We start from the raw sequence: 144,179 nt of genomic DNA, 5'->3' as shown, positions 1-144,179 counted from the left end.
TCTTTGGGGTAGGTAAATGCACTTGTGACCTTGTTTAATGTAAATGTGTTTGGTGTAGATGGAAATATGGATCACCTCCATTCCCTTAAATCCCCAAAAAATAATCAATATTCTTACCAAAAATAGTGACTCTCTTGTTCTTAATCAATAGTAATGGAAGTGTGAATTTTTAGCAGTTTATATGGCCATATTTCAATTGTTTTAGTGTTCCATTTGTTAGATCTAATAGTGAATAATTTTTTCCACTTATCTCCCTTTTAAATTATAAGATTCATTATGGGTTGATCACAATTTATTCCATTGATTTTTCATAGCAATATGGTGATTTTGAAAAAAAACATGTCAATGAAATCATCACCAACAACTTGCTTGTTTTTTATTTTTCAAGGTTACAAACAAGAAAGAATGAGGAGAGGATTAAAGTTTCTTCTTCTTCATCTTCCACCTAAAGTGGAAAATATTCCCCAACTATAGGTTTAGAAAGCGGATATAATATAAGTTTCTTCTAGGATTTCCATTAGTGATAACCATATTACCATGCCTACAAACAATATAGGTAGTTGGTGTAGCTAACCAGGGTCTTCCAAAAATTAATGGATATCCATTGAACTTTCTCTTTGAGTGTAATTAGTAAATTAGTGAAGTACTCCCAAGGAAATCATGACATCTTCTATTTCACCCCATGGATTCAAAGTATATTTATTACATAGTTGAAGAAAAATAGTGGTTTCTCTTTAGGAATCATTAAGATTAAGTTTGAGTGTGGTGTCCATAGTTATGATGTTGATTAATCAAGGTATTTCTCACTACTATTTGATTAATATGAACATGTATCAATAGGCTTCCAATATATAATTATTTATGAATAATAATCCTCTAAGGCATTATATTTGTTAGTGTGAAAATTCTTGGAAGGTGCACCAAAAATACTTCACTTAAGTCACTAGGAGATAAGTGACCCTAAAAACAAGTTGATAGTTGTTGTCATGTTAGATCTGAAACCAAAATAGGAAAATTGTAGTAAAAGAAGATATAACCCATAACAAGAAGCAACAATTTAAAGTATCCAATATAATAACCCAATTTGAAATATTATTTTAAATGAATAAATCTTTTATTGATAACACTTGGTGAAGTAGACGTACATATTGGTCTGTAAGTCCCCCTTCGTGGGATGGGTCCTTCGATATCCTTGATTCTTCAGAAAATCGATCTTCTATCTCAATGTGAAAAACCCAAACAAAAATGAAGAACTCAAAATGGGAACTCAAGAAAAATGACAATAATGTTGACAATGATTATGATCATGGTGAAGCATGAATGAAAAACCCTGCTTTGTATAGCAAAGTATGGAGTTAATCTCGAAAATGGAGAATAATAAATTATTATTAGCCAAATTCAGATTTAACTACCTCGAGTACTTTATTATATTTATTGGAGAGGGAAAAGGAATTTAAAATGATCAAATACCTTTATTTAGAAATAATTAACAAATAAAATGATTTATTAATTATTTCGCAAGAAACAAGAAAGGTGTGAAATCAAAATAATTATTAAATAGTGATTCAATAATTATTCTAATAACAGAAATAAGGAAATTTAAATAAATGATGATTTATTTAAATATTCCTAAGGGATTTAGTCAAATGTGACAAGGAATAATTATTAAATAATAATTTAATAATCATTCCTAGAGAAAATTAAATAAATAATGATTTATCTAATTATTCTCCTGGGGCTTTTGATTTAAACCATAAAATAATTTAATAAAAGTGGTTTACTAAATTATTTTCCACAGTGAAAGTGATTTTACTATGGTAAAATTAAATCTACATGATGTATTTCGATCCACCTACTTAGAAATCACTAGGTGATCATTTTTTGGTGATAACAATATCATCTAGTTTCCCTCTAACATTATTTGTTGGGGCATCCCTTCTTTCTCTTCCAAGCCTTTTAAGAAATTAATACTTTATGAGAGATTTTTCGGCGTAAATCACAAGAAATTTCATTTATTGACGTGTTTCGAACCAACTAGTGTGGTTCATCGTCAAGACAAGTTGAATTGTCAGATCTACATTACAAGTTAAATAGTCAGAGTAGAACATCCAACAGTAACTAACTAATGACTATATTTGACTAGGAAATGGCTACAATGACTAACTAATGGCTATATTTGACTGGAACATCTATCTAGCCATTCCCAGTCAAATATAGCCATTAGTTAGTCATTGTAGCCGTTTCCTAGTCAAATATAGCCATTAGTTAGTTATCGGTGGATGTTCTGATGTGACTATTTAACTTGTAATCTTGATCTGACTCTTCAAATTGTCCTGATGATGAACCACACTAGTTGGTTCGAAATGCGTCGACAAATGAAATTTCTTGTGATTTACGCTGAAAAATCTCTCATAAACTTGATATGGATCACAGAAGCCTCAATTCAACAAATTAATACTTGATAAATATGTTGTATATGGGGAAATCCTTGGTGTCCTATAACATTAGTATATTGACACATAAATTCTTCAATTACCTTACGATTTCAAATTATTTTGGTGTATGTGTCTTTTAAATGGCTAATCTCTCAAGGAAAGGAGGAGTTTGTTAAGTTACATGTTTCTCCTCTTCCTTATTACAATATTCTTATGGAGAAGGTTAAGGAGGTTCCTATAGGACCTTTGACAATCTGAGATTTATTTTTTGAGCTTTTATAAAATAATTCTAGCAAGTATTCTCACCATTATAAAGAAGTTGTTTCTACTTATTATTAGGACATGGGGTAGGTTGGCAAGGAAGTTGAGGCTTCTTTGATCGAGAAGTGTTCTAAGCTAGGGTAAGATGTTGGGGAGGAGGCATTAAGGTTGGTGATTAAGCCATATGAGGCCTCCATCTTTGGGAAGAATTATTCCATTGAGGATCAATTCTAGAATGGTTAATAAGGAGTGATGAAAGGTTGTATCTGATACTACCATGGGGTAGGCATGGGCCAACATGATGGATTAGGTGGGAATCAAGGCTAGAGTTGAAAATGTAAAGGGTAGTTATTGAAATATTGAGAATAGTTATAACTCATACATTATTGATAAAGTCTTGGTGAAAATTTCCTCTTTTTGTTAATGAAACATACTAATTTCATGTGGTAGACAACTTCCAATCCTAGAAAGGAAGGAATTTTTTCAATAGCGTGTTTTCATTCATAATGTGCATGTATTTATATATTATTAAGTGGAAAATCATTATGATGATGATTTTTGGTGCTCTTAGGACAAAATATATCTAGATCCCTTTCTACCACTTCTTATTTTTCTTAGCTATTTATTTGTCCATTTGTCGGCATAGGGAGTGAAATATCTTTGTTTTGATTTCTTTTAACATTCCTCCAATTTCATTTTTTGTAAGAACATGGGAAGAATTAGAAGGAATTACCACATTTTTACCATATCTACTTTATTTTCATTATACCTAGAATTATTTTTTGAAATATTTCTTCATGGTAGCATACTCCAGCTAATAAATATCCCCATTAGCCAATAAATTCAATGTTTCTATCAAATATTTTCATCATCCAGGTTGTAGTTGTGTGCTCTTTTCTAGATTAATTGAAATGTTTCTTCAATATCCTTCAAGGATTAATTATCTCCTTGGATAATTTGAAAGATCCCATCCTTTGTGTCTATGGATGGAAAATAATCCCTATATTTGTTGTTGAATGCTTGTTTCATTTGATCACAAGTGGTAATGTTGTTCCCTTCAAGGATCATGAACAATCTCAGAGGTACATCCTTCAAGGCAGAAGGAAAGAGCTTTAGATTATGTTCATCTGTAAAATAATCACAATTACTGGTGGGCTCCAGTATTGCAGCAATAATGCTGCAACTCCTGGGACTCCCTTCTTTACTTTTATCAACCCGGTAGTTCGTAACAAACTTGGAAGCGACGGTGCTGTATGCACAAGTACTAGCTCTTGCCTCAACTGTCACTTGATCAGCTGGCACAAGTCCGCTAGGGGCTTAAGCCAACTTCTATGGGCTCTTAGAAGAAGCTTTTTAACTGATAGATGGAAGCTAACTCAAAAGAACTGATCTACTTGCAGAAAGAAACTAAAAGCCAAAAAGTAGCAAAAACCCTAGCAAACCCTAATGTTACCAGCTAGTCCTACTGATGCAAAGGAGAAGATGCAAACTATTGAAAAAGATGCCATTACTTCTATGAAGGTAAAATACATGTGTCTAGACTACCTCTATCTGAAGAAAACATCTTTTTGTATTTTTAAATAAGTTGTTAGAGTTATCATGCATGTGCTTTTAACTATTTTTTTACTGTGCAGAGGTGGATCAAGGAGGAGAAATGCTTGGAACAGGTTGGGAAGGTTCAGAGGGGGTCTAAGGAGTCCCTAACACCCTTCCAGAGAGTTTCACAAAGTTTGGCTATCAAGAAACCTCATTTGTGTGCTTCTACAAGAAGTCTGCAGGGGTTCTACAGGATGTTTCAGAATTTCTACAGGATGTTCAGAAATTTCTACAGGATGTTCTACGATTGGATTTTGGATGATGGGTGAGTGAAAGAGGATGCATGAATGAATAGGGAGGTAGGATAAGGGTCTGAAATGACTTAGTGACAGAGGGATGAAGTGATAAGAGGGTGTGGAAAGCTAGCTTGTCTTAAAGAGGGCTGAGGCAACGGAAGGGCAAGAAGGTAGGGTGATGTGGGAAAAAGAGTAGTTGTGAGACGAGGGACCTAACTTGGAGATGGAGTAGTTGGCCTGGACGAAGCTTAGATGGATGAGAGAGTGATGGAGATGCACCGCACAGTGTATACTTAACCAAATCAACCACGTCCTTCACACAATCAAAATATTAACTAATCTATCAACTGTTAATGAAACCAATGAACAACAGCTTTATCCCTAAAGAGAACCATGTACAACACTTAAGTAAAGAAACATTCCAAAAGATCTGAACGCATGACTAACTCCTACAAATGAAAACATTGCACCAAAGATTGCATGGGTAAGCAACCTAGTGTTTTTGTTGGGCAGCACTGTCGGCAATTCCAGCCCCTAGGAAGAGGTGAAAATGAGAGTGCAGGCAACCCTTTTTTGGAGTTCTTATCAATTCTTATCTCATTACTCTATTCTAGACGTCTGAAGCAACTCTATTTTTCAACAATGACCTACTTAACCACACAACGAAATCTAACTCAACAAACTGCGTTTCAAATGCATACAAGGAAAATCAGAATGCTGAAAGGAAAGATATCAATACAAGGAAGGAGGCCCTAGGCTCTCAGGTTGGGCCCAACCCCGAGAGCTATGGCTCCTCTAGAAACTCACAGCTGAGATCAAATCTGACTGCTTCCCATTAAAAAATAATAATCATAAGTCGAGAGTCATGCCAATAATGGCTACAAAAGAACAAAACAGAGCTGGCAGCTTGTAGTGCAGAATGTGCAAAAGTTTTTCAAAAGTCCCTCTCAAAGGCTAAAGCCCTCACATTTATACACCACGAGGCCCTAGCTGGCCTCCTAAATCCATGGGACTTGGCTGACCAAACTGGGAGTGAACAGCTGCTTCCACAAAATCTGTTTCGCTGCCTTCTAGATCCGGTTTTGGTGGCCTTTGGAGCTCGGAGTTGGGGGTGAAGATCTTGAGGGAGGCTATTTAATGCCATAGACAACCCCCCTACAAATCCTCAACCCAAGCTTGGCTGTCTCTTAGCCCTTATCTGCTTGGTTTTGCTCCACATGTGTCAAAAAATCCTGAAATGAGCACGTGTTAGCCACCTAGGAATAGTGACTAACCTTATTCGTACAAATGACATAAACATACTAGAAAATGATGCATAAGTTATGAAAAATGAAGGATTGAGCAAGGGTAGTTAGGCCAAATGAGCCCAAAATGTTACCAAATTTGGGGCTCATCATCACCCCCTGCTAAAATGATTGCTCATCCCTGAGCAACTAATCCAGCTCCTCGTCCTTCATCGCTTTCACTGCCACTCTCACATCCCAGGCTTCTGAAGTAGTATCCTCCTCACTGCCATGGAACCCAGCCTTCTTTTCCACCTCTTCCCACTGCTTATGCTCTTCTTTCTCTGTGCTGCCTTCCATCAATCCCAAAAGCAAAGGTGGGCTTAGCTTGAGACCAATCCAGCTGGCTTGGAGGTTATGTATGGACTTTTTGTAGAGGGGCACCCGTACTAGAGCTTCCCTCATTCGAGTTGGAGTGTGATATTCCCTGATTTTGAGGCTGTGGGACAAGGTGTTCCATCGACGGGTGCAAGCATGAACACAATTCTCCCCTAATAATCGCTCCATATCCTCGAAATGTGTTATGGCCTGAGCCTGCTGATCCATGTATTTCAATAAAGCCTGAGAGTCGGTTGCTAAGTGTTGGTGGGCTGATATCAATGCAGTGGGGTCCCCTGGCTCTGCTCTAATCAGCAGTGGTTCATGTAACTCTCGGTTCATGACCTCTTTGACCTCTGCTGCTCTCTTTTCTTCATGGTTCAACCATGAGGCAAATGCCATCAACTGCATATCTCCCACGACTGTGTTGGGATCCCATGAAGTCACATTAGGAAGGGCCAAATTATGGAGATAGAACTCCGATAGCTTGGCCTCGTCCTCTGTTGAATTGCTATTGCATAAATCTGTGAACTGCTGGGGGTCTTGGATTTGGGAGATACCCCTCTGTGCCAATGCATTAATTTGGAATTGCAGCCACTGGTCCCGTAGGTATAGGCCATAAGATTTGGTCGGTTGTCTACATTGTAGAGCATCCATGGCCCAACTGGCCATGCAGGCCAGTTGTGCCTCTTTTTGTTGCAACTGTTGTTTGAGAGCTTGTATCTCGATTTGTGCTTGCAATTCCCTTTCTTGTAGATGCTGGTTTAGTTCCCCAAGACCAACTTGCAGTCCTTCTTTGCCTTGAGGTTCTGCTGTAGTGTCCTCTGATGCTGTGCCCCTTTCTTTCCTCTGTTCCTGTAGCTGCAGTTTGAGTTTCTCATTCTCTTCCTGTAGGAATACCCGCTGGCAGTTTCCCACGTGTTTGGCCATAGCTAATTCTCTTCGTGCCTCCTTGAGTTGTTCCTCCAAGGGGCCTATATCTGCTACTCCTTTAGATTTAGCTATCCTCATCCACATGTGGGTTCTCACTCTTTCTTCCTCCAACGCAAAGAAAAGCAGCACTGTGAATTTCTGTGGAATAATTTTTCCAGCCTCCAAAAAGTTATAATACGAGCTCAAGCTTGGCTGGGGACTAGGTTCTGGAATGTGCTCTACCTCTTCTTCCCTCCGTGGCTCTCCTCCATCTTCCCTTGGTGGTGATGTGGCTACCTCTCCCTCCATTCTTTCGGTCTCCTTGAGCCTGGCCAATGTTTCCTGTAGAACGGCCTCAGCATCCTGTAGAGGGGTTTTTGAAGCTAACCTTTCCATTCTCTCCTTCCAGGCAGTTGTCTTCGGGCTCCCTCGCTCATAAGTGACTGATATTTTTGAGGGGGACCTCTCCCTTGGTGAGGTAGGGGTGTCTTCTATGGTAATTGGGTCGCTGGATGGAGGTTGGGGCCTGCCTGTTTTGATTCTTACACTTCTCCTTGCTTTGAAATACAGAGGGGTCTCCCTCTTTCGTTTTTCCTTTGGCTTGGGAGGGGTACTTAGGGTGGCCAACACAGCTGCTACCTCCCTAGCAAGGATTTCGGCCGTCTTCCCCTTCCGTGTTCCTTTCTCAAGACTTCCTGTAGAAAGCCCTGTAGCGGCTGATTTCTGGCTTCCTGTAGAAGTCGTTTTTGATTTTCCTGTAGAAACAGGTGGCACTGTTTTAGCCTACTTGGCTAAGGCTGCTTTGTCTTTTGACTTTGCTGAGGCTGCCTTAGAGGTGCCTTCACTGACATGGACTTGTTCAGTCCTTTCCACCCTGCTCTGTAACCTTTTCTCCCTGGGTGTTACTATGGGTTTGTCATCCTCTGTTTTGGCAGCTTGGTGTTTCTCTTGTTTCCCCTTGTGTTCTTTCTTTGGTGCTTTGGCCATGGTTTCTTGGCCTTTTCCTTTCTTCTCTATTTGAATTGGTTCCTTCTCCTCGCTGGTGAAGGAGGTGAGCTCCTCAGCCAACATTTTGATTTCATCATCCTTAGTCAAGTTTCGAAAGGCTTCCCACGAGAGAGGGACGGTGTATGTGTGGAGTGCATCCTCCACGAGGAGCTTAATGAGCCCATGATGGGCTACCTGGTCTGGCGTTCCCTCTCATAATTTGGTGGCACATTCAGTCATGGACTGCAGGAGGAAGTAAGGAATACTCAACTTGTTTTCTGAGGGTAGGTCCATTTGGTGCCTAAGTTCTGTGAGCAGCCGGAAATGGTATCCATACACGATGTTGAATCGCCCCTCGCACGTGATATACTTCATAATTTGGAGGCTGACCTCACTCCAGAGTGGCTGTAGGCTGGCTCTTCGAACTCCGTTCTTGTCCTCTGAGAATTGCTCCTCCGGCAGAAAGAACTCCTTCTTAGCCTTCTGGCCCAGTTTTCTTTCCTCCTTATCCCAAGGTACCCCCATCGGGAGATCAGTGACTCTGCTGATGAACTGTGGGGTGAGTCTGAGGTTCAAACCTCTGAAATTGACAATGGCCAGTGTTTTTGATTTTGGCTTCAAAGCTCGCAGGAATTCTTCTGCCACCTCGTCATCGTAACCTTGAAGCTTGTCGCAGAACGACATCCACCGTGCACGAGAAAACAGGTCTACCACCTCAGGGTTTTCCCGTAGCTTCTTTGAGTCTGTCAGCTCTTTCCTAATGAACCCACCCGGCATGGTGAAAGCTTGCTGTGTTAGCCGGAGCTGGCTGGCACGTATAAAAAGATGGACCTTTGGGATTTCCTTAGACAGAGCGCGGAATTATGCCTCTGGCATGCACACAGTTTGTAAATTCACGACTGTCTACAGGTGAGCCTTGACAGTGGCTCAATTATGAACCAAACCCTGTAGAAAAACCCTGCATACACACTACGACGACAATTCTCATGCAGAAGTAAGACGACGCTTGCAAATTCATGCACAGACTGTAATTCTACTCTTTTAGGATGTCAACTTCACCACCCTTTGAACCAATTGGATGGGAGGACTATGTTCAGGCTTACCTCGTTCCAACTTGCCACCTTTGACATGAATAGTTTAATTTCCTCCGTAGCGGTGAGCTTCCTATAGCGCAGCTTCCTGTAGAAGTCGTGCACGGGTTCTAGAGAGCATGTCAGTGGTTCTGGGCCTTCTGTGCAACCACCGGACGTTTGAACAGGCCGAGGACTCGGAGTAATAGTCTTTAGGAAATTTTGGATGCTTACTCGACTGCAAAGCGGTTGAGGATAAATGAGTGGAGTGCCATTCGCGATCTAGCCGGTGGATTTGAATCCCTGCGGAACTCGTGGCGCGGGGGTGAGCTGTCCCTGCCGGCCCGTTGGACGACGTCACCTGCTATCATTCCACTGTAAGTCTGCCTAACCACCGAATCATTCCCTGCATATCTACTGCCACCATTTTCTGTTAGATCGCCGCTTCTCTCTGACTGGACGATTCCCATGTGTCCATTTCCTGTCTTGTTTGACACAACCAACGCTTTCCGGATCGGACGAGACCATCGGACTGGTTGTGGTGGCCAGTTGAATGGCTACCCGACTTGCTCAACCCATTCATTTTCATACTCGCACACATTTTAGAGCATTGTTCATGTAATTTGACGAAACAGGGTGAGGCACTTACCTGTGCGGTCGCGACGTTATTTTCATGCTTCAGGACGAGGGTGACGGATCCGCTTGCTGCTGCTTCATGCACAGGCACGGGAGTTCCTTCTTGCCGACTGCTGCTGGTTACGAGACCGGTTGCCTGGCTACGGATGGTGCATGCGCCAGCTTTATGAGTTGCAGGTGCCTTCATGGTGTATGCTCTAGTCGGATCAACTGCTACAGGATTCCTGTAGGATATCCTGTAGCCGTTTCTCCTCCTAGGGTGCATGCCGAAACGGTGGAATCACGGACATGGTTGCAGGGTACTCGGATTGCTTTGATAAGTAGTGCATTGGGCCTCTGCATACTTTATTCCATTTGAGAATTGTTTCTTCTGAGAATCCAACGTTCTGATTTGACTATGCAGGTAAATCCATTGTATGGCAGCAGGGGTGGTAGAAGGAGGCGACAGCAGTGGGTGATGGAGAAAAACATTGGTTGCATGCCTCCTCATTGGACTTCGGGCTTCAAATTCTTCCATACAGTCAGTCCTGGGCCATCCAAAGATTCTACAGGAAGTTTCCTGTAGAAATACAGAACTTCCTGTAGAAAGTCCTGTAGCTTCCTGTAGAAGGCTAAACTGTGATCAAATCGTGCCCAAACCTTGGAAGAGATGAGTGTTTCTGGAGGGAGTGCTGGTGAGGTCACCTGGTAGCATAGTAGGGACCCTTGTCCTTGAGTTGAGAGACCTCCTTTTTTGCATGGAATACCTGCAACCTGCATGAATTGTCAAATCTTCAGCCTGTTTTCCTGTTTCTGCTTCCTTCTTTTCTGTTTTCTTTTTCTTTGTTTGTTTTTTTCTTTCTTCTTTTTTTTTTGTTTTTTTTTTGAAAGACAGCAGGGGCACCTCAGTGAGGTTTTCACCCCTACCATCTGCCTTGAGCGCCTTAGAGAGGTTTTCACCCAAGGATCTTTTTTTTTTTTTTTTTTTTTGATGTTCAGGGTATGCCCAAAACAGAGGCAGAACCCTTCTCTATGACCAGCACTGATTTCTCCACAGTTTTGATGAATTCTTGCCTCGAAAGAGGTTTCCTATAGATATTTAGTCGATGCCCATTGACGAGCATGGGGATGGCTTCCTCATCAATGGTCCGAACAAGAACAGACCCATTGTCATTACACTTCTCCACTGCATATGGTCTTAGCCATCTTGTTCTCAGCTTCCCCTTAAAATCCTTATGTCTGGAATCGTACAACAGCGCCCAATCTCCCGGCTGGAATTGCTTGTCGTTGAGGTGCTGGTCATGCCATACCTTCCTCTGAAGTTGAACCACCTCCGAGTGGAGAAGGGCCTGCATTCGGTGTTCATCCAGCCCATTCAGCTGCAATAACCTTTCTTGTTGGGCATGGCTGAGATCTAGGTCCAGCTGAGCTGCCATCCTCAAGGTGTTGTACTCGAACTCAATTGACAGTAAAGCTCTCTTCCCATAGACTAGCTCATAAGGTGTGAAGCCGATTGTGGTCTTCCAAGTGGTGTTGTAAGCCCAATTGGCCTCAACCAGGCGATCTGCCCAATCTTTCCTACTGCTGCTCACCACTTTAGTCAAGATCCCTTCTAATGCTCTATTGGTGACTTCCACCTGCCCATTTGCTTGAGGATGATAGGGGGTGGAAGTCCTATGCTTGATCTTGTGATGAGTGAGTAGGCCTTCAATTAAGTTGGAGGTGAATTGGCTTCCTTGATCGGTGACTAGCTCTCTTGGGTAGCCAAATTTGTAGAAGATGTTTTCTCTTAAAAACTCAGCCACCTTTTCTTCTGTCGCTACTTTGATTGCCTTGGTTTCTGCCCACTTTGTCAGATAGTCTGTGCACACAATGATGTAAGACCTTTGCCTTGAAGGAGGATTGATAGGACCCACGAAATCCATACCCCACTTCTCAAATGGCTCAAGAGTCAATTGAGGTTGGAGAGGCATTTCGTCCCTTGGAGTCGGTTTCCCCATCCTTTGGCATCGGTCACATTGGCTAATATATCTTCTGACATCTTGATGAAGCGTGGGCCAATAGTAGCCTGCCTGTAGAATTTTGAAGGCAGTTCTTTTGGCTGCAAAATGTCCTCCACAAGGCCCGTCATGACAGGTTAGGAGGATGTCAAAGACTTCCTCCTCCCTTACACAACGCCTTAAGATCTGATCGTGGCCAAGCTTGAACAGGTTGCCCCTGATCCAAGTGAATGAGGCACTCTTCCTTACGATTCTGCTCTTCTCTTTTGAGGATAGGTGCGGAGGGAACTGTGCTGAGACAAGGTAGTTTGCTATATCAGCAAACCATGGAGAGAGTACTGAGATAGCAAATAGATGTTCATCTGGCATCTGTTCATCCACTGTTCCATCATCACCTGCAGGTAAATCCAATCTAGACAAGAAGTCAGCAACAACATTTTCTTTACCTGGTTTGTCAACGATAGTCAAATCAAACTACTGCAACAAAAGTAACCATCTAATAATACGAGCATTCACATCTGGTTTATTCATTAAATATCTAATTGCAGCATGATCAGTATGTACAAATGTTTGATAGTCGGTGATGTAGTGTTGGAACTTGTTCAGGGCATGGACCACGGCCAAGAATTCTTTCTCAGTTACAGTATAATTCAGTTCTACCTTGGATAAGTTTTTGCTGACAAAGTATATGGCGTATGGAAGTTTTTGTTCAACTTGTCCTAAGGCTGCCCCTATGGCTTTGTTCGAGGCATCAGTGTGGATGTGGAAAGGTAGGGCCCAATTTGGACCTCTCAAGATTGGGGTAGACACCAACTTATTCTTTAATTCATTCAGAGCCCTCTGACAATCGTCAGTCCATTTAAACTCCACATCTTTTGCTAAGAGGCCAAACAATGGTGAGGCTAGCTTGCTGAAGTCTTTAATGAATCTCCTATAATATCCTGCCAAGCCTAAGAAACTTCGAACATCTCTTACCTTCTGAGGGGGTGGAACCTTTTTGATGAGAGCAATTTTGTTAGGATCCACCTGTAACCCTTGGCAAGAAATGGTATGTCCTAGCACGGTCCCTTCAGTCATCAAGAATTCACATTTTTTAGGACTAAGGGACATGTTCATCTCAATGCACTTGGTTAGGACTTTTCCCATATTGGACAATGCTTCCTGGAAGTTGGACCCATAAGGAGTGAAGCCATCCATATAGATCTCCACCGAATCATGGACCAACTTAGAAAAGATGCTCAAGACGGCTCTCTGGAAGGTGGCAGGAGCGTTGCATAGCCCAAAGGGAAGAACTCGGTAAGAAAAGGTACCCCAAGGACAAGTGAAGGTGGTCTTATCTTGGTCTTCCGGGCTGATTTGGATCTGATTATACCCGCTAAACCCATCCAGGAAAGAGAAAAACTTCTTCCCTGCCAGTCCATCCAACACTTGATCTATGAAGGGTAGAGGAAAGTGGTCTTTCTTGGTGGCTTTGTTTAGTTCTCGGTAGTCCACACAGATTCTCCACTTCCCATTTTTCTTGGGAACCAACACCAGAGGGGACACCCACTTGCTATCCGAGATGGGGTAGATGAATCCTGCATCCAACAGTTTTTGCAATTCTTCTTTGACAATGTCCTTAAGGGCTGGATTCATTCTCCTTTGAGGTTGCCTGACCGGTTTACAATCTTCTTTGATGTAGATGTGATGGGTACAGACCGAAGGATGGACTCCTTTCATCTCCTTATAGCTCCAAGAAAAACCATCTAGATGACTGGCCAACAGACTACACAGCTCCTTTTCCTGGGAAGGAGATAGGGAGGAGCTAATCTTTAACGTTCTCTTAGGGCCAAACTACACATTTTTGACTCTGGGAGTGATTGGATTGGTCACACAAAGGTCCACTAAGGTGCTGGCTTGGGTATCCTCCACCAATTTCTCTAAGGACAATGCACTGGGAGGTGGATTCTGAATCAAGGTCTCAATCAAATCATCCTCAGTTTGAGGACCTCCCCTGGTGGTTTCTAGGGTGCACAAGGGTGTAGAGTACACATCATCCTCTTCTCCTTCTTCCAACCAAAGTGGTAAGTCATGCTCTAATAGGGGTTGGGCAGGAGGGTATAGGACTAGCTGCTTGGACATAGGACCATTTTTGATGGTCATGTTTCCTGCTTGGCAGCTTATGTAAGCATCCGTAGTGGCTAACCAAGGCCTTCCCAAAATAAGGGGGTATCTAGTAAGCTTTGCCTTTGGTTGAAGAACCAAGAAGTCCAAAGGGTACTCCCAAGAGTCAACAGAGACCAAGACATCCTCCACAATCCCTTCGGGAGTCACAGTGGAGCGATATGCTAGCTGCAGGACTGTCGAGGTCTTTCTTAAGGAACCCTGAAGGTTGAGTTTGAGCATGGTATCCCTGGTCATCACATTAATGGCAGCCCCTAAATCAATCAAAGTGTGGGGTATGATGGTGCCATTGATGTGGACATCAACTACAGGACTCCCAGGATCCAGATACTTTGGACAGATAACTTGCCCCAACATAAGATCGGACAATTGTCCTATGACATTGATGGTTGAGGCATCTCTTTTTCGCCTGCCTGGGTGCCTGAAACACTTTTCCTTAACCAATTTGTTGTATATCGGTACGTCTTTGATGGCTTGGAGAAGTGGTATTTTCACACACAACTGCTTGAGTTCTCCCAGAAGCTCATCCTCCTCTGGGTTGGGTTGTGTGGTTGCTGTTAGTCTCTCAGGAAAAGGTGGAATGGCTTTTGGTTCACTTTCCTGTTTATCTTCCTCGTCCTCTGGGGGAGGAGGTTGGCGATCTGGAAGAGTCTTTCTAGATCGCAGGTTGATCTCCTGGATCTCCACAGAATAGGTAGGGCATGTTGTCTCCCCAGTATATACCTGCTGGGCCTGTCGGTTGTTGGGGTTCGGGTTCGGTTGAGCAGGCATTTGGGGTTGTCTTGGAGGAGCAGGAGGTAATGGTTGTGGCTGAGCTGGTGGTGGAGGCAAAATGGTAGGAGGAGTGTTGTACTGGGGCCTCCACCCCGATTGAGGTGCATTCCACTAAGGCTATGGCTGGACATGTGGGTGAAACGAATGAGTAGTGGGCTGAGTATGGTATTGAGGTGGGTAAGACCATGGAGGAGGCACAGACCAGGAAGGATGAGCAGGGGGACCCCAGGAAGGCATAAGAGCAGATTGGTTGGGGCTATAATAAGCTTGGGATGTCCCTTGCATCCCCTGTTGGTAAGCTCTAGGTCCATGTGGCCTCCTTTGGTTGAGGAAATAGAGAGGTTCAGTGGGTGCCTCTGTTCCTTGGTACAAGGCTTTAAGCCCAGGTAAGGTTGGGCACTGGTTTGTGGGGTGGTCCTCCTCACAAACGAAACATACCTCTACCAAATGTAATGGGCACTCGTTCTTAGGGTGCTTCCTTGTACACCTAGGGCAAAAGATAGCCAAAGCCCTCTCAGCTTCCTCTTTCTTCTGCTGGATTTGGAATGTATCAATTTGCATGGAAATGGTCTGTCTCACCTCACTCTTGAGGTCCTCTAACTGATTTGAAAACTCATGTTTGGAGAAAGGAATACTAGCTAAAAGGGGGTTTCCTCTACCTCTTTTTCGGGCTGCCCTAGAGTGGTTTCTAAACACAGTCTTTATATCCTCATAAGGTAGTTGGTAAATATCTCCTCTAGCTAGCATGTGAAGGGTATCTAAGAGGTCTTCAGGGACTCCTCGGAGCAGGACCAACTTGAGAGATTCAGGGTCAAGTGTGCACCTGGCCCGTTTATAGCTAAGTTGGAACCTTTCCTCATAATCCTCTAAAGACTCATCGTTCCCCATGGTCATCCGAAAGATTTCTCCCTTGGCTTCCTTGGACCTACAGTAGTCCCGGTACTTGGTATTGAAAGCTTGCTGCATCTGAGCCCAAGTGGTGATACTATTCCCAGGTAAGGCCATGAACCAGCATAATGCTGCATCCTTGAGGGTAGAGGGAAAGAGTTTCAGTTTTTGCTCATCTTCGGTATAGTCATAGGTTCGACAAAGGACAGCAAACTCGAACAGGAAGGTATCAGGGTCTTCTGTAGTTAGTCCATGGAAGTGAGGTAAAGTGGAGGGGCTTATGTTTTTCATTTCCATGTCTCCATTGGTCTCTTGGATGGGAAAGGCACCTTCTATTCTCTCATCTTCTCTTCTATTGTCAGCCATGGCTTCAGATGGAGTGTTCTCTAACTCTTCTTCTGTTATAGGATCTTCGTATATCTCAGGAGGCTCGCCTATAGGTTCTTCTGGATCACTGTCACCAAAGAAGAGAGAAGGGTGACTCAGTGAAGTGGTGGGGGTGTTGGGTAAGAATTTACCTGTTTTATCTCGGTTTCTACGAGGCATAAAATGGAAAGACTTTTGATTGCTTTGGTTTTTTCCTCTGGTACCTGCAAAACTAAAATAGATTGAACTGCAACTAACTATCTTGCTGAAATGGAAATGCGGAATTGAAATGAAAGCATGAAAGGATTAATCTATTTTGCTCAAATGAAATTGTAGGAAGTAAATGCTAGTCTACGCTTGCAACATTGAAATTCTATTGTACACTTGCAGAATTGAAAGTCTAATCTATGAAAGCAGGAAAGGTCTACTTTACTTTTGCAGAAATGAAATTGTGGAATGGAAATGAAATAAACTATTTAGCAGAAGGTGAGAGTTTGAAAATAGAAGAAAAGCAACAATCACCAATACTCTGACGCTTTCCCCGGCAGCGGCGCCAAAAAGATGGTGGGCTCCAGTATTGCAGCAATAATGTTGCAACTCCTGGGACTCCCTTCTTTACTTTTATCAACCCGGTAGTTCGTAACAAACTTGGAAGCGACGGTGTTGTATGCACAAGTACTAGCTCTTGCCGCACTTGTCACTTGGTCGGCTGGCACAAGTCCGCTAGGGGCTTAAGCTAACTTCTATGGGCTCTTAGAAGAAGCTTTTTAATTGATAGATGGAAGCTAACTCAAAAGAACTGATCTACTTGCAGAAAGAAACTAAAAGCCAAAAAGTAGCAAAAACCCTAGCAAACCCTAATGTTACCATCTAGTCCTACTGATGCAAAGAAAAAAATGCGAACTATTGAAAAAGATGCCATTACTTCTATGAAGGTAAAATACATGTGTCTAGACTACCTCTATCTGAAGAAAACATCTTTTTGTATTTTTAAATAAGTTGTTAGAGTTATCATGCATGTGCTTTTAACTATTTTTTTACTGTGCAGAGGTGGATCAAGGAGGAGAAATGCTTGGAACAGGTTGGGAAGGTTCAGAGGGGGTCTAAGGAGTCCCTAACACCCTTCTAGAGAGTTTCACAAAGTTTGGATACCAAGAAACCTCATTTGTGTGCTTCTATAGGAAGTCTGCAGGGGTTCTACAGGATGTTTCAGAATTTCTACAGGATGTTCAGAAATTTCTATAGGATGTTCTACGATTGGATTTTGGATGATGGGTGAGTGAAAGAGGATGCATGAATGAATAGGGAGGTAGGATAGGGGTCTGAAATGACTTAGTGACAGAGGGATGAAGTGATAAGAGGGTGTGGAAAGCTAGCTTGTCTTAAAGAGGGCTGAGGCAACGGAAGGGCAAGAAGGTAGGGTGACGTGGGCAAAAGAGTAGTTGTGAGACGAGGGACCTAACTTGGAGATGGAGCAGTTGGCCTGGACGAAGCTTAGATGGATGAGAGAGTGATGGAGATGCACCGCACAGTGTATACTTAACCAAATCAACCACGTCCTGCACACAATCAAAATATTAACTAATCTATCCTAACTGTTAATGAAACCAATGAACATCAGCTTTATTCCTAAAGAGAACCATGTACAACACTTAAGTAAAGAAACATTCCAAAAGATCTGAACGCATGACTAACTCCTACAAATGAAAACATTGCACCAAAGATTGCATGGGTAAGCAACCTAGTGTTTTTGTTGGGCAGCACTGTAAGCAATTCCAGCCCCTAGGAAGAGGTGAAAATGAGAGTGCAGGCAACCCTTTTCTGGAGCTCTTATCAATTCTTATCTCATTACTCTATTCTAGACATCTGAAGCAACTCTATTTTTCAACAATGACCTACTTAACCACACAACAAAATCTAACTCAACAAACTGCATTTCAAATGCATACAAGGAAAATCAGAATGTTGAAAGGAAAGATATCAATACAAGGAAGGAGACCCTAGGCTCTCAGGTTGGGCCAACCCCGAGAGCTATGGCTCCTCTAGAAACTCACAGCTGAGATCAAATCTGACTGCTTCCCATTAAAAAATAATAATCATAAGTCGAGAGTCATGCCAATAATGGCTACAAAAGAACAAAACAGAGCTGGCAGCTTGTAGTGCAGAATGTGCAAAAGTTTTTCAAAAGTCCCTCTCGAAGGTTGAAGCCCTCACATTTATACACCACGAGGCCCCAGCTGGCCTCCGAAATCCACGAGACTTGGCTGACCAAACTGGGAGTGAACAACTGCTTCCACAAAATCTGTTTGGCTGCCTTCTAGATCCGGTTTTGGTGGCCTTTGGAGCTCGGAGTTGGGGGTGAAGATCCCGAGGGAGGCTATTTAATGCCATAGACAACCTGCCTACGAATCCTCAACCCAAGCTTGGTTGTCTCCTAGCCCTTGTCTGCTTGGTATTGCTCCACATGTGTCAAAAAATCCTGAAATGAGCACGTGTTAGCCACCTAGGAATAGTGACTACCCTTATTCGTACAAATGACATAAACATACTAGAAAATGATGCATAAGTTATGAAAAATGAAGGATTGAGCAAGGGTAGTTAGGCCAAATGAGCCCAAAATGTTACCAAATTTGGGGCTCATCAATTACTACAAACCATACAAAAATAAAATAGAGAAGTGTTAGGATTCTCATTGGTTAGTCCATAGAAGTTGGGAAATAAAGCCGGATTTATTTTCTTCATTATATCTTGCCCGTTGGTGTTATGAATAGGAAATTCAAAGACCTCAGGTAGGTCTCGATTTTAACCAATTGTATAATGAGATGGGAAGCTACCTCATGTTATTTTTTTGAAAATTCTCTAGCCTACCCTTATAGATAAGTCCAAATATCCCTATTAGAGGTAATGTTTCATAATCTGTTGAGTGTTGTTGATTGCTAGTTAGAGGCTCAGAAGGGAGGGTTTCAATAAAACAAAATCCTAACTATATAAGAGCCTATGTGGCATGCCTTGCTTTTCAAAAAGAAAATATTGTCCTTTTATATGATAAGAGGAAATGAAATTGCAAACTTTGACAACTTGTTAGAAATGGTGACAAAAAGTGATTTCCATTACTATTTTAGCAAGAATGTCATAGCCTTGAGGTTCTTGACATTAATACGTCAACTTGGGGTTCATACAAACTTAATAGGTTTCACACATTATATATGAAAATTGAATTTGTTTTTTCATGTGATGTGCACTAATGTACGAGAACTATTACCTCCTTCATCAAGTGAACAAAGTTATAATGCTAATCAATAATCACTTTAATCTCTCTAGCATGGCACTAGAAAAGGATTCAAGAATGCAAGTGCAAGAATTGAAATTGAAAAATGAAAGTCAGAGGAACCAATGGAAATAAAGTAAAGCTACAAAAAAAAAAAAAGTTGGAAATAAAATTTTCAAGAATTAAAATTACATTAATGGCACTGAAGGAACTGCACTATGTTGTAAGGAAAATAATGTTATTCTATTTGTCGCATGGAATAAGTCGATCTTGCGGACAAGATAGACCTTCCTAGAATCTAAAGAAGACCTAATGACAAGCAAACCAACCAGACACTATCTTTCTCTAAATATGCTTTTATAAACAATGGCAAACAAGTGTTTTTAGGGCCTACCTTAGGTCCAACACAAGTTTGTGGATGCCCTCGCTCCTTCGATCCAAATGAGCTCCTTTGTCGCGAATCTGCAAACACAAACAAGGCAAACAAATTAAATAGCACCTGAAAAGCCAATATCACAAAACATATTTAACATGAAAGTCAAGGAGTCCATGAAACAAATAACATGAGATACTTGTTGAGAAAAATGAGTTTGATTGTATTAATTCAAAAGAAGAAGAACTTTACAACCTGTGCCTTGACGCTGTACAAGCTCCTCCGAGGGTCCAACAAGAAGTCTCCTATACTTTGACAAGTTTCACTCACTCCCCAATGAAGGCAAAAAGGTATGTGATCTCTCCTCTTAAGCTCAACTAGGAAGTATTAATTTCACCAGCATTTACCCTCAAAAATGTTCAGCTTCTAACCTCCTCGGCAACCAGCCCAATGCCTGAATTTATAGTGCAATGGAGGGAGGTTACTAGGTCATCCTTCAAAGGGATAAATCCCTCCTTCAAAGGGATAGCTCCTCTCATCAAGGGATTAGCTCCTTCTCTTTTGGGATGCATGAACCACCTCAGAGCCAACAATCCACGTCAAAATTCCTTCTAGAATTAACCCAAAGTGAGTTTTTAAAGATAAAACTTGCGCCTTTTGACTTTCACAGGGGTCCGTACCCACACCTTTAGGGACAGAGCGGGCAGGTCCGCAGTTTTTGTAAACAGAAGGTGTGGGTCCGCAGGTGACAGTGAGAGAAAGTGCGGAACCAGAGTTTCATTGATTTTTAATGTCTTTCTCCCATTTTCAAAGCTTGACTTGAAGAGCTGAGGTCTGAGACTTACTTAGGAGGACAGTACAAGTGATGATAGCCCCATACTGACTGCAAATAATCATGGTGACGATATTTTTGTGTAACAGATTGCCCCCTAAAGTGCGAAGTCTGTAGTAGATGAGGATTTCATTTATCATTTAGGAAGAGTGAAGTACTTTATCATTTTGAGGATCATCTTGTGGAGAGCCCGGTTGGAACCTGTAAAAACATTCAATGCAAGATATATATATGAGATCATATCATCGCTGAGGTAGGCATTCCCATACTCAGATCAAAACTGACTAGAAAACTAACTACTGCTCTGATACAGGAATGATCTTGTAAAACATCACAAGTATAGACTCATGTGGACATAGCATGGACGCAGCCATATGTTTATGAATAGTCCATTATATAATGAATACAAAATTCCTCGCAGCCTGGATTGCGGAAACTAGATCCAGGGTCTTCATTCTACTTCCCAAAACAGTACGATTCTATCCATGCAAATGAATGTGTTGATGTCAAACATGGTAGAAACCACTTGATTACCAGTCAATGATGTAAACTGTTAACAAGTGTGAGAGAAACCACCAGTGATGTCAATGGCTCTCAAAGTACCCAGTACAATCCATGAGATGCGAATAAATGTGTTGATGTCGAACATGTCACGGAATCCTTTGATCGAAGGTCAATGATGCAACCTATCGTTAAAGGCGAGAAACCTGCCATTGAGGCATGCAGATCTCAAGGTACTGATGATTTCTAGATCATCTTTCTAGATAATGAGCTGAAGTCGATAGAAAGCGATCCGTCGTAGGCAAGCCTACAACACGAAATCATAGATCAAGTTGAAGAAATTTAGTTACAAGGACTGACTCAGGGATGGTCAAGATGGATGACAGATATTTTGCAGATGAATGGCTTATTAGCAGTGACCTCTTGAACACATAACGACACGACAAATGGTTTGGTGACAATTGACCCAAAGTTAATACCCAGAAATCGGCTGAAGACTTTCAATGTGGTTTGATCAACTATTAGGCAAAGGATTTCCCAACCCAGGTGAATAAAAGTGTCGTCTTCAAGAGCGGTTACAAAGTATGACAAACAGGCTCATTTTTCTCTCTTTTCCCCCACCATTTCTGGAAAGTACCTCTTTATTTTTGACAAGCTTGAGGAGGATAACATTTGCTTGATTATAAGCTCATCCTTCGGATGAGTCCAACTTAGTTTAAATTCGAACCCTGAGAAGGAGTGGTTCGTTCCTGTTTGTAATTGAACAGGTCGTTTATTGTAAAATTTTAACGAGTCCAGTATAGGAGAAACTCAGCATTTTTCAATTTTAGAGAGTGTGAAAAAACTTAAGAAGACTCCAGGGTTGACCTTTTTCGTAAGTTTGTGTCTCCCAAGCCCGAAAAAGTATAAAATAATACTTGAGAGAAACGCTTGATCTTTTATGACCAAGGAGTACTTTTCGTAATTAGTGTCCCTGATCCGAAAAAGTAAAAAAGAGATCAATGACACATCGTTTTATAACCAATATCGAATTTGAAACGACAAAAATCCAGCAATCTTTTCATGTTTTTACGGTCAGAAAAGAGCTGTAAGTGGACCGTCTTTTAATTCCATTTTAACGAGTTTAAAAGAAAAACTCGATGATCTTTTCATGTTTTAGGAGTCAGAAAAGAGCTTAAAGGTGACTCTAAATGTTTTTCTCGTCGAAATCGATAGATTTCGCCTGAATAATCCGTTATCCTGCACAAAAACACAAACATTACTCATACCTTTTTGAAATGGATAAAAATGTCGCAAAAAAACCTTTCCAAAGTGAAACATAAACAAATTTGCAATTTATTTACTCAAAAAACTTATAAAAAGGGCCTTCGTCAATTCATTTTTACCGTTTGAGTTTTGGGTGAGAAAATAGTGCTTTCGTTTAGAAAACTTCCCGTGAAGATTGCGGAAAATCCAACTGTTGGAATCGAATGCCATCTTCTCCAGGTAATCCACATCATCTTACTCTTCATTTTTTACCGTTTCAATTTTTTTTTAGTCATTCATTTCATTTTTTGGAGGGTTTTTAGGCTTAAAACCCGCGTGGGGGCCCGCAGGTTTACCACTGCTGGCCTGAGGACCCCAACTTTTTCTCCATTGGGAAAAAGCCAGGGGTCCGCACCTTCCATGTAGACAAGGTGCGGTCCCATGCACTGTGTCTAACCCGAAGGGTGTGGTCCCTGTCGCAAGGGTTTTTAACCCAAAAATTCTCAAAAATGGACCAAACAAAATAATTTCTAGCAATTTAATTTATCTTTATACTTGATGCAGAGAGTACATCATGCTAGATTGGCGTGAACGAGAGCATGAGGACGTGGATGCTGCCACATGGAATCATCAGCCTTCACTTGATGCTTTGAGGGCATGCGGCTTGTACAAATTCTGGGCCATTCCTGGCATGAGGGTTTAGGTGGATTTCTTACAGTCGCTGGTTGACAGATGGACCATACAGGACCAGTGTTTCTTCATTGGTGGCCACCAGCTCGAAATCGAGCCGGCAGACATATATTTCTTGACTGGTTTGCCTAAGAGAGGCGAAGACTTGACTCTGTTTGGGGCTAGGCCAGGTGGCCAGTCTGTCGATAGCCTCCGGCTAGAGTACTACAACAGCTAGGCTAGAAACAAAGGGATAGACATAAAGACCATATCCCGTCTTGAAAACATGGTGATTGCGTTTACTGTCACCAGACTTTGCAGGGCTTCCGCATTACATATTTCCATCGGATCCCAGATGCGTATGGCAGTTGATTTCTTTCGAGGCACCATCTTCAACTGGTGCGATGCCGTGTTGGCCAATCTGAAAGGCCAACTGACCAGGGCCAAAAATGGAAAACTAAAGACATTTGGTTATGGGGCTTTGGTTGTGAGTTTTCGCCTAGAGAGGGTTCCTATGTTGATCCGGCAGCACCTTACTGTTGGAGCTGGGCTTCCTTGAGAGCCAAAACTGATGCGATGGGTCGCAGTTATGGCCTATCACCCGGACGAGAGGACAGAGGTTGCTCGATTCAAACCTGAGTATTTCCAATGGCTGGAAAACCAGGTCTTTTCTATTCAGGACTTCCCTTACGCTGGGATAGATTTTCGTGGTGACCCAGACATGGCTCTTCCACCAGGAGAACAGTGGGATGACTCAGGTAAAATCATTTTCAACATTTTTCCTATTTTAATTTTTTTATTATTTTTCCATCGTCTCAAAACTGATAACAAAAGTTTGAAATGCAGATGTGGGTCCACAGCGACCAGCCACTCTCCGGCATTACGAGAGGAAACAACCAGTTGCGCCCGCGCCAGCCCCACAGGAAAAATCAGCAGAGGTTTTGGCCGAGTTGGAGGGTCATCTCAAGCGCTTGACAGGAAATATTCCGAAGACCACTATAGATGACATTCCTCGTCGACTTCAGCGCTATGTGATTGGGGTCCCAGGACCTTTTATGAGGTTCCTTTGCAAGGTGGCCCGTGCAGTGGTTTCTTATAGAGACCATCACCAGTGATAGGATGATCGCCTATTGTGGGCACATATGACATTTTTGTTTTTTGTACTTATCATTTTTGCCGATCATAAGGTGTTTTTAAACCTATGATCGAGGACGATGTATTTTTGACACGCTCCTATATATATATCACTATTATCGGCTTATCTTGTAAATCATGTTATGGAATGGTTTTAAATTTACATGTATGATTATTGCAAATGTCTATTTAACATTTGAGAAGCAATTGCATCTGCTAATGTATTTAAAGATCTTGGAATATGCTGATATTCAATATAATTAAATTCACGTTCCAAGAGACGCACTCTCAAAAATAATCTTAATAACACTGGATTTCTAATGGCATACACTCTATTAAGCTGTAATACAACGAGTTTAGAATCTAACCTCACTATCAAACTCCGAATCCCAAATGAAATAGATTCAGATAATAACTCAATCACTGCACTGTACTCGGCAATGTTGTTCGTTGTTTGACCGAGGCTTACCCCATGCATAGATACTAACTCGTCAGAGGGCGAATAGATAACCCAAGCTGCGGAAGAAATGTTCCATGTATTACGACAAGCACCATCAGCGAAACCAATGTATGTTTGGAGAGGCATCGACATCTGCAATATCAAGAGTAAAACCAAGATAAGCAGGAATAATGACGAAAAGACACTCTCTAAGCTAAGCACACTGTTTAAACTAAAACACACCAGCTAGAAAGAAAAACTATCCTAACCAAAAATCTCCATACCCATTCTTTAAGCATAATACCTCTTCAAGTAAAGACCATTTCTGGGTTTACCCAAAGAGTCCCCGTCAAAGTCTACCAATTCATAGGCCCCTTTTGCTAGCTTTCGCTTGACAACATAGGGACCATGCCACATAGGAACGAATTTTCCAGCGCCTAATTTATCATTAGCTTGATCGTAAACTAAGACTAGATCTCCTTCTAAAAAATTTCGAGGGGTCACATTTCGATCATATTGAGCTTTCATGCGTTTTGCGTGAGTCTCGATCGCCAATGCAGCATCACGTCGATTCTCATCTAATTGAGCCAAGTATAACAAACACTTTTCCTCTTCGAAAGTGGCTGGAAGTAACTCGATGGGCATTTGTAGTGACGGGATTTCGCATTCAATGGGTAACACAGCTTCCAAAACATAGACTGGTTGGAAAGGAGTGAACCCTGTTGATGTTTTTACTGAAGTTTGGTACGCCCAAAGTGCTAAAAATAGCATGTTATGCCAATTCGACCGATGAATCCCAATGATTCGTCGGATCATGATAACTAAAACTTTGTTGATGGATTGAACCAGACCATTAGCTTGTGGATAATAAGGGGTTGAACTATCGTGACGCAAACCAAGCTGGCCTGTTAGTTCGGTCATCATAACGTTTCGAAAATGACGCCCATGATCAGTGATTATCGCTTGCGGGATACCAAACCTAGCAATTATATGATTGAACACAAAAATTGCAGCTGTCTTGCCGTCTGCCTCAAATGTAGGCATCGCCTCGGCCCACTTGGTAAAATAATCTACCGCAAGGATGATATACGCATGCTCCCAGGCCGAGTGAGGGTTACATGTAATAAAATCGATACCCCATTTGGAAAAAGGACCAACGGCAATTATAGGGTGGAGAGGCGCAGGTGGAGTGCGCATCTTTCGATCAAAAATTTGGCAGTTGTGGCATTTTCGGACCGCCATAATACAATCTTTAAACAAAGACGGCCAGAAGTAGCCAACACGCAATATCTTTTGGGCTGTGGCATACCCAGACATATGACCACCACACGCTCTAGAGTGACAGTCATTTAGAACCATTTCCGCTTCCTCGTGAGTTAAGCAACGTCGAAAAATAGAGTCCGCCCCACGGCGATAAAGAGTATCTCCAATAATCCTGAATTGTTGGGACTGGAATCGAATTTTTCGACGTTCTGACCTTGAAATTTCTGGCCGAAAGGATTGGGTCTGGAGATAAACGATGATATCCCCATACCACGGATCTAAAGTGCTGATTAGAAACAAGGATTCATCCACAATGGGCTCCTTCACCACAGTTTCTGTGTCAGCGCGCGGGAAGGCACACATTAACTGCGCAAAAACTAAAGATTTCTTAGACTTAGATTTCTCAAATTCCAAGTCAAACTCCTACAGGATAACAATCCATTTAGAGTACTTCCCCCCTAGCAATTGCTTAGTCAAAATGTATATCATAGGGTTGCAATATGAAATTACTATAGTTTTACGTAGTAAAATGTAGTGACGAAAACGTTGGACAGCTTGAACAGCTGCCAATGCCAATTTCTCCACATGTGAGTATTTTAGCTCAGTTGGATTTAAAGTTCGACTAAGGTAATATATCACATGTTCAGTTATGAATTCATCTTCCTAAACTAAGACCATTCCAATGGTGGAATGAGAGGCAGCGAGATACAAGAAGTAATCCTGGTTGTAGTTGGGAGGATGCAATAACGGTGCATGGGTCAACGCGTGTTTAAGTGCATCAAAAGATTTCTGAGCTATCTCATCCCAATAGAATGGAGTATTCTGTTTCAACAACCGGGTAAAACCCTTTGTAACATCGGTGTAGTTAGGAATGAATCGTCATAAAAAGTTTGCTTTCCCTTGCAAACTTTGGAGTTTGCGAAGACTCGAAGGAGGAGGCAATTTGATGATAGCTTCGACCTTCAAGGGATCGACACGAATGCCGACTTTCGAAACTACAAATCCCAGCAATCAACCTGTTTCTATACAGAAGACACATTTGTGTGGGTTCAACCGAACTCGATAATGCCTACACCTCATAAAGATTGCTCGTAAATGGACGAGGTGATCAGCTCGATGTAATGAATGAGCAGGCAAGTCATCAAGATACGGTTGCACAATGTGCTTGATGTCATGAAACGCATAAGACATGGCCCTTTGAAAAGTTGCTCCGGCATTCTTGAGCCCAAAAGGTAACTTGCAATAAGCAAATGTCCCCCATGGACAAATGAAAGCCGTTTTTGGTTGATCGGCAGGTAGAATATTGATTTGATTATATCCGGAAAAACCATCCATGAAGGAGAATATTTCGCTGCCGGCACAATCATCAATGATTTGATCGATATAGGGAGTTGGGTAATTGTCCTTTGGACAGGCTCTATTAATGTCCATATAATCGATGCATATTCTTATTGTTCCCTGCTTTTTGTTAACCGGAACAATATTCGATACCCAATCCATTAACGGGATCGGATAAATGAAACCTGCTTTCAGTAATTTTTCAACTCCTGCTTTAATTGCAGCAGCTTTTCTTAGGTGAATCTAACGCAAACGTTGCCGGACGGGTTTAGCGTCCGGGTAAGTCTTGATCTCATGAACAACAATCACAGGATCAATTCCTGGCATTTCCTCATAGGACCAGACAAACACGTCGTGGAATTCTTGAAATAAGGCCTTATATATTTGAATTTCGTCATCTGTACACGAGGCACCTATATGAATGTTCTCAACAATTCCGGGCTTAACCGAAATGTCAATAGGAATAGTTCGAGAGATGTTTCCCAAATTTAACTCTGAATCAGGATGTTTCATTGGATTCTGAGGTTCCTTGACATATTCAGTCATAAGAATTGATGAGAAATCATTTTCAAAACGATAATTCTCGGGTAAAAATGAAGATCTGTGATGGAGATCTTCCCATGGTAAATCATCTACACATAGGATTTCATGAATTTGCTCATCAGAGTGAACAAGTTCAGAAAACGTGATTAAATCCGAGCTTGATGTGAAAAGTGATTCATCACGAACCACATTCATGAAGTCAATTTCAGTTGAAGATGGGTTGGTAAATGATTGGACGGCCTCATACGCAATTTCATATGGACTCAAAGGCATGACATCACCAAATGAGTCTATCTCAGATTCAGAAGGAATGATCCAAGGATCATCATAAACAATGGTGTCTGATGTAATCATATGAATGGTTGCAAATGAAGACGATGCGTTGATCGAAAGAAAAGGAAAAGTTCCCAGTAAATCGGCATCTTTAACTAGTCCTACTCCAACATCCTTGTATGGGATAGTCGTTTTACCGACATGCTGAATACTTCTAGAAGAGGCTGGGTCAGATGAAAAGTAAGCCAGCTGGTCTATTGTTATGATCTTTCCATTATGTGGAAACTTTATTACTCAAAAGACCGATGAAACGACCGCTGTCATAGCGTAAGACCAACTTCGACCCAAGAGAAGGTTGTAATCTAGAGGGGCATAAACCACCTCCACATCTAGACTAACGGTTTTTCCTTCAACCCCTATAGGAAAATCCTGTAGAATTCCAAAAGGATGAAACCCACGGCCATCAAAGGCCTTTAGAATCGTCAGGGATTGATTTAGCGAAGGAGAACCAAGCGATCTCCAACACTGTATCGACATAATACACGTTGAGGCTCCCTCATCAATTACAGTCCGATGAATAGGCTTGTTTTTTACTATCACTGGAATATGGAAAGCCATTTGATGAGGCAAACGTGGTGTACTATTTTCTAGATTGAAATTATTAGGTTCGAGTCCTGAACATCAACAGCTCCTATAGCCGACAAAAGTAATTTACGTTGTGCTGGACATGATTGCAGCACTTCCAAAGCCGACATTGCTGAGGGTGAAACAGCTAAATCCTCAACAATGTTATAATTCTGAGCCGCTCTCGCATGTGGATTGAAAGCTGACTTTCGAAGTATACCCTTGGCGGGCGGTTTGATTACCAAGTCTGGATTAGGTTTCTCGATCTGTAGTGGATCGGAACCGGGAGCTGAGGTTGATGGATTAGAATGAGAAGATTCTGCTTCTTTACCATCAACAGGACTTTTACTACCATAATCTTGCGATCGAGTCACAATCCGAACATGGGACATCATTAGTATGGGTTCTTCATTGGCACTCGAGGACGAACCTATCATCTTACTGTCTTGACCTGGAAAAGGATCCTTCAAAACAGCAGGAGTTTGGGAACCTTTGACAATCTTCGCAACCTCTGCACGATGACGGCAGTCTCTTGTAAAATGTTCATCGTCACAAATGAGACAAGGATAATGAGGTTTGCGCTTTTCATCATTGGATTCCGATTTTTCAGGTTTCTCCTTTGAATTTTTGTCTGTTTTATTCTTCTTCTTTCCTTTCTTCTTCCCACTAGATTTAGATTTGGCTGTAGATGACTCTACAACGTGAATATCGGTGGAAATCTCTACAGAAGAATCTCCTGTTGGGGAATCAGGCAAGGTTATGATAGGAGAAGAATTCTTGGAAGACTTCTTCTTACTTTTAGTGTTAATCGTACCAATCATACCATCGATGGCATGAGATCCTGAAGGAGCTGTAGCAATTTGATTTTGCTTGGGAAGATCGGGGATTTTCTCGTGTAACGTACCTAACTGAGTATAGACCAAGTCAAGGTACTGTGCTTGAGAAATTACTTGCTCCTCAGTAACAACTCCGGCTTTAGCTATATCTTCAGTGATCTTTGGCAACAAAGATTTTACAAACCACTTGGCCAAGATCTGATCCGGAATAAACACCTTCACTAAACGTCGTCGACGTCTCCACTCATGAATATGATCTGAAATGTAAGTGGATGTCGATTTTTTTAACGAAGTTAACAATTTCGTGCCATTGTCATATTAGACTACAACTGAAAATGAGTTAAAAACGAGGTAGCTAACTGACTAAAATTATAAAAAGTGCCTCGCGGTAACTCAATGTACCACTTGGCCACGAGACCAATTAGAGTGCACTGGAAAAGTCTAAGACGGATTGAATCATCTGAAATGGAGTTAGATGCACACCGGAGGTGGTAAGTCATCACATGGTTCGACGGGTCCTCTCCTGATTTACCTTCAAACTTAGGAATGTCACTGGGCAACTTATTCGGCATTGGCGGCCAAAATAGAAGATAATTAATGGGATCATTTGTTAGGCGTGACAAGTCAGGTAAGTCCAAAGTTGCGATAAACGGTAACTGACGATTAGGGTCCCTAAAACTCTGGGTCATGAGACCAGCCCTAGGAGGAGGATATTCGGGATATCCGGGAATTGTGTTTGGGATATTGTATCCTCCTGGAAAACCAGGATTAACCGGACCGTACTGGGGTTGTTGAGGTTGTTGATAAGTATACCCAGGGTACGGTTGATACTGATAGACTGGCTGTTGCATAGCAGGACCGAATTGGTACTGTCCCTGGTACGGTTGATAAGTAAATTGTGGTTGACTTGTGACAACCGTACTTGAACCAGGTTGTCCTACAAGCATCTGAACCGAAGTTTGAATTGTAGATCCAGACAGTGGTAAAGATGTTTGAGGAGTAGATACAGGAACAGTAGAAACCGGAGCTGTCGATACTCCAGAAGTAGGTGGGGTAGATTGAACAGATGTTGCGGCAGTTGTAGTAGTTGTTTGAGGTAGAGTACGAGGTGTACTAGGCCCAGACTGAGAAACTACCGAAGGTACAGAAGTTTGAATGTTAGACTGGACTGGTTGCTGGGGTGTACCATAAACTAAGGGTTGTCCAGTTTGGGATGACATCTGTACATTTGGCTGCAACACCTGTTGAGTTTGTGATGGATCCCACACTATATTCATTTCGGGGTACTGACCCATAACAGGTTGAGAATATTGAGGACCATAACCGGGTTGAGGGTAGGATTGATAATTTAAAGGTACATTTCCCATTCCTTGAACATACGTTTGACCGGAGGGTGGTTGGAAACCTTGGTTCGAGTACTAACCTTGGGGTTGATACCCTTGAGGCACGTACTGATACTAGGGTTGACCTTGAGGTATAAATTGATACTGGGGTTGACCTTGGGGTACATATTGAGCCTGGGGTTGACCTTGAGGAACATACTGTCCCGTAGGTATGTACTGTCCTTGAGGTTTCCCCCCAGATGCAAATTGGGTACCTTGAGGTTGCCCCCCAGGCGATAATTGAGGCTGCCCCCAAGGCAGTAACTGACCACCTTGAGGTTAAGGATTGGGAATAGAACCTGACATCATGAGAATGTCTTCTACGCTCAACAGCTTAGTACCACTGCTTCCAGTTAATAACCCTTGCTCAATGGGTTGAGGAGATGCTCCCGAAAAAGTACCAGAAAGGGACTGATACCCAGAGGGAACAGAGGGACCACCGTACAAAAAGGATTCGGGTGATTGAGTAAACATGGACGACTGATTCGACATATTTAACGGAGGATAATAACCTCTAGGTGTTGGGTGATAAGGAGCGCGAGGTGGTGAAAAACTTAACCCTGGGTTTTCTAAGAAATTAGTCAAAGAAAGATACCAGGTACTGCTCCTAGGTGGATTGTAAAAAATTGATTCACGCTCCCTTAGCTCAATAACAGGTTGATTTTCAGGGATAGGGATGCCTACTTCTTCTTCCGGAGTAGCAAGTTCTTCAATAGCAATAAGTCCAGAAGGAAGATCTTGGGTGATAACTCTTTCTACCCTCGGTGAACCAGGACCACTAGAAGCTGGAGAAACAAACCCCGATGTCGGAGTAGCAACAAATTCACTTTCAGGCTTGGATATTTTAGGTTCCTCACCTATAACACTAGTAGACGAAAAGTTACCAGTCACTTTGGAAACAGGCACTGACTGTGGATTATAATCTGCTACTAACGTTTGAAAATCAGGATGTACTATCAAAGAAGATTCTCCTTCTTCAGGTGACCCAACTCTACTGTCTCTAGGAGTTACGAGGACTTTCAAGCCTTCAAGCTGGCTCAGTACTTCCTCAGGAGGTTGGCCCCGAAGTCTACGGGACTTCCTTAGTAATTCAGCCACGTTTAAAAACTCAGGAGGTTGGCCCTGAAGTCTTCGGGACTTCCTTGGTAATTCAGCCACGGTTAAAACTTTTAACTACTTCACACGCAAACAAAGTAAAATCTCAATGAAAACCACCTAAAGTCTCTAAAGAACCAAACAAATTTGAATCACACACCTAAAGAATCTAGGAGATCAAACACACACAAACAATAACTTTCTGTACTGAAAACACTAGTTGGTGATGAAATCCAACGTCGCAGAGTTCAATACAGAAATGGCGGTTGGAACAGTTACCCCGGCAACCTGCTTAATGAATATATTGGCACAAGTTCCTCCACTTAACCGTCTCGAGTGAAGAGAACCCCTCAGAAAATCCAAGTGAGTCTAGCCGACGTCTGCTCCAGGTACAGTGGGATCTTCCCACCACTGTCACCTCAGGAAGAATCCTAAAGAATATGGCCACTAAGGTTACCAACCGAAACAAATATACCTGGGGGAACAGTCTACGATCCGATACACACGCAAGGGCAGAGTAGCAAGCTCAATCCCCTTGAAGGCTCCTTGACATAATCCAAGGTTTACCAACAAGTGACCCCAGGCTCCTCGACAATGGTTAATCCAAGGTTTACCGTTTTTAATACGTGAATATCTAGCGTCGTTCCCAATGAGGAAGGATTGATTCCCACACTGGTTCGGACACGATCTCGTGCTTCTCCTTTAAGAGGATCTTTCCCAGAGCATAAATGCAGCAATTGGATTTCTTCCCTACCACAAGATACAGCTACTTCTTTGTTTTTACTGTCTTGGAGAGTTAATTACTCTCCTACTCCAAGACACTAGCCTAAGCTAAGTTGGTGTATCAGAGCCCTAGAAATAAAAATGTTGCTAGATGAATTTTACTTTAAGTGTTTATTTTTATTGGTTTTTGTTTAAGTCAAAAGGTGCGGAGATGAAACTCGTGGTATGAAGACTCGACTCAAAATCACTAAAAATGCACCTAAGATGATTTAAACAATCTTTTTCTCTTCGATGAACTTCTAAACTAAGAAAGAGTTTGAGAATGCAAATACTTTGTAAACACAAATCCTTCTTAAGAAACAAATTAAAAGAAGAGCTTTTGTCCTTTCCAATGCACTCAAAACGAGACAACTAGTTATTTCACAAAAATTTCCCTTTTTCGTTTCAAAGCACTCAACCACTACAAAAAACAAACTTTTTTCCAAAAGAGATTTTTTATATTTTTTATAAAACACTCAAAACTATGGAAATGACTAACTTTGAGATCTATAAACTATAAAAACCTATTTGAAGTCAAAGCCTACAAGATGTCTTTTTTAAGGATGTTTTACTTAGCTAGATGTGAGCTAAGGACCAATTTATGCAGAATCACAAATCAGTCAAGAACAACCAATTTTGTTTTCTTTTTGAAAATGAAAATCCAAACTTTTAAACACAAGATTTTCGAAGTTTTGTAAAGAGAAAACTCAAAGCGGATTCCTCAACAAGGGGAGATTTCATAAATGGTCAGACTCATAAGAAGGCTGGTAGACACTAAGGTGATCTGAAGTCCCTACAGCTTCTAAGCTCAGAGCCACTACACAACCAAAATGAAAAACAAGCCCAACAAGCAAAACTCCTAGGGATTTCACCTAAAACCTTAACACTAATGAAATCAACCTAAGGAAAGCTTCTGACAAGTTATATGCAGGTCTGGGTAGTGGATAACAATTTCTAAACAAAAACTAAGCTGACTAACAGAGGAAATCTCAGGTTTTTCAAAATTTTGACAGGGTCTGCAGGCCCACAGTTGACACAGGTTCGGTCCCACTCTGTGCTAAAAGCAAAGGTGCGGATAGGTACGCACTGTGTCAAAAGGCTAGGGTGCGATCCTCTCCCAAATCTATGAAAAACAAAAAATAACCGTGGATCTACAAACTCTACCTAATTTTACACACAATAAGTCAAAAACAGAAACAAAAACACAGTTTCTCGGGCCAAAGTAAAAACAAGGAAAACAATCAAGTCCCCAGCAGAGTCGCCATTTTGTCACACGGAATAAGTCGATCTTGCAGACAAGATAGACCTTCCTAGAATCTAAAGAAGACCTAATGACAAGCAAACCAACCAGACACTATCTTTCTCTAAATATGCTTTTATAAACAATGGCAAACAAGTGTTTTTAGGGCCTACCTTAGGTCCAACGCAAGTTTGTGGATGCCCTCGCTCCTTCGATCCAAATGAGCTCCTTTGTCGCGAATCTGCAAACACAAACAAGGCAAACAATTTAAATAGCACCTGAAAAGCCAATATCACAAAACATATTTAACATGAAAGTCAAGGAGTCCATGAAACAAATAACATGAGATACTTGTTGAGAAAAATGAGTTTGATTGTATTAATTCAAAAGAAGAAGAAATTTACAACCTGTGCCTTGACGTTGTACAAGCTCCTCGCAAGGTCCAGTAAGAAGTCTCCTCTACTTTGACTAGTTTCACTCACTCCCCAATGAAGCCAAAAAGTTATGTGATCTCTCCTCTTAAGCTCAACTAGGAAGTATTAATTTCACTAGCATTTACCCTCAAAAATGTTCAGCTTCTAACCTCCTCAGCAACCAGCCCAATGCCTGAATTTATAGTGCAATGGAGGGAGGTTACTAGGTCCTCCTTCAAAGAGATAAAGCCCTCCTTCAAAGGGATAGCTCCTCTCATCAAGGGATTAGCTCCTTCTCTCTTGGGATGCATGAACCACCTCAGAGCAAAAAATCCACGTCAAAATTCCTTCTAGAATCCTCTAGAATTAACCCAAAGTGAGTTTTTTAAGATAAAACTTGCGTCTTTTGACTTTCACAGGGGTCCGCACCCACACCTTTAGGCACAGAGCGAGCAGGACCACAGTTTTTGTAAACAGAAGGTGCGAGTCCACAGGTGACAGTGAGAGAAAGTGCAGAACCAGAGTTTCATTGATTTTTAATGTCTTTCTCCCATTTTCAAAGCTTGACTTGAAGAGCTGACGTCTGAGACTTGCTTAGGAGGACAGTACAAGTGATGATAGACCCATACTGACTGCAAATAATCATGGTGATGATATTTTTGTGTAACACTATTATTGCAAGAAAGTAAAGAAGTACATTTATCAAAGCCTAAATAAGACAATATATAATCATGTAGGAAATGTTATAGTTGTGAAAACATATTATGAAATTCCTTCTCATTCACTTGTCATGCTAAATTGACTAACTGAGTTGTTATGAAAATGATCTGTATGTGTAAACTTGAAGGTTTTTAACAATTTTCAAGTTAAATTTATATGTGTTTTGGGTGGAGGATCAATTTACTAAAAACATAAAAAAGTAAATTTTAACCAAATTTTATAGCCAAACAGAGAAAAATAAGCATACATAAAACACATAACAAAAAGAATGATAAAGGATTTCACCCCTCTCCTTTGCTACATCTCCTGGTCCAGCTTCCAATGTAGGGCCCCTTTCATTAAAAGTGTTCAAAAGTGTGTTTACATGATTTAAAAATCTCTAATAGATGAACTTATTATACAATGGATCTACCACTATCAAAAACCCCCATTTCGGTTCTTTATGCACCTCATTTGGCCAAAAATTGAGAAAGTTATTACTATTTTTAGTTTCTCCCAAATTCTCCTACTAATCATCCTCCAATTCAGCCTAAACTTGGCTTGTGTGCCCCAAACATGGAAATGGTGTGCAAACCTGGCCTATATTCCTGCTCGACACGTGAATATGTAGGATGGTTAAATCAGCCATTAAGCCCCCAATCCCAATTTTTTTGGTCACGTGGTGGCCATAAGACTGCATAGGGGGCTGAATATTCTGAGCTCTATCTAGCCCTAGCTTTGGCGTGCGGTCTTGGTTGTATTGCAGCCTTGGTTTTATGTTGTGCTGGTGACTGTGGGTTGGCCCTCTCGTGGGATGGCCCCTCTCCATTCCCACACCACAGTCACATGAGGCACCATGTGCGTTGGGGCCTTTGTTTTGATAGTAAAAGATTTTGATTATTTTGGCTTTCCATAGAACAGAGAGGGAACGGGTGGTGGCAGGAACGATCAGGTTGTGGTGAAGACAACTGGAGCAGGAAGTAGGAACAAGCAGTTGCGGGGTGGTTGTGATAACGTGTTAATAGAAGGCAAAGGCATTCGAGTAGATGAGATGGATGAAGATGTAGCCAAGGGAAGGAATAGTTAAGTGGGAACTAAAAGTTCAAGCGACAAAGGAAACACAAAAGGAGAAACTTGTAAGGAAAATGGTTTTTGTTGCTGGTGGGCTGGTTGGTTGCAAGGTGATAGAATAGGAGCATTGGGATGTAGGTGAGTAGGACCTCTGGATCGAAGATTGAAATTTTGAATCTAGCATAAACAGATAAATCCTATAACCGGGTATTCCTTGTAATCATCTGTGGGTAAGGCTAGTCTATTGTGTATTGTCTTCCGCTGACATAATATGAAGTAAGATATGGATTGGTTTCATGATACAATGTATGTGATTTCTTTTGATGTATAGACCCACTTAAATTTTAAAATATTCTGCAAGTATAGGCATGTAGTGGCTTCATGGTGATTAAACGATATGTTGTTGTATTAGTTGCGTGTCTGAAGCTGGTTATGTATTGATGTTTAACATACCCTTGACTCGATGATGAACCCTTCTTCGTTCTGATCATGGAATGCCTTAGGTGAGACTCCTTATCCTTTGGGTAAGGTGAAAATTTCAACATTTTCCTAGAATAAAACAAGCCATTGTTGGCCCTCTACGCCTAAACCCAGGGTCAACCCCTGATGACTCTTTCGTGCCAACAAATGGTTCCATTGTTGGGACTAGAAGTTACAAGAGTTGGTTCGAAACATGGTGTTGAGGATATTCAAGAAAGAGATTAAAGATTGGTGGGATAACAGATTAGATAAATTTATAGTGAAACAAGCTACTCAAAGAGGACAACAGGCTACCAAAGTCAGTGAAGAGACATCATATTCTGAGGGTGCTAGTGACCAGTACGAGATGTTCTGGTGCAAGTTCCCAGAAGAGCTATACAATTGGTTGAGAAGGTTGAAAGTGAAGAATCGATTAGGAGGGATAACATCAACTCGTCATAGTTGGACTTCCTCAGATCTTATATTGCTAGAATAGGTAGATAGCGATCTGAATAAAGCAGTCAAATTTTGGGTAAAAATTACAGTGGAGGGATATATAGTCGAGTTTTCCATAGAAAGTTATTAATATTTTTCAAGGGTGGAAGCGGTTTTCGGATTCAGGCTAAGAGGAAGGTGGTGAAGGAAGTATCATTGTGGATTAAAATGTTCATGGTAGAAGAAGTACTACTTCCCTCACCTACCACAGAGATGGTAGCATAAAACTACAGTACTCGGGGAAGGACCTAAGGGGAGAATGCTACTAGTTGGGGAATAGAAATGTTGCTGAAGGAATGGATGTAGAAGGGTTGCAGAAAGCTAAAGATGTTAGAACACAAAAGACAGTGTTGTTAGATGACAAGTGGCAGGAAAGAGTTGTTTAGAATCTAAAGAACATAAAGATGGGACCCCACCAAGTAGGAGTGGTGCCAGGGAAAACCCAAGAGGAAGGGATAGAAAAGGGAGATTCCAAAAAAAGCACGACTGGTGATTGTAAAGACGAAAGCTAGAAGGATAAAGAGGATCCTTCCTTAGAGGTTGTAGGAAGGATAGCGGAGGAACAAATGTCGAGAAATTGTGAAGAGGAAAGGGAAATGGAAATCAATAACAACATGAGAAGGTTATTTTTCAAAGAATAAGCATCCCCAAGGAATCAACAACAATGTCCCCAAGGTGTAGGTATTTCTCCCGACCTTCCGCTTGCACCTAAGTATAATCCAGAAAATTTTGTTATTAATTTAGCCAAAGCAATAGGAGTACACATCATGCACGAGAGATATAAGACCAGTTTATATACAATAAACAACATGGGAATTAGTGGTATTATTAACTTGGGACTACAAGGATCTTAGTAGCTTGGAACCAAGTGATTTGTGTTATTGGCGCATACTCAAGTAAACATGGCAGGATCTTTTACCAGATACCCAAAGTTTATGGGTAGGGGAAATGAAGACTTAGAACGACATTGGTATCTCTGCAAAGCTATATGGAGAACATGATAGACTATAGACAATGTCAAAATAGTTGAGTTCCATACTACACTAAGGGAGAGAGCTCTACATTGATTTATAAAATGGACAGAATAGAACCAGAATCCCACGATAGATGACATCAAGAGGGAGTTTGTACAAGAATTCAAAGTACCTGAGACTAACCAGCAAGGGCTATCAGAGCTATGGGAAATCAAGCAGAAGGAAAGTGAAACTGCTTGGGAGTTGATGTAAATATTTAAGGATGCCATTGTTAAGTTGAGTTACACCCTAGATTGTAATAACTAGAGAGACTGGTTCATCAAGGCACTCTTGCCCCTTAAAAGGACGTCGTTGATAAAATAGAAGACCGGGACCCTCCAGGATGCTCTAGAGGAAGCATCACATATAGATGCTATGGCTAGATATCCTCATGAATACCGAGGAGGGACAGGATTGTAGGATCCGTTGATAATGGGCCTTAAAAACCAGATTGGAACTTTAATGGAGAAACTAAAGGACCTTTAAATAGTACGAACACGGAGACCCAATATATGGTGCACACACTGCATGGTGTAGGGACATGTCACGACAAAGTGTGTTTGGTTGCAGGGAATTAATCATCCAGGGGAAATTGCAAGATTGCCAGGAACCCCACCAACAATAGGAGTTGCAATAGTAGGAGTGCAAGGAGTTTTCTGTGGACAAAATAATCATGAATATTGTGAGATTTGTAGGATATATGGACATCTACTGCAGATGTGCCCGATACTACATAAGTACTCCAAAGTCCCCTATTACAACTATCATGAGTTTTTTGCATCCACAACGCATCACACTAACTAGTGAAGAGCATTGAATGGTTTAGAAGAATGACTGGACAGGTCGACGTTCAGGATCAATGAGTCCAACCGGGGAGGACGAGGAGGAAATGGAGAGGAGGAAGAATGGGAGGAAGAGGTCCCATGAGATGTTACAACTATGACAAAGAGGGGCATGTCACCAGCGAATGCCCGCTCCTTAGAATACCATGGTGTTTGTTGTTCCTTAAGAAACCAATTTCCTGCCTGTAGGGAAATTGTGCTTAAGACATTAATAAAGATTATTTACTGTCACTTATTGTTTATTATATTCCCAAATGAAGGACTTTGAAAACTTGGCCTTATATTCTTAATACATGTATGACCAGAACATCTCAGAATGGCATTTATTGCTAAATATAAATGATGAATGAGGAAAGTTTGAAAGGGAAGTTAAAGATAATATGTTGATCTCTCACAAGAACTATTATATGTAACTTAGAGGAATTATGATCATGAAAAATAAATCATAGACAATATGCTGGTATATCAGAGAAACTACTATCTATAACTTAGAATGGAGATGAAGACTTTAAGTATAGGAGCGCTCTTTAAGGGATTTTACCCTACAACTTGATTACTACACTTAAAAAGAAGAAAACCGTGTATGGCACATGATAGTGAAACTTACAAATTATATGTAACAACTCCTATAAACTTCTAGTTGTTTCATTAATCAATGATGTTATTAGAAATATAGTGGCCTGGTTCCCAAAAATTCCAACCCTTTCTTAGTAAATTTTCCACCTTTTATACCTTGTGGAACAATTGTGAAATTCTGAAACCTATCTAATTTCTTTCTAACTATGAAATAAAATTTCTACAGAATTTACAGAGGGTGAAAACACCTCGAAGAAAAAGAAATAACAAAAGCAAAACTAAATTTAGAAGGACATTGTAATTACTGGCTTGTTCTGTTGATTTGCTGCCAAATTCCTCTGTAAGCATTCTAATGATGCTTAGTTCCTCTTAGTCATAATGAAATGTGTTTAGTTTGTATAATCTTAGGCATTCTGATTGGCCAAATGCCAAGAAATATATATCAGATCTGTCCTCCTTTTCAACCTCGGCTCTAATCCTTGATTTTCCACATTACTAAGTGAAATTAACATTTTTCACTAATCTGAAATTCAACAAGAGTAGATCTTTCTTTATAACTATCAAATCTACCCATTCAACACTTGATTGGCTTCTATCGCAGGTCGCAATCAGCCCAAAAACCCCTGCAAAACTTAACTTATGCACCCAGTTGCAATAGCCATGAAAATACTGGAATTATGCGTTTATAATCAAAATATATTATAAAATATGTTTTTCGTTCCAATACAGGCTTAGCACGATTCCCAATGCATCCTTCTCGCCAATTCATCTCCACTGTTGATCTACGACTTTCAGATCAGATGGTCTGTAAATTTTTCTATAACACAACATATATCGCTATCGGATACAGCCCAAAATCGGCATGTTATGTATATATAAAGTTCTGCACAATGATGGTGGACCCGCTGAGCTTCAAAATATAACAAATATGTGCTTTCACGTCAACCCTTCTATTATAATCCATTATAATAAAACTTTATATAAAACCATGTTAACGCAATATATACGAATATCACATAAAATCTTTATGACCCATAATATAACAGACACGACGGATTATTAAATGTAATACATCAAACATCGGGTTCGATCATATAAGTCACAATTAGCATTTATAAACATATATGTATAAAGGTCGGACCCGTCGGACTTTAAAATATGTTATATATATGTTCGGGTTTGGCCCTTATTGCATATCACGATCAGCGGGGTCATATGCATACAATATAAACATTTTATATAACTTCGGACACGCCGATGTTATAAAATATTCCATATAAATTTTTGGGTCCAAAACCCAATTGGTAATCGCAATTGGTGCTTATCTGCAGAGCCAACCACCCATATTGCGGACCCACCGAACTTTTAAACGTAGCATATAAAATTTCAAATATGCCATATAAATTTACGGGTCTGGAAACCAATCAGTAATCACAATCAACGCTTATCTACGGAGTCAACCACCCACATTGCGGACCCACCAAACTTTTAAATGTAACATATAAAATTTTGGGTCCAGTGTTAATGTTTTAACACTTATTTTCTTGTAAAATTTGATCCTTTTCTTCATTTCTTTTGTATTTTGAGTTCTGATATGTATATATGAATGCATCCATATAATCATCAGTTTCATCTTAGGCTATATTGGGGCCAATTCTTCTATTTGAGTTGTTCCTTTACAAGGAAAACATACCTGACATACCATTATTACTCCTTTCTTTCGCCTTTATCCTTTTTCTAAGTATTTTCAAGAGATTCTTGAATGAAAAATAAATACTATAAACAAATTAAAATTCATGTTACAACATCTGGATCCACCTAGGGATAGTGCTTTTTCCCCAAAAGCACTAAGAACCTCAGATCACCGCCTTATCCATTGGGCTTGGAGTCATATATTGCCTCACAAAGTCTTAACTGTGTGAAAATCTGTACTCGCACTCTGATAACAAATTATTAGGAATTGTAGATTAGTAGCCTTAGTTGGACATGGAGTCCAAAACTGTGAAAACCCTAAAATCTGGCAACTAAAAACCTAACAATCTTGAAGTTTGACACCTCTGCAAACTAGTTTCTAACTAGGAAAGTCACCCTTATTCATCAACTAATGATTAAACTATAGAACTGCAACTGGAAAACCACATACGCAACACCTGAGCTTATTTATGTACAAGTTCATACATATATACATGACTGACCTCAATCAGGTGAAGTCAATCTTCCAATGATACCAGATTAGCATTTGAGTGCTTAATCCAGAATCATCCTGCCAGTTAATCTTGAAAAAATAATTTATTCTGAATTTCTCCTGAGTTCCAATGTTGTGATCCTAAATATTTTCATCGTTTGAAAACTTCCCTGAGTCAACAGCCACATCATTGGGGTTAGAAATCCTTTCAAGAGGAATAAGTCCCTTTGGAAAAATATTATCCTTCAATTGAAAAATCTTCAAATTAGCTATTGAATCTTTTGAACCACTAATTTCTGCAACTTCTATTGTTTCTTCTTTATCCTTATCAGTTTCTATGCCCTAAAACTCCTCAACTATAGTAAAAAATTCCTTAATCTACTGATCATCTTCAAAAGCTTGCCAATTTTTAACATTATCAGGAATAGGGGGTCTGTGTCTCATCCCTACCTCATATCTTAGTCTTGGATTAATAGGATGCTTGAAAGTACTAGTAGACATAGCTAATGAATCAGCTAATATATTCTCATCTCTTGAAATGAGTTTAATGTTAAAAGCTTCAAAAAAGTTCTCAATCAAAACTCATACCTCATTTTTGTATGCCCTAACCCTATGGTGCTTTGTTTGGTAGTGATCTTTTATTTTCTTAATAATCAACTCTGAATTTCCAAAAGCAGAAATTGACTTAACTCCCATATTTTTAGTTGTTTGTAGAGCAATAACCAAGGACTCATATTTGGCTACATTATTTGTTTCCTCAAACTTTAATTTGAAAAAGAAAAGGAGCGTATTCCCTATAGGCACAATTAACTTGTTCCTTCCTTGGAATAAGCTCCATCAAAGAAGAATTTCCACACTTCTTCAATCTGCAGCTGCGTAATTACATTGGTTGAAGCAAACTGCTTCTGATTATCTTCAGCCAGCTCTGCATTATCATACAATGTGAAGCAAGCAAAGTCATCCTTCTCCTGACTATATACAGGTGAATTACTTGCTCCATTTATTGTAGCCATTTTTACAAATCTAGTTTCTTTGTAAAATATCCTCTCTTCCCCACCAAAAATTGGTATAAAAACATATCTAAAATCTAGTTTCGAAGCACCACCCAATTTAGCCCCCCAGGACCTAGATAGACACATTCTAAATCTATAAGGGATATCTGCTACTACTACCTCCATGACCAAGATTCTGGCTGGAATTTGGGCTAGTGACACTACCAGATCCTTAATAAACCCCCAGAAACTTGACTTTGCTTGAATCAAAAGAATACAAATACCTATATGGTTTGGTAACTTGTAGATCTAGTTGCTTCATTACTGGCAAAGGCATAAGATTGTGTGAAGCTCCTGAATCAAACATACAATTATGTAAGAGGAAGTCATCGACCAATAAGGAAATATAAAAAGGAGGTATTGAAGGATCTACTTCCTCCATGCATGGACCAAAAACCACTACTGGTTTGTCTTCCTTTTCCAACTCCTTAGTAAGACTATTAGCAGTCCTTTCGTTCTCATCTTCACCCTTCTTCATGATTATAATTACTTGAGGAATTGAAACAAGTTTCTCCAAAGGAACTTTTTCAGTTTCATCTTGAGAAGACTCACCTTGAAGTATCTGTGTCTTGCCACTTGAATTCTGTTGTTGCTTTCCTTTATTCACTTGTTTTGCAGACTAAGATTCTTGTGGAGTCGCCTTTGGTGAGGAAGTTGAAACTTGCTACTCACTTTCATTTTCTCCATTTCTTGACCTCTTCCTCGATCTCAAGTCATATTTCTTATGTAGTTCAGCCTGCATAAAATCAGAAAATTGTTTCCAATATTCATCAATTTTATCATGAATGGAATATGTTTCATCATATTCATACTCTTCTTCTTTGATACCAAGTTCGTCTTCATCCACTGCATATAATGTAAAAATTTGATGTTCGGGATGCTCCCGTTTTTCAACAGGACCTACCTCTATATATAATGGTGCTTGAATTTGATCTTGATGTTTTCTTTCCCTTTGTAAGATTTGCAATGGTTGGCTTCTATATTTGAGATTAAAGTTCTTATTATACTGTGTTTTCTTCTGAAAACTCTTATTTTCTAACTCTAATCTACTTACTTTATCTAACAAAATTTTAATTACAACAGACATAACCTGCAATGTTTGACTTTGAGAGGATTCCATCTTTGCCTTTCCCTTGTCTTGGGTAGGTTGTGTTTCTGATGCTTTTCTTGCAACCACCAGATTCACTTCTATCTCTAAAGCATCTATTTGGATTTGATCAAGGGTTGGAGCTCTCCTTTCCCTTAATGTAAATCCAAATTTGATTCGAAAGGACCTGTAAAAGTTATTTTCGCACCATCAGGAGGAGGCTTAATCTCTGCTAGGAGAATATTGTAAAATTTGTTGAATCTTCTGACAAATTCAGCCACAGTTTCATTAGACTTTTTCTTTATGGCATTAAATTCTGTTAAGGAATATCCATGGTCTCTTTTTTCTCCCCATCTCAGAATAAACACATGTTCCATCTCTTCCCAAGAAGGAATAGAATTATTGGGAAGTCCTTTAAATCATTTCCTTTCTTCTCCATCCAAGGATTGAACAAGGAGTCTTAGAGAAACATCTACATCTTCAATATCTTTGTTTTCTGCAAAATTGCAAAATATTGACACATGATTCTCTGTAGTTTGTTCATCTTCCCCTGTAAAGCAAGGAAGAATTTTGAGGTAATCCTGTCGCATTTGATTTAATGGTTGTGGCAATTGAAGAGGTGCATATATATTCATCAAGAATGCAGGTACTACCATGTTTATTTAGATTTGATTACCAACAGATGTGGAACCTGACTGAGAGGTAGATGGAATGTGCACAGGTGGTAATGTTGCTATTGGTTGAGGTTGAATAATTACAACAGGTAAATGAAAAGTAACAGACTCAAAAGATTGTTCTTGACAGCGAGATTCCTGAAATGAAGATGATGAACAAGATGATTCTTTACCAGATGAATGTTCAAGTGAATTGATGCCTGATGCAGACAATGTAGGAATTGGTGTAATTGGAATCTTAGACCTTTCAATCCTCTTAGAAAATAGCCTTTCAGGATTTGAAAGAGCTTGAATTTCCTTTTGTGAAGTATCCAATATTGTATGAGGCCTTCCTGAAGCTAGAATTATTTCTTTGATTCAAACAACCAAATATTTCTTTCTCACTAAACAACCAGAGGAAAATATTGAAACCCAGGGAAAAATATTCTTATCTTCTCTCTCTGGAAATGGTGCCAATTAATGTTGTTCCTTAAGAAACCAATTTCCTAGTTGTAGAGAAATTGTGCTTAAGACATTAATAAATATTATTTACTATCACTTATTGTTTATTATATTCCCAAATGAAGGACTTTGAAAACTTGGCCTTAGACCATTAATACATGTATGACCAAAACATCTCAGAATGCCATTTGTTGCTAAATATAAATGATGAACAAGGAAAGTTTGAAAGGGAAGTTAAAGAAAGGGAAGTTAAAGACAATTTGTTGATCTCTCACAAGAACTATTATCTGTAACTTAGAGGAATTATGATCATGAAAAATAAATCATAGACAATATGTTGGTCTTTCGCAGAAACTACTATCTATAACTTAGAAAGGAGATGAGGACTTTAAGTATAGGAGCGCTCTTTAAGGGATTTTACCATGCAGCTTCATTACTACACTTAAAAAGAAGAAAACAATGTATGGCACATGATAGTGAAACTTACAAATTATATGTAACAACTCCTAGAAACTTCTGGTTGTTTCATTAATAAATGATGTTATTAGAAATATAGTGGCTTGGTTCCCCAAAATTCCAACCCTTTCTTAGTAAATTTTCCACCTTTTATACCTTGTGGAACAATTATGAATTTATTAAACCTCTCTAACTGCTTTCTAACTATGAAATAAAACTGCTATAGAATTTACAGAGGGTGAAAACACCTCGAAGAACAAGAAATAAAAAAAACAAAACTGAATTTAGAAGGAGATGGTAACTGTTGGCTTGTTCTGTTGATTTGCTACTAAATTCCTCTGTAGACATTCTAATGATGCTTAGTTCCTCTTAGCCGTAATGCAATGTGTTTAGTTTGTATAATATTGGGCATTCTAAATGGCCAAATTCTAAGAAATATATATTAGATTTGTACTCCTTTTTAACCTCGCCTCTTATCCCTTATTATCCACATTATTAAGCAAAATTAGTGTTTCTCACTAATATGAAATTCAACAAGAGTAGATCTGACTTTATAACTGTCAAATCTGCCTGTTCAACACTTTATTGACTTCTATTGCAAGTCGCAATCCCAAAAACCCTTGTAAAATTTAAATTACGCACCAGACTGCAGTAACCATGAAAATACCAGAATTATGTGTTTATAATGAAAATATATGATAAAATATGTTTTTATATTTCAATACAGGCTTAGCACAATTGCCAATTCATCCTTCCCGCCAATTCATCTCCACTGTTGATCTACGCCTTTCAGATTGGATGGTCTATAAACTTTTCTATAACATGACATATATCGCTATTGGATACAGCCCACAATCGGCATGTTATATATATATAAAGTGTTGCACAATGATGGCGGACCCGCTGAGCTTTAAAATATAACAAATATATGCTTTCAAGTCCACCCTTCTATTATAATCCATTATAATAAAACTTTATATAAAACCATGTCAACGTAATATATACAAATATCACATAAAATCTTTATGACCCATAATATAACGGATGCGAGGGATTATCAAATGTAATACATCAAACATCGGGTCCGATCATATAAGTCGCAATTGGCATTTATCAACATATATGTATAAAGGGCGGACCCACCGGACTTTAAAATATGTTATATATATGTTTGGGTCTAGCCCTTATTGCATATCGTGATCAGCGGGGTCATATGCATACAATATAAACATTTTATATAACTTTGGACCCACTGATGTTATAAAATATGCCATATAAATTTTCGAGTCTGGAACCCATTCAGTAATCACAATTGGCGCTTATCTGCGAAGCCAACCACCCATATTGCGGACCCGTCGTACTTTTAAATGTAGCATATAAATTTTCAGATATTCCATATAAATTTTCGGGTCTGCAACCCAATCGGTAATCGCAATCAGCGCTTATCTACGGAACCAACCACCCATATTGCGGACCCGCCAAACTTTTAAGCGTAGCATATAAAATTTTGGGTCCAATGTTAATGTTTTAACACTTGTTTTCTTTGAAAATTCGATCCTTTTGTTCATTTCTTTTGTATTTTGAGTTCCGATATGTATATGAATGCATCCATATAATTATTAGTTTCATATTAGGCTATATCAAGGCCGATTCTTCTATTTTAATTGTTCCTTTACAAGGAAAACATACCTGATATACCATTATTACTCCTTTCTTTCGCCTTTATTCTTTTTCTAAGTATTTTGAAGATATTCTTGAATGAAAAATAAATAATATAGACAAATAAAAATGCATGTTACAATAGTGTTCACGATGTAAAGTCAATACTCACGCCATGGAGGTTTGCCCAGACCTCATTGTAAAGTGGGAAGAAAGGACTAGACAGAGAGGTGCCAACCTAGTTAACGCTGAACCTCATACTAATGATGGTCTTCCCGTAACCAATATAAATATAGTCACAAGAGGGGGAAAGAGGATAGGGGAATATTGAAGTATGGTGGACCCACCATTGGATGTTAAGGCAGCACCCGTAAAGAAATCATACCAGCCTGAGCAACAAAATCAGTATTACCACGAGGTGGATAAATAGTTCAAAGGGATGACCGAGACAAGGGAGAATCAAAGACAGAATGGCCATGTGCTCAGTAATGCTCACCCAATAGAAGAGTGGTTTAATTTGTTCTTGTAGATTCCTGAGGATGAATACATGTTGGAGGAGTCGCACAAAAGTTTAAAGACAACATTGTACGAGGAGGAAAGGGAAGTGGAACAACCATCTACCAAATTGCCAGAAAATCATACCAAAAGAGTGCGGAGAAATAAGAAGAGAAGCTTGAAGGAATTCTGAATCAATGCCAAGGTTGCAGGATTCCAAATGAAGGACACAGTGCTGGACCTTGGGTTGGATGTAAACATCCTTGCTAGGAAAACATGGGAGGTGATGGGGAATCCATAACTGATATATTCACCAATACAATTGAAAATGGAAAACCAATACTACATTCTACCCATTAGAAGGCTATATAATGTGGAAGTAGATGTGGTGAGAGGAAAGACATACATTGAATTTGAAGTAATTGACATAATGATTGATAATGACCCATATCCATTGCTCCTTGGTATCGACTGGGCTTATGAAAACTATGTTTTCGTCGATATAAAGAAAGAATTGATGGTTTTTAAAGCAGGAGGGATGAGAGTAATACAACCCTTAGATTCATATTAGGGACCCAGGTTCACAAAACCCGTAGATGATAGGGACGAGCCAGGAGTGCTAGACTAGTTATACACCCTAACAGTGGGTAAAAGAGAAGATTACATAAATCCTACAGCAGGAGGATCTGTCAGCTGGAGGAGTATTCAGAGCTCAGAAACTGGTTCGAAAGCTGCGTGCGATGTATGGCAGCAAGGTGGATATGAACTCAATACCAGATAGGAGCAGAGGTAAGCGACTATCCAAAATTCCACGGGATTGAATCAATGGACATCTTGTTGAACAAAGTGGACAAAGAGGTAAGGGAGGATTGCAAAGTTCCCTTGCTAGATATTGCACTCCTTACCACACTGTCAAGGTGGTGGACAACACATCGCAACATGTTGCGAGAATGGGGAGCCATAAAGCAAGACATGACGGAGAGGTTCAGTCAAGGGGATGACCACCCTCAAGATAATATGAAGTATAGAGGTAATTCAGATCCTAAGAAGCACGTAGATGACTGCTTGAGAAGTTGGGAAAGACAGGGGATTCCGAAAGAAGTTTGGGTACATGTATTCAACATACCCTAAGTACCATTCCTCAGGCTTGGTGTGTGCAAGACGAGCTCCGTAAAAAAATGGTGGATTGGGATACTATGGCAGATCAGTTCATTAGAAGCTTCTCATTCAAGGATGATGATATATGCATGAATGAAACACTGCAAGCAATTAACATGATCTTGTTCACCCCAGGATAGGTGGTTGAAGGTTTTGTTGATGAAAAGTTCTTACAGTACCTCTATGAAACAAGTTCTCTAGAATACATAGCCTTCGACAAAGTGGATGCACAACTAGATGAAGATGCGCTAGAAGGACTGTGACACCTAACCTTTGAAGAAACAAAATGGGAAAGAGATGTGGAAATTCATGACGGAGAAGTCACCCACCTTTTACCAATGAAATTAAGGAAGAAAAATGTTGGAATGGATGATAAACCTAAGATGGAATCTATGGGAGATTACTGGGATGAACAGACGACAAAATAAATTTTTGACCTATTGCGGGAATACCAAGACTTGTTCCCAGCATTAGTAGTGGAGCTAAAAGGAATAAAAGGAGACATAGGGGAGATGAATATTGTTCTAAGGCCGGACGCCTATCTAGCGAAGCACAGGCCTTATAGATTGAACCTGAGGGTAAAGTAAAAGTTTAAGAGGGAGATCGATAAAATGTTGTAGGAATGGATTATATTTCTAGTAGATGAAGTACAATGGATAAGTTTGATAGTTATACAGAACAAGAAATACGCAAAAAAGATCAGGGTATGCGTTGATTATGGAATTATGAACAATGCATGTGTGCATGATCCCTTTCTCATGCCCTTAAGTGATGAAGTCTTCGACAATGTAGTGGGAAATGAAGCATATTCATTGACAGGTGGATTCTAGAGCTACCATTAGGTCCGAATAGCGGAAGAAGACAAAATAAAGACAACATTCACCATGAAGTGGGGGTCATATGAATACAATGTTTTGTCGTCCACGTTGAAGAACGTACCTGTGGTCTTCTCAAGAATTGTTATAGTTGCATTCCAAGACTATATTCAAAGGTTCCTGGAAGTGTACATGGATGACTAGACAATATATATCCTACTAAAGAAACACACAAGCCTACTAAGGATCATGTTCAAAAGGTGTCAGTGGTTGCAAATTTCCCTAAACCTTAAGAAGTGTATTTTTGTGGTTCCATTTGGAACACTACTAGGCCGCATAGTTTGCAAGGAAGTAGGGTGTTTAGATCTAGCAAAGGTCACAGTAATAACCAACATGGAACTGCCACACAATGTAAATAAATTGAGGTCCACTCTGTGACATACAGGGTATTACCAACACTTCATCAGGAACTATGCATCAATAATGGCCCCGATGGAGAAGCTACTGAAGAGGACAGAAGCATTTAATTGGACGGAAGACTGTCAAGAAGAATTGGATAAATTAAAAGAGAAACTGGTAAGTTCCTTGATCTTTGTCTATCCAGATTGGAACAAAATGTTTCACATACACATTGATGCATCAAGGATTGCACTAGGAGTATTATTAGCATAACGAGGGGAAAGAACTATAGACCACCTGGTGTACTATGTCAGTAGGAAGTTGTCAATTGTGGAAAAGAATTACATGACAACAGAGAGGGAAGCATTGGCCATGGTTTACTCTCTCGAGAAATTCAGGCATTACCTATTGGGGGCGCCATTCACGTTTTTCACAAATCACTTAGGACTAAAATATGTAATGAAAAAACCAGTGTTAGAAGGCAGGATATGGTTATTACTCTTCTAAGAATTCACTTTTGAGGTGGTCATCAAACCCAGAAGATTGAATGTGGGGCCAGATCACTTGTCACGATTGGAGACCAGAGAGATCGAAGGAGAGCTGGATGATCAACTACTTAATGCTGACTTATTCATAGTAGAAGTAGTCTTAGACTACTTAGAAGAGATTGCTGGGTTGTTGACAACAAGGCACTACTTGGAGGGGTATACAGCAACACAGAAGCGACACTTAATAGTAAGGGAAGTAGACTACCAACTAATCATAGGACATATCTATAATATGGGATTGGACCAAGTCCTAAGGCACTGCATACTCTAACATGAACGAAAATATGTGCTATGAGAATGTCACGTAGGGGTCGCAGGAGGCCATGTAGGAGGAAAAGCCACCGCAAGGAATATACTGCATGCAGGATTATGGTGGCCAACCCTCCATAAAGATTCTAAGGAATATGTTAAGAATTGCAATGTTTTTCAGAGGGTTGGGAAGCCTTCACGATGGGATGAGCTACCTTTAAATCTTGTTCATCCAGTGCAAATCTTCGAGAAGTGGGAAATAGTTTTCATTGGACCTATAACACCACCAGCAAGGCATTCACAGGAAAGATATATAATAATTGCCATTGAATATCTCACTAGATGGGTAGAAGAAGAACCTTTTAGAGACTGTACAGCCGACACTGCCGGAAGGTTTATTTTTGAACATAATATCAAGATTTGGAAGCCCCAAAAGCTTGACAAGTGACCAAGGAACACATTTTATAAATGAAACTATTGAGTCTCTTCTCAATAATTTCATGATTCATCATCATAAAAGTATTCCATATCATCCACAGGCCAAGGGGCTACCAAGGCATTCAAAAAAATACTCGAAAAGGGTCTCATGAAGATTCTATCAGCTAACAGAGATGACTAAGACGAAAGAGTACCAGCAACTATATGGGCATACAGAACAATGGTAAAAATACTTTATAAACAAACCTTGTTCCATCTAGTATACGGGAAGGAAGCAGTGGTACCAACATAGTTCATAATACTAAGCATGTTCATCTCCGAGGTAGCGAGAATGACGAAAAATGTGGCATTGAGAGAAAGGCTAAGTCAACTAAGGGAACTTGACGAATCCAGGTTCTTGGCCGATTTTCACTAGTTAGTAGACAAGAGAAGGCAAAAATCTTAGCATGACAGGCACATTAGGAGGAAAAAATTCAAAATTGGAGATCATGTATTACTCTATGACAACAATTTTCAAAAATTCCTGGGTAAAATACAGATGCACTAGCTGGGCTCGTTCATAGTTGCGGAAATCATAGGTTCAAGAGTGGTAATGTTGGCGCAACTGCGTGGAGATATGCTAGAAGATTGGGTAAAAAAAAAACGCTTGAATCCCTTCCACATGCCAAGGAACACAATCTCAAGTTGAAAGGGTCTCGGAAATGAGTCCACAAGTAGGTAGGAGTTAATAAATTATACTCAAATAATTTTCAGCATCCATTTGAGTTTATGTCTTTGTGGTCAGGCAGGGAATATGTAAAGTTAATAGTCACTTGTAAGTGCATGCTTTCCAGCTCTTAAGTTACACATATGTAGTTGCTTTTTTAGTCTTTATGGTCACATGCTGTATCTGTCCTTTCCGCCATACTAGAAGTCATTTCCATAATAAGTAACCAATAATGCAACTCTCAAGTGGGAGCCGTAAAGTCTTTTCCCATTAGGAAAAATTTTAGTTAATAAATAACCCCCATCAAGGAAAAATTAATAAGCCATGCGACCCACTCTATACATTCTCTGTCCACGTTAAAAATGTTAGGTTGAGGTCAGCTAATGGTGGCAAAGCAGGGTTAGGATACATGGGGAAAGTTGCCGTAGTAATTAGTTGCCAAAGTCCAATTAGGAAATGTTGTATCAAGCCCAACTACTTAATTTTCAAAGGATAATGAAGAATGCTATAGAATTTCAACTGCAAATAGTAGAGAAAGTCCATGTATGCTCTGAAGAACAACATCAAAAACATAGTAGTGCGAAGCCTCAGGTGACAATTGTTTATCAAATATGCAACACGATGGCAAAAGGAGTTATCTCAATTCCACAAGATAAGCTAGATAAAATAGTTAAACCGATGGAGAATCTATATGGGAAATACGACAAGGTGATCTTAGTCAATAATGACCTGACTGAATGCTTCCAGTTTCTGACTCTAAAGAGGGAGGTCTATGTAGAAGAATTCTAGAGTGAAGATGGCACCAAAATTTCTAGAGTCAGGGAGCAGTTTAGAGGATTACAGAGGTTGACACTACTCAATTTGAGAATCTTACCATTCTCGGCACCCAACTGGCTACAATGCAATGTACCAAATTACTGGCCATAAGAATGCATGGGGGGTCCCTATGGCTTGACAGGGAGTACCCAATTCATGTAGATGATATTCATCGTCTCTCAGGGCTATCAGCTAGAGGAAATTCAGTTAACATAGCATTCCATGTAGGGGCCAAGAGAGAAAATAAGTATGGAGAGGAGAATTACTATGCAAAATATGGAATGGAACGAGTGGAAGGGGAGCAAAAATTGACTTGATCAGCAAAATTGAAATCAGATTCGCCTGCTACATCATAGCAGGTAAGACCATGAGGCACTTCATGGAAAATGAATGCACATTATACACAATTTCGGTTGCGGAGCATTTCTGCAATGAGGAGGTTCTCAGTTGGTCTGCATTCATCTTAAACGAGATTTTTGAGGCCTAGGAAGATATTTACAGGCTGAGTTCCAATTTCCTATTTGGGTACATACTGATGTCTCTGGCGATGTGGAAGTGGCTACCACTAGGTGGGAGGGGTATGATGCCTATCATTGAAGGACATTCGTTAGCACTTCGGTATGAGCCATGGAGAGGTTCAGGGGATCAGAGCACTAAAGAAGTAAATGAAGCAGCTTTCAAAGAGTGGTATGAGATGATGTTGATTACAATCAAGTCAACATAGGGGATACCAAAACCTTTGCTAGATGAGTTTTCTAAGGAAGTCTAGTTTGGAGCTTCGCATGGACACACCTACACAGTGCGTTAATACTGAAACCTTCAAGATGAGGCCACAAAAATTTGTCTTAACTGAAGAGGCACTCCATAATGAGCTTGGATCGTGGTCGACGTTCACCTGTGAAATTACCAAAGGGAAGTAAAAATATTTGTTCGGGGTATTGAAGCCTCAGTTGCAAGAGGGAGAAGCAGGGGAAAGCAACCGAAAGAGGCTAGCTGAAGATGACCTCCACCCGATGGTACTACAAATGGAGGAGAGAATTTTCACACTGAGTCAAACAATTGAAAGTTTCAAAGGCCAATCAGGCGAGGCTCATGAGCGTTTGCAATTTCAAGGTTCCACTACGTTTTCGCCAATTGTCATAACTCCATTGGCTATATCAATCCCCACTGGGGGTGCTTGCACCACATCCTAACCAATAGTCCCCAAGCCCAAAAAGAAAAGAGTCATGTAGAACCTAGCTGTTAAAAGTCTCAAACTACCTCGAAAATTCAAATTGTCAACCTTATTGATGAGGTCAGACAGTCAATCTCCTTATCCCCCATAGTTCCATAAATCCCCCCCAATACCTCCACCATCCTTCCTAAACCACGAGAATCTTCCCCTCACATGGCCTCCAGTTCTGCAACCCTATTGGAAACCCTCTCTTTTGACACATGATGAGAAAATTTAGAAATGGAAGTTGATTCAAGAGAGCAGGTTAGAGGGGCCACCTCTACCAGTGGCATCGAGTAAACATTGCTAGTGTCTCTACTCTTTGGGTTGGACACAGTCCAGGAGAAAAGACTAACCACAATTATCTCGCGGGAGGGAGGGGATAATCCGTACCAGTCACTTTTCTCTATAAATTTCCTAGCGGTCCCTAACCCTAATATCATCCCTCCCACTCCCTAGTTCACTCCATAGTCACAACCTATTCATTCGCCCACATCCCATTCCAACAAATCCATAGCCAATGACCTACCAATATAGAAACATTTTCTAGACTCTAGTACAATGCAAGCCGACACCCTACAACGCTAGTCTTCGCCACACCTATTTGCATTTATCTAGCAAGTAGCGTAAAGGGCCGAGAGGATACATGATGATTTAGCCAGAGAACATGAGTAGGAAAGACAACAACTATAGGAGGTAACAGAGGAGAGAGATCAACTACGATGAGAAAATACATATTTCCAAGCGCAGGTTGATTAGGTAAAGGAGAAATTCCGGTCATTATGATTGACGATCATCGATGAAATTATAGAAGCTCCAGAAGATATTGTAGCCTGCACACTGGGAGATGCTGTGATCATATCCTAGTAGCATGTTCAAATATGGTAGCAACCAATGCTGATATGAGGAAGAAACTAGATATAGGAAGATCAACGCTACCACACCCCATCGAGATATATGTGAGGACAATCGAGGGCAAGATCAGTGAGGTAGAAGCTAAGAAGAAAGCCTTTTTGATGCACTAGCAAATGGGTATGCCTTGATGAACATAGTTCACGACTGGCTTGGAAGCCTGGCCATGAAAAATCATCTCGTATACCCTATGAGAGAGAAAATGTAAGTACTATTCAATAGTAGCAAAGCCTGCATGGATTCTAATAAACTCCAATAGATTAATGACCATATTTCTGCCATCCAAGCGCAGGTGGATTGGGCCTTCATTTGGAAAGGAAGGGCAACATAAAGAGGAAGGTGCAATAGAAGTAGGCATCAATCCACAAGTGATGGTTGAGACAACAGGAGAATTAGCTCAGCATCTAGCAAAATCAGTGCAACCACCAACAGGAGTACGCACCGAGTCACCAACATTACCGACAAAACTCAAAATGAATTTACTCAAGGAAGAGTCAAAGAATTGTGGTCGGGGCCTGTTGGGGCCTTCATTTTGATAGTAAAATATTTTTATTATTTTGGCTTTCCATAGAATGAAGAGGGAATGGGTGGCAGTAGCAACGATCAGGCTGGGGTGAAGATAGCTGGAGCAGGAAGCAGGAACAAGCAGTTGTAGGGTGGTTGTGGCAAAGTGTCAGCAGAAGGTAGAGGCAGCTGAACAGACGAGATGGATGAAGAGTCAACCAATGGAGGGAACAGTCGAGCGGGAATTGATAGTCCAAGCGGTAGAGGAAATACAAAAGGAGAAACCCATAAGGAAAAATGTTGTTGTTGTTGGTGGTTTGGTTGGTTGTGGGGTGATAGAACTGGAGCATTGGGATGCATGCAAGTAGGACCTCTCGATTAAATATTGAACCTCTGAATCTGGCATAGGAAGATAAAGCCTATAATTGGGTATTCCTTGTAATCATCTGTGGCTAAGGCTAGTCTATTATGTATTGTCTTCTATGGACTTAATATTGAGTAATATCTGGATTGGTTTCTTGACACAATGTACGTGATTTCTTATGATGTATGGACCCACTTAAATTTTAAATTATTTTGCAAGTATAGGCATGTAGTAGCTTCACGTTGATTAAACGATATGTTGTTGTATTAGTTGTATGTATGATGTTGGTTATATATTGACGTTTGACATACCCTTGACCCGATGATGAACCCTTCTTCATTTTGGTCGTGGCACACCTTGGGTGAGACTCCTTATCCTTTGGGTAAGGTGAAAATGATGGTGTTTTCCTAGACTACAACGAGCCATTATTGGCCCTCTATGCATGAACCCAGGGTCTCCCCTTGATGACTCTTTCGTACCAACAATGTGCCTTAGGGCTTGCACCCTTTGGATTGGCTCCTCTTCCCATTAGCCTCTAGTCTCAGCTCCTTCGCATTTGGTTTATGTGGCTATGTACATGGCTCGTGCGCTGGGCTAGGCCCTGGCCCTTGGCCCTGCACCCACAATCCTATGGTATTGTGGTGGCCAGGGGCTAGGGCTTAGCCTGACCCCTGTCCCTCAATGGTGCATTATGAAACTTCAAATATAACCTCACCACTATCTAAGTCAAAATCCAAAATAGCAGAGTTGGTGGAGGTGTTTCCTGGCTTGTGTGAGGTATCACATTTGAATCTCATGGGCTACTTGGCTTGAATAAAATAAATTTGGTTGGCCATGAGGATGCCATGTGGAAGACACTAGTTATCCCAAGTGGTAGTCCCTCATTGGGCCACCGCACCAAACCAACAACCAATAGAAAGCCACCATGTAACAACCAAAAAAATTCACTAAATGGAACCAACAAAACTATGCTAAGTGTCGACTATTCATTGGAAAATGGAGGACTAGTTAAAAGGAATAGTTAACCTGCCAAGTCATGGCCTGGTCAGCGTATGGACTACAAACTGGGCATCCCTGCAATCAAAATTTCAATTTTTTTAGTAGCTTCCCAGAACGATCAAAGCATGATTCCGAGAGCATCCGATGTAGGATTTGAGTGAAACGAGTTGCATTGGATTGACGACATCTACACGCTGGCATGGGTTTTGAGCGAGTCTGAACATTTTCCATTTTGAGGACTTTCTTGATCCACTAGATCATTCCTCCCCACTTGAAGCTTTTGGACCTCCAAAAGGTCTTTATCGGTCAAAAAATAGATGAGGGTACAGTTCCCTTAGCCTTCCAATCTCAATCCACTAAACTTTGCTTGAATTTTTCATTTTGAGATTTTCATGAAAATACATCATTTTCCCTAATTTTGGAGTCCTTGTCTTGTTGTCTGTTGAAGTCTCAAAATTCTCAACCTATAACACTATAAGGGAGACCACCCTGTCTAAACCTTAAAGTAGCTCCTTTTCCATTTGGAATGGTGGTTCTAACTAGTTAAACTAGGTCCAACTACCTTCTCTCCATCTCCAATGGCTTAAAATATGACTTTCATCTGCCAATAGAGAAGAGACATCATATCATCCCTCTTCTTGATTAGGAAAGAAGGTGATCCTTAAACTGATCTGGGGCTCAACCAAGCCATGACTAAAGTTTGCCTCTTTGGGGATAGGACTTTTAGGGATCTATAATTAAATCTAAATACTAATTAATACTAAAATGAAAATAAAGGGAAGGTATCCTAATCCTATGTTAATTAGCCAGATATAGATCTAAACCAACGGAGAGAAAAGTATTTAAATGATTGGGATTTAAATATGTCTATCTTATAATTAATATCAAGCTAATGAAGTAGTTCACTTAACTGATATTATGAATACCTAAACACATTATGTTCAAATACCTCTTAATTGAGATAATCAATCAACAACATTTAGGAAGTAGTTCATAAAATGATGATTATTATCAAATCAATAACTCGAATGATTAAATAGTAATATATGGAAATAGTTAAAAAAAATTACTATTTGTTAAATCAGAAATAAACGATAGATTTCTGAGCAAATAGTTACTCGGAAATCAAAATTCAACCCACAAGAGTAGAGACAAATAATAACATATTGTTGATGCAAATTACTCACATTGACAATAGTTCACAAATATGAATAAAATGATGCATTTCTTACATCATAAAATGAAACGAATACTTAAAACAATAGTGTTATAAATACCAATTTATTGAATCCATTTGTTTGTCTCTTGTCTTCAACAATCCTTCATAATGCATTGAACTTCCATTGTTAAAACAAGAGTTGCAATAGTGGAAGCTCTACCCTTCATACATAATTCAAAATGCAAAAGAAAAATCACAACTCTAAATCCACATTACAATATTGCTTCTAAGAATTCCAAGATTACAGAGAAGAGAAGCCCCTAATACATTCTACAATCTACTATTTATAATTTTACAAAAATAATTCTTCATAGGAAAGTTGTTCAAGAGTAGTTCTTCTCAATCAATTTTCATTGGCCCAAAATATTATTATTCTATTGTTGGCGCATTCTCATTGATTGAAATTTTATTCTCCTCATCTCTTCAACTATTTCCCTGCAAAAAATCAATCAAAATATAATTAAAATGCAAATTAAATTCTAAATGTGGAATATAAAACATATCCAATCAAAACTCAATTACATAATTAAATATAAATAAATTTGATCTTTTTATTGATTCTTGTGAAGATTTAATTGGTCAAGGCGAACATAGACGAATGGATTTTTACTCAATAGCAGCTGATGGAAAATGAAAATATAGAAAATTAAACTAAGAAAAATAGTTTTGTTTAAAAAAATGGAGTTTGATCCTCTACTGAATTTTAGACCCATTAAATGATCAAATCTAGTTGTGTAACCATTTAAGAAATATTCTCCATGATTTTATCTATCCCATACACCGCCCTGGGCCTCATTTGACCAATTAAAACTCAACTTATTGTTGGCATTATGACACAAGTTTGGCACTGTGGCACAGGTGTTGTCCTTGATGGAAACTCACTCAGATGGCAAATCAATGTTCAGGCTCTCAGAATGAAAGAAAAAGAGGTATACGCAGGTTTCCTTTGACGAAGTCGCGTATACATGCGGGATTGCCAATCAAAAGTCACGTATGCGTATGCACACACTTTCATGCACGGAAAAGTGCATACATGTGGGAAAGCTTATTTTTAGGACCATGGTATTTGGACCTATGGTTTTGGACCTTGGTATTACATCCAAAGTATTGAACCCAGGTTTTGGGTCCCTAGTATTGGTTCTCTATGGTTTTGGACCATTGTTTGAGTAAGGCTTAACACTATAAAAAGAAGGATATCATTTGGCAAAGGTACTTTTGACTGAAGTATTGAATATCTTATGAACAGCAAGATCTGGAATACTGGTGATTGGTTTATGGTGCATAGCTGAATCTGAATCAAGGAGGAACCTCAGGGCAAGAAGATGGATAAGTTCTATTGATGAGTCAAAACTCAAGACTTGAATAGTTGTATCTTTGTGTGTTTTGATCCGTTATATTTGGCGCATGACTTGATCTATAAATTTGATAATTTGGGTATAACTGATGTCTGAATATTTGAAAGAGTGAACTATCTTTTATAGATCTGTACGCAGGTTCGGCAGATCAGAGGCGCGTATACATGTTGGTTCAGTAAGTAAAAACGGTGTATACACTGGTTAGCCTTAATTCAGAAGTGTATGCACGCAGGTTGTACACATTGAAGTAGCGTACGTCTCTTAAAATATGTTTTAGCTACTTTTTTTTATTGCTACAGGGTTTTGGGTTCAGAATTAGTGTTTGGTTACTGTTACTGCTTTCTGGGTACAACATTCAGAGAAGTGATTATTTGATTCAGTTTGTTTGGTGCAAAATATATTGGTTGATGTAGATATACTTGATGTGTGATTGATGTTATTCATGGATCCAGTATGAAAATTTATGAAACGTGGTCCCTGGAAGAAAAGAGAAGGTTTTAGCCTTTTGTAGGTTAGCTCCTATGTACTAGTACCTCAGCTAGTACAAGAGCTAAGGGGGTTGTAGCTCCCTTCCAGGAGAAGCTGGAGAACGAGAGAAGGTTGTAGCCTTATGTAGGTAGCAACCTGCATACTGGTATAAGACTACACCAGTACAAAATCATTGTAAAAAGAAGTTTCTAATTAAAAGAAGATAGAGACGAATTGCAGCAGGTGGTTTTCACCCACACTGGGTTTCCACCTTACATCCTGGTGTTCATGTGTGTTGTGATTTGTTCTGCTTTACTGCTCCTATTTACTATTCATATGGTTAATAATGTTCTGTTCCACTCATTAAGAAGCAACTAACTGAATTATAAGTTTACTAGATATACACTTGTTGCATTTCACACAGTTGCATACACATGCGGTTTTCCTTAACTGAAGTAGTGTACATGAAACTGAATTTGGAAATGAAAAAGTTATATTGATTTGATAATACTGATTCACGCCCCCCCTAGTACTATTTCCAACAATTGGTATCAGAGCAGGTCCTTCAAAAGAAGCTTGATCGCTTGAAGGAAGATCTATCATCATAAGCAATTACGAGAAAGAAGCATTGATCAGGCCACCAATTTTTGATGGGAGCAACTTCGTCTATTGGAAGGTAAGAATCACAGCATATCTTCAATCTCTTCGTACAGAAGTTTGGGATATCGTGGAAACAGGATACACATTTCCGTCAACAACTCCTACAGATACGGCTGATAGGAAGCAGTATGAAACAAATGCAAAGGCTATCAATACTTTATTAGGGAGTCTATCTCAATCAGAATTCGTTAAGCTTATGCAGCTCAAAACCGCAAAAGAAATATGGGACAAGATCGTTCTGAGCTATGAAGGAGATGATCAGGTAAAACAAGCAAAACTATAAACTCTCAGAATTCAATATGAAAATCTCAGAATGTACAATGATGAAAGTGTGGCTAACTATTTCCTACGTATAGATGAGATTGTTAATTGTATGAAAAATTTGGGTGAAGAAATAAAAGAAGTTGTTTTGGTTGAAAAGGTTCTAAGATCTTTGTCTTCTAAGTTTGAATCAAAAGTTTCTGCCATAGAAGAAAAATAGAATCTACAGAGCCTTACCATGTCACAACTTCACAGAATCCTAACTTCTTACGAAATGAGAAAAGGGGGACCACTAGACAAGAGAGAAGCCACATTCAAAGCCTCGAGAAAAGGAGATTACAATGACTCAGGAAATATGTCGGAAGAATACGAAGAATCAAATTTTGTCAAGAACCTTCAACGGGGTTTTAGAAGATTCAGAGGTAAGCTACCTTTCAAATGTTCTGCTTGTGGAAGAGTCGATCACTATGTTTCCAAGTGTCCTCATAAAGATAAGCTTGACAAAGGTAAGGAATCAGTTAGATGGAACAGAAAACAAAATGTAAGTAAGAAGAGATATTACACACATGAAGACAGTGATGGATTTTCAAATAGTGATGAAGATGAACAAGGTAATGATTATAGACTTTTGATAGCTTTTGAAGATGATGATTTCTTGGATGCTATAGATGAAGAAGGTCTTTATGAAGAAATTTCTAAACTCAAAATTTGCTTAGTAGAAAAGAATATGATTATAGATACTTTGACCTTCCAACTTGCTAAAATGGAGAAACACAATGAAAAGTTAGAATGTGAAATTGTGGGACTTAGAAAGGACATTAAGAAAACAAAAGCTCTTAATCTTAGATTTGCTAAAGGATTTGAAACTTTAGATGAGATTATCAAAGTGCAGCGTTCTCCTCTAATCAAGACAGGTCTTGGGTATACTGAAGAAACATCTCAAGCACAGAAGCCATCTACCTCCAAAAGTTATCTTGAAGCTGCAAGGAGAAGTGAACAGGTTGACAATCGACAACAAAGGCACAATGAAGATCACCAGGTAAATCAGGGACAATTTACTTCAAGAATGAACAGAAATCACCAAGTAAATCGAGGGCAATCTACTTCAAGGATGAACAGAAGCTACAACCAACCACAGGTAAATCATTCTCAATTTACCTCAAGAACGAATGGCTATTACAATGGAAGGTTTGATGATCGCAGGAATTTCTTCAATGGCCAATGTTTCTCTTGTCATAACTTTGGACATAAAGCAGCTCAATGTGTTGCCTACAAGACCATCATGACCAGAGAAGCACGAAATCAAAGGAGTGTGACTAGAATCATGAAAAGAACCTACAATAAGTTTTCTGCTCTTGAAAATGAAATAGAATGTTCAATCTCTAACAACTTTGGTCATGAAGATTCTGAATGTAGGAGTAGGTTTCGGCAAACAACTCAAAAGGAGCAAGCTTCATTGAGCCCCAAAACATGGAGGAAGAAAGAACCGCAACCAGAAAGATGTGGCATAGCCTTATATGCGGAAGGGTAGGAAAATTAGTGGTACATCGACAGTGGATGCTCGAAACATATGACAGGTGATAAAGAAAAACTTCAATCATATAGTGCCTTAGAAAAGGAAAAGAAGGTCTCATTTGGAAATGACACCCTTGCATTCATAAAAGGTAAAGGTTATGTTCTTTTGAAAGAAAAGGTCAAAGATGGGAATGTTATGTATGTTGATGGCTTAAAGCATAATATATTAAGTGTCAGTCAGATGTGTGATCAAGGAAATGAGGTAATATTTCGATCAAATGGATGTATTTTTCGTGAGCTTGATACATGAGAAACCATGATTAAAGGCATAATAACTCCAAATAATTTATACATACTCAGCGGAGGACAACAACAATGCTATCTTAGCAAAAATGACGAACACTGGCTATGGCACAGAAGATTGGGGCATCTAAGCTTCTCTCGGATAAGGAAAGCATGTAAATATTAGGCGGTTCGTGATCTCCCTGACATCAGAATTCCAGACAACACAATATTCAAATCATGTCAATTTGGGAAGCAAACCAGAACTAATTTTCCTGAGAAGTAAGGATTAACTAGTAGGCCACTTGAACTTGTCCATACTGATGTATGTGGTCTATCTAGGAAAAGGTCACCTGGAGGAGAAGAATACTTTATACTGTTCATTGACGAATTTTCCAAGATGTGTTGGTTAGGACTTATGAAGCATAAAGACGAAGCTTTCAAAAAGTTCAAAGCATTCAAAGCCTTGGTTGAAAATGAATCAGATCGCAGAATCAAATGCCTCAGGTCTGATAGAGGTGGGGAATTTACCTCGAATGAATTTTTCAATTTTTGTGAAGAACATGGAATAAGAAGGGAATTCTCTACTGCTAGGACTCCTTAGCAAAATGGAGTAGTAGAAAGGATGAACATAACAGTTCAACAAATGGCTCGAGCAATGCTTGATGAGTCTAGGACTCCTGCAACCTTCTGGGGTGAAGCTGCATTTGTTGCCATCACTATTCTCAACAAGACAAACGTCCAAGTGAACAACACTCAAACTCCTCATGAACTTTGGTATGGTAAGACTCCCACAGTAAAATACTTCAAAATTTTTGGAAGCAAATGTTACATCAAAAAGACTGATGAAAACCTTGGTAAGTTTGAACCTAGAGCAGATGAAGGCATTCTTCTTGGTTACTCTCCCCATAGCAAAGCATATAAGTGTTACAATAAAAGACTTGGAAAAATTGTTGAAAGTATTGATGTAGTGGTTAATGAAGAAGGAAACATTCCAAGGCAAGTAAAATCTGAAGATTTCGAAGATGATGAGGACTATCCTTCAACAACAAATGAGACTCATGATGAAGAAGAAACCCATGAGGTAGGAGAAGAACAAATAAGGATAGAAGAAAATACTCCATCCAGGTATGTTTAGAAGAATCATCCAGAAACTCAAATTTTGGGGCAGAAAGAGGCAGGTGTACAAACAAGAAGAACTATTTTAGAAGCTTCAAGCTACCTAGCATTTCTTTCCTCCACTGAACCACAAAATGTAAGTGAAGCATGCAAATATGAATGCTGGGTCAAGGCCATGAATGAAGAAGTGGAGTAGATTGAAAAGAATAACACTTGGGAGTTGGTTCCTAGACCAAATGATAAAAATGTAATAGGCACAAAATGGATATTCAAAAACAAACTGAATGAAAATGGAGATGTTATTAGAAACAAGGCAAGACTTGTTTGTAAAGGGTATGCTAAAAAAGAAGGCATAAACATTGAAGAAAAGTATGCACCAGTTGCTAGACTTGAGGCCATAAGAATGTTCCTTGCTTTTTCTAGCTTTCATAAGTTCAAAGTATTTCAAATGGATGTGAAGTCTGTTTTGTAAATGGAGACTTGGATGAAGAAGTGTATATTGAGCAATAAGATGGGTTTATCCTTGGAAATGATCCAAAACTTGTATGTAGACTCAAAAAGGCTCTTTGTGGCCTTAAACAGGATCCAAGGGCTTGGTATTATCATTTGGATAAGTATCTTCATCAACAAAGTTTTACAAAAGGATCAACAGACAACAATCTATATATAAAAATTGACAATGATAAGTTGCTAATACTTGTTGTATATGTTGATGATATCATCTTTGGTAGTAATGAAGAAAACATGAGTCAAAACTTTTCCTTGGTGATGCAAAATGAATTTGAAATGTCACTGCTTGGTGAGCTCACATATTTTCTTGGTTTACAAGTCCAACAAAACAAACACGATATTTTTCTATCACAAAACAAGTATCTCAAGTAGATCTTGAAGAAATATGTGATGGATTCGAAACCAGTATGTACCCCTATGGTAACAGGATGCAGCCTCAGCGCAAATGATGAATCAGCAGCAGTGCATCAGCCAACCTATAGATCCATGCTTGGTAGTCTGCTCTATCTAACAGGTACCCGACCAGACATTATGCATGTAGTGGGAATAGTTGGAAGGTTTCAGGCAAATCCAAAGGAAACTCATCTTCAGGCAGTTAAGAGAATTTTCAAGTATCTTCAAGGAAATCAAAACTATGGCTTGTGGTATCCTAGAAGTATAGATCTCACACTTCATGCATATACAGATGCAAATTGGGAAGGAAGCGTGGATGACAGAAAAAGCACTAGTGGTGGTGCATTCTTCATGGGTCCTAAATTAGTAGCTTGGTTCAGCAAGAAACAGAGTTCAATTGCATTATCTACAGCTGAAGAAAAATATGTAGCTATTGCATCTTGCTGCACACAACTCCTTTGGATGATGCAAACATTGCAAGACATGCAAATCACTTGTACTCCACCTATCTCCATTTTTTGTGATAATACAAGTGCAATCAGTATTTCAAAGAATCCCGTCATGCATTCAAAGACCAAGCACATACCTATCAAATATCATTTTCTTCAGGAACAAGTGCTTGAACAAAAGGTAAAATTAGAGTATGTTCCCTCCAAGGAACAAGTTGATGATATACTCACCAAACCACTACCCAGGGAAGCATTTGAATACCTCAGACAGAAACTAGGAGTAGTCAATGCATCATCTTGCTATTGAAACTTGTATGTTTCAGAGAAAAGTGGGTGTACGTGAGTTTCATGGGGAGGATCCACGTACATAGGCCAGTTTATGTGGGTACAATCACGTACATGTTGGTTTGAAGACAAACAATGGGCCAGGCTCAGGATGAAAGGATTCTGATATGGGTCTAACAGAGACCATCTGGCACAGGTTCAGGGGGAGCATATATATTCTTCTAATAATGCATTGTTGGCATTATACAAGAAGATATTGGTTCAAGATCACAGTGTTTTGGTTTCAGGGGGAACAAGTGCAGAAGGAGAACATGGTTGCTGGTCTAAATGATGATTGACAGATGCTGCTGATGATAGTTGTTGATAACTATCATAGTCTAGTTATAGATATTTTGTCTCTATGTCATGTATTTCTTTTCTTATCAAGGTCATGTAACGGCCTTCTTTGATTTCCCCACTATGCCTGGGATGGTTGATGTAATGTTCTTGTTTTATCTTGTGTAAACTTTTGGTGTATCCCCACTTGGTTGAGTGGATGAGTCAATATTGGTATATCCCCACTTGGTTGGGAGATGTATGTATGTATGAGTCTTTGGTGATAGGAAGGTCGCTAATGATGTATAGAGTCATGGTCTTTCTTATAGATCATTTTTTCTGCAGACCTTGCCTATAGTCACAAGGAGCATGGATAGCACAACAGAGCAGAGATTTCAACATGTACTCAAGGGGAGCATAACCCTTTGCCCTTGATGTCAAAGGGGGAGAATGACTTTGAATGATTTGGGTTTTCCATCAAGTCCAAAGCGGGAGATTGTTGGCATTATGACACAGGTTTGGCACTATGGCATAGGCGTTGTCCTTGATGGAAACTCACTCAGATGGCAGATCACTGTTCAGGCTCCCAGAATGAAAGAAAAAGAGGTATACACAGGTTTCCATTGACGAAGTTGCGTATACACGTGAGATTTCCGATCAAAAGTCGCGTATGTGTATGCACGCACTTTCATTCATGGAAAAGTGCGTACATGTGGGAAAGCTTATTTTTAGGACCATGGTATTTGGACCTATGGTTTTGTACCTTGGTATTGCGTCCGAAGTATTGAACCCAGGTTTTGGGTCCCTAGTATTGGTTCTCTATGGTTTTGGACCATGGTTTGAGTAAGGCCTAAGACTATAAAAAGGAGGAGATCATTTGGCAAAGGTACTTTTGACTGAAGTATTGAATATCTTATGAAGAGCAAGATTTGGAATACTGGTGATTGGTTTATGGTGCATAGCTAAATCTGAATCAAGGAGGAACCTGAGGGCAAGAAGATGGATAAGTTCTATTGATGAGTCAAAACTCAAGACTTGAATAGTAGTATCTTTGTGTGTTTTGATCTGTTATATTTGGTGCATGACTTGATCTATAAATTTGATAATGTGGGTATAACTAATGTCTGAATATTTGAAAGAGTGAACTATCTTTTATAGATCTGTACAGAGGTCCGGCACATCAGAGGCACATATACATGCTGGTTCAGTAAGTAAAAACAGCGTATACGCTGGTTGGCCTTAATTCAGAAGCGTATAAACGCAGGTTGTACACATTGAAGTAGCGTACGTCTCTTGAAATATGTTTTAGCTACTTTTGTTTATTGCTGCAGGGTTCTAGGTTCAGAATTGGTGTTTGGTTACTGTTACTGCTTTCTGGGTACAACATTTAGAGAAGTGATTATTTGATTAAATTTGTTTGGTGCAAAAGATATTGGTTGATGCAGATATACTTGATGTGTGATTGATGTTATTCATGGATCCAGTCTGGAAATTTATGAAATGTGGTCCCTGGAAGAAAAGAGAAGGTTTTAGCCTTCTGTAGGTCAACACCTATGTACTAGTACCTCAGCTAGTACAAGAACTAAGGGGGTTGTAGCTCCCTTCCAGGAGAAGCTGGAGAACGAGAGAAGGTTGTATCCTTTTGCAGGTAGAAGCCTGCGTACTGGTATAAGACTGCACCAATACAGAATCATTGTAAAAAGAAGTTTCTAATTAAAAGAAGATAGAGACGAATTGCAACAGGTGGTTTTCACCCACACTGGGTTTCCACCTTACATCCTGGTGTTCATGTGTGTTGTGATTCGTTTTGCTTTACTACTCCTGTTTACTATTCATATGCTTAATAATGTTCTGTTGCACTCATTAAGAAGCAACTAACAGAATTATAAGTTTACTAGATATACGCTTGTTGCATTTCACACAGTTGCGTATACACGCGGTTTTCCTTAACTGAAGTAGCGTATATGAAACTGAATTTGGAAATGAAAAAGTTATATTGATTAGATAATACTAATTCCCCCCCCCCAAGTATTATTTCCAACACTTATGTACTTCTAAAGTTGAGGAGTCAAAACTGTCAAAATTATAAAAAATCTATTCCCTCAGCTAAAAATGATTTTTTTAAAATGAAATGTAATCCTAAATTAAAACATAATTATTTATTAATTAGTACTAATTTAATTTTAATTACAAGCTTAAATTAATTATAAACAAAATTAAATTATTTTAAAAAATGATTTAAGAATTAATTACAGTCTAAATATATTGTATTAAAATTAACATAATAATGATTTGATGGAGAAATAAGAGGAAAAAACGAGATTATAGGCGACTAGGGTTAGGGCATCGAACCCAGTGAGTGACTTAGATTTTACAGGGAAGTGGGATTGAACAGGCTAAAGAACCCGTTTCAGCTCCTCAGTGGCTACCTCAACACACCTTAAGCTATTTGCGGTCTTTCCATCCAGTTTGTTTGGTTTCCCTAGACGGTAATCAGTACGCTGCCGACATTCCTGCAGGCAGCTATCAGGAAGGGGTTTTGACAGTTATGGAGGACAAAGATGTTTTCTCTCTGGATCCTTCAGAGAACCATCCCATATGGACTTAGCCCGGGACCATGGTGGAGGATTTCTTCTCTTTTGACCAACATTTCATTGTAGAAGTCGAAGCCCTCCCTACTCTCACAAGGCAGCGCATACCCACTATCTCACTTCCCATTGAAGCATTAGCTATTCCGGACTTCTCTGACCCTCCGCTCCTTCCAGGTTCCCTGACGATTGCTGAGAGCTGGCGAGACCCGAGTGTACAAACCCTAGGGCCGGTTTTGGGTTCATTACAATCAGGGGTAGGGCCGGACAAACCCTTGGAGGGGTATCTTCCAGAGCAAGAAAGCCAGGCGCCGGTACTATCAGCTCCCATGGACGCGGGGAATCCCCTCCTAGGAAATTTCATGGGCATCAGAATTATCACAGGACATTTTGACAATATTAGGGCAAAAGGACTCATGGCAGCAAAAGATTCAGCGACACCCGTGGAGGTACAGATGGGCAGGTCAACTAAAGGCACGAGTAGCAAACTAAAAGGGGCTTCCAAGAGGAAAAGACACCTCCTATAGTGCAATAGTGAAATCTTCCTCAAACTAAATGATGATACACTGTTTCATGAAGCTATGGACTCGAGAGAAAAAGTTCTAGTGGGGCGAGTCAGGGGCAGACACTATAGCATGGAGAGGCTGCAAAAATGGACAATGGAAGTCTGGGGACATCATTTGATTCAACTCCCTAGGGTTCAAAATTTTGTTAAAGGCTAGTTTGCCCTGTGATTCAAATGTCTCGCTCACAGAAATTGGGTCCACTCCACCAATTGGAATATAGGAAAGGCACCGGTCCTCCTTCGTAGGTGGACACCAATGTTTGACCACATGAGAGAGTAGAAGCTGGACCTATCTGGGTTCATCTTCTGAGCCTTCCCTACCACTTCTGGACAGAGCAGATCTTCAAATAGATCGGGGATGCCATGGGTTCCTTCCTTACCTATGACAACTCTTTTATTACAATGGGAAGAATGGCTTATGCCAGAATTTTAGTGCACATGGACCTCTCGGATGGACTTCCGGAGTATATTAACATTCAATGGAGGAATGCTACAAGGAGGTAGATGTTGGACTATGAAGGGATACCCTTCAGATGTAGACACTGCCACAAGGTGGGGCACCTATTCAAAGATTTCCCACTAAATAGGTGGAATAGTAGGAAGGTGGTGAGGCATACAACACAGGATTCACAGGAGCAGGAGGCTTAGTCGCATGAAGATCCTACAAGGAAAGAACAACCTCGTGCTTCAGAATATATGCAAAGAATTGCCACTCCACGTTCTGGTGGAAAAGCTACTTTTTCGAGTCCTGGTTTGAGGTCTTCAGAACGAGCTCAGAGCACCTCGAGGAAGTGTGGTTGGCCACCTCATCACCCTCCACCTCCAGTTCCAGTTCTGGTCGTGGCAGCCTCGGGTGACTCCAATAGTTCAGGTATGAAATCCATACACTTGACCCCCACTCAATGCATTTCTGTTATACATAATAATTCAATATATGGGCAGTCTTTGGGTCTGGGAACTGCAAACTCTTTGGAGACCCATGTATAGAGTTTATGTGATATTGCTCCCCCTCACACCTCCTTCCCCCCCACACCCCCCACCCTTTTTTGTACCCCTCCTCTGGAGCCCTCGGCCTCTTTGGCTACTCCCTCTAAGCCGAGATATAATACGCGCTCTCGATCGAAGAATTCGGTTCAGGATCATGTAGGTCTTGACATCTTCCATCCCCCCCCCCCCGAAGGCTTCCCGAGGCCATCCCTCTGGCGTTAAAATCACACAAGCTCAAGTTGATGTTGATATTGCTATGGGCAAACAATCCACTATTCCTGGGGTTCTCAGAGCTAGAAAAACCCCCTCAGAACCCCCTTCATGAAGATTCTATCCTTCAATTGCAGAGGGTTTGCTAGGCTTGATAAGAAACTAGCTCCTTGTAGGTTACTCTCAATCGACTCGCTAGATATTATCTTCCTCCAAGAGACCTTAGGCCCCGCTAATGATATTGCCTGCACATTGAGCACTCTTTGTTGGGATGGAAATTTACGGGATTAGATGCCGAAGGCCAATTTGAAGGTCTTGCTTTGGGCATCAATGCTTGATCTATCAAGACAATTAATAGTTGGGGTGGGATTGGTTACTTAGGAGCCGATGTACACTCAGCTGAGCTAGGGACGCTTTTTAGAATTGTCAATATTTATGGGCCTTGCCAGAATATACCTGAATTCTAGGACCATCTTCTGAGATTGGATCTACTTTTGGTCGATAACTTGATAATTGGAGGGGACCTCAACCTTTCCATAGGACATGCTGAATCCTGGGGATAGCGTGCACAAAGGGACTCCCTATCGGACTACTTCTCATCCATTTTGGAATTTCACCACTTGATCAATATTCCCACAACAAAGATTCAAGCCACTTGGAGGAACAATATAGTTGGTGAAAATGGCCTGGCCAGGAGACTAGACAGATTTTTAGTCAAGGAAAAGGTTATCAATCTGGGTCTCAACATCAGGCAATGGGTTGGCACATGTGGGCACTCAGACCATCTTCCCATATATATGGAGATGGAATGTGGAAAAGCCAGGCCGAAGGGTCCATTTAAGTTCAGTTCAACTTGGCTCAAGGAAGCATCATACGTCAGCATGGTGACTGACTTTTGGAAAAAAAACCCTCAAGGGGAGAGGGGTGATGTAACAACAGGATTTATCCATAATCTCTTAGAGCTGAAGAAGATCTCCAAAATCTAGGCTCACCAAAAAAGACTACAGGATGATCAATCTCTGACACAGATAGAGCTTGAGCTAGTAGATTTTGAAAATGAGCTGGGTGGTCTATATAACTCAGAGGAGCATAAAAATAACATCACATCCCTCTACTCAGCTCATGGAAAAATCCTCAAAGAGAGGGAAGACGAATGGAGACTGAGAAGCAGGTCCATCTAGATACAGGAGGGGCATGCCAATACAAAGTTTTACCGAAAGTTTGCTAATCAGAGGAAAGAAATAAACACCATTTGGAAAATGCAGGATGAACAGGGGAGGACAGCAAACACTTTCCCTCAGCTTGCTTCTTTGGCCAACTCTCATTTTAAAAATGCCTACAATGACCCTAGGGAGACTAACTTGGCTGAAATTATCAGAGTTGCTCAGTTGTACCCTAGGTTTGTGGAGTAACAGGATGAAGACGTACTAATACAAGAGGTTACTTTAGAGGAGCTGGACACCACTTTGAAATGGTTTAACAAGGACAAAATCCGAGGACATGATGGATGGTCCATCGAATTCTACTTGGCTTTTTTGATTTTATTCGTTCAGACCTTCTAAGTGTAGTTGAGGAGTCAAGAGTTTTGAGTCATTTGGAAGCAGCCATAACCTCCACTTTCATTGCTCTCATTCCAAAGACCAACAATCCGACCACTTTTGATGAATTCCGTCCCATTTCGCTTTGTAACTGTTTGTATAAGATTATAGCCAAAATAATAGCAAATAGATTGAAGCCAATATTATCCAGGCACATCATGCCTGAACAAATTGCTTTCCTATAGGACAGGCAAATCCATGAGGTGATTGGGACAGCACAGGAAGTACTACACTCTCTCCACAGCACAAAAGGCAAAGGTATGATCATGAAGGTTGATTTATCTAAAGCTTTTGACAGGGTGAATTGGTTATACCTGCGAATGCTTTTAACTCACCTTGGATTTCCTTTCATCTTTATTAAATGGATTATGGGTTGCATCACTAACATCCCGTTTAGTGTCCTGGTCAATGGGAGTGCATCTCCATTCTTCACTTCGGCTCGAGGTTTGGGACAAGGGTGTCCTCTCTCACCACTCCTATTTCTTCTGATCATGGAAGGGCTTAGTCAAATAATAAAAGAAGAACACAGGAGAGGAAGACTTAAGGGTATTAAGATTATGGATGATTGCATGCCACACACCTTCTTTTTGTTGATGACATGCTGGTCTTCCTCAATGGAAGCATTGGGGATCTGACATCTATCAGAGATATCATTTCTTTGTTTCAGAAAGCCACAAGGATGATTATTAATGATGGAAAATCTACTTTGACGGCTTTTGCCTGCTCACGGCATGAAACTCTTTACGCTCTCCACCGATTTCACTTTGTACAGATTGATATGGAGGAGGGACTGAATTATTTTGGATATAGGTTAAATCCCATAGGATACAAGATTGTGGATTGGCCTTGGATCATTTCCAAGCTGGAAAAGAGACTTAGCATATGGTACCTAAGACTTTTATGTCAAGCAGGCCAATTAACACTCATCAAGAGTGTCCTGGAAGCAACCTCGGTCTATTGGATGTCCCTAGCTTGGATTCCTTAGGGCATTTTGGTGAGGATTCAAACACTCTGCTACAAATTCTTATGGAGGGGTAATCAACTGGGAAGAATTTTTGCATGGGAAAAATGGGATGCACTCACACTTCCAAAAAAATGGGGAGGCTAGGGACTCAAAAAGCTTGATGATTTTTCCTCAGCACTGGCAGTGAAGCTAGATTGGCAGCTGGTCAATTCAGATAGTTTATGGACAAGGGTGGCTTACTTGAAATACATTGCCCATGAACAAATATTGGATTGGATCTGAAGACCAGTTAGACTCTATACTAGCATTTCAATCATTTGGAAGGCTGTCCTGAAAGCATTGGATCCCATCCGCTCTGGAATTACTTGGCGAATCCATTCGGGGAGCAAAGTGCGCATTGGGATAGACCCATGGATTGGATGTGGGAACATGCACAGATTACCTCCAGATCTACTTATGCACCTAAGAGAGAAAAATGTTACACACCTTGCTCATATTGCAGATGAGGCAAACTCCTCTTTCCTCCATCAAGCTTGGAAATTAGATCTTCATCTCAACATTCCTCCTCTTTGGTAGCAGCTCTGGAAGGACTATATATAGGCTTTCTCGGAGGCTCATATCAGAATCACTGAAGGATATGATGAGATCATCTGGGCTTTGGAAAAGTCAGGGAGATATACTCCAAAGGAGGGATACATTGTTCTGATAGAGTCATGGAAGCCCCAAATCCTTCATAGATGGTGGGAACACCTCTAGAAGCTGAAGGTGCCTCCCAGATCAAGATTATTAATGTGGTGCATTTTGAGAAACAAAATCCCCACTAGGGATAACCTAATGAAGCAATCCTTCCATGGCCCTCATTGGTGTTATTTATGCAACAAAGACAGTGAATCTGTTTCTCATCTATTCTTGACCTGCCATGAATCTTGTAATTTATGGAATCTTATTACAGCAACTGTTCCAACAAATTGTAACTAGCAAGCAGACTCTCTGATTGAAGATTGGAACCTCTGGTATTCCTCTATCATGCCCCACAAACTGAGGAACCTCCCCTTACTATTTTTCTGGGCTATATGGATAACTCACAATCTCTTAATATTTCAAAATATTCCCCCCAGATGGACTATCATTGCTGCCAACATCAAAGCAGATTATGATCTCATCCCTGATGACCCACCCTATCCTCGCGCAAGGAATAGCACTCAGGAACAATTTGACCCCAACATGCCCTGGGCATATTTTGATGGGGCTGCACAAGAAGAAGGTTGTTGGGGGGTGGCATCCTACACATAACATAGAGGCACTCATTCAGCCTGATTAATGGGCCGAGGAGGGGAACTATCAACTTTGCAAAACTTTTAGCAGCTTTACATATTACCTGTTTTGCTTTGGAGAAGAATTTCCATTCCTAAACATTTTTTGGAGACTCTAAAATAGTTTGTGATTGGTTAAATAAATGTTATCATTGATGATCATTCTCATTGAGACACATTCTAGATGAAGCATTAAGATTGATATCCAATTTTGACTATTTTTCATGTAAACACATCTACAGGGAGTGGAACACAGATGTTGACCGTCTTTCCAAAGAAGGTGCGATCCAAGAGCCGGGCATCTAGCTGATCGATGAATAGAATGAAGGAGTACATTATTAGTACTATCATAGACCATTTATGGACATTATGGTCTAGATTCAGGACACTAATTTCATATTTTGTACATATTTCCTTTTGCTGATTCTGCTATGATATGCTGCCATTTATTTGAATGGCACAGTACATGGTTTTGAATATTATCTCCCTGCGTGGAATAAGATAATATAATCCTATTTTGAACTATTGTTTTGATACTTTTTCTCAGACTATGTTTGGGCTATTACCTCCCTACGTGGATACAGGTAGTTAGCTTTGGTGCTTCTTCGGAAGTTGATTCCTATTGATAGAAATATCAGAATATGCACATGCATCTACAAAATGTAATTTCTTTTCTCAATGAAATTCTGAATTTTTCCATGGGAAAAAAATTAACATAATATTATTATATTAATATAACATATATATTATAATCAAAACATTTGAAATTAAAACTTAAAACCAAACAAACTTAAGCCATGGTGGGAGGTTGACAAAGGAGGGAGGAGTTATGTAGGTGAGGTGGAGTGATAAGGGACAAGGGTGATGTAAGCGTGACAGGGGGAGAGGACTGGAGTCATAAGGAGTAAAAGGAAAAATTTATAATAAAATTAAATAGGCACTACGTAAAATTTCAAACAGCAATCAAAGTTTTTTAAAATCATAAGTTTTATTATGAGCATATAATTAATATTGCCGATGCGCCATTATTGTGATATTGCGATATCGCATGTTTTAAACCAGATGGAGATTTTTATTTCGAGGTTTTTAAATTGGGATTTTAAAATCAGGATTTTGACTTTGGGATTTTGGAAGAGAGGAGGTGATGTGAAGTGGGGCCGACATGGAATTAAAAATTTTACAAAATGAACTACAACCACTTTACAATTTTGAGATTTTGGGTTTGCCAGTTTCTTTTAAAATTAGAAATTGGAATAAATTACCAAGATCCGGAAAAACTCATTTTTTAACTATTCTACAATTTGGATGGGTCATTTTGTAGGATAGACAGTGAAAAATGAAAAAAATAGTACAAATTAACTAGGGATTAATATATACAATGAATTACCAATTTAGTTACAAAATTTAAAATATTGTACATTTTGTATGTCTTTTAACTCAGGCGGTAAAATGATCAAGCCTCAAAGGAGTGCCATTTGCAAACCAGTTAACCAAATGAGGTGAAACAAGTATTGATGGAAATCTTGCTAAAAATCGAATTCAATGAAACAATCAAAATAAAATTCTAACACAAATGAAAAATTAGAAAAATTGTATGACATTTAACTTAATGAAAATCATAAAAGGTGTTTTAGCCAAAAATTAATGGAAAGGGTTCCCATTATTTGAAGTAAATAAGTAAAAAATTGGGGGTTTTGGGTTTTCCCTACAATAATAGAGACACACTGGGAAGAACTAGTAAATCTCTGATTAAAGATAATGAACTTTCATTTACCCAAAGGTTAGAAATGATAGAGTTCATGAAATCATCTACAATAAAACATTTCCATAGGTCCCACATAAATAGATTAAGAAATATGAGTTTGTAAAGATAAGTACTCAAAGAAGACTTTAGTAAAAGTTATGAATCTAAATCTGAGATTTTTTTTTTTTAATATTACCTCGTATCAGAAATAAAAGTAGGTACAGATAGGATTTATTTGACAAAGCATATATCCATTGTTATGAATGGTCTCTGACATCACTTCGCTGCCAGCAAGCCTGAAAAATACGTCGATGAATTTGTATTTTATACCATATGTGTCTAGCCCCGCTGCCAGCAAGTGTCCATAGCATCGACGGTTTTACTTGTATTTCCCATGCTTCCCTTTTTAATCACCCTTTTTATAATCACATTTGCAATCTTTTAGTTTATGATGTATTTAAGTGAAAGAGGTGGGATGGTAATAGATACTTATGTTTCATGGGCATAATACTTTCATAATGTTGACTTCGAGTTCTTTCACTATGACTACCAATTAGAGGTTTTTATAAAGTGGTGTGAGAGGGATCCATTGTGTTAAACTCAAATGATTTTTTTCCTTGAAAATGTGAACTATATTACTTAGTAAGGATGTGTGTTCCTCCATAAAAAATATTTAAATCAAGGTGGTTTTATGGTTCCATAAATATATCCCTTTAATGATAAATGAAATTCACTTAAGTAGATAGAGTCAAAATATTTCCCATGTATGCCAACCACTATAGGGTGAGAAATATTCCTCGATATAAATCATGGTGTAGTCACCAAAATCAAAATAAAACTGAAAGCAAAAGGAAAATAATTCCAAAAATAAATCAGTAAACAGAAATAAAAATAATGAAGAAAGCAAAAGCTAAAAGAAAAAATTCAAATTTAAAAGATAAAGTCCAACAAGACTTGTTATACAAATGTCTCACCAAAAGAAGTAAAATAAAATAATCATGTGAATGTTTCTTCTTATGTTCAGATTTAGATAAATTTTATGTTGGGTCCCTATAATACTAGTGATTACCCCATTACTATGGTGGTTATACCCCTTATTTATATTGTTGTGCCCATATTACCCCCATATTGTTATTTCTGTGCCCCATAGAATCTCTCTATTATTATTTTTGTGGCTTTATATTATTATTGTTAGGTTGGCTGCATTATATTGTGACTCCTTAGACTCCTATATATAGAAAGGAGGTTTTGTAATTTGTATCATCCAAGAATTGTTCATTTATGTAATGTAAAGGAGGTTGCCCCCTCGAAGAGGCTGAATTCTAAGGCGTTGATCTTTCTTTTCTATCTTTTCTTGAGCTGGTTTCATAACATTTGGTATCAGAGCTTTGGATTCTAGGGTTTCGCTGCTCCAAACAGGTCATCGTGGCATTTTCGCTATAACTTTTTTTCTGTGATGTTTCAGAAGTCGCAAGAAAAACCCATTTGATAAGAAATCGCGCTGAACCTTGGGTCCGAATTTCAGAGCTTTTCGCACGATATTTGCGGAGATATGATCTGAGGAAGTTGGTCTTTTTGCAGACTCCTGAATTACATTCAAAATAGGTGACCTGGGGAAAATCATCATAACTTTCTCTCTGGGGATCGGATTGAAGTTTCGTAAGAAGGTACAGAAAGAGGACGAACTATAGTTTCTTGTGGGTGTTTTTCAGATCCAAAGGATGAAACAGTGACTCGCGGCACGTCGTACAAGTTAGCTCTACTGAACTAGTCTATAATCAAGTCATTGTGGGAGATTTCGCATAACTCTTCCTTGGAGAATCCAATTTGGATCAAACTTGTGGCATTGGAAAGAGGACACAGAGAGCTACTACAGGTCACAAGTTCAGAACTAGATGATTGGAAAGTACAGAGATACATCAGAGGCAATATCGAGCTCCTACAAAGTGAAAAAAGGTGTGTAGATTTTTTTTAAATTTTTGCTTAAGCTTGGTTTGAAAATTTATTTTGAAGGAATTCAAAGGGCATAGTAGAGCATTATTATCGGTAACTGATGCCCCGAGGAAAGAAAATGCAAACACCTAGTAAGGAACCTGAAAGCTCTAGCATGACTCATGAAGAAGAGGAAGAAATGCTACATGATATATCAAAATTACAAGAACAAGTGCAACAAATGTCACGCTCACAAAAGTTAACAGATGCTAAGATAAATGGCGTGGAAGCTGAGATAAATGGCATGGAAGCTAAGATGAATGGCGTGGAAGCTAAGATAAATGGCATGGAAGCTAAGATGGACAATTTGAAGATAGATTTGAACACAAATTTGAAGACAGGCATGGCAGATTTGAACACAGATTTGACTAATTTTCTACAAGAAATACTTACTAATGGTGAAAAGGTAGTAAAGGAAACTCATGATGAGAACAAAAGAAATGTTAATCATGATTCCATAGATGCTAATGTTGGATCAAAGAATCACCACATTCCAAAAATCGATATGAGGAAGTTTGATGGCAAGGATCCCGCCACATGGATATTACAGATGGAGCAATTCTTCGATCTCAATAATGTGCAAAACACACAAAAGGTACGTATGGCAACTTTATATTTGGAACCAAATCAGTTTGTATGGTATCAATGGCTTTGTTCTCGTAAACAATTTATCACTTGGGCAATTTTTACGGAAGAATTGATAGCACATTATGAGGATACAAAAAGCAACACTTTTTTTAGCCAATTGATAAGTCTCAAACAAAAGGGTTCAATAATGGAGCACATTGAGGAGTTCCAAAAATTGAACATAAGGGTAAAAGATATTCCAGAGGAGCATAGGATTGATGTGTTCATAGGGTCTTTAAAGGATAATATCCAACATGATGTGCACCTTTGGGAACCTGATTCATTAGAGAAGGCATTCAGGTTAGCAAGAAAAATGGAAAGCAAAATTATGGCAACTAGGAAGCATACCATTCACAACTATAAAGATGGAAGTGTTGTTGCCCATAGTCTTCCACAACCTACAAGGTTGACACCACAACAATTGGAAGAAAAAAGAGCAAAAGGGCTTTGTTACAATTGTGATAGCAAATACACAAAAGGTCATAAGTGTGCTGAGAAGAAATTATTCTACATAGATTGTGAAGAGGAAGAAGAAAAGGAGCAAGAAAGGTCAAAAGAAGAGGATATATTCTAGGAACAAAGCCTAGATGAAGAAAAAATAAATCCGACCATATCTTGTAATGCATTGGTAGGAATTACCACTCCTCAAACCATCAAGATAGAAGGACAAATCAAGAAGAAAAAGGTAATAGTGTTGATTGATTCAGGAAGCACCCACAATTTTATTCATTGTAGGGTAGCAAAAGAATTGAATTGCTTCCTATATCCAGCACCAGAGTGTCAAGTGATGATTGCAAATGGAGGAACAATAAATTGTTCTGGAAAGTGCCATAATATCAAGCTATCCATGGGAGAATATGTATTGACTAGCCCAATGCTTTCCATTCCAATGGGAGGTGTTGATGTTGTACTAGGAGTCCAATGGCTACAATCCTTGGGTACAATAGCTTTTAATTTTCAAGAACTTTTCATGAAATTTTCTGTGGAAGGAAAGGAAGTTGAAATAAGGGGTATTGCAGGGAAACCAGGAAAGATAATCAGCTCTAATGGCATGACAAAGCTTCTAAAAAAGGAGCAAAGAGGTGTAATTGCACAATTATGTTCGCTAGATGTTTCCACATTGGAATCATCTATTTCTCCAGATCTCCAAAAAGTCCTGGACAATCATTCCAAGGTATTTGAGACTCCCAAAGGTCTCCCACCTATGCGTGATCATGATCATGCTATTCATCTGATTCCAGGAAGTGTTCCTCCAAACATCAGGCCGTACAGATATCCCTATGTCCAAAAAAGTGAAATTGAACGTATGGTTGCAGAAATGCTAGAGGCTGGTATAATTCAACCGAGTCAAAGTTCTTTCTCAGCTCCAGTAGTATTGGTGCACAAGAAGGATGGATCATGGCGCATGTGTCCAGATTATAGGGAGCTCAACAAGCTCACTATTAAAGATAAGTTCCCCATTCCTGTCATTGATGAATTACTGGATGAATTGCATGGATCAATTTACTTCACCAAGTTGGATCTTCGTTCGGGATATCATCAAATCAGAATGAAGATTGAAGACATTCCGAAAACAACATTTAGAACTCATGAGGGTCATTATGAATTTTTGGTCATGCCTTTTGGCCTTACCAATGCACCTTCAACATTTCAAGGTTTGATGAATTCAATTTTCAAACCATTCCTTAGAAAATTTGTGTTAGTATTTTTTGATGATATACTAATCTACAGCAAGTCTTGGAAGGATCATGTTGAACATGTTGACAAGGTGCTACAACTATTGGAGGAGAAACAATTATATGCAAAAATATCCAAATGTTTCTTTGGAGTCCAGGAGGTGGAATATTTGGGTCATATTGTATCTCATGAAGGAGTTAAGGTAGACCCTAGCAAAATTAAAGCCATTAAGGAATGGAAAATCCCCACATCCATAAAGCATCTGCGAGGATTTCTTGGGTTGACAGGGTATTATCGCAAGTTTGTTAAGAATTATGGGAGAATAGCAGCACCTCTAACAACATTATTGAAGAAAGATTCATTTTCATGGACTCCGGAAGCAACAAAGGCCTTTAAACATCTTAAAGAGGCAATGTGCCAAGCACCGGTCTTAGCTACACCGGACTTCACAAAAACCTTTATTGTGGAATGTGATGCTTCAGGAAATGGAATTGGTGCTGTTCTAATGCAAGATGAAAGACCCATTGCTTTTGAAAGTCGTCCAATCAAGGGAAAGTTTTTAAGCAAAGCTATTTATGAGAAGGAAATGTTGGCAATACTCCATGCACTTAAGAAATGGCGACCCTACCTAATGGGAAGACACTTCAAGGTAAAAACGGATCATGATAGCCTTAAATACTTTTTAGAACAAAGATTATCCTCTGAAGAGCAACAAAAGTGGGTCACAAAGATGTTGGGTTATGACTTTGAAATCATCTACAAAAAAGGGAAGCAAAATGTGGTGGCAGATGCACTCTCAAGAAAGGATGAGGATATGGAAGCATTGTTGTGTGCCATTTCTATTATCCAACCAGATTGGATAAACGAAGCAAAGGAGGAATGGAAGAATGACGAAGAAGTGTGGGCACTTATTCGAAAGCTACAACAAGATTCCAGTACTTCTGATACATTTAGCTGGAAAAATGATTCGTTATGGTACAAAGATCGCTTATACCTCTGTAAGAATTCCCAGCTAAAACAAAAGATTCTTATGGAATTGCACACTTCTCCCTTAGGAGGGCACTCAGGATTTTTAAAAACTTACCACAGGGTTAAGAAGGAATTTTTTTGGGTGGCCTTAAATCAGATATTCAAAAGTTTGTGGCGGAATGTTTGGTTTGCCAACAAAATAAAGTTGAAACAATTAAGACACCGAGTCTATTACAACCTTTATCCATTCCAAGCCAACGTTGGGAGGAGGTTTCAATGGATTTTATCACAGGTTTACCCAAGTCTGAGGGAAAGAGTGTCATCATGGTGGTAGTTGACAGACTTACCAAGTATGCACACTTTTGTGCATTATCACATCCATTTAAAGCCAGTACAGTTTCTACTGCATTTATGGAAACAGTTCAAAAGCTACATGGAAACCCAAAGATTATTGTAAGTGACAGAGATCCCATTTTCACTGGAAATTTTTGGACAAAATTATTTTCTTGTCTTGGTACTCAGTTAGCTCATAGCTCATCTTATCATCCTCAATCTGATGGGCAAACTGAGATAGTAAACAAATGTTTGGAAGGATATCTTCGTTGCTTTGTATCTGATAAACAGACACAATGGGTCAAATGGTTGCCTCTGGCTGAATGGTGGTATAACACTTCCTTCCATACAGCAACAAAAATGACCCCATTTATGGCACTTTATGGGTACCAACCACCATCAATCACATCATATTTAAGAGAAAATTCTAAGGTTCAGGCAGTGGAACATCACATCGAACATCAACAACAAGTCCTCCAACTCTTAAAGGATAACCTCGTGTTGGCACAAAATAGAATGAAACAACAGGCAGATCAACATCGCAGTGAAAGAAGTTTTGATGTAGGTGATTGGGTATTCCTACGGCTACAACCATATAAGCAAATGTCCCTAAAGCAAGCTAAGAAGGATAATAAATTATCACCAAAGTATTATGGTCCATACAAGGTGTTGGAAAAGATTGGTACTATGGCATACAAATTGGAGCTTCCTGCAGCTTCTCGATTGCACCCAGTTTTCCATGTTTCATGTTTAAAGAAGGTTATAGGCGACAAGCTCCCAGTTCAAACAATATTGCTAGAACTTGACGAGGAAGGAAAAATTATATTGGAACCTAAAGCAGTCACAGAAACAAGAACTCGACAGCTACGAAATCGATCAATTTCAGAGTATCTTATCAAGTGGAAGAACTTATCCGTTGAAGATTCCACATGGGAGGATGAGAATTTTATGCAGAAGTATCCAGAACTGCTCAAGTGTTGAGGACAACACTTTTTTGAAGGAGAGGGGCATGTTGGGTCCCTATAATACTAGTGATTGCCCCATTACTATGGTAGTTATACCCCTTATTTATATTGTTGTGCCCATATTACCCCCATATTGTTATTTCTGTGCCCCATAGAATCCCTCTATTATTATTTTTGTGGCTTTATATTATTATTGTTAGGTCGGCTGGATTATATTGTGACTCCTATATATAGAAAGGAGGTTTTGTCATTTGTATCATCCAAGAATTGTTCATTTATGTAATGTAAAGGAGGTTGCCCCCTCGAAGAGGCTGAATTCTAAGGCGTTGATCTTTCTTTTCTATCTTTTCTTGAGCTGGTTTCATAACATTTTATCTTGCAGAGTTGTAAGTGTTTAGGATTCTAATGGCGATGGCAATCAAAATTTAGCCCAACTGAAAAAGTTTCAGTCTGCTGTAAATTTTCTTGTTTCAAAGAAAACAACCTACAAAAAGCATCTTAACTATTTTCTAATGAAATTAATGCTTAAAGAAATAGACTAAAGATTCGGAAACTTCCAGTTAAGCTTATTTGAGGATCATTACTGTTTTTTTTTTATATATATAATTTGAAAGCAAACTAGAAAAAGGAGGATGAGTTTCAAATCTAATTTGGTAGGGGTGGTGGGAAGTTTTATGACGAGTTGTAAAACATAGTTTTATATCAACAAAAACTAAAAACAAAACTGAAACTAAAAGTAACGAAATGAAAATTAATAAAAGTGGGCATATGAAACTTACCATTGGAGAATTTCATTTAATCTTACCTGATAGATATCATCTTCTCGAATACAAGATTACTTCTTCTTTGAATTAGAATTAAAAGTATGAAATAGTTAAATTCTTTTGATATTTCATTAACACAAAGTCATTATTTATTAAATCTATACTAAATCAAGCAATAAACTAGAAGGAAACAATGTTTTGTATTCAAGGAATTAGATATAAACAAAATATATTAGAAATGAGAATGAAGATATGCTTCTTAATGAATTGCAACGATGATTGTTCTCATAATATTACAAGTTTCATATCTACTCCATGATTTTCATAAATTGTCCAAAATCAAGATCAAATCCAAAAGAATGTAATACAAAGTATATATGGAGGGGTCTTGAATTTCGTATGATAAATAGAGAGTGATATATCAAAACTCAAATATAAGATAAATCAAGAATGATTTAACCATGTTTCAACATCTTTTACGTGTCCCAAATTTCTTATCAATTGTTGCATTACCATGATGGTTGCTCAAGAGTGCCTTGAAAAGAAAAATGAAGTTTCTTACTAAAAGATGATTGGGATAATAAAACATGCATCTAAATAATGAATGAAAGGAAAAAACGTAAACAAACCACAGGTGATGAAATTTCTTGTTAGCGAAGCAGATTGTCGAAAAGAGTAAAAGAGGCCCATGTGCATACACCATGAAGAATGTATATCCTTATAGTCACAAATTCATCCTGATGAATAAATACTTGATTTGATGAGATTATGATTAAAATACATCCAATCTCTTGGCCACAAAGATAATCAAAGAAAACTTCATGTCAACATAGTGAAAGATCATAATGAATTGATTAGAGACCTATGAATATTCTTAACCCAGTATTTTGAAGCTTTGAGTTTCTGAGAGAAGCAAAGAGAAAAGTGAGAGCTCAAGTTTTCCAAAATATTGTTAATGGAAAAAACTTCGATAAATAAAAATCTTTGCTTCATAATGTTTCCAGTGACATGTGTTTTTAGCATTTTAATGAAATTTTCACCATCCATAGAAGAAGTCCCAGTATTTAAAACATTAAAGGGAAGCAAGCTCTTGGAGAAATGAAAAAAAAGGAAATTAAATAGACAATCAGGATTCCAAAATTTACCAATTATATGCCTTGAATCCTTTCGGAAGAAAGGAATATCACTAAAGGGAAAACAATATGAATGAGAACGATGCAATGATTCAACTCAAATTGACAATTGTGAGATTCAGAATAGGCATAGATAAAATCATGGATAAGATCATTCACTGCAACGTTTTATACGAAAATTTCCTCCGTTTGTAGCAAATTAGAGAAATAATGAGTGTAAGCATTTCATTCCAGCTACACCGATGAGAGGCAGAATATGATTATTGACTCATATCGCTAAGTAAAAACATAAATTCCTGAGTTTCTGCACACATGAGCATCATCGGAGAAAAATATCAGAGAAATCTTATGGCTATATTTTTAAAACACATGATATACTTACCTTCCAATAGGCCTTGATTATGTAACAGCTAAAAATATAAGCAGGAAGGGATATCAGAGGTCCTTTATTAGAGTTTTAATATCAAGGATGCGAAAAGGGTAATAGCCGATTGGAAGTCGCGATATGAAAGTTTCGATATGAGTAGCGGGAAGTTTATCGGGGATCGGAGGTTTGGGAATATCGAAGATCGATGATCGGAGTATCAAACATGTATGGATATCGTAGTATCGGTGAAGTCATCTATCAGATGATAAGTGGGAAGGGATATAAGAGATTGACGAATAGGGATATCAGAGATCGGTGAAATGAGGTTAACATTGAAAAATCTGATATTTGGAAGCTCTAATAATGCTTCATGGTATTCTTGTGGGGTCAAGCCTTTTAAGAACCATAATAAAAAAGAAGCACTTGGCTCGACTTTTCATTTTTAACAAAAAGACACGTTTAATACTTCTATTAACTATCAGAGATATTTGATCGAGGGATGATTTTATCAAAACTTTCTTATGAGGAGAGTTGTGATATTGTAATGATCTAATATAAATATTTCAATACTGTATTAAAGGTTTAACAAGGTTTTAATGAATAGAAGAAAAATTTAAAGAATACTCAGATTCTTATGAAACAATAAATACTTCATTGGACATGTTGTAGATTTAGAAATGGTTGGTTGCTTTCTTCTTTTAAGTTTTCAAAATCAAGTCAATGAAGACCTACAAAAGAAACAAAACATAAATAAGAAATAAACTAAAGAAAAGAGAAACTAACAACGGATGAAGATGAACCTATAAAATGCATACCTGGAAGAATATTGACTGTAAATTTTACCTCATGAATCTTCAAATTCCCCCATGTTCAACATCATCTATTTATTTAGTAAAAATTGGCAAGTAATGAGCTTTTCAATTGCATCCACTTCAAATTTACGTTAGAGGGCAAGAGTGGTGAATCAAAACAATTCCTTGAAAACTTCTTCATAGATGATTTTATCACAGAAACATTTTTTAAACCATATGATGAAATTTTACAAAAGTAATGCAATCAAGTGCATCACAAGTGTATATGATTCGACTATGATATGTTTTAATCCACTTTTCCAGGAAATGATAGGGGAATGCCAAGGAAAAATTTGGACTCATTACTTGTTTATTAAAAATTTGCAGTAATAGAATAAATGCAAACATAAAAAAGGAACTAATATAAATTAATCTATTCCTATTGCTAACTAAATGGAAGGAAGCATGACTAGGTATAGTCATACTTCCAATGCAACCATTCTCTCATTTTAATTGCTGCATGTATGTATAGATCAAACATCAGTAACAAAAAGAAAAATATAATTAAACTAGAGAACTAAATTTGAATGTAGAATGTCCATCTATTTCTAACATAGTTACAGAAAGCAACTTATTTATAATAAATTTCCCTTGAAATGTCCCTTCCAACTAAATTTCAATTGGATCATAGAAATATGGATGGATTTCCATTAATTATTGGAAGAGATTCAAAAGAGAGGATAACATGCCAGATTATGGAAATAAACTTTTAGATACAATGTCTTGCAAAAATTTGTTAGTCTTATGTGCATATGTTAAATTATTAATAATATTCCGTGTAGGAAAACTTTCCAAATGTATTTCAAATGGGTCTATGAAATATGGATAGAAATCTGATAGATTTGATGGAAGATTATTAATTAAATTAGATTGTTGGTCATATTGGACCAATTTATTCCCAAGTGTTGTTTCATATTGAGAATGCATACTAGAAAGAAAAGTAAGTTGATAAGATACAACCATCAAATAGAATTGAAAGATCAAAAGCTCTTGATGGTTATAATTTAGATTTTTTTATTCTTCTTCACATTCTAGCAATATGTATAGTTCATTTTCAACACTTAGTTGTTCGATATGCCAGCAAAAGACATCTAAAACTTGAAAAATGTTAACAAAAACAAATCTGAACACAATGAAAATAGATGAAGTACAACTAATAAAATCAAATCATAATTTACAATATTGTTACAATTAATGTTACTGTTAGGTTCCTATACCAACAGGTTTCATTTTTCATGATTGACAGTGGAAGTGCCAAATATGTTCATCTTTTCATGCTGCAAAAGCTCCATATTTTGTAAAAGCATTAGAGGAATATTAAAAAATGTAAAGTGGGTATGCCCTAAAAGAAAAATCAAAGGGCAAAAAAAATCAATTGGTCAGAAAAAATAATAAAAATGAACCCCAAAGAAAAACTAGGAAAGTGGCCAGTCAAAATGCCACTGCTACCTTATTTGCAAGTCCACAATGTGCAAGTATTGTTGTTTTCACACTTGATGGCTGGCCAATAGTGCAATTTGGACCATGCCATGTTTAAATTGTTGTTGTAGAATAGAGAAAAAGTGCCTGTCCAAACAGCTTAAGCTTGGCAGATGAGTAGCTAGGTAGAGAAATGAAGGAGCCCAACTGCTTAATCTGGGCCCTTGGAAGAGATAAGGGTAGATTTAGATAGGATGGCAGTCAAAAGAAAAGAGGATAATCAGGGTCTGCAAGTCTAAGTGCACCCATTCAAACGGAAGAAAAAATGTTAGGTGTATTAGGCTAGGTAGGTAGTTTGAGGTTGCAGAAAGCAAGGTTTTGATCACCTGATGTATTGTCAATTACAGCGTGTCTCATGAATGAAATAAATGCCAAAGCAGTTGTTTGATGGCAAAATTATGGAAGCATTTCTAACTCCCTTTCACCCCCCCCCCCCCCCCCCCCTCCCCCCCTTAAAGTTTCTTACTAACACCCCTGAAGGACCTTGGGATCTGCCCAACCAGTCGTGTTATCACTTCATTTTTGTAAAAATACTAAGTCAAGCTTTGACTTTCTTCAATGAAAAGAAGCCACATTTCTTGTGTAAAAATCATTCTATACTCCTTTCATCTTCCTATCTCTAAGTTTTCGTACTATGGACTTAGCATTCATCCATTCAGTTTCAATCCATAAACTCATATTAACCCCTAATTCTATTATATAGCTCCCTGAAACTACTTCCCCTTCCCTACTTTTACAAAAGTCATTTTAAAAACCCAAAAATAGTAAGTATTCCCACCCCTTGGCACTATAGCCATATAATATAAATCTTGGGAAATAATAGTCCATTTGGGACTACTATTAGCCCTTCTGAGTCCAAACCTGTGGTTAATTTAAACATTCGGTCAAATTAAACCCCCCCCCTCTCTCACACATAAACCTTATAGCAATATCCTCCGCGCATACATGTTATGTGGGATTAAGTTGATATTTGGTCAAATTAATAACCACCGGCGCATAGACCATATAAAACCCATATAACCCACAAAACCAAACTTTTGAACCCCCGCCACATAAATAAATCAATATAATGTAGTGGGCCCCATACATTATCGTACCCGCAGCTCACAGTTTCGTCCACTGTCGGATCAGGCCCTCCCCATCCGACGGCTCTCACCGATTTCGGAGCCGCCCCGACGTCCGACAGTTAGCTTTCGATAGCCTAGCAGTTTCTCCGCTGTACAAAAGACATGTGTCTCCATGCGATTGTATCGGAGCCCCTCTGACAAATACTGCCCCCGTACAGAAGGCGGTCCGATAAAACCACAAACTGCCTCCTATCTCTCCGCCCCCGATGTCAGCGCCACGTCACCTCTTACGTCACTTTTCCGTCAACACATTGTCGCCCCGTGTCATTGCCACCTCATCCCCGGGCGTCCCCACCCTGTCATTGCGTCATGTGCCATGTCATCGGCCCAGTCAACTGCCACGTCACCATGCCATACCCGGGACCCGCAGATGACGTCATGCTGATGTCATAACAAAAAAGCGTCAAAATGCCGCAAAAGCCCAAATTTGTGTTCAAAATCGTGAAAAACGTCGTTTTCATTTGTTTTTTATGCAAACGAACGACGCAAGCAATCGCATGCAACTCACGTCCAGTTCGTATTCGACGTGCTCGTCAGCCACCAAGGCCTATTCACCTTGCAACCCGACCTCTTCGGCCTCTGCCTGCAGCTATCCACCATTGCAATCTCTCAATATAATAGGAATTTACCCGAAGAAGCACCCCTTACCCTGTTTTTTATAGTTTCTCTGCAAAAATCACCAATAATCCTAAAAATTCACTTGAAAAATGTCGGAACTCACGAGCTTCTCCTCTCTTCCTCACTGTGTAACCCAATTTATGGCCAAAACCCAGCATCTCTGCCCCCCTGATAAAATTTCCATTTTTATCTCGAATTCCAGCTCCAATTTGCCTGCGGAACCACTAAGGACAGTTTGCTAAAGCCCTCTATTTTTCTCCCTTTCCAGTGTACTAATTTCAGAGCCTTGCATAGTCTTCATTTCATTAAGTTTTACTCCTCAAAAACATCTCTGCACAGAGCTTAAACTGTGAGTTCCTTGCCCAGAAAACCATTATCAGAACTCTGTTTTCTGCTAAAATACAAGCCTAATCCAACTGTAATCATTGTCAGAACATGGAGGCCCCAGTTGCCCTTAACATTGCTCCACTAAATGCACCCCATAGACAGCTAGAATGGCTTCCACTGGCAGATAGAGATTATCAAATTGATGATATGGAAGGAGTGAAGCCTCATCTTCAAGCCTTTTGTGAGATAAGGAATAAGTTCAGAAACAAAACTGATCCATTAAGAATATGGGAGTCCAACATGCCCATGTACTACTTGCCCTCAGTAAATGTTTTTCCTAACCTCATCCATCAGTGCTGTTCCAATTATGATCCTTCTCAAAGGGCAGTGATGAGCCCTGCTGGTAAAGTCCTCTTCTACATTACTCCGCAGTCTATCAATGAGATGTTGCAATTCAAACCAACGCAGCCATTGGTTCCCCTTTCCATGAAGAATCTGCTAGATCAAGCCTCAAAATTGCCCTCTGCAGAGATTGACCGAATTGCTAAATTGTTTATGCCACTAGACTGTTACTCCAGATTCACAATCCCTTATCTCCATGTTGCATTTACTGAGGAGGGAAAAATGCTTATAGATATGATCTCCTACATCCTGGGATTCAGAACAAGTGAGATTGTGGATAGCACTGTCTTTGCCTTGATATCTATCTTCACTCCAAGACAGCCCCCCGTTGTCCAGTATGATTATTCTACCTTCATTGCTGACAATATTCATGAGCAATTCATGAGCCTAGAAAGGGAAATGGTATTTAAATACACCTCATACATCTATCATTTGCTGCTATATTATCAGCCTGAAAGTTTCCCAGTTGTCCTCAAAAAATTGGATGCTAAGGGGGAGAGGAGGTCAGTCATATTTTGGTCATCAGTATTCCATCATATTAGTTACTCCCCATACACATATTGTGAGTTCATTGACCTTTTTGTCTATCCAGCTACCTGCTTGTTGTCAACAGATCCTCCCCCCAGACTCACTGATGAGATGCAGAAGATTCTACAGCTTTCCAAAAGCTACAGCATTGGTGACTGGTATTTCTACCAAAACCACACAATAATCAGGGTCTATGGCTGTGAATTAGCCCCCTACCGACTGCCCAAATATGTCCCCATGAGACTATTTGCCTTAGAATACTTTCGGCAATTTGGTAATGCAGATATGATTCATTTCTTTGGCAAAAGCAAAAAGGCACAGCTAAAAATCAGACATCAATTGGGTCCGTTTATTTTCAATAAGAGGGAAGAAGCATGGAAGGATGCTGATTAGATTCTAAGGGAGAAAATCAAGCTAAAAACAAGCTTTTATTGGGCACCATATGACCCCAATCACTTTATAAGCCTTAGAGGAATCAAATACAGGCTTGCAAAATATGAACACTGCACTATCTCTCAAATTGAGAAATTTTCTAATCAATAAGAGTGGGTAAAGGGCACTCTAGTTGAAGAATTCACTAAAGAAGAAATAACAGAAAAAGCAATCAAGAATTTGGAAAAATCTGTTGACTTGGAATCTTGTGGACAGGTGTTTTTTACAGCTCCTCGGCACCTCGGAGAAGGCACCTCATCTGCCGCAGCTCCCCAGCAACCTACCCAAGTAAGTGCCCCACCAGCAGCAACAGATAAAGGTAAAGAGGTGCAACATTTAGAAGAACAAGTACACCATTTGGAACAACAAGAAACAATGGCAGATCGGCCGGTTTCTACAGATGAACAGAGTCAAGGGCAAGACCCCTTAACTCAAGCAAAAGTGACTGAAATTCCTGTACTGCAGACACCTCTTAATGAGGAAAGGGCAAAGAAGAGAGATAGGCAGGAAGAGACCCCTCCAGGGACATCTACAGAGTAGCAAGGAGAGAAGAGACAAAGGTTAAATCCTTTTTCAGAGGAAGAAATGCCAGAGGGGCCCACAGAACAAAAAATTCCCCCAAGCATGGAGACATCGGCCAGCTCCTTCCAGTAGGAGCAAGAGAGACAACAGGGGGTGGAAGTAACATCCACAAGGCAATAGGGCAGACAGGCCTCTGATATTAAAAAAGCATTCACTGATATCAAGGCTAGGAATGAACCAGTGAGACTACAGATGTACAATCAGCTAATAAGGATGGTCCCTATCAATCAACAAAGGCTAATGGCATCCTATGACATCCAGGAAGGAAGAATGACCCTCGGTCACTCCAGACCTACAACTCAGCAACCCCAATCAGCTGTTGATTACATTAGAACTAATCTGGAAGTGTTTTCCAAGGATATCCATCCGATGGACCATATTGAATTGCACAAGCAGACTGGGGAGATGGTATATTATACTCTAGCAGATAAGACATTGTTAGCCCATAGATTGCAAAGCTCTTTGCACAACACTGCTGCCCAACTTGAGTTGGAGAAAGCTTCATCACAGGCCAAGGACAATAGAATCAAGTCCTTGGAGGAGATTATCATAGAGCTGGGACATGATCCCTCTGATCCCAAGGGTGTACAAGCTTTGATAAAAAAGAAGGATGAAGACATAGCTGCCCTAAGAAGACAAATCAGGCTGTCACCCACATTGCATCCTCAAGCTACAGAGGTGGCACAACAAAAAGAGGAGTAGGATGTGGTAGCTTTGCTTACAACCTTACATAAAAGGTTGGTAGAGACAGAGAGTGCCTTGGAGGCATCATTACAGGGAAGACAGGGAGAGTTGGCCTCTCAGCCAATTCAAACAGCTCAAATTCTTACAGCTGCTCCTCCCACGGCCACCACAACAGTCCCTCCCACTGTTACAACATCAGAAGCAGGCGCTTCAAGCTCAGCACCAATTTCAGCCACTACTTCAACACCTACAGAGCAAGGCACCAGCTTGAAAATGGACAATATGATGAAGGAAATAGAAGCTCTGGAATTGCAAATGGCAGAATTGAAAGAAACCAAGGAAAAGTTGGCTACAATTGAGGGAAAATATGACAAATCAAAGCAGGATGTAGCTGAGAAGACAAGAGAAGTCAAAGCCTTGGAAAAAAGAATAAAGGAGCTGGGGAAAGAGCTTACCTTCGATAAAACTCTAGCAGATATGAAGAAAATTTTGTGGGCCAAAATTGGCCAATCCATTACGTACCAATGGCAATCCATTGAAACCATTCATGAGCAAATGGATTTGATAAACGTGGCTCAGTTTGAAAACCAAAAGGCTAGAGCATCTTTAGGAAATATGCCCGAGCAAGCAAATAGAATGATCCAATTTTTGAATACTCGCACAAAAGGGCAGCTGGCAGCATTGGGAATCAGGAACAGGACTGAAACTATGTTGCTAATAAAAGGGGTGTTAACCCTTAGGAATTTTGTGCAGACATTGGACCAAAAATGCCAAGAAATGCAAACAGAGGTGGATGAGTTCAAGACAAAGATCATGGCATTACATAGCAGAGGGCTACCAAGTTTATTAACCAGTGCTGGAAGACTGCTGTCACATGAGCTTTATGCCAACAGAGTGAACAATTTTGCTGCCAACCAAATCACAGCTTCCTCAAGCACTTCAGAAGACACAGGGCCTCCTACTGGACAGGCTGTCTTTGATAAATTAGAAAATCTATTCTACATTTCACATGAGATAAACCACCTGTTCGAATTCCAGCCCACTTTTCATAGATACACATAAGCTGGTGAAACACTGATAAAGATACAAAGGCATCAGCTACCTACAGAGGATTGGTGGAAAGGGATGATAGAGACATTGCTTATGTGATTTTGTTTATTAATTCTTTTTCGATCAAGCTACAGTTTAGCATATACAGATGGCACGATACACCTGTCAAAGGTAAATCAGCATAAAGCAGAATTGAAATGATAACTACAGCTCATCAAAAAGCTAAGAAGCCGAGCACAAAGGATGAAGACCCAGACAGCAACAGGTAGCGTACCAACATCAGGGCAACACACGTGGAATAAATGCGCAGCAGGCAGCCGACTCATTCAGCCCAGAAAGTCAAAGTTTTCTGACAAAATAGACAGCTAGCAAGCCAATATTAACTGCAGTGTTTAATTCTTCATTTACTCCCTCGCAAGAGTTGGTGATGTAATTTATTGCTTGAAGAGTCATCACCTAGATATTTTGTATCTTGTTTTTGTATATTTACCTCCCCATAGAACGTATTTGCGGTTGGTTGGTAATCCTCATTCTAGACTTGCGCTGTATACTTTGAGAGCTCTATAATCAAAGACTGCTGGAATGCTTTGGATGAAGAACTGTCTGTTGTGTTATTTAATGGCCAAAGAGTGACTGTGGAATTCCTGTGCTACTACATGGCTCAATAAGTGTTTTCTTACCTCTGTTTACAGTTTATATATGTTTACACCACCATTGTGTTACCATCTAAATAGCAAGAAAGAAGAATAGCTTAGGCTTTGCTTGACTGCACTCTATGCTCAGTTCTTGTTATTTCTATATGTTTTCTTCAGAAATGGTTATGAATATGCATACTTAAATGATCATGTTTACCCTGTTTCTTTCACATATGACTGTTATTTAGGAATTCTTGACTACTCCTAGACAAACTTTCATTCACCTTCCCTCTCGGTTAGCTAATGAAAGATTCTTAGTTTCCTTTCATCTCTGAACTTCATTCCATCTTTATTCCAGCCTGATATTGTTCTATGTGTAGCTATCCTGCTCTGCATTCCTCTTGTGACCAAGAAACCACAACAGCAAGCCCTGATCCATGACTCCATGCCCAATGGTTTGAACTTCTCACACTATGCATCCCAACTCTGCTTGAAAACATCATCCTTCCCACCAAAATCAAAACAAAACCCATGTACACCATAAATAGCCTAAAATTACACCAAAACAAAGGTAAATCATAAAGAGAGAGCCCTCTCTAGTTGCAGGTAGGCTAGGACCTGTAGCTAAAAGATTGGTTAGTGGTTACCTCGGCAGTATTCCCTTGGGAGTCAAAGGGAACAACCTGAGTGATAACATCATTGGCGACTCCACTGGGGAGAACGAATTTTTCAATTGTTGTCTATTCCTTAAAACTACAGATGAAGCCTGAATGTCAGCCAGGAAGCCTTTGAAACTGTTCTTGCTTTGCATTTACAGGATTAAATAAAAGCTGCTTCAGTCAATCTTCATTCTAGTTTTAAGCTTTAAACAATTGTTCCAAAAAATTTGATCAGTTCCTTCCTAAAAATAGAAATTTCTCAGAAAATACCAAAAACAAATTCGGAAGCTGGCTCCAAAGAAGAAAACTCGTTATACCAGGTCGAATTCTGACCCAGATCCTCCAGCTGTTTTTGACAATCCTAATTTAATCCCAAAGATTCTTAGGAAAGAAGAGGAACACGAAGATCATGCTAATTCTAGCCCTGAAGCAGTTCAGCAAAGTTATATTCCAACCCCTGCTAAACCTTCAGTCCGTCCTCACATAACTCCTTCATCTCCTTCTTCCTCATCCACCTCTCAAAGCACCTTCTCTACACCACCATCTACTACCCATATTTCTACCACCGTTACCGCTGTTCCAGCTGTCCCATTTCTCCCTGTTGTTCCATTTGCTCCTATAAATATGGCAAATAGATATGCCCCTTTGCAGCTACCTGGAAATCCTGGGGCTATGCCTCAGGATTATCAAAGTAAGATTACTTATTTTTATGGTATAGGTACATATACTGCCCTACAGCATACAAAGAAAATGCAAGACTACTTTGAGAATTATGAGATAGACGATGATGATGTGAGAATGAAAATCTTTGTCCAAAGTTTAACAGGTGAAGTAAGAACTTGGTTTAGAGCACTTGTTGCAAATTCCATAGCCAATCCAAATGCTCTTTACCAAACATTTCTCAACAGATGGGAAAAGAAAAAAGATCCATTGCACATTCTATCTGAGTATGACACCATAAAAAGAGGCCCATAAGAAACGGTCCTAGATTACTGTGCAAGATTCAACAATGTTTACAATGCCATCCCTCAAAACCTTAGACCTCCCCCAGACTTGGCCTTAATCAAATTCCCTGATGGATTTGATTCTGACATGGCATATCAACTGAGGGAAAGAGCCCCGCCAACCTTAGTAGACATGCAAAACATAGCTGTTAGTGTAGAGGCAAACCTTATTGCTAAAAGAAATCAGGCAAGAGCTGAGAGAAGAACTACTTTTAAAGAAGAACCTTCAGCATTTGAACAAAAATTGGATGCAATCATCAAAGGTATGGATAGACTTGGGGATAGGGTGGAAACCATCGAGAGAAAATCATCATGGGAAGGTCAACCAAGTGCTGCTAGAAACCCAAACTTTAGAAAGAATCAAAATCCAAATGTTGGAAGGGCTGGTCCTGATCAGAACATCAGACCTCCTTTTCAAGAAAACTATGCTGAAGCCTCAACATCTAGCGAACCAACCGAGGACCCTCACATCAACTTAATGGGTCTGAACAGTGAACATCAGGTCTTTTTAACACAAGAGGATCAAGAGGCCCATAATTGCAACCAATTTCAAACCAAATCAGGAGAGTCATTTGATTTTAGAGAAGGCTATGATGTAGCAGTCTATGAAGTCCACAAACAGTACAAGTTGAGGAACAGAACTATAGATGTGCCTGAAATTATCAAACCAAAGGATGCTAAACAGCCAAAGAAAGCAAAAGACAAAGATATTCTCCCAGAATCCTCTGATAAAACAGACCTACACCAAAGAGAAGTCACCGTGGAGGATATATCAGATATACAGCCCTCTAAAAACCAGCCATCCTCATACCTCCCCTCAAAAGCAAGTTCAAACAGCATTCCTGAAAATAAATTCAAAACAGATTCAACTCAAAATCATACCCATGATGAAGAAAAGGTCACTGAAAATTTAGCTGAAAAGGAAAAATCTACTGCCCATAATACAAAGACTCAGATAGAGAAACCCTTCAACTTGGAAACAGAAATAGGTAAGCTGAAGATAGCTGTTCCTCTTTCTGAATTGGCCAAACATGAAGTGTATAGACAACAAATCAATAGGTCACTCCAAATATCAGACAATAGGGATGTTGTGAATGTTCTAGATGATCAACCTGAATTACTGTTTGGTCTTGAGGTTAACGAAAAGACAGCAAATGGAGGAGTTCCACCCTTTTATGTCAGCTTAAACATTCATGACAAGGTGTTACACAATGCAATGTTTGATTCCGGGGCCTCACATAACCTAATGCCCAAATCCGTGATGGAAAAACTAGACCTAGATATCACAAGACCATACAAAGATTTGTTCTCATTTGATTCAAGCCAAGTCAGGTGTATAGGCCTAATTAAAGATTTGTGTGTTTCCCTCATCCAATACCCAACCAAAACAATTCTGATGGATGTGGTGGTAGCTGATATTCCACCCAAATATGGTATGCTTTTATCCAGATCATGGGGGGCCAAATTCCAAGGATCCTTGCAACTAGACATGTCCTATGCCACTATTTCAGTCTTTGGGCAACCAAAGAGATTATACTGAGAAACACTAATGAAATATGTGGTGAGTAGTCAAGAAAAGCCCCAAAACTTCCCCATCTACTCAATACATTCTAATATGGACTCATTCATCTTATATAATGCTGATATGTGTACCAAAATTGATGCCAAATTACTAGTAGCAGCACAGACAAAGGGTTTGAATGAACAATTTGCTGCTCAAAATAAAAAAATTGATATGATTGATACAACAAAGGAGAATGATACATCAAATGACTTACAAGAACCCAATCTGCCCATGGTGCAACGTTCTAAAACTCTCAATGCAAACCTTGATCATGAAACCTTATGGTATTTAGAGTTTGATGGATCTGTAAACAAATTAGGAGCAGGGGCAGGGGTTTGGATTCACAACATGCAAAATGACCAGGCTGAAGGTCATGCATATAGGTTAAACTTCAGATGCACAAACAATATGGCCGAGTATGAAGCCCTCTTGTTAGGTCTCAAACTCATCAAAAACCTAGGTGCAACCAAAATCTCAATTTTAGCGGATTTAGATCTGATCATATAGTAGATGAACGGAAATTTTGTCACAAATGACCTTAGGTTTAGGGCTTACAGAGGGGCAGCCATTCAAATACTTGACACCTTCTCAGAATCTCAGTTAACTAAAATTTCCAGAAAGCTCAATCTACATGCACATAGCTTGGCAACCTTTGCCAGCACTTGCAAGCTACCTTTAGAACCCAACCACCGTTTCACTGTCGAAATCAAACATAGACCTGCTGTCCCTGATAATGTTAAAAATTGGCAGATCTTTGAAAATGATACGCAGATAAATAACTTCCTCACTTTGAAAGAGGAATTCTGCAACATGAACATTGATACAAGCACCGTGGACGACCAACAACAAAAGCACAAAATTGAACAAAACATATCAGCTGAAATAGCAAATATGATGTTGCATCCAACTACTTTTGATCACAGCAATGTACAGGAGCTGAAGCAAATAGATTTTGATGAAATAGCTGAAGCAGAAACTGAAGTAATTGATCTAAAATACAATTTTCTACCCATAGGTTTAACCCCTTTGGAGGATTTATTCAATTCAAATGATATCTCAAGGAAGCCAAAAATGCAACCACTAAATGCTGAATTTGAGGACTGCAACATTGGAACCACATAAAATCCCAAAATGGTAAAACTATCCAAGGCATTACCCGCTGATCAGAATTTGAATACATTGAATTGTTCAAAGAGTTCCAAGATATCTTTGCCTGGAGTTATGAGGACCTCAAGTCCTATGATACTTCAGTCATCCAACACACTATACCTTTGAAAGAGAATCAAAAACCTTTTAAACAAAAGCTTAGGAGAGTGAATCCCATCCTCCTTCCCCTGATTGAAAAAGAAGTTAAACGTATGTATGAAGCAGGAATCATTGCTCCAATCAGGTTCTCAGAGTGGATCTCAAATCTAGTGCCTACTAGGAAGAAAACGGGAGAAATTAGACTGTGTGTTGACCTAAGAAATTTGAACAAAGTCTCTCTCAAAGACCATTACCCCTTACCAAAAATGGATCATATCCTACAAAGGGTAGTGGGAGCCTCTAGGATTTCATTGTTAGATGGGTTCTCGGGATTCAATCAGATTTTAGTACACCCGGATGACCAAGACAAAACTGCCTTTACAACTCCTTGGGGAACCTTTAAATATGTGAAAATGCCTTTTGGACTCAAAAATGCAGGGGCTACTTTTCAGAGAGCAATGGACATAGCCTTTGCCAAAGAAATCCATGATTTCTTAGTAGTCTACCTTGATGATCTCACTTCCTTTTCAAAATCAGACCAAGAACACTTAGAACATTTAAGGCAAGTGTTTCTAATTTGCAGAAAATATGGCATATCTTTGAATCCAAAGAAATCACTGTTTGGCCTAGAGGAAGGCAAGCTCCTAGGTCATATAATCTCAAAAGATGGCATTAGGATCGACCCGGACAGAATTCAAGCTATCCTACAAGTGCCTCATCCAAGAAACATCAAAGAACTACAAGGATTTTTAGGGAAGATCAACTTCTTGAGAAGATTCATTCCTAATTTGGTCGAGCTCATAAGACTACTGAACAATATGCTGAAGAAAGACTCTAAAGTCAAGTGGACCATGGAAGCCAAACAAGCCTTTGAGGACATCAAAAGAGCTTTGACAAACACACCAGTCCTCACAAGTCCTAGGTTTGATAGAGATTTCATCATTTTTTCCTTTGCATCTAAGCACACAATTGTTGTTGTCCTATTACAAAAAGATGACCAAGGGTGTGAGAAACCCATTGCCTTCTTCAGCAAAGCTCTTAGAGATGCTCCCTTAAAATATCAAATTATGGAAAAGCAAGCTTATGCCTTGGTAAAGGCCATGAAAGATTTCAGGATTTACATTCTATACTCTCATGTGATTGCCTATGTCCCAAATGCTATGGTTAAAGACATTTTAGCCCAAGAAGGAATTGAAGGCAAAAGGGGCAAATGGATTGCCAATATCTTAGAATATGACATTGAAATCAAGCCTACAAAACTGATAAAAGGACAAGGGCTAGCCAAACTGATGACTGAAACCAATTTCCAAGCCCTTGACATCAATGAACTGGACAACGAAGAGGAGATGGCGACTCCACAGATCAATCAAGCCTTTTTACAATCCTCGTGGTATGATAACATATGTTTTGTATTGTTAAACCTGCAAGCTCCTCCAGGGTTGTCCAGAACCAAAAAGAGATTCTTGAAAATGAAAGCATCAAAGTTTTGTATTATAGACAGTTCTTTGTTTTGGAAAAATCATGAAGGAATTTTACTTAATTGCCTAACATTAGATGAAACTGACAATGTCCTTAAGGAATTTCATGCAGGTGACTGTGGAGGACACTTATACTGGAAATCAACAGCTGATAAAATCCTAAGGGCTGGATTTTATTGGCCCTCCTTGTTTACTGATGTGAAAAAAATTGTAATGTCTTGTCACAAGTGCCAAATTTTTGAAGGCAAGAGAAAGTTGTTACCTTTGCCACTTAAACCTATTTCAACTGAAAGACCTTTTTAGCAATGGGGTCTAGACTTCATTGGTGAAATTCACCCTTCATCCTCTGGCCAACATAGGTGGATTTTGACTGCCACAGACTACTTTATCAAATGCATAGAAGCCATCCCTTGTAGGTAGGCCAATGGCTCAATCATTATGCAATTTTTAGAAACCAACATCTTGTCAAGGTTTGGCTGTCCAGAAAAGATCATTACAGACAATGTTGCTACTTTCAAATCCAAAAGAATGATCAACTTTTGCCATAAGTACCATATTACCTTAGGCCATTCCACAGCCTATTACCCTCAAGGCAATGGCCTAGCCGAGTCTTCCAACAAAAGCCTTATCAACATCATCAAAAAGGTCTTGGAGGAGAACAAAAAGAATTGGCATAAGAAGCTGGTAAATGCACTGTGGGCAGACAGATTGACCACTAAAAGATCCATTGGTACAAGTCCATATGAACTAGTTTATGGAATGGAAGCAAGGTTCCCTTCATCCTTGGGAATCCCTGTAATCAAGCTACTACAAGAAATACAAGTAGAGCCTAATGATATTCAAAGAAGGATCAATCAAAGTATCCATTTGCAGCAAACAAGAGAAGAAGTATATCAAAGAACCCAGGTTCTACAAGATAAACTCAAGAAGATCTTTGACAAAATAACCAAGGCTGAAGATTTCTTCATAGGAAACAAAGTGTTGAGATGGGATTCTAGGAGAGAGGACAAAGGGAAACATGGCAAATTTGATTTTTTATAGAAAGGACCTTATGTCATTCATGTTGTATAAGGTAATAACACATATTTTCTAAAGAGTTTGGATGGCTTAAATACTGAAGAAGGCCCAGTCAATGGGCGAATTCTCAAGCACTATTTTGATTCCATGTAATCAACATAACACCACTGTGTATTGTACATAAATATCTGTAATTCCAGCATTTTTATTTATAGCGGTTAGATAAGGAAGCAAGTGAAGCAAATTTTGAAAAAAATCAGGGTACTGCACCATTTTTGATATATGTTTTGAGTCTGTCATTGGAAATCAAGAGAAGGCACTTGGGAACTATGAAGATGATGATGAATACTCAGAGAAACCAACAAATACAGAGCTGTAATTTCACAAGAAGAGTAGCTCAAAGGGTACTTCACACAAGTTACAGGAATTCAGATCAATAGACTCTAACAGAAGGAAGGTCCAGACTGTAGCAAGAATTAAAAAACAAGGCAATCTGACCTGCTGTTCTTGGCCTTTCACAAGGAAAGGCCATCCCCAAGTGGAGCCACTGTTAGGTTCCTATACCAATAGGTTTCATTTTTCATGATTGACAGTGGAAGTGTCAAATATGTTCATCTTTTCATGCTGCAAAAGCTCCATATTTTGTAAAAGCATTTGAGGAAAATTAAAAAATGTAAAGTGGGTATGCCCTAAAAGAAAAATCAAAGGGCAACACAAATCAATTGGTCATAAAAAATAATAAAAATTGACCCCAAAGAAAAACCAGGAAAGTGGCCAGTCAAAATGCCACTGCTACCTTATTTGCAAGTCCACAATGTGCAAGTATTGTTGTTTTCACACTTGATGGGTGGCCCAATAGTGCAATTTCGACCATGCCATGTTTAAATTGTTGTTGTAGAATAGAGAAAAAGTGCCTGTCCAAACAGCTTAAGCTTGGCAGATGAGTAGCTAGGTAGAGAAATGAAGGAGCCCAACTGCTTAATCTGGGACCTTGGAAGAGATAAGGGTAGATTTAGATAGGAGGGCAGTCAAAAGAAAAGAGGATAATCAGGGTCTGCAAGTCTAAGTGCACCCATTCAAACGGAAGAAAAAATGTTAGGTGTATTAGGCTGGGTAGGTAGTTTGAGGTTGCAGAAAGCAAGATTTTGATCACCTGATGTATTGTCAATTACAGCTTGTCTCATCAATGAAAGAAATGACAAAGCAGTTGTTTGATGGCAGAATTATGGAAGCATGTCTAACTCCCTTTCACGCCGCCCCCCCCCCCCCCCCCCCCCCCCTTAAAGTTTCTTACTAACACCCCTGAAGTACCTTGGGATCTGCCCAACCAATCATGTTATCACTTCATTTTTGTAAAAATACTAAGTCAAGCTTTGAATTTCTTCAATGAAAAGAAGCCACATTTCTTGTGTAAAAATCATTCTATACTCCTTTTCATCTTCCTATCTCTAAGTTTTCATACTATGGACTTAGCATTCATCCATTTAGTTTCAATCCATAAACTCATATTAACCCCTAATTCTATTATATAGCTCCCTGAAACTACTTCCCCTTCCCTACTTTTACAAAAGTCATATTAAAAACCCAAAAATAGTAAGTATTCCCACCCCTTGGCACTATAGCCATATAATATAAGTCTTGGGAAATAATAGTCCATTTGAGACTATGATTAGCCCTTCTGAGTCCAAACCTAGGGCTAATTTAAACATTCGGTCAAATTAAACCCCCCCCCTCTCTCACACATAAACCTTATAGCAATATCCTCCGCGCATACATGTTATTTGGGATTAATTTGACATTCGGTCAAATTAATAACCACCGGCGCATAAACCATATAAAATCCATATAACCCACAAACCTAAAGTTTTGAACCCCCGCCGCATAAATAAATCAATATAATATAGCGGGCCCCATACATTATCGTACCCGCAGCTCACAGTTCCGTCCAACGTCGGATCGGGCCCACCCCATCTGACGGCTCTCACCGATTTCGGAGCCGCCCTGACGTCCGATAGTTAGCTTCCGATAGCCTAGCGGTTTCTCCGCCGTACAAAAGACACGTGTCTCCACGCAATTGTATCGGAGCTCCTCTGACAAATACCGCGCCTGTACAGAAGGCGGTCTCATAAAACCACAAACCGCCTTCTGTCTCTCTGCCCCCGACGTCAGTGCCACGTCGCCTCTTATGTCACTCTTGCGTCGACCCATTGTCGCCCCGTGTCATTGCCACCTCATCCCCGAGCGTCCCCACCCTGCCATTGCGTCCTGTGCCACGTCGTCGGCCCAATCAACTGCCACATCACCGTGCTGTCCCCGGGAATCGTCGATGACGTCATGCTGACGTCACAACAAGAAAGCGCCAAACTGCCGCAAAAGCCCAAATTTGTGTTAAAAATCATGAAAAACATCGTTTTCGTTTGTTTTTTATGCAAACGAACGGCGCAAGCAATTGCATGCAACTCACGTCCAGTTCGCATTCGACGTGCCCGTCAGCCACCAAGGCCTATTCAACCTGCAACCCGACCTCTTCGGCCTCCGCCTGCAGCTATCCACCACAGCAATCTCTCAATATAACAGGTATTTACCCGAAGAAGCACCCCTTACCCTGTTTTTTATAGTTTCTCTGCAAAAATCGCCAATAATCCTAAAAATTCACTTGAAAAACGTCGGAACTCACGAGCTTCTCCTCTCTGCCTCACTGTGTAACCCAATTTATGGCCAAAACCCGGCATCTCTGCCCCCCTGATAAAATTTCCATTTCTATCTCGAATTCCAGCTCCAATTTGCCCGCGGAACCACTAAGGACAGTTTGCTAAAGCCCTCTATTTTTCTCCCTTTCTAGTGTACTAATTGCAGAGCCTTGCACAGTCTTCATTTCATTAAGTTTTACTCCTCAAAAACATCTCTGTACAGAGCTTAAACTATGAGTTCCTTGCCCAGAAAACCATTATCAGAACTCTGTTTTCTGCTGAAATACAGGCCTAATCCAATTGTAATCATTGTCAAAACATGGAGGCCCCAGTTGCCCTTAACATTGCTCCACTAAATGCACCCCATAGACAGCTAGAATGGCTTCCACTGGCAGATAGAGATTATCAAATTGATGATATGGAAGGAGTGAAGCCTCATCTTCAAGCCTTTTGTGAGATAAGGAATAAGTTCAGAAACAAAACTGATCCATTAAGAATATGGGAGTCCAACATGCCCATGTACTACTTGCCCTCAGTAAATGTTTTTCCTGACCTCATCCATCAGTGTTGTTCCAATTATGATCCTTCTCAAAGGGCAGTGATGAGCCCTACTGGTAAAGTCCTCTTCTACATTACTCTGCAGTCTATCAATGAGATGTTGCAATTCAAACCAACGCAGCCATTGGTTCCCCTTTCCATGAAGAATCTGCTAGATCAAGCCTCAAAATTGCCCTCTGCAGAGATTGACCGAATTGCTAAATTGTTTATGCCACCAGACTATTACTCCAGATTCACAATCCCTTATCTCCATGTTGCATTTACTGAGGAGGGAAAAATGCTTATAGATATGATCTCCTACATCCTGGGATTCAGAACAAGTGAGATTGTGGACAGCACTGTCTTTGCCTTGATGTCTATCTTCACTCCAGGACAGCCCCCTGCTGTCCAGTATGATTATGCTACCTTCATTGCTGACAAGATTCATGAGCAATTCATGAGCCTAGAAAGGGAAAGGGTATTTAAATACACCTCATACATCTATCATTTGCTGCTATATTATCAGCCTGAAAGTTTCCCAGTTGTCCTCAAAAAATTGGATGCTAGGGGGGAGAGGAGGTCAGTCATATTTTGGTCATCAGTATTCCATCATATTAGTTACTCCCCATACACATATTATGAGTTCAACGACCTTTTTGTCTATCCAGCTACCTGCTTGTTGTCAACAGATCCTCCCCCCAGATTCACGGATGAGATGCAGAATATTCTACAGCTTTCCAAAAGCTACAGCATTGGTGACTGGTATTTCTACCAAAACCACACAATAATCAGGGTCTATGGCTGTGAATTAGCCCCCTACTGGCTACCCAATTATGTCCCCATGATACTATTTGCCTTAGAATACTTTCGGCAATTTGGTAATGCAGATATGATTCATTTATTTTGCAAAAGCAAAAAGGCACAGCTAAAAATCAGACATCAATTGGGTCCCTTTATTTTCAATAAGAGGGAAGAAGCATGGAAGGATGCTGACCAGATTCTAAGGGAGAAACTCAAGCTAAAAACAAGCTTTTATTGGGCACCATATGACCCCAATCACTTTATAAGCCTTAGAAGAATCAAATACAGGCTTGCAGCATATGAACACTGCACTATCCCTCAAATTGAGCAATTTGCTAATCAACAAGAGTGGGTAAAGGGTACTCTAGTTGGAGAATTCACTGAAGAAGAAATAACAGAAAAAACAATCAAGAATCTGGAAAAATTTGTTGACTTGGAATCTTGTGGATAGGTGTTTTTTACAGCTCCTTGGCACCTCGAAGAAGGCACCTCATTTGCCGCAGCTCCCTAGCAACCTACCCAGGTAAGCGCCCCACCAACAGCAACAGATAAAGGTAAAGAGGTGCAGCATTGAGAAGAACAAGTACACCATTCGGAACAACAAGAAACAATGGCAGATCGGCCGATTTCTACAGATGAATAGAGTCAAGGGCAAGACCCCTTAACTCAAGCAAAAGTGACTGAAATTCCCGTACTGCAGACACGTCTTAATGAGGAAAGGGCAAAGAAGAGAGATAGGAAGGAAGAGACCCCTCCAGGGACATCTACAGAGCAGCAAGGAGAGAAGAGACAAAGGTTAAATCCTTTTCAAGAGGAAGAAATGCCAGAGGGGCCCACACAACAACAAATTCCCCCAAGCATGGAGATATCGGCCAGCTCCTTCCAGCAGGAGCAAGAGAGACAGCAGGGGGTGGAAACAGGGTAGACAGACCTCTGATATTAAAAAATCATTCACTGATATCAAGGCTAGGAATGAACCAGTGAGACTACAGCTGTACAACCAGCTAATAAGGATGGCCCCTACCAATCAACAAAGGCTAATGGCAGCCTATGACATCCAGGAAGGAAGAATGACCCTTGGTCACTTCAGGCCTGCAACTTAGCAACCCCAATCAGCTATTGATTACATTAGAACTAATCTGGAAGTGTTTGCCAAGGATATCCATCTGATGGACCAAATTGAATTGCACAAGCAGACTAGGGAGATGGTATATTCTACTCTAGCAGATAAGACATTGTTAGCCCATAGATTGCAAAACTCTTTGCACAACACTACTGCCCAACTTGAGTTGCAGAAAGCTTTGTCACAGGCCAAGGACAATAGAATCAAGTCCGTGGAGGGTATTATCATAAAGCTGCGACATGATCCCTCTGATCCCAAGGGTGTACAACCTTTGATAAAAAAGAAGGATGAAGACATAGCTGCCCTAAGAAAACAAATCAGGCTGTCACGCACATTGCATCCTCAAGCTACAGAGGTGGCACAACAAAAAGAGGAGCAGGATGTGGTAGCTTTGCTTACAACCTTACATAAAAGGTTGGTAGAGACAGAGAGTGCCTTGGAGGCATCATTACAGGGAAGACAGGGAGAGTTGGCCTCTCAGCCAATTCAAACAGCTCAGATTCTTATAGCTGCTCCTCCCACGGCCACCACAACAGTCCCTCCCACTGTTACAACATTAGAAGCAGGCGCTTCAAGCTCAGCACCAATTTCAGCCACTACTTCAGCACCTACAGAGCAAGGCACCAGCTTAAAAATGGACAATATGATGAAGGAAATAGAAGCTCTGGAATTGAAAATGGCAGAATTGAAAGAAACCAAGGAAAAGCTGGCCACAATTGAGGGAAAATATGACAAATCAAAGCAGGATGTAGCTGAGAAGACAAGAGAAGTCAAAGCCTTGGAAAAAAGAATAAAGGAGCTGGAGAAAGAGCTTACCTTCGATAAAACTCTAGTAGATATCAAGAAAATTTTGTGGGCCAAAATTGGCCAATCCATTACAGACCAATGGCAATCCATTGAAACCATTCATGAGCAAATGGATTTGATAAACTTGGCTCAGTTTGAAAACCAAAAGGCTAGAGCATCTTTAGGAAATATGCCCGAGCAAGCAAATAGAATGATCCAATTTTTGAATACTCGCACCAAAGGGCAGCTGGCAGCATTAGGAATCAGGAACAGGACTGAAACTATCTTGCTAATAAAAAGGGTGTTAACCCTTAGGAATTTTGTGCAGACATTGGATAGAAAATGCCAAGAAATGCAAACAGAGGTGGATGAGTTCAAGACAAAGATCATGGCATTACATAGCAGAGGGCTACCAAGTTTATTAACCAGTGCTGGAAGACTGCTGTCACATGAGCTTTATGCCAACAGAGTGAACAATTTTGCTGCCAACCAAATCACAACTTCCTCAATAACTTCAGAAGACACAGGGCCTCCTACTGGATAGGCTGTCTTTGATAAATTAGAAAATCTATTCTACATTGCACATGAGATAAACCACCTGTTCGAATTCTAGCCCACTTTTCATAGATACACAGAAGCTGATGAAACACTGATAAAGATACAAAGGCATCAGCTACCTACAGAGGATTGGTGGAAAGGGATGATAGAGACATTGCTTAGGTGATTTTGTTTATTAATTCTTTTTTTATCAAGCTACAGTTCAGCATATACAGATGGCACGATACACTTGTCAAAGGTAAATCAGCATAAAGCAAAATTGAAATGATAACTACAGCTCATCAAAATGCTAAGAAGCTGAGCACACAGGATGAAGACCCAGACAGCAACAGGCAGTGTACCAACATCAGGGAAACACACGCGGAATAAATGCGCAGTAGGCAGCTAACTCATTCAGCCCAAAAAGTCAAAGTTTTCTAACAAAATAGACAACTAGCAAGCATATATTAACTGCAGTGTTTAATTCTTCATTTACTCCCTCGCAAGAGTTGGTGATGTAATTTATTGCTTGAAGAGTCATCACCTAGATATTTTGTATCTTGTTTTTGTATATATACCTCCCCATAGAACGTATTTGGGGTTGGTTGATAATCCTCATTCTAGACTTGCACTGTATACTTTGAGAGCTCTATAATCAAAGACTACTGGAATGCTTTGGATGAAGAACTGTCTGTTGTGTTATTTAATGGCCAAAGAGTGACTGTGGAATTCCTGTGCTACTACATGGCTCAATAAGTGTTTTCTTACCTCTGTTTACAGTTTATATATGTTTACGCCACCATTGTGTTACCATCTAAATAGCAAGAAAGAAGAATAGCTTAGGCTTTGCTTGACTGCACTCTATGCTCAGTTCTTGTTATTTCTATATGTTTTCTTCAGAAATGGTTATGAATATGCATACTTAAATGATCATGTTTACCCTGTTTCTTTCACATATGATTGTTATTTGGGAATTCTTGACTGCTCCTAGACAAACTTTCATTCACCTTCCCTCTCGGTTAGCTAATGAAAGATGCTTAGTTGCCTTTCATCTCTGACCTTCATTCCATCTTTATTCGAGCCTGATATTGTTCTATGTGTAGCTATCCTGCTCTGTATTCCTCTTGTGACCAAGAAACCACAACAGCAAGCCCTAATCCATGACTCCATGCCCAATGGTTTGAACTTCTCACACTATGCATCCCAACTCTGCTTGAAAACATCATCCTTCCCACCAAAATCAAAACAAAACCCATCTACACCATAACTAGCCTAAAATTACACCAAAACAAAGTTAAATCATAAAGAGAGAGCCCTCTCTGGTTGCAGGTAGGCTAGGACCTGTAGCTAAAAGATTGGTTAGTGGTTACCTCGGCAGTATTCCCTTGGGAGTTAAAGGGAACAACCTGAGTGATAATAGTTACAACAAAACTGGAATTGATTTAAAACAATTTCCCCCTCACAGGCATTGGCCAGGAAATAGGAAGGATCATTTGCATTGACTTGTGGAAGAGGAAATGATATTGAAACACGAACAAGTGTAAGATATTGATGATTATATGTATTATAAATTGGAAAAGATTGTTGACTATTGAAATCATGAATATCATATTTATTTGAGAATGACAACTAGTTGGAACAACTTCTGAGTTAGAATGCTCTTCATTCCCACGTATGATTAATCTTCGATCATGGGAATTTAACTGAGCAGAAGATGTCTCAATTTTATCAATGTCAGAATAACTATCATAAATAACTTCATGAAATTTATTGAATTTTTCGTCATTCACATGATTCAATAAAAAGGAGAAGGAAAATTAAGCTTGGATTCATGAATGTTGGAAGAGTGATCAATAAATAATTCTTTATCGTGATAAAAACTAATAGGGAATTCATTTGAATCAGTATCATTGCTTTCTAGAATACTATTCATGCAATGAGAAGGCAAATTTCTATCAGAAAAAATATCGAGATAAAGGGAAAAATGTGAATCTAAAGAAATGAATCTACAATATTCTCTGTTTGTATTTTCTTCATTACTAATTTCAGATCTTTTATTGTTCAATTGATTAATTGTGCTTTCTTGAAGAATATAGTTTGGCTGCCCTAAATTTGACATGTGGTCATCATGAAAGAATTTCGAAATTTGTACAGCGGGTTTCATATCATTGGATGTTTAAATTTCTACTTGTACTTGTTGATCTATAATCTGATTTTCTGAATTTAATGCACCGCAATTTTCAGATTTCAAGGCAATTTTTTCTCCAAGATTGTTGCTAGTATCTTCTTGCATTTGAATAGTAAAATTTTCCAAGCTTTGTGATTGAGATTCACTGACATGTGAAGGTGCATCTTGATCATTATTAATATTGTAGGAAGTGTGCACTAAATGAAGGAATTGATCGTACATAGTAGATGCCACTTCATCATCATTAGTTTGTACCTCCATATTGGAATTCTCAATTATTCTAATAAATTTTGAAGAAGATTGAGAAAAGCTTGTAATAATCCCGCATGGTTTATAAATGGGAGGAAGAGAGTAAATATATTCAAACCAATCTAATAATTCATCTTTCGAAGGTTTATTTTCAATGTTAAATGTAAAACAATTTAAACAAAATTTAATGTTAAAATCAATAAAATAGTCATTTTCAAACTTTCATATGTCTTCAATTTTGTCGCATACCTGTTCATAGTCATAACCGTCAAATTTACAAAGGAACATTGTAATAACTTGATCCCAGCTGTGAATTGAGGCAACTAGAAGCGATTGACACCAACTTCTAGCTTTTGCTAAGAACGTAAGAGTAAAAATATTACATATAATACCTTCGTTAATTCCTTGAAAATCATACTTTGTAAATTTTTGAATAAATTGAAAGGCATGATCAAATGTACAAGCATTCTTCTTACCATTAAACTTTACTTGAAACAAGAGTCTTACTACTTTTGGTGGAGTATTGGGACATGCACCTCCATAAATACAACTCCAATTGGAAGTTTAAGAAGAGCCATCGTGATTAAATTAAAATTTAAAATACCAAAAAATCCAATAGACAATAAGTCTTCAAGCCCTCCTTCTAGTGCCCAAAATGTTGAAGGCTTGAAATTCTCTGCCTACAACACTATAAGGGAGACCATATGGTGCGGACCTTAAAGCAACTCCTTTTCTGTTAGCAATGGTGGTTCTGACTAGTTAAACTATATCCAGTTACCTGCTCTCCATTGCTAATGGATTATAATATGACTTTCATATACCAATAGAGAAGAGACATCAGATCAGCCTTCTTGTTGATCAGGGAAGAAAGTGATCCTTAAGTTGATCTGGGGCTCAGTCAAGCCATGACTAAAGTTTGCCTCTTTGGGAAGAGGACTTTTAGGAATGTAGAATTAAATCTAAATGTTAATTAATCATAAAATGTAAACAAAAGGAAAGGTATTGTAATCCTATCTCAATTAAAAAGATGTAGATCTAACCCAACCGAGAGAAAAGTATTTAAATGATTAGGATTTAAATATGTCTGGCTTATAATGAATATCAATCTAATGAAGTATTTCAATTAACTGATATTATGAATACCTAAACACGTTTTGTTCAGAGACCTCTTCACTAAGATAATCAATCAAAAACTTTTATGAATAAGTTTGCAAAATGGTGATGATTATCAAATCAGTAACTCGAATGATTAAACAATAATATAAGGAAATAGTTCACAGAATATTATTATTTGTTAAATCAGAATTAAAAGATATATTTATGAGCAAATAGTTACTCAGAAATCAAAATTCAACCCACAAGAGAAGAGATAAATAATAACATATTATTGAAGAAAATTATTCACAGTGACAATACTACACAAATATGAATAAAATGACACATTTTTTCCATCATAAAATGAAACTAGTATTTAAAACAATAGTATTATAAATACCAATTTATTGAATATGTTTCTTTGGTTCTCGTCTCTAACAATCCTTTACAATTCCCTGAACTTCTTTTGTTAAAACAAGCACTGCAATAGTGCAAGCTCTGTCCTTCATAAATAATTCAGAATGTAAAAGAAAAATCCTCAATAATCCCCAAGGTTTGAGATTTTCTCTCCTCTCACCTAAAAATCTAAATCCTCATTACAATAGTGCTTTTAAGAATTCTAGAATTGTAGAGGATAGAAGCCCCTAATACATTATACAATCTATTATTTATAATTTTACAAAAAGAATTCTCAATAGGAAAGTTGTTGAAGAGTAGTTCTTCTCAATCAATTTTCATTGGCCAAAAATCCTATTCTTATATTGCTTGAGAATTGTCATTGGCTGAAATTTTATTCTCCTCATTTCTTCAAATATTTTCCTAGAAAAAATCAATGAAAATTTAATTAAAATGCAAATAAAAATCAAAATATTAAACCTGGAATATAAAACATATATAGTCAAAACTCAATTACATAATTAAATACAAATAGATATGAGCTTTCTATTGATAACCATGAAGATCTAATTGGTCAATGGGAACATAGACAAATGGATTTTCACTTAGTAGAAGTTGTGGGCAAATGAAAATGCAGAAAATTAAACTTAGCAAATTAGTTTGTCTTTATTTTATTTTTTATTACTTTTAATTTTCTCTTCTTTTTTTTTTTAATTCAGAGTTTCATATTCTGTTGAATTTTAGAACCATTTAATGATCAAATATGGTTATGAAACTACTTTATAAATATTTTTGATGATTTTATCTATCGAACGAGCTATCCTCAACATCATTTGGCCAAGTAAAACTCAACTTACAAGCTTCTAAAGTTGAGGAGTAAAATTGCCAAAATTTTGAAAAATCTATTCACTGGGCTAAAAATCAGAGATTTTTCATTGAAATCTAATCCTAAATTAAAACATAATTAATTATTAATTATTACTAATTTAATTTTAATTACAAGCTTAAATGAATTATTTAGAACTTAATTATAAACAAAAATAAATTAATTAAAAAAATTATTGGAGAATTAATTACAATCTAAATATATTATATTAATATTATAATTTAATTATATTATAATTATAATATAATATTATAATATTAATATAACATATACATTATAATTAGAACATTTTAAATTAAAACTTAGAACAAACAAACTGATACCCTGGTGGGAGGTCAATGAAGGCGTGAAGCATTATGAGGGTGAGGTGGAGTGATAAGGGATGAGGGTGATGTAAGCGTGACAGAGGGAGAGTACGGGAGTCATAAGGAGTAAAACGAAAAATTTATAATAAGATTAAATATGCACGACATAAAATTTGAAGGGGTGATTGCAGTTTTTTGAAATCGCAAGTTTTATTATGAGCACACAATTAATTTTCTTGAGACGCCAATATTGCGATATTGCGATATCACAAGCTTTAAATCAAATCAATATTTTTATTTTGAGGTTTTTAAATCAGGATTTTTATTTCGGGATTTTGGAAGTGAGGAAGTGGTGTGAAGTGGGGCCCACATGGAATTAAAAATTCAACAAAATGAACTACAACCACTTTGCAATTTTGAGATTTCAGGTTTGACTATTTTTTTTAGAATTACAAATTGGAATAAATTACTGAGATCCTAAAAAAATTGTATTTTAACTATTCTACAATTTGGCTGAGTTATTTTGTAGGATTGTTGGTGAAAAATGAAAAAATTAGTAAAAGTTAACTAGGTATTAATTTTTTTTGTCCAAAGAAAAAATCAAACTTTTTATTAAATGAAATAAAAAGCTACATATTATATGCATTAAGCATTCATTTTTGTTGTATGATTTGCAAATCATAGAGCCCACATGATGTAAGATATACTATCCTGTCAAAGAAACATGTAATGAGTTGTTCCTGAAATCAGGAAAACAAACAAGAAAAGAAAAAATAAATGATCCAGCTGGCCTATGCTTTCCTGCCCTTCTTCTTCTCCACTCTTCGCCAACCTCCAGTGTTGGGAGTGGTATCAATAATGGCAAGCTGGTTTTCCATTGTATTCGTTGGTTGTTCTTTGTTAGATTCCGATCCTTCGAAGCCTTGAGTTCATTTTATGCCACTTACTTCCAGCTGAGATTCTTGTTGCTGTTTCAAATTGTTATGCCCCAAGTTAGTCTCCTGGGTCTTTTCTTCCTGTATGTTTTCCTGTCCCATTTGCTCACCTGTAGGTTCTGTCTTCAATTCCTCTTCTTCTAGCGGTTCACTATGCTGCCAACCTTTGGTTTTTTTCTGTTGTTTCTTATTTCCTTTGGCATCGTTCCTAGCCAGTGAACAGGCGTAGTGGAGGTGCCCTGTTTGGAAGCATCCGCGGCATCTGAATGTTGTGTTCTCATAATCAAGCGGTTGCGTCCACAGTGAATTATTAAAATTCAATGTTATGTGATCTGGTAGTCCTTGACTCAGGTCCTCTTCAACACATATTCTAGAAAATGTGAAGATTCCCCAAGTAGTCCTATTTTCACCTGATTTTAGGAATTTCCCCAAGGAGTTCCCAATGGCTATTAAAACATTGTGATGCCAAAAATGTAGTGGAAGGTTATGTAGCCTTACCCAAACTGGAATTGTTGAAACTACGATGGTATTGGCATCGAAATTCGGGAACTACGGGGTGATGAAGAGGCTAGCATTGCCCCAAAACCAAGGTCCCTAATTGATGATGTTATCTCGATATTGTTTTATGTCGAATTTGACTATGAAAAATGCTTTTGGGCATAGATAAATTTCATAGTTGGGTGACCATGTGGAGAAGATCCATTGATGCAGTGCATCAGACTTTGGCCAGAAACCATTAAATCTACATATAACAGAATTTTGGGCTAAATCTGTGTATAGATCAATTACCTCTGGCATAGATATTGTAAGCATTGGAGATTCCAGCTTCTGTTCCACAATGTAGAGGCTTGGTAGTTATGATGTTGGTGCTGGTTTGTTTTTCATGTGTTCCTTTCCTTTGACTGCATCACAGAAAGAGCCTAAAGTTTTACAGCTGGCTGCCTTGCATTCGTTGTTAGATAATTATATATTACGAAGCAATGGAACACATAAAATCTTGCAGAAATGTAAACACAGAAAACGCATAAAACAAGAGAGACACAGATATACGTGGTTCACCCAGTTTGGGCTACATCCACCTTGAACAGCTAGTCCTTCCTTTCTATTATCCAAAAAAATGAAGAGACGCAACTTACAACAAATCTGCTGTAATATCCTCTGTTTTCTCTCACAGTCTCACCTCTTTGTTTCTCGCGCACATAATACACATCGATTTCATAGCCTCAAATACAATGCCCTCATACAAAGAGAGGGGTTGCCTTCTAGGGAAAAAATCCCTAAACTAAACATAAGTTCTACTGTCAAATCATCTGCCTAATGAACAACCCAGATTGACTAGAAATTACTATACTTTTACAAGGCAATTTTACATCTATTTTTAGCTTCGGGAGCGCTGCCCCTGAGCTCCCGCCGGGGGACCGCTGGCCCCCGGACCCCCCTAGTCAAGGGGGATCAGCCCCCCCGAACCCCCGAGGGGGGGACAAGTCCCCCTCGCACCCCCCCACATGGAGGGGTGTACAAAACTTCCTGGGGTATACATCCGGCTGAAACAAAGACCTCTGAACAATCATGATCCACACACAACAATCTCCCACTTGGAGAATGATTGTAGCAACTCCACCGCTGCTTCATTTGATGGACAATGACTCCTCATTGGACCTGGCTGTTTCTCCTCTTCATCGTCATCCTTGAAGACCAATTGAAACTAAGTACGTTCTTAGTTTCTCCCTGGTTACAACTTTTGTTAGCATGTTTGCAGGATTCTAGCTAGTGTGTATCTTTTCCAGCTTCAACCCTCCATCTTCCAACACTGATCATATGAAATGGTACTTGAGCTGTATGTGTTTAGTCCTGGAATGAAATGTTGAGTTCTTTGCAAGATGAATGGCACTTTGGCTATCACTGTATAACGTGCCCATATCATGCTCCTTACCTAATTCACCCATGAACCTTTGTAACCAAATCATTTCTTTACTAGCCTCTATAGCAGCAACATACTCTACGTCTGTTGTTGAAATCGCAACAACACTTTGGATTTTTGAAACCCAACTAACAGCTGTTCCACCAATAGTAAATACATATCCTGTAGTGCTTCTCCTATTATCTCTATCACCTGCCATATTTGCATCAACATATCCCTGTAGAGAAATGATTGAACCACCAAAGCATAATGCTTGACTTGTGGTACCTTTCAAATATCTGAGAATCCATTTCACTGCCATCCAATATTCCTTTCCTAGATTGTTCATGTACCTGCTTACAACTCCCACTGCATGTGCAATATCAGGCCTTGTACAGACCATTGCATACATTAAGCTTCCAACTACTCATGCATATGGAACTTTAGACATATAATCCATGTTTTCTTGGGTCTTTGGGCACATTTCCTTACTAAGTTTGAAACGGCTAGAAAAAGGTGTACTAATTGGTTTTGCATTGTGCATATTAAATCTTTTCAACACCTTTTGTATGTACTCATTCTGAGAAAATGTTAATTTTCAATTTTTCCTATCTCTAGTGATTCTCATATCAAGGATTTGCTTTGCAGCTCCCAAATCCTTCATTGCAAATGAATCTGCCAATTTTCTTTTGAGCACATTTATTTCCTACACGTTAGACCCTGCAACAAGCATGTTATCTACATAAAATAACAATATAATATAGCTGCCATCATTTTGCTTTTTCAGATAAACACAATGATCAGAGTGACATCTAGTATAACCTTGTTCAGACATAAACTTGTCAAATTTTAGATACCACTACCTTGGAGCATGTTTTAAGCCATACAAGCTCTTCTTCAACCTGCACACTAGTTTCTCCTTCCCTTTCACCTCATATCCTTGTGGTTGCTGCATATATATCTCTTCCTCCAAATCCCCATGGAGAAAGGATATCTTTACATCTAACTGCTCAAGATGCAAATCTTTAGCTGCTACTAGACTTAAAATAGTTCTGATTGAAGTCATTTTAACAACAGGAGAAAATATTTCATCAAAATCAATACCTTTCTTCTGTGCAAACCCCTTTACCACAAGACTAGCTTTGTACCTCTGTTTTCCTCCATCTTCTTCCTTTAGCCTGTAAACCCATTTATTCTTCAATGTAGTTTTTCCTACAGGCAACCTGACTAAGTCCCAAGTCTGGTTATACATTAAGGAGTCCATCTCTTATTCCATGGCTACCTCCCACTTCCTCCTGCTTTCAAACTACATTGCTTCTTCATAACATTCAGGTTCACCAAAATCAGTCAACAATAAATAATATAATGAAGGAGAGTATCGTTTAGGGGGTCTACTTATCTTGGTAGATCTTCTAACACCACTTTCAGGTGTTTAGGGTGCCTATTGCTATTGTGGTGGTTGCTGTTGTTGATTATTATTATTTTCAGGCACCTTTACTTTTTTAGTGATTTTGTCAAGAACTGCATATTCCTTGTTTTCTTTTTCTTGCTTATTTTCCAGCAATTGATTTTTATACAAGACCTTTTCATTGAATATTTCATCTCTGCTCCTAATGATTTTTTGATTTTCATAATCATATAAGTGATAACCAAAATCATTAACACCATATCCAATAAAGGTACATTTCTTGGACTTTGCCTCAAGCTTTGTTCTATTTTCTTTATCAATATGGACAAAGGCCTCACAACCAAAAGGCTTTAAAAAAGAGTAGTTTACCTTTTTTCTTGTCCATGCTTCCTCTGGAACACCACCATCCAATGAACTTGAAGGCCCTCTGTTTATTAGATAAATAACAGTATCTACAACATCTGCCCAAAACTGTAAAGGCAATCCTGCATGAAATCTCATGCACCTTGCACGCTCCATGATTGTTCTGTTCATCCTTTCTGACACACCATTTTCTTGTGGTGTTCTTGGAACTGTCTTCTCTCTGTGAATTCCATGCTCTGAACAGTACCTATCAAACTCTTTGCTACAATATTCACCTCCATTGTCTAATCTAAGACACTTCAGTTTCTTTTCTGTCTCAATCTCAACCAAAGCTTTCCATTTCTTGAAAGTATCAAATACATCAGATTTATTCTTAATACAATAAATCCAAGTTTTTCTAGTTGCATCATCAATAAAAGTAACATAATAATAAGAGCCACCGAGAGATGATACCTAAGCAGGTCCCCATACATCTGTATGCACAAGCTCTAATTTTTCGCTCTTCTTTTCTTTCCCAACTCTGAGAAATCTGACTCTCTTTTGTTTTCCATAAATGAAATTCTCACAGAAGTCCAAATCAACATTCTTCAAACCCGGCAACAAATTCCTTGAGTGAAGAATCTTCATCCCCTTTTCACTCATGTTTCCGAGCCTATGATGCCATAATGCTGCATCTACTCCTTTGGAAGTTAAAGCATTAACAAAGTTAGAAATACAATTGCATAAATACAATGTACCAACCTTTTCGCCTTTTTCTATTACCAGGGCTCCTTTGGTGACCTTCCAAGCTTTATCTGTGAAATTTGTCACACAACCTTCACCGCCTAACTGCCCTGTTGAAATCAGATTTTTCTTTAGATCTGGAACATGCCTTACCTCCTTTAGTAGCCATTGGTTTCCATTCTGCTGTTTTACAAGAACCTTACCCATTCCAACAATTTTACAGGGTTTATCATCACCCAAACGAACTTGTCCAAAATCTCCTTGAACATAGTCATGAAAGTATTTCTTATTAGGTGTGGCATGGAATGAGGCCCCTGAATCTACCACCTAGGAATCAGTGATATTTTCGAAAGAAGGAATCAAAGCATCTTGTAACACCTCACGTGTCACATTTTCTTCATGATTGTTTTCTTGCTGTGCATCTCCTTCTTTTCCCTTCCGAGATCTATAGTCTTTCTTTAGGTGTCCTTTCTTTCCGCATTTCCAGCACACTATCCCCTATCTGGACTTGGATCTGCCTTTCCTTGATTTACTGCGATATCTTGAGCTCTTTCCTCTTTCCATTTTTCTTCCCCTAGACTCTGCACTCAAAGCATTACCCGATGTTTCACCGGATCTTTTCCATCACATTTCCTCACTAAGGATAGCACCGACAACATCATCAAACTTCAAAGTACTAGATCTAGAGACAGAGTTACTAATGGCCATTACTAAACCATTCCAACTTTCTGGAAATGGGCACAAGAATAACAGAGCTCTAACTTCATCTTCAAAGTTTACCCCTGCAGAACTTAACTGACTTGTGACTGTATTAAAATCATTTAAATGATCTGTAACAGATCCACCTTCCGACATCTTCATATTAAATAACTGTTTCATAAGAAATACCTTGTTTGAGGCCGAGGATTTTTCATATAGTTTCGAAAACACCTGAATCAAACCCTCTGTCGTTGTTTCCTTCAAAATATTGAAGGCAACTGACGCAGTGAGGCACAACCGTATTGTTCCAAGTGCCTTTCTATCGAGAAGGTTCCATTCTTCATCTATCATAGCTGTCGGCTTCTTTGTTTTTCCGCTCAATGGTAGGTACAGATCTTTCTGATACAGATAATGTTCCATCTGCGTCTTCCATAGTGAGAAGTTTTGGCTGTTAAATTTCTCAACCCTAAACTTACCATCTTCCGCCATTGCTCCCACTCGAATGAGGAACCCTTCTTTCTTGCGAGTTTATTAGCCAAATAGACCTTCGGCTCTGATACCAATTGTTAGATAATTATATATTACAGAGCAATGGAACACATAAAATCTTGCAGAAATATAAACACAGAAAATGCATAAAGCAAGAGAGACAGAGATATACGTGGTTCACCCAATTTGGGCTACGTCCACCTTGAACAGCCAATCCTTCCTTTCTATTATCTAGCAAAATGAAGAGACACAACCTACAACAAATCCGCTGTAATATCCTCTGTTTTCTCTCACAGTCTCACCTCTCTGTTTCTCGCTCACAGAATACACATCAATTTCACAGCCTCAAATACAATGCCCTCATACAAAGAAAGGGGTTGCCTTCTAGGGTAAAACACCCTAAACTAAACATAAGTTCTACGGTCAGATCATCTGCCTAATGAACAGGCCCAGATTGACTAGAAATTACTATACTTTTACAAGGTAATTTTACATCTGTTTTTAGCTTTGGGGGCGCTACCCCCAAGCCCCCTCCGGGGGACCGCTGGTCCCTGGACCCCCCAACCGAGGGGGATCGCCCCCCCCCCGGACCCTCGCAGGGGGAACAAGTCCCCCCTGCACCCCCCCGCATGGAGGGGTGTACAAAACTTCCTGGGGTATACATCTGGTTGAAACAAAGACCTCTGAACAATCATGCTCCACACACAACATCCGCCTCGCAGTCTCAAATTTAGTATGATGGTTGAATCTTTAGAGATGCCATTGTCCTGAAGTGTGTGATTATCCTGTATACTGTATCTTGTATATATCAAATTTCGGTATGTTGTTGGGGCTCCCATTTTTATCTGGATCTCATTTTTTAACTCCTTAATGCTCATCCTCTTGCTAATCTGTATGCAACAATGTCTACCTCCTATTGATCTGATAAAAATTTGTATCAGATCTTCCTCCAAACCTGGTGGATCCGCCTTATTTAGGCCTCAATCTGTTGGATCTGCCTTCTCTGTCTACCCAAGAGCACCGCAAGGTTTGGGAAATATGTACCCTATTTTCTCTTGTTCAGGCTGGCCGAGGTCGTTTTTCAGAGGCCCAAAAAAACCCGCCACTACGTCAATGGTACCTGCTTTCAGCAAGATAGACCAGCCCTCCGAGGTCATGGCTGCTTTTGCTGGATCCCCTGTAGCTCTCGGCTTCCATTCATTTGCACAGAAACTTACCTATCTAGATGAATACTGGGACGTAGCAGGCCACTCAGCCCCTATCCGCTCTCGCGTAGTCTTGTGGGCGACAAATCTATTGCCAGGGTTTAACTCTGGCTGCTTTGGTTGATGCAGTTCAACGACGATGGCACAGGTTGTTCCAGAAACCCTAACCATCTCCCTCCTCCAATCCCTAACCCTCAACTCTCTCTCTTATTCTAAAGAATTACCATTTTAATTAAAAAATTAAAATATTGTACATTTTTTAACTCAGGCGACAAAATGATCAAACTTCCAATTAGTGTCATTTGCAAATTGGTTAACCAAATGAGGCGAAACAAGTATCGATGGAAATCTTGTTAAAATTCAAATTCAATGAAATAATCAAAATAGAATTCTAACGAAAATGAAAAATTAGCAAAATTGTAGGACACTTAACTTAATGGAAATCATAAAAGGTGTTTTAGTCAAAAATTAATCGAAAGGGTCTCCATTATTTGAAGTAAATAATTCAAAAATGGGGGGCATTGGGTTTTCCCTACAACCTTATCGTAAATGACATCTTGTTGCAACTTCCCAGAATATGTAGAACAACAAACTACCTTTGAAGGAATAAACATAGTCCCTCCTCCGTCTTCAATGAAAGGAAAATTCAACAATCTCAAAGTATTCTCATCTTGAACACTCTCGTCATGACGATGCTGACCATGTCTAGCCTTGTACTTGGTTCGACTGTTGACCAAATGTGATCATTGTTGGTTGAGGTTGGGCTCGACCCAAGTTCATATTTTACTCTGCAACAACAAAACCCTAAATCACTAGCCATTTTGGAAACGACCTATAAGTAGATTGTTGTCTCACCCAAAGTGACTATGGGAGGATACAAAACCATATTTCTTTAGCCTTAAGGGCTAATGGTTGAGGAATTCTTACTCTATTTTCACTTAACACTTTATTCTTTACTTCACAATGTTGGATTATCTACTTAACCATGTCATTAACAACCATAAACAACATTGCACAGAAGTAAAATATAACCAAAATACTGAACAGAAAGAAAAAGATACACAATAATCATACACAATTTATTTCCATCAAAATTGTACTTCTTATATTAATTCTTTGAAACAACGTATAATTCCTCGACCTACGCACCCAACTGCAGGTTTCAGCGCACTCAGGTGCAAACATTAGGTCTCTACACACTCGGTTGCAGAGCCTTTCCTTCAACACCCAAACACTGATTACAAAGATGTTTTCTTATGGTCTTATCATTACTATCTTATTGATGAATTTGACTTACATATTTTCTCCTATATATACTAATTACATCAACGAGTATATCAAAAGACCACGGTACTCCTAAAAAAGTTAATTATTACCTCAACCCGTTAAAAAAAGAAGGGACTTTGACCCACCCTGAAACCCCTGAAACATCGTGTAGTACATAGCTCTGTGTTACAACACACTTTGCTCCCTAAAATGTAGAGCTTTTACCCAAACTTCACCCAAGTTGAGTTGCACCCAATAGGCCCCCAATGCTCACATGTGACTCGTCCTGAGTCACTCAACTACTTTTCCTAGAATCTTTACTGTGATATTTTAGGTGACATTGTACTGTTATAATATCTTTGTTGCCTACTTCTCTTCTCCACGCTCTTCTTCTAGTAGTTCCTTTCTCACTGGTCCTATAGTCTTTTGCAACACTACTACTTCCTTTTGTCAAAGAGCCTCATACTACCATGGTTTATTTCTCTTTGTCAAAGTTTTCTCTTTCCTTCTTAGTTCTCCTATCTATTTCTGAAGTGCCTTTCCTTCATTGATTCTTGCGAGATTCTGCAAGACTGGAATGGTCTTTGTTGTTTCCCGAATCTCCTTTACCTGCTTCTGCTTTTGCTGGATGTCCTCTTCTATCTTTTGTACATTCAGATATTCGTGTAGCTAAGTCCAAATTTGCAAGGTCTCATCCAATAATTTTCCACACTCTACCACTCTCTCGAAGATGCCTGTCACTGTAGACGTTAGGTTGATCTCCCTCTGTTCACACACTTTTCATGCTGTTGTTGGGTGGAGCTTCATTTTCAACTCACTGATATTTATTTCATACTCAAACTACCTATCCATGATCTTGTGATTTGGTTCCTTGATAGCAAGGTTGAGCTTCATGTCTTTAGCTTTTACTAATTCTTCCTCGCAGACATCCATCTCCGAAACTTCCCTACAAGTGGCTTCGAACACTTCTTTCAATCTATGTTGTTGTAGCTCTGCCTAATCCTTATCCTTGATGGTTTGGTCGAGTTGTTTCTTCAACACAATGCACTCTTGTTCTATGTGAATATTTAACTATGAGGTGTTTTATTTGTGCTGATTTAGCTCATTCATGATTCCTTGGTGCATGTCATGTTTTAATAGAATGGGTAGTGCTGCAATGTTCATATTGACATGATCCTAACCTTTTTCCTACTACTTACTTCAGTGGAGTCAAACTTAAGAGCTTTGACAAGTATTTGCATTATCCTCATCCCAAATTTCATCTCTATTAGGCTTTCTAGTTGGGGTCCTCATCCTATCTACGCTAGTTGTATGGATGTTTGTGCCAATATTTTCAATTATGCAATACTCTGCTTGACACTTATCATGAGTGCACCGTAGCAATCCTCTATTTTGTTCCATGACTCAACTTTGACTTCTTAAGTCTTCTTCCCAATTTCATCTACGTCCCCATTAGTAATGACCAGTGGCATTGCACACTTAGATTTATTTGCTTTCTGCTTCTTTCTGCTCCTCGCTAAAGTTCCACTCTAAATCTTCCTCTTTCAATCCTCTATTCTTTTCCATGACTCTCTTGTGACTTCTTGAATTTTCTCCCCAATTTCATCTAGGTCCCCATTAGTAAGGACCAGTGGCATTGCACCCTTGGATTTATTTTATTTCTACTTCTTTCTGCTCCTCGGTGAAGTTCCACTCTACATCTTCCTCTTTCCTTTTTCTATCTCTACATGCTCCCTATTTTTCACTTCATCGTTGTTGGTTTGTGTTATATTCTTTCCACGAATATCCCACTTAATTAACAGGGGGGGTTAGAAGGGGGACGAAGCCCCCCCTTTGTTGTGCTGATTGTGTAGCGGGATGAGTCACAGTGCGTTTGAGGGGTGAAGGTAAATGAATTTTATGGGGTCCAGGGCAACACCTAGGAAAATTTTGGTTTTGGAACCTATGTTAGGTTGGGCGGGCCCACCTATGGTTTTGTGCATGATTTTCGTACATGTTTTTGGACGCGATGGTTTTCGGTCCATGGTTTTGGACGCGATGGTTTTCGGTCCATGGTTTTGGACGCGATGGTTTTCGATCCATGGTATTGGATGCTTTGGCATGTATAAATATGTATTATAACATTGAAAGGAACATAACAAAAAATCAAGTTGGTAGTTCGGTTTTGGGATCTAAGGGAAAATCTCTGTGTATATGTGTTTTATGTGTTATGCTCTCGCATTGTTTATTTTTTGTGTTTTAGAATTTGTATGCAGGTAATTTCTGTAGGGGGTTAAAACCTACATTTGGTATCGGAGTTGTTTTGGTTTCAAGGGCACACCATTGTTGCTAAGGGATTTCACTCAAGCTTGTGATAGACCCTGTTCAGTGGGAGATCTGCGAGATCGATTCTAGTGGTAAAAGAAGATGGTAAGCAGTGGAAAGATAGAGATCGAGAAATTTAATGGTCAGAGTTTTGAGTTGCGGAAACTCAAGATGGAGGATCTGTTGTTGGATAAAGATCAGTGGATCATGGTAGATCCAGGTACTAAACCAACAGAAGTGACCAACGAAGAATGGAAGAAGTTGAATCGGAAGGCAAAGAGCACAATACAATTGTGTGTGTCAGATTCAGTATTGTTGAATGTATCAGGGTAAGCTACGACGAAGGCTTTGTGGGACAAGTTAGGGACTTTGTACCAATCTAACTCACTAGTGATTAAACTGTTCCTATGGAAAAAGATGTATAACCTGAGGATGAAAGATGGAGACTCAGTGACAGAGCATCTAAATGTTTTTAATACTGTGGTAAGTCAATTTTTGTATGTTGATATCAAAATTTCAGATGAAGATAACTGCATTATTTTGTTGTGTTCTCTATCAGATTCATGGGGTAGTTTGGTTATTGCAATAGGTAGCAATGCAACTGCCTTGCAGTTTGATGGAATAGTCTCATCCTTGTTGATGGAGGAGATGAGATGGAAAAATATGGAGAGCCAGAATGGTGATGCCTTGTCTGTACGAGGAAGATCCTAGAACAGAAACAAAAATAAGTCATTGAGTGGGAGATCTAAATCTAGAGGGAGATCTAAATCTCCAAGAAAACCTATAAAGGTGGTGTGCTGGAAATGCGGAAAGGAAGGGCACTATAAAAGGGAGTGTAAATCTAAAGCTCCTGACAAAGGAAAGGGATCTAATGATGATCCTTCTACAAAAGCGAAAACCACCTCAAATGAAGGTGGGGATGTGTACTTGGTTTCTTCAAGTACACATGTAGATCATGACGCATGGTTGATTGACTCAGGTGCATCCTTTCACTTCACTTCCCATGGAGAGTGGTTCTGCGAGTATGATAAATACGATGGTGGTGATGTCTTCTTAGGGGATGATAAGAATGCTAAAATCATTGTTCATGGAAAAGTAAAGTTGAAGTTGCAAGGTAGAAGGGTTAGAACACTTCCGGATGTTCTGTATATTCCTACATTAGCCAGAAATCTGATTTCTATAAGAAAGTTGGATGATGCAGGTGTAAAAATAGTGTTCAAGAAGGATACCTACAAGATGGTTCGAGGGGCACTACTATTGATGTGAGGACTTCGGACTAGAAATCTATACAAGCTTCAAGGTAGCACTATTGTTGATGGGTGCAACAGTTCTGTGGTTCTTGAAAGTGCAGCAGAAAATCTAATGTTCTTTGGAGAGAAGACCATACTGTGGCATCAAAGGCTTGGACATATTGGAGAGAAGGGCCTTCAAATACTTCATGGTAAAGGTATGGTAGAAGGTATGAGTAATAGCTCTCTGGATTTTGATTTCTATGAAAATTGTGTACATTGGAAGCAAAATCGGGTGAGTTTCCTCTCTGGTGGTAGGAGGGCGAAACATATATTAGAGCTTGTGCACAATGATGTGTTTGGACCTATGAAGGTTCCATCATTGGGTAAGTCTGTGTACTATGTATCATTTAAAGATGACTTCTCAAGGAATACATGGATATATTTCCTTAAGAAGAAATCTAAAGTCTTTGACAGGTTTAAAGAATTTAAGGCTCTGATGGAAACCAAACAGAGAAGAAGATAAAGGTTCTGAGGATAGATAATGGTGGAGAGTTTTATAGTAAGGAATTTGAAGAATTCTGTATGATGTGCGGTATAACATGACAATAGACTACTCCATATACACCTCATCAAAATGGAGTTGCAGAAAGAATGAACAAGACATTGATGGAAAGGGCAACAAGCATGCTCAGTGGTGTTGGGTTAGGATAGGAATTTTGGGCAAAGGTGGTGGAGACACCATGTTACCTGGTCAATAGATCACCTTCATCAGCATTGGAGGATAAGACTCCACAAGAGGTATGGACTGGTAAGAAACCCTCTCTTTCACATCTGAGGGTATTTGGATGTGATGCATATGTACATGTTCCAAAGGAGAAACGAACCAAGTTGGATAGTAAATTTGAAAAGTGCATATTTATTGGGTATAAGGATGGTTTAAAGGGTTATAATCTTTGGAACCTAGTAACAAGGAAGGTTGTGTACAGTCAAGATGTGGTGTTCAGAGAGGTGAAAGATGTTATTAAACATGAATTCCAACCAAAGAAACCTGAGAAGATAGAGTTTGAGCTAAAGGAGGAAGAATCAGACTCTACAACAGAGGAGGAATCAAAAGATGAAGAGCCACCAACTCTGGGTGTGAGAAGATCAATACGAGAAAGAAGGCAGCCAGAAAGGTATAGTCCATTTACTTTCTGTTCAAATTTTGCTTTATCTATTATTGATGATGATCCTAGAACTGTGAAGGAAGTAGTAGATTCAAAGGATGGAAAACTCTGGAAAGAGGCCATGGTTGTAGAAATGGCATCTTTGCACAAAAATAAGGCTTGGGATCTAGTGGAGTTGTCGGCTAGAAGGAAACCCTTTGGCAATAAATGGGTGTTAAAGAAGAAGACAAATACAGAAGGATGTTGGGTTATGTTATATTCTTTCCACGACTAACGTACATAGTCAATCGATGGGTTACAAGGGGGGCGGATCCCCCCTTTCGTTGTGCTGATTGCATAGCAAGGGGGTCATAGGGGGTTTGAGGTGGGTGGGTAGCCCCCCTGTATGGGGTTCGGGGCAGCGCCCATGGAAATTTTTTTTTTGGACCCTATATTAGGTTGGGCGAACCTACCTATGGTTTTCGGTCCATGGTTTTGCACGTGATGGTTTTCGGTCCATGCTATTGGATGCTTCAACATGTATAAATATGTATTGTAACATTGAAAGGAATATAAAGAAAAATCAAGCTATTAGTCCCAGTTTTGGGATCCATGGGAAAATCTCTGTGTATATGTGTTTTATGTGTTACGCGTTCACATTGTTTATTTTTATGTGTTTTAGAATTCATATGCAAGTAATTTATATACAAGGTTGAATCCTACATTTGGTATCAGTTCTGTTTTGGCTTCAAGGGGATGCCTTTGTTGTTGAGTTGTTTCGCTCAGGCCTATGGTATACCCTATTCAGTGGGGGATCTGTGAGATCGATTCTTGTGGTGATAGAGATCGATAAGTTTAATGGTCAGAGTTTTGAGTTGTGGAAACTCAAGATGGAGGATTTGTTGGTGGATAAAGATCAATGGATCATGCTAGATCCGGGTACTAAACCAACAGGAGTGACCGATGAAGCATGGAAGAAGTTTGATCAAAAGGCAAAGAGCACAATACGATTATGTGTCTCAGATTCAGTATTATTGAATGTATCAGGGGAAGCTACGGCAAAGGCTTTGTGGGACAAGTTAGTGACTTTGTACCAATCTATGTCTCTGGTGAATAAACTATTCCTGTAGAAAATGCTATATAACCTGAGGATAAAAGATGGAGACTCGGTGAAAGAGCATATGAATGCATTTAATACTGTGGTAAGTCAGTTAGCATCTGTTGATATTAAAATTTCAAATGAAGATAAGTGCATCAATTTGTTGTGTTCTCTACCAGATTCGTGGGATAGTCTGGTTATTGCAATAGGTAGCAATGCAACTGCCTTGTAGTTTGATGAAATAGTCTCATCCTTGCTAACATATGAGATGAGACATAAAAATATGGAGATCCAGAATGGTGATGCCTTGTCTGTATGAGGACGGTCCTAGAACAGAAATAAAAATAAGTCATCAAGTGGGAGATCTAAATCTAGAGGGAGATCTAAATGTCCAGGAAAACCTGTAAAGGTGGTGTGTTGGAAATGCGAAAAGGAAGGGCACTACAAAAGGGACTGTAAATCTAAAGCTCCTAAAAAAGGAAAGGGATCTGCTGATGCTTCTTCTACAGAGGTGAAAACAACCTCAGATGAAGATGGGGATGTGTACTTGGCTTCTTCAAGTACACATGTAGATCATGAGGCATGGTTGATTGACTCAGGTGCATCCTTTCACTTCACTCCCCATAGAGAGTGGTTCTACGAATATGATAAATACGATGGTGGTGATGTCTTGTTAGGGGATGATAGGAAGGCTAGAATAGTTGTTTGTGGAAAAGTAAAGTTGCACTTCCAAGTTGTAAGGGTTAGAACACTTCTGCATATTCTTGCATTAGCTAGAAATCTGATTTTTGTAAGCAATTTAGATGATGCAGGTGTCAAAATAGTGTTCGAGAAGGATACCTACAAGATGGATCAAGGAGCACTGGTATTTATGTAGGGAATTCGGACTGGAACACTATACAAGTTGCAAGGTAGGACTATTGTTGATGGGTGCAATAGTTCTTTGGTTCCTGAATGTGGAGCAGAATATTTAGTGGTCTCTAGAGAGAAGACCATGCTATGGCATCAAAGGCTTGGACATATTGGAGAGAAGGGCCTTCGAATACTTCATGGTAAAAGTATGGTAGAAGGTAAGAGTAATAGCTCTCTAGATTTTGATTTCTGTGAAAATTGTGTATATGGGAAGCATAATCAAGTGAGTTTCCCCTCTGGTGGTAAGAGGGTGAAACATATATTAGAGCTTGTGCACAGTGATGTGTTTGGACCTGTGAAGGTTCCATCACTGGGTAAGTCTATGTACTATGTATCATTTACATATGACTTCTCAAGGAATACATGGATATATTTCCTTAAGAAGAAATGTAAAGTCTTTGATAGGTTTAAATAATTTAAGGCTCTGGTGGAAAACCAGACAGGGAAGAAGATAAAGATGTTGAGGACAGATAACGATGGAGAATTTTGCAGTAAGGAATTTGAAGAATTCTGTAAGAAGTGTGGTATAGCATGGTAGGAGACTACTCCATGTACACCTTAGCAAATTGGAGTTGTAGAAAAAATGAACAAGTTGTTGATGGAAAGGGCAAGAAGCATGCTCAGTGGTGCCGGGTTAGGACAAGAATTCTGGGCAGAGGCAATGGAGAAAGCATGTTACCTGGTCAACATATTACCTTCATTAGTGTTGGAGGATAAGACTCCACAAGAGGTATGGACTGGTAAGAAACCCTCTCTTTCACATCTGAGGGTATTTGGATGTGATGCATATGTACATGTTCTAAAGGAGAAATGAACCAAGTTGGATAGTAAATCTGAAAAGTGCATCTTTATTGGGTATAAGGATGGTTTAAAGGGTTATAAGCTTTGGAACCCAGTAGAAAGGAAAGTTGTGTACAGCCGAGATGTGGTGGTCAGAGAGGTGAAAGATATTATTAAACATGAAGTCCAACCAAAGGAACCTAAGAAGATAGAGTTTGAGCTAAAGGACGAAGAATCGGACTCTACAGTAGAGGAGGAATCAGAAGATGAAGAGCCACAAACTCCGAGTGTAAGAGGATCAGTTCGAGAAAGAAGGTAGCCAGAAAGGTATAGTCCATCTAATTTCTATTCAAATTTTGCTTTATCTATTATTGATGATGATCCCAGAACTGTGAAGGAAGCAGTAGATTCATAGGATGGAAAACTCTAGAAAGAGGACATGGTTGATGAAATAGCATCTTTGCACAAGAATGAGGCTTGGGATATGATGGAGTTGCCGACTGGAAGGAAACCTATTGGTGGCAAATGGGCATTCAAGAAGAATACAAATGTAGAAGGAAAGGTGGAGAAATAGAAACCTCCGGGAATTGATTTTGGTGATATTTTTTCTCCTGTTGCCAAGGTAACTTCTATTAGATTACTTTTATCTGTTGCCATTGATTTTGATTTTGAGGTAGAACAGATGGATGTGGAGACAACATTTCTTCATGGGGATCTGGAAGAGGAGATAGACATGAAGAAATCTGAAGGCTTTGCAGTGAAGGGTAAGAAAGAACTGGTATGTAAGTTAAAGAAGTCACTGTATGAATTAAAACAGTCACCAAGCATGTGGTATCAGAAATTTGATACATTTATACGGGGACTTGGCTTGACTAGAAGCAAAGCAGATCACTGTGTGTATTTTAAATTAATTGGTAACTGTATTATTTATCTGGTCTTGTATGTGGATGATATGTTTCTGGTTGGAAATGACAAAGAAATTATCCAGGATTTGATGACCCAATTGTCCTCCAAATTCGGCATGAAATATCTTGGTGCTACAAACTACATTTTGGGCATGGAAATTAAAAGAGATCAGATAAAGAGGAAGTATGTTGAGACAATACTGCAGAGGTTTAATATGCAGGATAGTAAACTAGTGAAGGTTCCTATTCCTGTAGGTGTAAAGTTATCTGTTGAACAGTGTCCCAAGACACAAGAAGAGGAAGAGGATACGTCCCATGTTCCATATGCAAGTGCAGTCAGTAGCCTAATGTATGCAATGGTCTATACTAGACTAGACATTGCACATGTAGTGGGAGTATTGAGCAGGTTTATGTCAAAACCAGGGAAGGAACAATGGACAACAGTGAAGTGGGTTTTCAGGTATTTTCATCGCACTAGTGATTATGGTTTCTGCTACCAACGAAGACCAGGATTGGATAGAGTTTTGAATATTCATGGCTTTGTTGATGTAGACTGGGCTAGAGATTTGGATCAGAGAAGATCTACAAGTGGGTATGTGTTTAACCTATTGGGAGGTGCAGTCAGTTGGATGAGTAAGAAACAATCTATAGTGGCACTATCAACTACAGAGGAAAAATACATGGCAGCCACTCATGCAAGCGAGGAAGAATTTTGGTTGCAGAGATTGTGTTCAAGTATGGGGTTAGTACAAGGAGCTATAAGGATAGATTGTGATAGCCAAAGTGTAATTTTCTTGGCAAAGAACCCTGCTTATCATTCAAAGACAAAGCACATTGATGTTTAGTATCACTTTGTGAGGGATATGATAGAAGACAAAAAGGTGTTGTTGGTAAAGGTGGACACTTTGAAGAATACTACAGATGCATTGACAAAATATGTGAGCTCTAAAAAGTTCTCCTGGTGTAGAGAAACAATGGGCATTTCAGTGCTGGGAAAATGACTAAGCTCTCCTATGGCCACCTATGGAAAGAAAACAACAAGTGGGAGAATGCTGGGTTGTGTTATATTCTTTCCACGACTAACCTATGTAGTGAACCGAGGGATTAGAGGGGGGGTAGAGCCCCACCTTTGATGCACCAATTGCATAGTAGGGGGGTCACAGGGGGGTTTGAGCGAGGCAGGTAGCCCCCCTCTACCGAGTCTGGGTCAGCAACCTGGGAAAAAATTTTCGGACCCTATATTAGGTTGGGCGAGCCTACCTATGGTTTTCGGTCCATGGCATTGGATGCTTCGGAATTTATAAATATGTATTGTAACATTGAAAGGAATATAATGAAAAATGAAGCTGGGAGTCCCAAGTTTTGGATCCAGGGTAAAATCTTTGTGTATATGTGTTTTATGTGTTATGCGCTCGCATTGTTTACTTTTTTGTGTTTTAGAATTCGTATGTAGGTAATTTCTGTACAGGGTTAAAACCTACAAAGGAAAGGTGGAGAAATACAAAGCTTGGTTAGTAGCAAAAGGTTATTCCCAAGTGTCGGGAATTGATTTTGGTAATATTTTTTCTCTTGTTGCCAATGTAGCTTCTATTAGATTATTTTTATCTGTTGCTACTGCTTTTGATTTTGAGTTAGAATAGATGGATGTGAAGATAGAATTTCTTCATGGGGATTTGGAAGAGGAGATCTACATGAAGCAACCTGAAGGCTTTGCGGTGAAGGGTAAGAAAGAACTGGTATGCAAGTTAAAGAAGTCTTTGTATGGGTTAAAGCAGTCACCAAGGATGTGGTATCAAAAATTTGATACATTTATATAGGTACTTGGCTTCACCAGAAGCAAAGTAGATCATTGTGTGTATTTTAAATTTATAGGTGACCGTGTTATTTATTTGGTCTTGTATGTGGATGATATGTTGATGGTTGGAAATGACAAAGAAATTATCCAAGATTTGAAGACCCAATTATCCTCCAAATTCGACATGAAAGATATTGGTGCTGCAAACTATATTTTCGCCATGGAAATTAAAAGAGATCGGGCAAAGAGGAAGCTCTAGTTAAACCAGAGGATGTATGTCGAGACAATATTGCAGAGATTTAATATGCGGGATAGTAAAATGGTGAAGGTTACTATAGGTGTAAAGTTATCTGCTGAACAGTGTCCCAGGCCACAAGAAGAGGAAGAGGACATGTCCTGTGTTCCATATGCAAGTGCAGTCGGTAGCCTGATATATGCAATGGTCTGTACTAGATCAAACATTGCACATGCAGTGGGAGTATTGAGCAGGTTTATGTCAAAACCAAGAAAGGAGCATTGGGCAGCAATGAAAGGGGTTTTTAGGTATTTGTGCGGCATTAGTAATTATGGTTTGTGCTACTAAGGAAGACCAGGATTGGACAGAGTGTTAGATATCCGTGGCTTTGTTGATGTATACTGGGCTGGAGCTCTGGATCAAAGAAGATCTACAAGTGGGTATCTATTTAACCTATTTGGAGGTGAAGTCAGTTGGATGAGTAAGAAACAATTTGTAGTCGCACTATCAACTACAGAGGCAGAATACATGGCAGCCACTCATGCAAGCAAGGAAGCAGTTTGGTTGGAGAGATTGTGTCCAAATATGGGGTTAGTACAGGGAGCTATAAGGATAGACTGTGACAGCCAAAGTGAAATTTTCTTGTCAAAGAACCCTGCATATCATTCAAAGACAAAGCACATTGATATTCAGTATCACATTGTGAGGGATATGATAGAAGACAAAAAGGTGTTGCTGGTAAAGGTGGACACTTTGAAGAATACTGCAGATGTATTGATAAAATATGTGAGCTCTGAGAAGTTCTCTTGGTGTAGAGAAGCAATGGGCATTGCAGGGCTAGATAAATTACTAAGCTCTCTTGTGCCCCCCTATGGAAAGAAAACAACAAGTGGGAGAATGTTGGGCTGTGTTATATTCTTTCCAGGACTAGCCCACATAGTTAACCGGGGGGGTTAGAAGAGGGGTAGATCCCCCACTTCGTTGCGCTGATTGCGTAGTGGGGGGAGTCACAGGGGGTTTGAGGGGTGCAGGTAACCCCACTTTATGGGGTCCGGGGCAGCACCCTAAAAAATTTTGGTTTTGGTACCTATGTTATGTTGGGCAGACCCACCTATGGTTTTGTGCATGATTTTTGCACATGGGTTTGGACATGATGGTTTTCGGTCCATGGTATTGAATGCTTTGGCATGTATAAATATTTATTATAACATTGAAAGAAACATAGTGAAAAATCAAGTTGGTAGTCCCAGTTTTGGCATCCAGGGGAAAATCTCTATGTATATGTGTTTTATGTGCTATGCTCTTGGATTGTTTACTTTCTGTGTTTTAAAATTCGTATGCAGGTAATTTCTGTACAGGGTTAAATCCTACAATCATGATCTTGCTAATTTTCTTTCTCTTGCTCATCCTTATCTTTATCATTTCCACTTGGTTCCCCATGTTGTGAAGTTTCCTTCTCTGTTTCACTATCTCCTGCATCTTTCTCCATCACAGTCATCCATTCTGTGGGTCATTATTGTATTATTGTCATAAGATCAGCTTTGGTGACTAATTATTGCAAAGGATGTCATGTCTTCATTGTCTCCTTTGATGCCTGTATATAGCTCCTATGAAAGTATGCTTTGAACTTCACAACAGAGGTATATTGCCGATGAAAGCTTGGAAACAGTCTAGGATGTTTATTTACCAACATATGTAAATCCATGTGATACCAAAAAAAAATATTTTGTTCTCCTATGCTCACAATGTCTCCTTGGTAAACCAGAGTGATGCATACCGCATGACTTCACACACGTTTGCTTCTACCAGAGGAAACTGCGAGTCCTCTGGTTCCTTCCATGCCAACAGTGCTATGATCAAAATTAGTCATATGTAGTGAATGTTCTTACCTTCCTCCTGAGCTTCCTAACAATATTTTAAGAATTCTCTACACAGATATCCAACCTAGTTGTATTAAACCCCATTGTTGCACTGCGCAGATAAGGAAACAATTGTTGTGGGGAATTCATTCACTCGACATTTTTGCATAATATTCCCAGCTAAGATATGCACGATGAAGCATACTCCTTGATCATTGATCAAATTTATTTCATAGCCTCACGTTTTCTTGACCAAACTGAACTTCTCCTTCATCTTCTACGTTATCCCTTTATCCTGATCCTTATCCATGAACTCTTCAGCAAGGTCCCTTCCTTGATATGACAACCTGGTAATCCATGACATTAACATCTCGTCAATCAGGATCCTCTTTCCCATCTAGAGGCATCCTTCGTGCACCAGCATGAGAAATTGTCAAATGCAGGTTGTGTTAGGTGTACATTTGTTGAAGTGTGGCACATTCAACATGTTCAATAATCCTGATCGCTCCAACCCTTGTGCCCACTGATGTGGTTCCAATATTTTTACTTCACTCTCTGGGTAATGGACCTTCTTCAAGTACCTACTTGGTGCGAACTACGGGTATTTCTTATGGTCTTTGAAGTCATAGTCTTCAAACTTCAACTATGGGATTTTTCCTATCAATTCTCCTTCAAATGGTATTCTCTGGTGGCAATTGTGTAAGTCTACCATACTTCACATCCTTTTGTCTTTGATTGCTTTGGTGTTGGGTTTCCTAGGTGGTAAATATGGCGACAGCGGGGATAGAATTGTTGCGCTCTCTATCTCCATATGTTATTGTTGTTCTTTTTCTTGGCTATCTCTTATGGGTTGGGCTTCTGGTTGTGGTTCAACAAGCTTCTTAGGTTTCTTATCTTAGTTCTTATTTTTTCTCTACTCCTTAGTCAGTTTCTTCATTGGCGATATTCATTGCATGAGGAGTAATACTTTGGGTGTCCTAGATGGTGTTGTGGCTTCTATAATTCCCTATATACCTCTCTCTTTGAATATCTTGATGACCTCATCAGTGTTCATGCAGTAGAACAAATTCTATAGTTTGTCAATACTTAGCAATGTTTGATCTCTCAGACAACATAGTGCCAAAATCTTGGTGAAACGTAGCCTTTTATAGCGCTTATGCTCTTCTAACCCCTTCATTATTATAGATCTTTCTCAGGTTTTATTTATTAACTGCATATCTATCCCTAGATCCTTGCCAAGTTGTCTCCATAAATGCAATTTTCTGCTCCTCTAATGGTAAGTTTCCTTTTTAACAATCACATTTCTGGCGAACTTTGGCGCAACTTTCATTTTAGAAAACAATCCTTCTTGTGTTGTAGTTCTTACAAAGTTCAACATACTCCTGATTGTTGCGAAGTAACCTCCCTATGTCGAAGCTCTTTTCTGCAGCGTAGTTTATAGTGCAGTCCCCACTTTCAACTCCAGGTGGCACTAAGACATTCTTCCTTTCTTTTTAGAGTGAAGATACCATGGTAGGGTTGTCCCTATACAATTTCAACCTACTACCATTCACCCTCCCTGGTATCAATTCTACATTCAATTTCACAAACTGAATTGCGCCTCCATATGTGATATTCTTGATGATATAGGGGCCTAACCATTGCATCTTAAACTTTCATGGGAACTTCACAAATTTACTATCATATAGAAGGAAAAGATATCCTTCCTGGAATGTATTTTGCTTGATATATCAGTTGTGCCAAGCTTTTTCACTTTCCTTCTGCACATGCTGATGAAATCCTGCTACAAATTTGTCTTCCTCCAATGTGAGCAAATGTGCCATTCTTTCCTCCATTATGTTAGGGTCAACCATGTATGTAAAGGTTGCAATCCTTAAGCTTGGCACAATATATTCCATGGGCATCACAACTTCTTGCCCATAAACCAACCTGAAAGGTGTCTGGCTTGTCAGCTTCTTGCATGTGGTTCTATAAGTGATAACACCACTAGAATTTTCATATCCCAGTCATCTATGTTCACATTGCACACTTTGGTCAGTGAATTTTCAAAAATATTATTAAAAGCTTTGACTGTGCCATTTTCTCGAGGGTGATATGGGGTCCTCTTATGATGATACACCTAGAATTATTCAGTCAATGCCTCAATGGTCTTATTCAGGAAATGTGTTCCTTGATCACTCATCAAGACCTTTGGGCACCCAAGTCTGGACAAAAAATACTCAAAAATGAACTTCACATCAATTTTTGCACTATAATCCTTTACTTCTTGTGCCTCAACCCATCTTGCAAATAGTTAGTTGTTGTGATTATATACCTTGCACCAATTTTCTTCCCAGGTGAGTTGATAGGTCCAACAAAATCAATGGCCCATTTGTCAAAAGCCTACAATGTCAGCTGTGGTACTAATGGCATTTCATCCCTCCTTCATGGTGTTGGGTCTTGAAAATGTCATTCATTTCCATTACACTTTCACTATTATGTCCATTATATCACGCCCATTTCACCTCCATTTCACTACTATGTCACAACATTCATCCCACTCTCATTATCATTGGGCCACATTTATGTTTTTCCAATCTTTATTAATTCTAAGCCTTTTAAGTGAATTTGTGGTTAAAAATTAGAAAATAATGTGCATATGCTTATACCTAACAAGTGGGTTGAGATTGTTGACATGTGTAGGTTGAAAGGAGGCTTCTAGAAGACCCTTATGTGGCACTCTAAGGCCAAATTCGAATTTGAGTGGAAAGAATCATGGGATCATGAGGATATGTGTCACATCTCCTAATTGTATTGTAACTCTAAGAAGACATGTGTCTTATCAGTTCCTATTTTGATTAGGACTCTAGAGGTAGAGGGAGAGATTCATGGACTCTCATTAATGAGATGGCTCTCATCTTTTTGTATAAATAGGAGATCTCTCTCCTTCATTTGTTAGTCTCAGCTTGTTAACTTAGAGCTTAGAGTTTAGAGCTTAGCTTGTGAGTTTGTAGTTCTTCCTTGATGGCTTTTGAAAGCTTTGGAGAGCTTTGTTGTACTTTGTAATTTTGAAGAATTTGAATAAAGCTTTGATGTTCTCAACATGGAAGGAGATGTGAAGTAGATGTCATGGAGCATATTAGAATGTAAGGTAGAGTAGATTTCATTTTGTAATTTTGCTTTGATTTCATTATGTCATTTGATTGCTTTCAAATTTGATAGATTAGATTTTCCATTCATGCAATTTTAATTCATGTAAGTGTGTTCAACCGGTTGATTGTAGATTAGTTTTTCTTTACATTTTTTTTGCATCAAATAGTGACATGAGATATACCTCTCTGCTAACTTTGTTTTTTTTAGCTTTTCAATTTCAGTTATGCTTTGATTTCAGTCTTATTCATTTGCTTTATTAGTTATTTTAGATATCAGATTGCTCAAGTTATTGATGATTACCTCTGAAAGCTATAGCTTAGACTACCTGGTGAGGGATCAGACTATGAATTGATGTGATTTGATTTTAGTTTTACTTTTCTGCAATTAGATATCAGATTACTCAAGTTATTGATGATTACCTCCGAAAGCCATAGTTTAGACTACCTGGTGAGGGATCGGACTATGAATTGATGTGATTTGATTTTAGTTTTAATTTTCTGCAATTAGATATCATATTGCTCAAGTTATTGACGATTACCTCCGAAAGCCATAGCTTAGACTACTTGGCGAGGGATCAGACTATGAATTGATGTGATTTGATTTTAGTTTTACTTTTCTGCAATTAGATATCAAATTTCTCAAGTTATTAATGATTACCTCCGAAATCCATAGCTTAGACTACCTAGCGAGGGATCAGACTATGAATTGATGTGATTTGATTTTAGTTTTACTTTTCTGCAATTAGATATCAAATTGCTCATGTTATTGATGATTATCTCCGAAATCCATAGCTTAGACTACTTGGCGAGGAATCAGACTATGAATAATGTGATTTGATTTTACTTTTTATTAGTTTGCAGTTTTTTATTTGTTTGAGTGCAATAGCTTAACTTTTATTTCCGTATTTAGATAAGCAGTAGAGATAGTGATTTCATGATCAGTATTTCATCTTTTGTTTGATTGAAGTAGCTGCATACTTACACTTTTGTTTAAGTACTAATTCCATCAATAATATGTTTTGAGATCTTTTGAAGTGCTAAGTTTTGGAAGTTACCATTAGGGACATAGACCTTGTCTTGAAATCTACATCCATACTTGACCTTTAAAAGTATTCTTAAGACCTTAGAATAGGATTTCCATTTGCATTAGACACTTTAGGAGATAAACAAGAACAAAACCCCAAAACAAAATAAAACTATAAATTAACGAAGTAAGAAAAAGGTTAACTAAGCACATATGGTGCACCACACTTCATCAGTTTACGATACCTGGATTGATAATTTATTTAGAGAAATTTAAGATGTTAAATTGACTAGACAGATGTCTTCCCAGTTCTCTGACATACATCACATGCTTAACAATACTCCTTTACATCCTTGTGTAGTGTGGACCACCATAATCTTGTTGTTAAGACCTTTTGCGCAGTAGCATTACCTACATAATGTCCACCAGCTATGCCTCAACGAGCTTCTATCAAAATAGTCTATCTTTCATGTTCGAGGATATACTTGCATAATATTTCATTTGGTCCGATCTCATACAAATGTACTGCAATCAACGAAAAATCACTTCTTTTACCCCAACCCCTCCATCTTCTGTGTAGTGTATTCCACAGGGGCCATTCCTATGATGAAAAACAGAATAATGTCTGTGAAGTGATCATTTGCAATCTTGATTGCAAACAACTGTGCGTTGGGAAGATTATCTTCAATGTTCATTGGTTCTTCCATTATTTCCAACTTTGATAGATGACCAGGCTTGAAATTCAACCTTCCTGGTTTAGCAACAACTTCAAAATCGTACTCCTGAAATAACAACAGGCATCTACAAATTTTCCCTCCTAGGACAGGTTTATTCACTAGATTTTTCATTGTAGAATGATCTATAAACATCTTAAAATGTGATCTCAACAAATAATGTTTGAATTTCTTCAATGCATATACGATATCCAAGCCTTCTCTTTCTATGGTAGTGTATTTATTTTATGCCTTAGATAACTTCTTGCGTGTTGTGCCGATACTACTCCCAAAGCTATGCAATATGCATCTACATGAACGTGAAACTCCTTCTTCCAGTCAAGGAAAACCAAGATAGGCATAGTTACAATATTTTCTTTCAATATATCGAGACTTTTTTGGTGTTATTCATTCCATTGAAAAGTCACGTCTTTATTCAATGTTTTCTCCATTATCACAGTTATCTGCACATACCCCTTAACAAATTTTCTATAATATCCAGTGTGTCCCAATGTGGTGTGCAACTATCTCACTATGTTTGGTGGAGGTAAGTTCACAATGACAGCTATCTTCATGGGATTCACCATCAAACCCTACTTGCACACAACATGACCCATTAATATGCCAAAATGCACACAAAATATACATTTCTTTGAGTTCAATGATATCTGGTACTACCTACATGTGTCCAACATAAGACTTAAGCTCAGAGCATGCTTTTTCAACAATCCAAAGATTGTCCAATCATCAAAGTATACCTCTAGGAATTTTTGGATGTACTCTTTCAATGATGTGACCACAATTCTTGAAAATATAGTGGGGGTGTTCTTAAACCCAAAAGGCACACTGTATATTGATCTAAACCCCACTCTGTTGCAAATTTGGTCTTATTCCTATCCTCTGGTGTAATCCTAATATGATGATAGCTAGAAAATCCATCTGTGAATGAGTAGGCCTCCTGAGTCCTATCCTGCTACATTATCCAACACTTCATCTGTAAAGGGTTTAGGGAAGGGATCATGCATGCATGCATCATTTAATTTCCTTAGATCCACACAAATCTTGATTTCTTCTTTAGTCTTCTTTTCTTTGACCACCATAGGACTTACCCACTTTGATTCCTCCATAGGTTCAATGATCCATGATTTTATCATTTTAGCTAATTTTTCTTTAACCTTTTCCTTATATTTTTGGTTCAATCTGGATGGTCTTTGCTTGACAAGTTTCACATAGGTTTAAGGGGGATCATCATGACTCCTAGATCGCCCCATATGCCCTTCATTTCATAAAATTTTGTATGGAATAACTTGTGGTATTCATGTAGTAGCTTTGTAACTTAACTAACAGTATGATTGTCCTAATACTCTCCAATCATTGGGAACATCAGTTCCTCCTATGATCCTATATTCACCTTCTTAGTATTTATTGGCTTGGATATTTATGGTATTTCTAGCTTAGGTCCAGTGACTTCGTGGTGTCCTTCTGATTCTACTATGTCAATATTGTGGAGATCTTCATCTTCTTTTGAAATAATGTTAGAGAATTTCACTGCATACTCTAGCTACGCAGTCCAATCTGGTTGTTGCCATGTCAGTAAGGTCACATTCCCAAAGATCTTTTCTCTGACTATTTGAAGAGTGGATTCTATTCACATGAAATGATCTTCAAAATTGAATGTTAATATAAATCAATCAACCAAATCTATCCAATTTACAATACCATGGCACAGTTATGTTTCGAGGTACCAGTACATAGGAATTCTCTCTTATGTGTGGATAAACCCGTGTTCCCGTTCCTCCTGTGGAACTTCCTCCCATACTATAGCGCATCGGTGAATATGCTCCCTAGGCTCAGATTTACCATCATATTTCACCTCTATTTCTGTATCTACTGGCCCAACCTGATCCACATTAATCTTTGACACTCCTTCCAATCTTATATATTTCTCTTATGTTCACTCAACCATCTAACAAGGGTATATCTTACAGCTACATCCAAAGCTAACAACCTTTGTTCTTCTAGTATTTTTATTTCATAATCATCAAGTAAGGTTCTTACATTACTTAAACCATCATAGTAGGGCAAGTTACATAACTCAGAAGTTATACAACGAAGTGATTTAGTGATACTTGCACATCTCCTTGTAGACACTTTGTGTAGACTATTCATTTTTCCAATTCTTCTTTTGAATTTGACGTACAAGAATTGTCCTGCGCCTAGCTCAATTTTCCATTAGTAGTGGGGTTAATCCATTACTCTTTTTTCGTTATTATTTGATAAATGTTGTCTATATCTACTACGCAATACTCATCTCTGACAGGCTCAATATATCTCACCCCTTCTGATGGTTCCAATGGAACAATTGCTCTCATGTTGTCCTTTTTAAATACCATTTTCCTCTTCTTTCATTTGATTATAGCCAGATTATGAAATGCTCAATCCAGTCGAAAAACTGTTGTATAGGGGTTTCTTTCATCCACAATTTTTGTCACTTCAAAGTCTACAATAGTGCATTCTCCTTCAGTGTCTACTGTAACACCTGGTAACCTCCCCATATGGAAGATTTTCTGTTGGTTGGCCATTCTCAACTGAATTGGTGACCGTTGTAACTTTGGCTTACCCATCAATTCTTAAGTCTTCTTTGCTAAAACATTGGCACCATATCCTAAATTGATAATAACCTAATCCATATCGTATTCTTCAATCTATGTAGTGAGCCTCATTTCTTTTCCAGTCCTCCTCTTATGTTAATGTAAATTGTTAATTGTACACATGTCACTTCGTGGTACTTCTCCAGAAGCATGAGAATCTATCAATTACTGGAGCCCTTCTACAAATTTCTAGTTTCTTAAGAGCTTCATGCAATCTTGTAGGAAAGACTTTAAAATAACTGGACCTATATATTGTGTCATAGTTGATATTATGTCAACTATTTTTATGCATTGGTTTTGGCTGCGTGTTAGAGGTTGAAGCGCAAACATCCATAAATACTCGCCCTTACTCCATAAAACTTCTTTTCCCTTCTGAATATAAAAGATAGGAGCTTTCTTCATAGTCGCTCTTATCCATGTGGATTCATCTTCCTTCCTTCCATCTACTTTATCATTTCGAGTCGCAGCTCCACTCCTTGTTATAATATTAATGTGAGGTTCATTGGTCCTTGGTTCCACAGTCATCATCTGAATGTTTTCTGTCAACTGTTGATTTTTATTTTCTTGCATTTTTTACATAAGTACCAGACACTCTTCAACTACATGATCAAATTATTTGCAATACTTACATGTCATATTATGGTTCTAACATCTCTTGCAAAGTGACCTACCTGGCCACAGTTGTACCATATAATTTGTCCACGACCTCGACCAACTCCACGACCTCGACCTCTTCCTTGATAGCTGCCTCAACTACCATGTTTTCAACTTCCTTCATGTTCATTCTCTTTAGCTTGCATTCTATATGTGTCAGCACTGTGATCCATCATTAATTCATAATCTCCACAGTTATTCTCATCATGTCCCACCAATTTACAGAACTTGCAATATAAATTCTTTGGAGTCTGGACATATTTTTGCAACAAATAACAATCTTCTGAGCGATGTTCACCTCTAGCTCTACATATCTAACACCATAGACTAGATCTGACATTCCAAAGATTGTGTTCTCCATTGGCCATATAATTTCTGAAGAGAGGGCACTGTTCCTTAGAGTGGCCTTCTGATTTTCACTTTGTACACCACACTTCTTCTCTAACTTCTTTACTTTTATTCATATCTTGTAACTGAAGAGTCAATTTTTCCAACTGAATCTTAATCTGCTGCATACATGCATTATCTCCAATAGGTGAATCTTCTAATTTCATCTCCAGTTCTAAAGCTTCATCTTGAGTTTCTATCTTCTATTGTGTCAAAGAAAATCTGATATGTGGTAGTAGCGCAACTATGAACCATTCCTTATGTTGTTACAGAGCTATGTCAAATCTCATCTTATCCAAAAATACTTTGAATCTATGGTCAAATTCCAAATCAGACTCAATATGCCTTTGTTTGATCTCCTTTAACTCTGTGATACACTTCCACTCATATTTCAACTTCTTAAATTATTTTACAACTGTTGTTTTAATGTCTATGAATGATCTGATCTGATTTCTCGAATAATTCATGTACCATGTCAATGCTCAATCTTATAATGTCATGATGAGTTGCGTATTCTTTATATTTTCATCATGGACATGGTTTTCCATCCATACTACTTCGCATAAGAACCAAAATTGTTCTGGATCCTCTAATCCAGTTCCTTTAAAAACATGTAGCTTAATATCATTGGCCGTATCTGTTCTTGGAGGGGGATAGGAAGGGGGATTCGTAAGGGGAGTGGGATGGGGAGTAGGGAGGGTAGGTGGGGTAGGGGGATGAGGAAAACCAAAAGTATCCTGATTATGACTTGACTCAGACATCGACGAACTTTCAGGCTGGAAGGGTGAATACTGCGGGGTTACTTTGTGGCTTTCAAGGAGGCTTTCTTCACTTCCATATTGACTCATCAGAGGGCTATACTTAGTTTCTATGAAACTCTTTGCATCTTGGCCATGAGATCTATTTCTAGTGTATATTCTATATCTTTTTACACTTTGCGTTGTCCCAGTCCCTTTTTCATATTTTCTCCAAACATACATAAGTTAGTAGTCTGACTACATTCGTAAGACTCCCTTGTCACAAAAAAACATCTTAATCCAAATTTTTAAAGATCTCAAGTACTTACCTCATGGTCCTTTGAAAAATTATCAGTCAGCTTCGTTGTAGTATGTTAGAAAATTATATATTACGAAGCAATGGAACACATAAAATATTGCAGAAATATAAACACAAAAAACGCACAAAACATGAGAGACATAGATATACATGGTTCACCCAGTTTGGGCTACGTCCACCCCGAATAGCTAGTCCTTCCTTTCTATTATCCAGCAAAATGAAGAGACACAACCTACAACAAATCCGCTGTAATATCCTCTGTTTTCTCTCACAGTCTCACCTCTCTGTTTTTCGCTCACAGAATACACATCTATGTCTCAGCCTCCAATACAATGCCCTCATACAAAGAGAGGGGTTGCCTTCTAGGGAAAAAAACCCTAAACTAAACATAAGTTCTACCGTCAGATCATCTGCCTAATGAACGGCCCAGATTGACTAGAAATTACTATACTTTTACAAGTCCTCCCCGCACCCCCCCGCGTGGAGGGGTGTACAAAACTTCCTGGGGTATACATCCAGCTGAAACAAAAACCTCTGAACAATCATGCTCCACACACAACAATCTCCCACTTGGAGAATGATTGTAGAAACTACACCGCTGCTTCATTTGCTGGACAATGACTCCTCTTTGGACTTGGCTGTTTCTCATCTTCATCGTCATCCTTGAAGACCAACTGAAACTGAGCATATTCTCAGTTTCTCCCTGGTTACAACTTTTGTTAGCATATCTGCAGGATTCTAGCTAGTGTGTATCGTTTCCAGCTTCAACTCTCCATCTTCCAACACTGATCATATGAAATGGTACTTGAGTTGTATGTGTTTAGTCCTAGAATGAAATGCTGAGTTCTTTGCAAGATGAATGGCACTTTGGCAATCACTGTATAACGTGACCTTATCATGCTCCTTACGCAATTCACCCATAAACCTTTGTAACCAAATCATTTCTTTACTAGCCTCTATAGCAGCAACATACTCTGCTTCTGTTGTTGAAAGTGCAACAACACTTTGGATTTTTGAAACCCAACTGACAGCTTTTCCTCCAATAGTAAATACATATCCTGTACTGCTCCTCCTGTTATCTCTGTCACCTACCATATCTGCATCAACATATCCTTGTAGGGAGATGTTTGAACCACCAAAGCACAATGCTTGATTTGTGGTACCTTTCAAATATCTGAGAATCCATTTCACTGCCATCCAATGTTCCTTTCCTGGATTGTCCATGTACCTGCTTACAATTCCCACTGCATGTGCAATATCAGGCCTTGTGCAGACCATTGCATACATTAAGCTTCCAACTGCTGTTGCATATGGAACTTTAGACATATAATCCATGTCTTCTTGGGTCTTTGGGCACATTTCCTTGCTAAGTTTGAAATGGCTAGCAAAAGGTGTACTAACTGGTTTTGCATTGTGCATGTTAAATGTTTTCAACACCTTTTGTATGTACTCATTCTGAGACAATGTTAATTTGCGATTTTTCCTGTCTCTAGTGATTCTCATACCAAGGATTTGTTTTGCAGCTCCCAAATCCTTCATTGCAAATGAATTTGCCAATTTTCTTTTGAGTACATTTATTTCCTGCATGTTAGATCCTGCAACAAGCATGTCATCCACATACAATAACAATATAATATAGCTGCCATCATTTTGCTTTTTCCAAAAAACACAATGATCAGAGTGACATCTAGTATAACCTTGTTCAGACATAAACTTGTCAAATTTTAGATACCACTACCTTGGAGCCTGTTTTAAGCCAAACAAGCTCTTCTTCAACCTGCACACTAGTTTCTCCTTCCCTTTCACCTCATATCCTTGTGGCTGCTGCATATATAACTCTTCCTCCAAATCCCCATGGAGAAAGGCTGTCTTTACATCTAACTGCTCAAGATGCAAATCTTCAGCTGCTACAAGACTTAAAATGGTTCTGATTGAAGTCATTTTAACA

The sequence above is a fragment of the Pinus tabuliformis genome, chromosome 8 (assembly GCF_031772625.1).
Source record: "Pinus tabuliformis cultivar Carrire ecotype Pingquan chromosome 8, CPIR1, whole genome shotgun sequence".
Taxonomy (NCBI): domain Eukaryota; kingdom Viridiplantae; phylum Streptophyta; class Pinopsida; order Pinales; family Pinaceae; genus Pinus; species Pinus tabuliformis.
The sequence above is the reverse complement of the archived record's forward strand: the minus strand, read 5'-3'. Positions refer to the sequence as shown.